General features: G+C 42.9%; 1 protein-coding gene across 2 annotated transcripts; it reads right to left on the bottom strand.

The window, feature by feature from the left end:
- Window positions 1–12796: 12796 nt before the first annotated feature.
- Window positions 12797–94784, bottom strand: VSTM5 (V-set and transmembrane domain containing 5). Of its 2 annotated transcripts, XM_082245872.1 has the most exons (5): window positions 94360–94784; window positions 39091–39417; window positions 38859–38996; window positions 16593–16631; window positions 12797–13491 (listed from the first exon to the last, which is right to left on the bottom strand). In XM_082245872.1, exons 1-5 carry the CDS (start codon window positions 94439–94441, stop codon window positions 13457–13459), a joined length of 621 nt encoding a protein of 206 aa, XP_082101998.1. In that variant the 5' UTR covers window positions 94442–94784; the 3' UTR covers window positions 12797–13456. The 2 variants fall into 2 exon arrangements, with proteins under 2 accessions (XP_082101998.1, XP_082101999.1); XM_082245873.1 differs by lacking the exon at window positions 16593–16631 and having other exon boundaries at window positions 94360–94776.
- Between the last annotated feature and the right edge of the window lie 39299 nt (window positions 94785–134083).

Here is a 134083-nt window from a genome sequence, read left to right as displayed (position 1 = left end):
GGACTTTATATGAGGCAACACAAAGGCATGTGCCTCCATCCCTATTATCGCACGATAAAAAACATATTGAAGTTTGGGACTTTATATGAGATGTGTGGCCCTATGTGACTGATAATTGTGCAACCATAATGAACAAAACAGATCATGGTAAATCACATTTTATTATACTCGTATCCAAGGTGATGGATGATAGTACTGGCAAAACATGTGAAGAACAGCATTGAAGGGTATGGATATTACATGGATGTACAACAATGGCAAAGCAATGGTAACATCAGTACGTGCATGTTGTTAAACAACATGAATGTCGACAATAAATACAAGTAAAATAACAATACAGTAAAATGCATAATGAAACAAAGTTGATGATATAAAATTTGCTTCATGAAAGGCTCGACGCGTTTCGTGTAAAAACACTCATCAGGAGCAGATGTAGTTCGTATATCTAGAGAAAATGATGTATATGAATACATGTATATATGAAAGAACATGTGTATGGCTGTGAAACAGCTCAATATACCCAGCCCTTATATTGAAACTCACAAGTTTGTTCCAAGTGGAGTTGCAGGATGTGTAGAGATGTGCCAACGGAGGGTATGCCTGACACGGGAGCTGAGGGGGCAAAGCCTGCACACGTAGGTGACTGTAGTGTTGGATCTATGGATGCTATGAATCCTCATGTGGGGACCACCAAAATCTCCAATTGACCACAATGGGTTTCTAGAATGATAATATCATGGTATCATAATGAAATATTAAAGATATAAAAAGCTTAGCACGTATGCAAGTAAGGAGAGGTGGTGAATTGTCCATGCCAGAGGACCAAGCCGCCAAGGCCAACAGCCATGGAGTGAATAGAAAAGTAATAGATGAAGAGTAGTTGGAGTGTAGAAGAGTGTATGAACCGTGAAGCAGACTAAGAAAGGGAGAAAGGAGTACCAAGAGTGCAAGGGTAGATGAAAAGCAAAAATGATTGGTGATAGACCAGTGAGATATGTGGTTCAAAAAAGTATAGCTGGTAACCGAGACCAATGATTAATAAGGAGGGTCATATGAAATGAATATCCCAATTAAAATGATGAAATTGTGCAAGTAGGTAAGGGTGTCAGTCCATCTAGGACTGGATAGGAGACAAGGTGAAAGTGTGTAGGAAGGAAGAAATGAAAAGTACCTCCATGAAGACATGAGCAGGGTATGCTCCCAACGTCACACTGCTACAACCACAACGAGGGATCAGCAAACGGCTATGTGAGCCGGAAGCAGAGATCCATATGTGGGAACGCTGATGGAAAACACGTGTCAATGTGCCGACGCCAATCATGACGTCAGGACCTGCACGGAAGTGTGTGACGCCGATGCGCTGCGGCCGCAAACCCCGCCCCCCACTCCCGCCCCAAAGAGCGGAGGGTGGAGGGAGGGGAAGGCGGGCGGAGCGCATCGCAGCTCCCGGAAACCAGACAGAGCCCAGGTGTGGACACATATACACAAACTACCCTCACCAACTAAGACAAAAAAAGAAAGTTTTGAGAGTAACATAACTTATATCGTAAATGGTGATGGTGAGTCCATATATATGAAGGGCTCAACCAAAAATTGTCACAATAGGCACATTGAGTCATCAGAAAAAGGGGTGACTCGGGACACACATCTCCATCCCTGAGTAATTGGCAAAGAAGAAAGAGGGGGTTGGGACTTTATATGAGGCAACACAAAGGCATGTGCCTCCATCCCTATTATCGCACGATAAAAAACATATTGAAGTTTGGGACTTTATATGAGATGTGTGGCCCTATGTGACTGATAATTGTGCAACCATAATGAACAAAACAGATCATGGTAAATCACATTTTATTATACTCGTATCCAAGGTGATGGATGATAGTACTGGCAAAACATGTGAAGAACAGCATTGAAGGGTATGGATATTACATGGATGTACAACAATGGCAAAGCAATGGTAACATCAGTACGTGCATGTTGTTAAACAACATGAATGTCGACAATAAATACAAGTAAAATAACAATACAGTAAAATGCATAATGAAACAAAGTTGATGATATAAAATTTGCTTCATGAAATATATATTTTTTTTATAACTTAACCCTGCTTTACATTTCTCCATAACTTTATCCCTGACTTGTCTGATGTGTTCTTTGGCCTTCATGATGCTGTATTTATACTGAGATTAAATTACACACAGGTGGACTCTATTTACTAATTAGGTGACTTCTGAAAGCAATTGGTTCCACTATATTTTAGTTAGGGGTATAAGAGCTAGGCCTCTTTCACACGGAGCGGACTGTATTTCGATCCGATCTGGCACTTTTCTTTTTTTTTTTACGGACACGGATGACACTTGTGTCATCTGGTCCGTATGTCCGCATATCATTCCATCCGTTTGCGAATGATATACGGACATAATGTATGTCTATGGGATTGCGGATGTCAGCGGATGACACCGCTGACATCCGATTTTGCGTCCTTTCTGAAAAATAGGGTTCTGTTTCGTTCCAAAAAACGGAACAGAACTGAAAGGACGCAAATCGGCAATCCCATTGACATTATTATTATTATGCAGGATTTCTATATCGCCAGCAGTTTACGCAGCGCTTTACAATGTTAGAGGGAGACAATACAGTTACAATACAATAAAATACAAGAGGATTAAGAGGGCCCTGCTCAGAAAAGCTTACAATATAATGGCGCTTTTCCACTGCATGGAACCGAGCGGTTCGGCTCGCTTTTGTGCTTTTCCACTGCTGGAACCGCATGGTACGGTGTAGGAACAGTTCGGTACGGTACGGCGGCGCTTTTCCACTACATGGAACCGAACGGTACGGCTCGCTAAAACAGTACCACCTCGATTGTGGTTCCAAGAGGTACCATACCGGTACCATATCCCACAATCCTTTGCATGCAGTTGACTGTTTGTCACTACTAGCCACTGATTGGTAAGAGAATCGTTGTTATCCCACCCACTTACTTTAGTACTACTTTAGTGGAAAAGCAAACCATACCAAACCGTACCGAACTGTTCCAACACCGTACCATGCGGTACCATGCAGTGGAAAACCAAACTGGGCCAAGCAGGGCCGAGTAGAGCCAAGCCGGTACTTGCAGTGGAAAAGTGCCATAATAGGGTGGGGCAGGTGGTACAAGAGGTTGTAACAGTAGGGAATGAGCTGATGGAAGATTAGTTGGAGGTGTGATAGGCTTCCCTGAAGAGATGAGTTTTCAGAGATCGCCTGAAAGCAGCTTGAATAGGAGATCGCCGTACAGGTTGAGGTAGAGCGTTCCAGAGGATGGGAGAGGCCCTGCAGAAATCCTGGAGACGAGCATGAGAGGAGGAGACAAGGGAGCTTGAGAGTAGGAGGTCTTTAGAGGAGCGGAGAGGACGGTTTGGGTGATATTTGGAAACAAGATTGGTGATGTAGCTCGGGGCAGAGTTATGAATGGCTTTGTATGTTATGGTTAGTATTTTGAATTTAATTCGCTGGGCAAACGGGAGCCAGTGTAGGGATTGACAGAAAGGGGAGGCAGACACTGAGCGGTTGGTAAGGTGGATAAGCCTGGCAGCAGCATTCATGATGGACTGAAGAGGGGATAGCCTATGAAATGGTAGGCCTAAGAGAAGGGAGTTGCAGTAGTCGAGGCGAGAAATAACAAGGGAGTGAATGAGTAGCTTGGTGGCTTCAGTTGTTAAAAAGGGGCGAATTTTTGAGATGTTGCGGAGGTGAAGTCTACAAGTTTTTGACAATGATTGGATTTGGGGCTGAAAGGACAGGTCAGAGTCTCGGATTACACCTAGTACCCTGGCATGAGGGGAGGGATTGATGGTTGCATAACTAGCTTTGATAGAAAAGTCATGGAGGGGGGCACGGGCGGGGGGGGAAATTACCAGCTCAGTTTTAGAAAGATTTAGTTTGAGGAAGTGGTGCGACATCCATGTTGATATGTCAGTTAGTAAGTTAGCAATGCGAGAGGAGACTGAAGGAGTGAGGTGAGGAGTAGGCAGATAGATTTGAGTGTCATCGGCGTAGAGATGGTATTGGAAACCATGGGCTGTTATCAAGTGACCGAGGGAGGCGGTGTAGATAGAGAAGAGGAGAGGTCCAAGAACAGAGCCTTGGGGAACCCCCACAGAAAGGGGCAATGGGGAGGAGGAGGTAGAGTTGTGGGTAACACTGAAGGAGCGCTGCGATAGGTAGGAGGAGAACCAAGATAGAGCAGAATCTTGGAGGCCAAGGGAACAGAGTTTTTTAAGAAGGAGCGGGTGGTGAACAGTGTCAAAGGCCGCAGAGAGGTCAAGTAGTAAGAGTATGGAGTAGTGGCCATTGGTTTTGGCAGTTAGTAGATCATTGGTAAGTTTTAGTAAGGCGGTTTCTGTGGAGTGCTGTGAGCGAAAGCCAGACTGTAAGGGATCAAGAAGGTTATTGTCACTGAGGTAGGAGCTGAGACGGTTGTAGACTAAGCATTCCAGAAGTTTAGACGTGAATGGGAGCAGTGAGATGGGTCTTAAGTTGTTCAGGTTGGTGGGGTCCAGTGAGGGCTTTTTAAGTATGGGAGTGATCTGCGCATGTTTTAGAGGGGAGGGGAAGGTGCTACTAGAGAGGGAGAGATTAAAGATGTGAGTAAGGGAGCATAGGATAGAATAAGAGGGTGTCTGTAGTAGTTGTGAGGGAACAGGATCCAGGGAACAGGTGGTTAGGCGGGCATCTGAGAAAATGTTTTTAACCTCTTCAGTAGTAGCCAGTTCAAAGGAGGAGAGTGTTGACTGTACTGTTAGGCAAGGTATGTTGAGTGGGGAAGATGTGCGCACAGTGGCAGTGTCCTCACGTATTGCATCAACCTTATCTTTGAAGTGATTGGCAATCTCTTGGGCAGTGATTGAGTTAGTGAGTAGAGGGGGTGGGGGACGAAGCAGAGAGTTAAAAGTTGAGAAGAGCCGACGGGGACTGGATGACAGGGTAGTAATAAGAGAGACAAGGTAGGCTTGTTTGGCAGCATGGAGGCATGAATTGTATGTTTGGAGGGAAGATTTACAGTATATAGGGTGAAGTCCTGCAGGCATTTGATTTTGCGCCATCGTCGTTCAAGAGCACGGCAGTGTCTCTTGAGATTTCTACTCTTGTCAGTTTGCCAGGGTTGCAATGGTCGGGGCTTGATTCTGCGTGTAGTTAGAGGAGCAAGTGCATCAAGTGATGATGAGAGTGAGCTGTTGTAAACAGAGGTGGCCAGGTCAGGACAGGACAGGGGAGAGATTATGTCATGTAGGTGGTCAGTAGCAGAATAGAGGAGAGAGGGGTTAAAGTGACGAAGGTTCCTACAGGTAATTGTTTGCTGCTTTGGGGGATGGGTGATGCATTATGTCCGTATATCACCCGCAAACGGATGGGGTGATATACGGACATACGGAACGTCCGTGTGAAAGAGGCCTAAAGGGGACTGAATACAAATGCACACCACACTTTTCAGATATTTCTTTGTAAAACACTTTGAAAATCATTTATCATTTTCCTTTTACTTCACAATTATGTGCCACTTTGTGTTGGTCTATCACATAAAATCCCAATAACAAAATTGGTGTTTGTTATAAATTTGAAAAATGTACCAACATCCCAATGATACTAATAACCAGGAGAGATAGTCTGTGTAGGATCTGGGTGAGAGATCATTGACACTAGGACTATATTCCCAAATAAAAGAAAGGGAAAATATAAGATGGAAAGAAGATCTAGTGGATATGAAAAAAAAAAAAGGGGGAAGGATGGAAAGAGAGGAACAAGGGAAGGAAAAAGGGGGGAAGGGGAGAAAAAAAGGGGGAGGGGAGGATGGGATGGAAAGGAGAAGAAAAAAAGAAAAGAAACAAGAGAAAGAAGAAGGGGGAAGGGAAAAGGGGAGAAGGATAGGGGAAAAAGAAAAGGGGGGGGGGAAATACAGAGTATAAGAATAGGAAGAAAAATGAAAAAGGAGGGCTGGTGGGATTTTGGCGGTACTGTAGGTCTAGAAAGTATATGACTTGTTTATAAAAAATACATGTTTTATTGTTTTTACAAGGTTAAAAACACAAAAGACATACAATGGTACATACAATTAGAATATAAAAGCATTATTGTATCCAATGTTGACATACAGGCAAAGGAACAGGCAATAGATATAAACACATGAGACAATAACCGGTGGTCAAATGAGCACTTGGCATCTACCCAGGTTAGATGCCAGGTGCTCATTTGACCACCGGTTATTGTCTCATGTGTTTATATCTATATCCTGTTCCTTTGCCTGCATGTCAACATTGGATACAATAATGCTTTTATATTCTAATTGTATGTACCATTATATGTCTTCTGTGTTTTTAACCTTGTAAAAACAATAAAACATGTATTTTTTATAAACAAGTCATATACTTTCTAGACCTACAGTACCGCCAAAATCCCACCAGCCCTCCTTTTTCATTTTTCTTCCTATTCTTATACTCTGTATTTCCCCCCCCCCCTTTTCTTTTTCCCCTATCCTTCTCCCCTTTTCCCTTCCCCCTTCTTCTTTCTCGTGTTTCTTTTCTTTTTTTCTTCTCCTTTCCATCCCATCCTCCCCTCCCCCTTTTTTTCTCTCCTTCCCCCCTTTTTCCTTCCCTTGTTCCTCTCTTTCCATCCTTCCCCTTTTTTTTTTTTCATATCCACTAGATCTTCTTTCCATCTTATATTTTCCCTTTCTTTTATTTGGGAATATAGTCCTAGTGTCAATGATCTCTCACCCAGATCCTACACAGACTATCTCTCCTGGTTATTAAAATCCCAATAAAATACATTTACGTTTTTGGTTGAAACATGACAAAATTTGTAAAATTTCAAGGGGTATGAATTCTTTTTCGAGGCACTGTAGATACGCTTTGGTATTTGTGGCAAATGTAAATGCTATGAAAGTGAAACCACACCTTTTAACATGCCTGTCAGAAAAATGTAGATACAGACTAATGCAAGACTAGGTCAGTTAAAAAAATAAAATGTGCAATGCAGGAACCATTCTATTCTCTGAAGTAAAAGGATTAGGACTTAAAATTATAAGGCCAAACTGAGCACTCAACAAATAGGCAAACATAGTAATGTGTGGCCAGGGCTATTACAATTTTTTTCTTTTAGTAATTTTCTCAGCACAATCTGTCATATCAAGACAAGCTGCTTTGAAAACAAGTCATTTCACAGTACAATGCCACTTGAAATAATTTGCAGCTTGCTGTCAGGACATACTGAGCTAAAGGTTATGTCATACAAGGTCACGTGTAATTTCCCAGCTTGATGCCACCAAAAACAAACCACAGGGGTTATTTCTGTTTTTCCTCTCCATAGAAATAGAGTTCAGCTTCATCGCTCCCCTCATTTCACCCCTAACTTGCGTCCCACAAGTCTTCCACCAGAAGAATTCTCAGGATGTACAGGGACAAGATGGCCGACATCTTGTTCTTGGAGTATGCGGGCATTGTCTTGCCCTCTTCATGTATGTTGTGTATGTCAATATGGCGCATCAAAAAGATAGCTGAGATCTCTTAGCTAAAACATTCCGACATCTGTGTAAACTTGGCGCGTGTGAGGAGTTCAGATCTCGGCAGGGGCCGCCCTGCACGCCGTTATCCTACACAGCTGCGATTGCGTAATAGTACATAACATGGGCATAGCATAACATTGCCAAGTGTTTTTGGAGCTACACAAGAAAATATCATTGCAGAGTACAAGATGTTCACATTGATTTATATTACTATTATAATTGCTTGGCTACTATTATAATACTCGGAAGTGACAAGAAAGTCTCATGATCAACATGAGTGATAGTGCAGTAGTCTTAAGCCATATCTCTAATGTACGGTCTGTGTTGGTTCCTCGAAGACTACCTTTATCCATGACTGTTTACACATACAATAGGTGTGCTGTCTTACACTGACCCTTTGGCCTGTTATGGTCACCGTTGTAACACACTTCTCATGTTACCCCACGCAGACATAAGAAGAATCTTAGTATTTCAGTAGTAGTAATTTGCCAAACGTACCTGCGTTTGGTTCAGGGCAAGTTTGATGAACAGGACTGAAGTTCGGTTGCTGAAGTGAATTGGAACTGAACTTTAAAAAAAAAGTAATGGCCATTTTCTAGGCTAATAAGCAAGGGAATGTCAAACAAAACGCACAAGACGCTGGAGTAGGGGAATACGGTATGCAACCTACATGTACAAAACCAGATCCTTATCCTAGATGAGGGTCTGCTATAGATGTTGATAGGGAAACATAATTGGGCAATGATGTCAGCCATTATCCTATCCCCAACAAATGAATGGGCCGGGTGCCGTCACTGGGTGCTTAAAACATAGTGGGTGCAGGGAAGATGGAAGCTGTTATATATAGTAGTGGTAGAAAAAAAAACTACCATATATAACCTTAGGCTCCCACTGCACAGGCTAAAAGCTCTGAATTCAAACAAACCTGGGTTTAGACTAAACTAGGAGCTCATCCCTATTCTGTAAGTATCGATAGCTCTTCGGCAAGGGAGGACTGAGCTGGGGGTGGCATTATCACCTGCCCTTGAAATAATAACCACAATGGGTGTGATTTGTTGCAGGTATGGCCTAGAAGGGGCAAGCCCTGTGTGACACACACAAAAACACAGTAAGGGATTGTGTGCTTGAGTGTTACTGTCAAATGCTGACTTTTTCAGTCGAACGTTGACCAGCATTAATCTTGTTAATGACTCAGAGGCTTGGTCCTCTCTTGCTCAGGAGTTGGAGGCTGCCTCCTCTTTGGCTCAAGACTTGGGGGCCAGCTCCTCTTTGGCTCATGACTTAGAGGCTAGCTCCCTATGTAATTAGCTCAGGACTCAGTGGCTAGTTCCTCCCTGGCTCAGGGCTGGCTCCTTCTCTAGCTCAGCACTCAGAGGATGGCTGTTCTCTTGTTTAGAACATGGAGGCTAGCTTCTTTCTGGCTCAGGACTTAAAGGCTGGCTACTCACTGGTTCAAAAGTCAGAGATTACCTTCTCTTTGTCTTAGAATTAGAAAGTTCCTCTCTGGCTTAGGATTTGGAGGCTGTCTCCTTCTCTGGCTCAGGACTAAGAAGTTGCACCACTCTGGTTCAGGACATGAAATCTGGAACCAGAAACAGAAACTGGCTCCCTCTCTGGTTTAAGATGTGATTGCTGCCATTGTCTCTGCCTTAGGACTCAGAGGCTGACATAGATCTGGGTCTGGAACCTCCCACTGGTCAGCAGCGGTGGGGAAGGGCGGTTGGGTTGCCTCTGGCTCTCTCCTTATAGTTCAAGATTGAATTCCCCCTGTGCCCAATACAGAGTATCATGGGGCCTGGCTGCCTTGGTTCTCAGTAGCTTTTTCTTGATCAGCCAGGTGGTAGGCAGAACCATGGTTGTGGCCACCTCATTCTTGCCTTGCAGAGTTGGCAGCTCTGGCTGATCCAGAAACTAAAAATTGGAGCATAGATAGCAGACCTACAAGTCTTCCATCTCCATTACAGCAGTAAGTGTCTGCTCACCAACTGCCTTGTACCTACATACTGCTCACTGACCGCCCTGCCACTATATACTAATCCTGCTGACAACAATTTCAAGGAAAGGCTAGTACCTCTGCCAGCTTTTATTTGCAATTATAAATCGAGACCAAAGTATGGTGTTACAACCCGATCCAACAGTTCCCAAGCTAGCACTTCTACATCACAGTGACAAATTAACAGTCTCCATCTGCTTATGTAAAGACAGCCAAACCACAAGGAGTTGGCAACAAGGTAAGAGTAAAAAATTATTCTTTAATTAATTGTTAATGTTCCATAGGATAACCAACATTGATGCGTTTCAGTCCATGAAGACCTTTTTCATAGCCCAAAAGGTCTTCATAGACTGAAACATGGCAGTGTTGGTTGTCCCATGGAACATTTTACTTCTTGTAATTAATAGAAAATAATAATTTTTTACTTTCAGCTTACTGCTGATTCTTCGTGGTTTGGATGTCAATACATAAGCTTTTAATTGCAGCCTGTGTTCCTGTTGCATATGTTCCATACTTCTTGTTTGGTAAAACTGTAGTCATCAATACAGAAAATGAGAGAGCGGTAAAAACCTGACACGGTTCTATTTCTTCCCGACTCTTTCTAAGACGTAAAAAAAAAAAAGTTTGGGTTGGAAAAACACTTTAAGTGACTGTCACGACTCAACACATATAGTGAAAAAGCGACCTGTTAACGGAAATGACTACCAAAGAATACCTTTTCTGCCACCTGTGTTCCACCCCACCCCAACCACTGCTCCTTAAGCTCAATACACACTAGTAGCCTTTTTTCATTAAGCCCAGCATGGCTGACAAAAAAAAAACTGACAGCTCAAGAGGAGTCTCTGTACTAACTATCTGACATTAGTACAGCGATCTCCCCTGCTGTGCTATTGTATTCTGACAGGGGTTACCCCCCCAGAATATTTAGAGCTGTGGGACCGGCTGCAGTACGCACAGGCCAAGTGTCAACCAGTTTCTAATGAACAGGCCAAAGCCACCCAACATTTGGCCCGTGTGTACGTGGCTTTAGGCTGCAAAGGCAGCAGAAGGGGGTGTGCACACGACACAGCCATAATGCTTTAAACTGACCCATTCAACTCAATGGCCATAGTTGAAAGCACTGGTGTGGGTTTTTAGGCGTTAAAACACGGCACGTTTTTACGCCAGGACAAAGTACCTCCCATGCACACGAGTGAGAGTTCCCACATCTCAGCCTGGCCAGTCAAGATGGCCGAAGACTCTAAACCTGAAAGAAGACCGGGTGAAGATAGAAATTCTGGCAATGGAGGGGATTGCTTTCCTTGGTAAAGCTGGGCATACATGTAGATTTTTGTACAAACATTTATGTAAACATTCTTACCAATGCATTCAATAATGCCTAAAGACCTGACAAAGGTCGATTGAAAGTACTTTAAAATTTGAATGAAATTTTTTGATAATTTTTGTGTAGTCCTTGGGTAAATCTACCTCCACTACAAATTGTATTTTTCTTATCTCTAATATATCCAGGTTGTGTCATTCCCTCTATTTAGCCCACCACTATTCAATATTAATTCTATTACTTCTAAATTATGTTTGCTTTTAACATTTGATTTCCCAAACAAAAATTACATTGTTAGAAATTCGTTCATTCGTAAGAAAATTTACATCCTGCTCCTTTGAATTTTCTTGTGCCTGTGGTTGAAAATGGACGTAGATCTGCCCCATCTAACGATCTGAAGATTGAACAAATGTTCAAAAACAAAAATTTCCAAACAAAATTCTACTGGTATATAGCCATCTTAAGTCTGCCATAATATTCAAATATGCTGTTCATACTAGCTCATTATGGAAAAAGCTCCTGGGGGCCTCAATTTTTTTATTTTTTTGTAGGTTTTATTCTAATTCAAGATTAGAGGCATATTTAACTTGTCCTTTTTTTTTTTTTTACATATTTTTCCTTAAAGTCATGTGACCCAGTATGGTAAGTTTTCAAGACTTTTTTTAATGCCCGAAGTGATTGTTTATATCAGCTTAAAGCGATACTAAACCTAAAACCAAAATTGTCATATATTGCAGTTTACCAATCATTACATGTGATGGCTGCCTAAAACGTTCTTCCCTCTGTTTTCAATGGTGATCTGGCCAGTAAGGCCGGCCATAGTCGGTTCAAATCTCAGGCAGTTCAGAAGGAACCGGCTGAGATTCGAACCATGTGTGGGCAGGCTGAATGCACCAAGTTGATCGATTGGTCAACTTGGGTACAGCCTGCTGATTCTAGGACAATATCCCCAAGGACAATATCCCCCCGGACAATATCCCCCCGGACAACATCCCCCCCCTTGGACAATATCCCCCCTGGACAACATCCCCTCGGACAATATCCTCCCTGGACAATATCCCCCTAGACAATATCCCCCCTCTAACCCTAACCCTCTAACCCTAACTCTAACCCTATGTCCAGGGGGATGTTTTCCCGGGGGGATATTATCCGGGGGGATGTTGTCCCGGGGGGATTATGTCCAGGGGCATGTTTTCCGGGGGGATATTGTCCCGGGGGATATTGCCCAGGGGATAATGTCCGGGGGGATATTGTCCTGATACCCAGCCTGCCTTGCCGGATTCACTTGTTATTATCACTAGCAGCTGCTATAGCTGCTAGCAATAATCACTGTTTTCTCCTGGTGGGGGCAGCTTTCCCCACCCCTCGGGAGCAGACAATGGCTCGGTGGGAGGGATTCCCCTGTCAGCACTGTCTGTGTTGATGGGGGAATTTTTGCAAATTTCTTTCCAGCAACCTTATGGTCCATAGCAAGGTCCATAAAGACATGAATGAGCGAGTTTGGGGTGAAGGAACTTGACTGGCCTCAACCTGATAGAACACATTTGGGATGAATTAGAGCACAGACTGCGAGCCAGGCCTTCCTGTCCAACATCAGTGCCTGACCTCACAAATGTGCTTCTGGAAGAATGGTCAAACATTCCCATAGACACACTCCTAAACCTTGTGGACAGCCTTCCCAGAAGAGTTGAAGCTGTTATAGCTGCAAAGGGTGGGCCAACTCAATATTGAACCCTACGGAATAAGACTGGGATGCCCTTAAAGTTCATGTGCGTGTAAAGGCAGGCGTCCCAAAACTTTTGACAATATAGTATATGTATTCCTCATGTTAAAGAAGCCTTAGATGCATACACAACTGTACATATCCCAAGACACTTGTGTGAATAAGCCCTAAATATAAATTTTTCTCCATTGCACACCCTGGAAAGAAGAGGAAACATCACAGCTCACTTTTCATTTATATAAAAAAAACAAAATATTTTTAACAGTGCATTCTCTTTACAATAACTCACAATTCAAAGACACAAATTAGATATATATTACAGCTATTTGTTGAATCCAGTGTGTCCCCGGCTTCCACAACACGACAGCTTCGTTGTAAACAAAGCATCCACTTGTCACACAATCACACAACGACTGACCATAGAGATGGGTTGGTAGACCCTGTCATTACACTGCCCGGCATTGTACCATCTATGAGTGATGGCTGAGCGTGTTGTCACAGGTCTCAGTCACAATGTACCTTAATGTGTGATTTAGAGGAATCTCCTCTGACTAGTTCTCTCAGCTGATAAGAAGCTAAACAACAATAGCAAGTGCAAATGGCCTTTGGAGTCTGAACGGACCAGTTTCCAATAGTTCTGTCCAGATAAATCTCCCGTTATGTGAAGGAATGCAGGCTTGAGGCCTACTAGATTGAATTGTTTTTTTTTTTTTTTTGAACATCAATAATAAATACTGCAGAACAGGCTCAGTAGGAACAGTTCCAGTGCTAAGAGTCGGCTTCTAACCAACATACTGCTCCATCTTCCAATACTCTCATTACTAGTAAACATCGCTGTAGACTGGACCAAAGTGGCAGCTTGAGGTAGAAGGTCAATCAGTCGGAAATGATGCGCAGCTCGATCTCTTCTGCTGTAAAGTTTAAAAGCAAAATGTTACTTTAATACCAATGTTAATATTAAGTAAAAGGATAACAGTTAATATGATAATTGAGTAATAAAAAAATATATATCTAAAAAATATTTTAGAATAAAAATGGACGTTTTCATAAAATATGTTTATTTCACATAACTGTATACTGTGCATAAAAGCATAAAAGAGGTCAGCATGATGCTTAAAGCGGAGCTTCACCCAAAAGGGGAAGCTCCACTTGTTTGCACCCCCCCCCCTCCAGTGCCACATTTGGCACTCAGATAATTTTTTTAAACCATAATGCACTGGATGGCCTTTGAACTTTCGGATTTGATCACCCTGACTCTCTGGAACGATAGGAAGTCTTCTTCGTCCAAGGTCCACCAACACACTTGGAAACTGTATTTTGCTTGGTGGCAAACAAGAAAGTTTAACCCAAGGAAATATTAAGTGGGACAAATTTGGCCTTTTTTCCAGTCAGGTTTGGACAAGTCCTTCGCTTTAAAGCTGAATTTCACCCAAAAGGGGAAGTTCCAATTGTTTGCATTCTCCCCCCTCCACTGCCACATTTGGCAATTTTTGGGGGAGAGCGGGTATCTGGTTTTGACAGGAAACCTCTCCTACTTCTGGTCAGATGCGCCACGGCAATCTGAGCTGGAAATTCGGCTCCCCTCCTTCCCCCGCAGCCTTCTGGGACACATCACGGGTTTCAGAAGACTACGGGACCATTCACAAAGAACAGCGCGACTCGCGTATGTGCAGTAGGAAACGGACTGAAAATCTATGTTTACTGTTGTCACCAAAACTGCTGGTTTTCCATACATACGACGCTGGCGCCTACACCCGAAGCCGATTGAAGAATTGGTTAAGGCGAGGACATCTCTGTATCCCTGGACAGGTAAGTGTCCCTATATTATAAGCCAGCAGTTATAGTATTTGTAGCTGCTGACTTTTATTTTTTTGGGGGGAGCCTGGAGCTCTTCTACAAGTATCATTAGGGTCAGATCTCAGCTTTGGCTCATTCAATGGCCTCTTCCTTCTCATTCCTAGATGAGGGTGAGAACTTTCATATAGGAGGTCATGCACATTATGCCACCTGTGCAATCTACGTTGACTCATTGTAGGACCTTAACCTTTTTTTTTAGTTCTTCATAAACTGCCATTATAACCTATCAGAGATATTCCTTTCCCTGTTCTTATAAACTTCCCAGGAAGTGAGAGGAAGTACCTCAAAAGTATGGAAAATTTCCTCTTAGACAGTCACCGAAACAAATCCCCCCATTGAAAGATTTACCTTCTAGTTCTGGTGACAACAGTGAAAATAGATTTTTAAGGCCAATAAAGGCATTATAGCTAATTTCAGCTGAATGTACCACACATACATTCTATTTTATTCTATATAATTTTGACTGTAACAGTCAGTTATCAAAGAATAAAGAATGGGATATTGCTGCCTATAATACTAGCTTCAGGCTTGCATTAATTGTGAGTAGGGATAAAGTTTGGGTTCGCCGCTACAATGGATCCTATTGAATTTTGCGGGTTCGAGATTCACAGTCCCAATAAATTGCAGAATCAGAGAACTTTTTTTAACCACTTTACCACCGGAGGATTTTGCTGTCTTACGTCCAGGCTACTTTTTGCGATTCGGCGCTGTGTGACTTTAACTGCAAATTGCGCGGTCGTGCGACACCGTACCCAAACGAAATTTACGTCCTTTTTTTCCCACAAATAGAGCTTTCTTTTGGTGGTATTTGATCACCTGTGCGATTTTTACTTTTTGCGCTATAAACAAAAAAAGAGCGTTTATTTTGAAAAAATAACAATATTTTTAACATTTTTTTATATGAAATTCCCCCCAAAAAATTTAAAAATCAAATTTTTTTTTCATTTTTGGCCAATTTGTTTTCTGCTGCATATGTTTGGTAAAAAAAAATCACGATAAGCGTATTTTGATTGGTTTGCGCAAAAGTTATTGCGTTTACTAACTACGGGAAAGATTTCTGTCATTTTTGGTGTTTTTTTTTTAACGCGTAATGGCGGAGATCTGCGATTTTTTTTGCAGGACTGCGGCATTGCGGCGGACAGATCGGACCCTTGACTGACATTTTTGACACTTTTGGGGGTACCAGTGACATTACTGCAGTAATCAGTGCTATACATATGCACTGTTACTGTAAAAATTACACTGGCAGGGAAGGGGTTAATTTTATTGGCGAGGGAGGGGTTAATGTATGCCTGGTGCTTACTAACGTGTGGGGGGGAGGCGACTGACTGACACAGGGACAGATCGCATATGTTCAGCTATGCTGAACACTGCGATCTGTCACTCCCTGTCACTTAGGAGATCCGCCCGCTCTGTTTACACAAGCGGGCGGATCTCCTCACTCGATTCCCCGACGATCGGGGAAGAGCAGTGGCGAACGCCGCCGCTCCTCCCCTGGCCCAACTCCCGCTGTGACTGAAAACAGCGGGAGCGCGCCTCCGGCTGAGCGCGAGCGCCGCTTACAGGGGGAGGAGTCCAGCGACATAGGTCTACGTCGCTGGACGGTATAGAGCCACATTGCTGCAGTAGCAGCAATGTGAGCAGTGGCCAAGTGGTTAAACTAGAATATACTGCATGACCTTTAAACTATAATCAGATGAATTAGAAAAATCAATAACGGGAAGTTTTGGATAAGCCAGCCCTCTGCAATAAAAGGTGTGGGGTGGGGGGCAAAGCAGCCACAGTCAAAACAGCCTAAGAATAGCGAAAGATGTCACTTTTAGCTGCTGTCCCATCTATAACAATTTTTTTGTGCTGCAAAGTTCCCTTTAAAAAAAAAAAAAAAAAAAAAAAAAAGCTTCCGTTTCAGGGGACAGTATTTTGGGGTTTTAACATTTTATGGGTATATTATTTTTTTATTGTATGTTGACAGGACCTTTATTTTAGATTAAGCTGCTTTTTTTTTCTGCAAGGCTTCCATTTAAATAAGTATGCTTTTGTTTCAGAGTAGTATTTCAGGGTTTGAAGTTCTTTTGAGTGTTTTATTTTATTTTATGTTAATAGAGCCTTTTTTAAGTATAGGGTGCTCAAAGAGGAGCGTTCACTTATTACTGACCATGTGTTCTTGGAGCTGCCTTTTGTTCACAGTACACCGCTGCATTGTTTGAAAGAAAAAAAAAAAAACAAGTGCATGAACAGTGTGCAACCAAACCACCACAAATTAAATCACTCAATGTGACACCTATCTCCATAGATAACATTTGGACATAGATAAAATTTAGACATTCACCTGTTAGGCCTATTATCCTTGTATCCTTTCTGCTGTCCAGTTTTATCATTTATTATCTCTTCATTCCTGTAGTAAAATACCTACCTGTACTCTTTGTCTCTAGTACTTTTTGTAAATTCTCCTTAATGAACAATGTTCTACTGCTGGTCAGGTTTACATTGTTGTATCATCTGCAATTGTTTAATTCTTGATAATACTGGCTGGACAGTTTTGAACAGTGAGAACAGGGACAATCACAGCAAAATACTGGGCAATTTATACCTTCCAGTCAAACGGAGTATACTACTATGTGATGAAAAAATGTGTTGCTACTAAATCTACCTAAAAAAACAAAGGAATCAGATTTGGGTGATTTTGCTGTTTTTAACCCAAGGTAATTGAAAAAGAAAAAAACATAATTTCTCATCTAAATATTTGCTGGCAGTGTACACCATCATTGAGACTGTTTCCTAATAGACCCCACAGATCTCTCAGTAAAGAGTACCTGTCACTGCTAAACATTCTTTGTGACAGCAATAAAATTGAGAGGAAAAAATGTAAACGGTCAGTGTAAAAATATTTTTTTTAAAAACAATTATTAATTTGGAAACTTTTTTTAAAGCACCCCCATCCCCCCATGCTTGTACCCAAAGGTGAGCGCATACATAGGTCGCGCACACATATGTAAATGGTATTCGTATCACACATGTCAGTATCCCTTTTAATGTTATAGTGAGAGCAATAATATTAGCACCAGGCCTCCTTTGTAACTCTAAATTTGTAAACTGTAAAGGCATTTAAAGCGTCACCTATGGAGATTTTTAGGTACCGTAGTTTGGTGCCGTTCTATGGGCGTATGCAATTTTAAAGTGTGACACATTAGGTATCTATTTACTCGGTCTAACATCATCTTTTATTTTTTACACAAAAAAAAAAGTGTATTATTGTTTTTGGCTGCACTAAAATTAATTAAATTGTATGTTATTAAAAATATTTGCACTTATAAAACCGCTGCCCAAATACCGTGTTATATAAAAAAAATTACAAAACCCACCATTTTATTTTCTAGGGCCTCTGCTAAAAAAAAAAAAAAAAAAAATATATATATATATATATATATATATATATATATATATATATATATATATATATATACAGTGGGTACGAAAAGTATTCAGACCCCCTTAAATTTTTCGCTCTTTGTTATATTGCAGCCATTTGCTAAAATCATTTAAGTTCATTCTTCTTCCTCATGAATGTACACATAGCACCCCATACTGACAGAAAAACACAGAATTGTTGACATTGTTGCAGATTTATTAAAAAAGAAAAACTGAAATATCACATGGTCCTAAGTATTCAGACCCTTTGCTGTGACACTCATATATTTAACTCAGGTGCTTTCCATTTCTTCTGATCATCCTTGAGATGGTTCTACACCTTCATTTGAGTCCAGCTGTGTTTGATTATACTGATTGGACTTGATTAGGAAAGCCACACACCTGTCTATATAAGACCTTCCAGATCACAATGCATGTCAGAGCAAATGAGAATCATGAGGTCAAAGGAACTGCCTGAAGAGCTCAGAGACAGAATTGTGGCAAGGCACAGATCTGGCCAAGGTTACAAAAAGATTTCTGCTGCACTTAAGGTTCCTAAGAGCACAGTGGCCTCCATAATCCTCAAATGGAAGACGTTTGGGACGACCAGAACCCTTCCTAGAGCTTGCCGTCCGGCCAAACTGAGCTATCGGGGGAGAAGAGCCTTGGTGAGAGAGGTAAAGAAGAACCCAAAGATCACTGTGGCTGAGCTCCAGAGATGCAGTCAGGAGATGGGAGAAAGTTGTAGAAAGTCAACCATCACTGCAGCCCTCCACCAGTCGGGGCTTTATGGCAGAGTGGCCCGACGGAAGCCTTTCCTCAGTGTAAGACACATGAAAGCCCGCCTGGAGTTTGCTAAAAAACACCTGAAGGACTCCAAGATGGTGAGAAATAAGATTCTCTGGTCTGATGAGACCAAAATAGAACTTTTTGGCCTTAATTCTAAGCGGTATGTGTGGAGAAAACCAGGCACTGCTCATCACTTGTCCAATACAGTCCCAACAGTGAAGCATGGTGGTGGCAGCATCATGCTGTGGGGGTGTTTTTCAGCTGCAGGGACAGGATGACTGGTTGCAATCGAGGGAAAGATGAATGCGGCCAAGTACAGGGATATCCTGGACAAAAACCTTCTCCAGAGTGCTCTGGACCTCAGACTGGGCCAAAGGTTTACCTTCCAACAAGACAATGGCCATAAGCACACAGCTAAAATAACGAAGGAGTGGCTTCACAACAACTCCGTGACTGTTCTTGAATGGCCCAGCCAGAGCCCTGACTTAAACCCAATTGAGCATCTCTGGAGAGACCTAAAAATGGCTGTCCACCAACGTTTACCATCCAACCTGACAGAACTGGAGAGGATCTGCAAGGAGGAATGGCAGAGGATCCCCAAATCCAGGTGTGAAAGACTTGTTGCATCTTTCCCAAAAAGACTCCTGGCTGTATTAGATCAAAAGGGGGCTTCTACTAAATACTGAGCAAAGGGCCTGAATACTTAGGACCATGTGATATTTCAGTTTTTCTTTTTTAATAAATCTGCAACAATGTCAACAATTCTGTGTTTTTCTGTCAGTATGGGGTGCTATGTGTACATTCATGAGGAAGAAGAATGAACTTAAATGATTTTAGCAAATGGCTGCAATATAACAAAGAGTGAAAAATGTAAGGGGGTCTGAATACTTTTCGTACCCACTGTATATATATAGTATATATATGTGTAGCGCTTAACCCATTGGTAAATGCATGAAAAAAATTATTGAAATATATAAACAACATGTGATGTCCACCAGATAAAATGTGATAATTAATAAGTCCGCTGATAACAGTCCAAATGAATAGTTGCGCAAAAAAAGATCAAGTTCCAGCGTCTAATCACTCCTATTGCTGAAAGACTTGTTAGTGTAGCAAATCCCAATGTGTGAATGCTGCTCCGTTTATTGGCTTGAAAAGATGCACATAGGCTTTAGTGAAAAAGGCTGCGTACCAAATGTAGATGGTCATCCAAATAAATAGATAGACCTCAGCTCACTTAAGAAAGTATTGACAGGATCCACCCAGTGGTGTATTTAGGTTTTGTGCTGCCCTAGGCCTGACTAAACTTGTGCACCCCCTAATTTAAATATGACCCACCCCTTCCTGTAAAGACCACACCCCTTCCTGTTTATGACCCACCCTGTCATCTGTAAACCACAGACCATAACCACAGTCTATCAGTGCCCATCAGCATAGCTTCATCAGTTCCCATACGTTCAGCCTCATCAGTGCAGCGTTATTAGTGCCGCCTCTTTACTGCCCGTCAGTGCAGCATATCAGTGTGGCCTCATCAGTGGTCACCAGTGCAGGCCCATCAGTGGCCACCAGTGCAGCCTTATCAGTGCCCATTAGTACAGCCTCATGTCACGGGTTAAGTAAGATTACTCTTTTAAGATATTTAGACTTGTGTTTGCTGCCACTAATTGTAATTATAGGATTATTTCACTTGTTTGTATAATAAATAGGAAGTTCATAGTCATTATACAAATAATGAAATATTTTTTTGCTGCCCCCCTGCAAAGTGCCGCCCTAGGCCTGGGCCTTGTTGGCCTAGGCCAGGATACAGCACTGGATCTACCCAGTCTGATTCACACCGATATGGGGGTAGATGGCCCTCAGTAGCGGATGTTCAGAGATCGTATGTAGAACAGGGTATATAAAAAAAACATAAGCCCATACACACAGGGGGAAGAAGAGAAATTGGAGGTTACACTCACATGAAAGACCTCATTAATCCCGTGTATCACATGCAAAGCCAAAATCAGGAAAGGAACCACAGATCCCAGCAGATGAAAACACCACTCCGTAAGTAATTGTAGGAGATATCACACACCCGTGAGTAATCCCCCAAAAAACATCCAAAGGCGCCGACTATGACCATTAGTCTGAGGGACACAGTACAGCAACTGCTATTCTGTCTGTGTCCCTCAGACTAAAGGTCTTACCTCATCTCATGTCATTGCAGCTCCCTTGAACGTCTATACATATATGCCATACACCATTATACCTGGCAAACTCCCTTGAGTGTTTATGAAGCCTGCTGAGGTCTATCCCTTGATTGGGTGACCATGTATATCTGGTAAGCGGCGCCTTTGGATGTTTTTTGGGGGATTACTCACGGGTGTGTGATATCTCCTACAATTACTTACGGAGTGGTGTTTTCATCTGCTGGGATCTGTGGTTCCTTTCCCTGATTTTGGCTTTGCATGTGACACATGGGATTGATGAGGTCTTTCATGTGAGTGTAACCTCCTATTTCTCTTCTTCCCACTGTGTGTACGGGCTTACGCTATGTTTTTTTATATACCCTGTTCTAAATACGATCTCTGAACATCCGCTACTGAGGGCCATCTACCCCCATATCGGTGTGAATCAGACTGGGTGGATCCTGTCAATACTTTCTTAAGTGAGCTGAGGTCTATCCATTAATTTGGATGACCATCTACATCTGGTACGCAGCCTTTTTCACTAAAGCCTATGTGCATCTTTTCAAGCCAATATACGGAGCAGCATTCACACATTGGGATTTGCTACACTAACAAGTCTTTCAGCAATAGGAGTGATTAGACGCTGGAACTTGATCTTTGTTTGTGCACCTATTCATTGGGACTGTTATCAGCGGACTTATTAATTACCACATTTGGTGGACATCACATGTTGTTTATATATTTCAATATTTTTTTTCATGCATTTACCAATGGGTTATGCGCTACACCAGAGGCGTAACTAGAACCTTCAGGGCCCTGATGCAAGAAACCATGAAGGGCCCCCCAGACCCCTGGCCGGGGCCCTTACCTTCAAGCCCAGGGCTCTTCCCACTAATCCTGGGGCTCTTTACACTTGTTGCATGGCCTTTTATTACGGTCCCGCAGCAGGATTCTTTCACAAGTTCTGCAGTGGGCCCCCTTCCTGCAATCTTGGGGCCTCCCCACAGTGGTGCAATGCCAGGGTCCGGTTGCAAGTGTGACCTTTGCGATCTTGGAAGTTCACCCACTGGTTTGCTACCGGGCCCCCTGGAGCATGGGGCCCGGTAGCGATTGCAACCCCTGCAACCCCTGTAGTTACGCCCCTGCGCTACACATATATATGCTACTACTTTGCGGATTCTCTATAGGTCCATGTGTGCAGTTTCCCCTTTTTTCACTAATATTTTTTACACTGTTATTTCATACTTACATTTTCACTATTGTTAGCGCAGAAATCTGTCAATTTATATATATATATATATATATATATATATATATATATATATATATCAGGGGAGGACTGGGCCAGGGGACAGGGGGGCAATTTCCCCCTGGGCTGCTCTGATGTGGATAAGTGCAAGATAATGCACCTGGGGCGTAAAAACCCAAGGGCAGAATATAGAATATTTGACACAGTCCTGACCTCAGTATCTGAGGAAAGGGATTTAGGAGTAATTATTTCAGAAGACTTAAAGGTGGGAAGACAATGTAATAGAGCAGCACGAAATGCCAGCATAATGCTTGGATGTATAGGGAGAGGTATAAGCAGTAGAAAGAGAGAAGTGCTTATGCCGCTGTACAGAACACTGGTGAGACCTCACTTGGAGTATTGTGCGCAGTACTGGAGGCCATATCTCCAGAAGGATATAGATACTCTAGAGAGAGTTCAGAGAAGAACTACTAAACTAGTACATGGATTACAGGAAAAAACTTACCAGGAAAGGTTAAAGGATATTAACATGTATAGCTTGGAAGAAAGAAGAGACAGAGGGGATATGATAGAAACTTTTAAATACATAAAGGGAATCAACTCGGTAAAGGAGGAGAGCATATTTAAAAGAAGAAAAACTACCACAAGAGGACACAGTTTTAAATTAGAGGGACAAAGGTTTAAAAGTAATATGAGGAAGTATTACTTTACTGAGAGAGTAGTGGATGCATGGAATAACCTTCCTGCAGAAGTGGTAGCTGCAAATACAGTGAAGGAGTTTAAGCATGCATGGGATAGGCATAAGGCTATCCTTCATATAAGATAGGGCCAGGGACTATTCATAGGATTCAGATATATTGGGCAGACTAGATGGGCCAAATGGTCCTTATCTGCCGACACATTCTATGTTTCTATTTTTCTATGCCCCGTAAAAAGGCTGCACCACTTTTGCCACAGACATGCCTAATAGATTCCTGATGAAAGTAAAAAAAAAGTCCTTGCTGCTGACCTACTGAGTGCAGGTTCAAGACAAGGACAAAGCTCAGCCCCCCCCCCCCCCCCCCAACATGGATGGTGTAAACTGTGCCTGAGCAGAGGCTGTTTCCATGCCCTTCTGGAAACAATTCTGCCCCGGCCAGCTCCAACTAATCCGTCCCACCCCCCCTCCCCAACCTCACCCTGGCCAGGTCGGGAACCCAGGTTCAGCCGGTAAGTAGAGAGTATCTGAAACAGGGCTTCAGCTTGGAATGGGGGTCAGGAGGAGGAGGATTGGGAGAGTGGGAGGGGGCCGAGTCGTTGCATCATGGGGGCCTCTGGTTTGTATTTGCCCCCTGGTCCGAAAGTTGCCAGTCTGCCCCTGATATATATATATATATATATATATATATATATATATACATACATTATATATATATATATATATATATATATATATATATATATATATATATATATATATATATATATATATATGTTTGGAGTCTCTAAGTCATTTTCTTGCAAAAAGATTATGATTTTTACATGTAGGAGCAAAATGTCAAAATTGGCCCAGTAGGGGAGTAGTTAAAGTGGTGATAACAAAACATACTGCTGTGTTCATAGTAATGTTAGACTTTATATCATATACACTGGGGTTGATTTACTAAAGGCAAACAGACTTTGCATGTGTAGTTGCACTCTGCAAAGGCATTTTCGCCAGAGCTTAGTAAATGAGGTAAATCTTCAATTTGCAAGGAATACCCAATCACATGCAAGGAAAATTAAAAAAAACAGCATTTTTGCTTGCGCATGATTGGATGATGGAAGTCGGCAGAACTTCCCCTCATTTACTAAGCTGTGGAGCAAATGCCCTTGCAGAGTGCACAGTCTATTTGTCTTTGGTAAACCAACCCCATTGTGATTTTGCACATAGATCCATTTAAGCCTTCATCAAATGAAATGATAAGAACACTATAGTCTGCTTTTATTTGACTGCAGGAAAAAATACTTGTTACAGATATTTTTTTTTCTTAGATTTTATAGACACTCTGAATCATCCAGCAATTTCTGTTTTTGTAAATTTCGGGACAGTTGGCAGTCAGAGCTAAGTGGTTGTTGTTGGACAAAACAGCAATTTTCCTCTAATTATACCAGAGAGAAGTCCATTGTATCCAACACAAACACACAGATCAGTCCGGTATATCTGGAACCTGATGTGAGTGTCGGGTAAAATAGCAGACTATTATAATAACGATTAGGTAGCCACCTCCACCATAAAAGGTGTTGTGACTATTCACTTGCAGTTATAATTTGATGTCCAATCATACAATATATACTGATATTAGGCATTTACATTTGACTAACTGATTTATTACTGGCTTAAAAAGGAGCGATATTAGACAAATTGGCGTTGATTTGCCAATCCCGGCCATACACTGTACCAGAAAGAAATCTAACAGATTCCTCCATCCACAAATGGACCAATCTCCCTACAGGGCTGTTGTATTCTGACAGCTGATAATGGTGGCTTTTAGGGCACCTGAATGGTGGCTGCAGATAAATGGATGCAGTCGCTGTCAGTCAGCCACACATTTTCAAGCAGGCTCCTCTGATGAAAATGGATCAAACATTTTCTCGAATGGAGTGGGAGCAGCAGAGCTACCCACTGAGTGAATTTCGGCTCGTTCATCAGGAAGCGACTTTTTAGTGTATGGCCATCCTAAAGCGGAGTTCCACCCTAGTTATACATTTTTTTATAAAAATACCCCCAGGACAGTCAGGGCTAGCACATTCCACAATGGCTAGCCTCTGATCTGTCCCGGGTTGCACTTACCTTTCAGGAGAAATACTTACCTTGAAATTGTCTTCTCCAGCGCTGCCATCTCAGGTGTGGGCAGCTTGAAGCCAGCGCGATCCTCTTCCGCGTCCTCTTCGGTCCTCTTCCTCCTTCTTCGGTCCCACGATGCACTGCACCGGCCCCAACGTCACTTCCGGGTCGCGCGTGTCATCCCTCCACAGCTTCTGGGCATGCCCAGAAGCTGTTTAGAAGGGAATGACGCGCGCGCCCCGGAACGGACGTCGGGGCCGGTGCAGGCGCAATGATTCCTGGGAGCGATGACGTTCAGCTCCCAGGAATCATTGCAAAAGGCAGGAAGTGACGAATCGCCGTGGCCGCCGAGGGGAGGAAGAAGGAAGTAAGGTGAGTATATTTTCTCTAAAAGGTAAGTGAAAAAAAAAAAAAAATTGCGATTATCCATTTGTTTTTCAGGTGACCGGGAGCGAGAAGATGGAGGTAAGTATAAATTTCGGGTGGAACTCCGCTTTAACCACTTACCCTCCAAAAGATTTACCCCACTTCATGACCAGGCCATTTTTTTACTATACGGCACTGCGCTATTTTAACTGACAATTGCGCAGTCATGCAACCCTGTACATAAATTACATTTATTAATTTTTTATTTTTTACCGACAATTTTGAAAAAAAAAGCAAAACTACATATTTTTGGTGAAAAAAAAAATGCCAATAAGCGTATATTAATTGGAAAAGTAATCATGTCTACAAACTATGGGATATATACTAGAATTTTTATTTATTTATTTATTTTTTAATACAGTAAAACCTTGGATTGCGAGCATAATTCGTTCTGGAAACATGCTTGTAATCCAAAGCACTCTTATATCAAAGCGAATTTCCCCATAAGAAATAATGGAAACTCAGATGATTCGTTCCACAACCATTTATTCATAAGTCCTTCAGTTTATAGTCCATATAAAAAAATTATAGCAATGTGATGGGTTGTGTAACCATAAAATGTCCATCCACAAATGGCGCCTCCACAAGGGGATTAGAAGCAAAATCCTGCAGCAGCTACAGTGTATAAAATAGAAGAGAGGCGCCTCTAAGTGTAGCAATATGGTTACATTTAATGAAGGTTCAACATTTAGCAACTCACATGGTTGATGATTAAAACAGGCACATCTAAGTATGCAGGCATCCGGGGTAAAACTGTCCACATAGACCGTCCTCCGCACCGCCGGCTCTTACCGTTGTCAGTCTGCAGTCATGACCAGGAAGACTACCCTGCAGTAGAGCGATCTGAAAGTGAGGCTTGAAGCACTCGTGAATCGCAGTGTGGAAGGGATGACGCTGATGGTGGTGTGGAGGATGATCTATGTGGACAGCTTTACCCCGGATGCCTGCATACTTAGATGTGCCTGTTTTAATCATCAACCATGTAAGTTGCTAAATGTTGAACTTTCATTAAATTGAATCATATTGCCACACTTAGAGGCGCCCCTCTTCTCTTTTATACTCAGTTGTGACGCTACTTGTATATCAAGACATCGCTTGATAAAAAATTTTTACTTTTCTTACAAAACGCTCTCAAACCAAGTTACTCTCAATCCAAGGTTTTACTGTACTAGTAAGGGTGGCGATCAGTGACTTATAGCGGGACTGTGATATTGCAGCGGACAATCTGACACTAACTGACACTTTGTGGGAACCAGTGACACTAATACAGCGAAAAGTGCTAAAAATATATGCTGTCACTGTACTAATGGCACTGGCTGGGAAGAGGTTAAACATTTAGGGTGATCAAAGGGTTAAATGTGTACCTAACCAGTGTTTTGTGTGTACTATGTGGTGCTTTCACTAAGGGATGTGTTGGATTTTATTCCCTGCTTTGCAGAGAAACAAAATCCAGCACATCCCCGCTGACAGAACAGAGGTCTGCATTGTTTACATAGGCTAATCACATGTGACCAATCACAGCAGAACCACCATGCCCCTACCCAGAAGACCAGACTCATGTATATAAATGTGATTCTGCACAGAGCGGTGGCCCTGTAGCAAAAATTTGTAAAGCTGAATTTTTTTTTTGTTTTTTTTTTACATAGTTACATTGGTGAAACTTGGACCAATGTACTGTAAGTATGCATATTCCATACCTATCCTATTCTTGTGAAAGCTAAATATCACCTTTGCTGTCTTCTGGATCCTGTGCCGAGCGCCTGTGCTGCTGCATAACAACTATAGGCGTTCTCTGATTGGACAGCACCCCACCCTTCCCATTTCATCCAATCGAAGAACACTTTTCATTCATTAAGAAAATACAAAGCCTTCTCTGAATGGCAACTGTTCCAAGTGGGCGACCCCCTGTGGTTACTGTGCAGCACGGCAGTCTCTAGGCGCGAGACCCATGAGAGGATCACTATAGTTGTGGCAGCTACTACAGCAATTCTCTGATTCCAGACCACAAGTTGGGCCAATATATAACTATATTGTGCATCTTTTTTTTTTTTTTTTTTAAAGCAATTCCCCTAATGAATTTTGCCCATTTATAAACTGGTTAAAATAAGCCTAAATCTCGGGCAAACAGTTGCACAATTAAAACATGTATATGTGCATTGAAGTTTGGCATGTCCAATTTATGTTCTCATGGAAGGAATAATCAGATGTATACAAATGTAAAAACTAAAAAAACACGTACTATCTGATATGTCGCCGATGTAACGGTGATATATTTGCACTCTGTATTGTGTTATTCAAAAAACTTGAAATAAAATAGTGATAAAAAAAAAATGCGTGAACTGTGCTATCTGCTAGAGGTTTTGGAATTATGTTCAGCCAGACATGATTTAGGCCTCTTTCACATGGGTGCCTCTGTGAAGTGGAATGCCCTTTCCCAACGGGGGATCTCTCCCATGATCCCTGCTGAGCAATTGGATGACAGTTCCGTGACTGCTCTGGTATACAGATCGGAGACAGACACAGTCCTGCTCTCCTCTATGGGGCAATCAGATGGAAATGGACCACCTTTCCATTTCCATCCAACGCCATCCGATCTGATCCGCCAGGCTGATGGGGAATAAGACCACCATCCATCTGTTTTTGATGGACAGGATCAGATTGGATGACATCGGGGATCAGCGGAGTCTGCTGATATCCACCGCTCCATAGAAGAGACTGGAGGGTCCGATCAGGTCCGCCTCGAAAACTGACAGGCAGACCTGATCAGATCACCCGTGTGAAAGGGCCTAAGACACCCCTGCCAGAAAACACAGCCCAGGTCTTGAAAACCTTGCAGCTCAGCAATACATCTTTGTCAAGGGCCTACCCCAGCCTGTGATTGGGCAATGAAGGAGCAGCACACTGATGAAGTCATCCCGCATATTTAGAGACTGTGCAAAGCAATGGAGCCCAAATAAAGAAAAAGTGCTGGCCCTCCCTCTGTCAGTCTGTGTGCGGATATGGGTATTTATATGAAAATAAATTTAATGCCATTTTTAAATCTATTTTGAGTTCAGCTAAAATCTGGCTGTTGTTGTGGCATCTGGGAGCCGTTTCTGCAGATAAATTGTGCACAATGACATGCATTACGGAATATGCTGTGCGAGGCTATATGTGCACATGTATAGGTGTATTTTTCAAAGCGTCAATTTTTACTAATGTGTGGTTGTGTGCAGGGCTTCTGATAGGGGGAACCAGCAGTCCTCTCATAGGGGGCCCAGGCACACAGGGGGGCCCCAACAACATGGTGGGGGGTGGGGCAGAGGGGTAATTACAGAAGGAAATCCTGTGCAGGTTATTCTCTACATCAGCTGAAAGCCAGTTTCTCTCACTCCTGCCGGCTTTCAGCTTCTGCGGGGAGAGACACAGACACAGTGCATGATTCCTGTAATTGCTTCTCCGACACCGATCCCCCTCCCTGTTAAAAAAAAAAAATGTAAAAAACAATTAAAAAGGGCTAATTCACAGAGGTTCTCTGTTATGTTTGTGTCTGCTAATAATGACTAATAGTGTATTTTTAGTGAAAACATTGTCTTGATATTCAGGGGGGCCCTGCCAGGTAGGCTGAGCAGGGCCCTGTGATTTCTAACAGCAGCCCTGGTTGTGTGCAAGAGCCCTAACGTATATTTTAGCTTTGGGGAGAGTAGGAAAGGGTTAAAAACTCTGTATGGTTTGTAATACTCTCTGTATTCCCCGCCCGGGGAAATTCACCTCTCGAATTGTCCTAAAGACCATTGTCACCAGGACAGAAATCGAACATTTTACAGTTGTCACCAAGACGTGCAGAGAAAGTGCTCTAATAGGACCCAGACCACAAATCTGATGTTTATAGGTTGGAATGAATTCACCTAACAAGAACTGCGACAAATTTCTGCAATACTCGCATTCTGACCCGAGTATGCTTATCCCCTAATTATCTTTTTATTTCCACTGACATCTGGACTGTTGTGCTGCATGATTTGTCACTTCAGGTCATTATAAAGAATGCAAATCTATACCTATGCATTTTGTGCTTCTTTTAACCACTTAATGACCTCCCACCGCAGATTTACTGCGGCAGGCAGCCGCTCCTGAGCAAACCGACGAAGTACTATGTCGCTCGCTCAGGAGACTCTAGGGCGCGAGCGCGAGCCACCGGCGGTGCACTCCCACCCCCCGCTCGTCATCCGGGGAGCCAGTGTGTGTGACCGGCGGCTCCGATGGCTGCCGGCCACTCGCGATCTCCCACAGCTGAGAGAGGAGGACAGACAGCCGATGTAAACACAGCCGTCTGCCATTCTCCCTGAAGTGATCAGAGGCTATGTGATCCTGCTATATAGGATCGCATGTCTCTGTGATGACTTCACAAGCCACGCCCCCTGACAGTTAGAATCACGCCCCTAGGGACACATTTAACCCCTTGATCACCCATACTGTTAACCCCTTCCCTGCCAGTGTCATTTTTACAGTAACAGTGCATATTTCTAGCACTGATTACTGCAGTAATGTCACTGGTCCCCCCAAAAGTGTCAAAAATGTCAGTTAGGGGTCCGATCTGCCCGCCGCAATGTCGCAGTCCCGCAAAAAATCTCAGATCGCTGCCATTACTAGTAAAAAAAAAAAAATCTATAAAAATGACATAAATCTTTCCCGTAGTTAGTAAACGCAATTGCACAAATCAATCAAAATACGCTTATTGCGATTTTTTTACCAAAAATATGTAGCAGAAAATAAATTGGCCTAAAATGTTAAAAAAATTTGATTTTTTACATTTTTTTTTGAGAATTTCATATAAAAGAATGGGAAAAATATTATTTTTTCAAAATTGTCGCTCTTTTTTGTTGATAGCGCAAAAAATAAAAATCGCACAGGTTATCAAATACCACCAAAAGAAAGCTCTATTTGTGGGGAAAAAAGGACGTCAATTTTGTTTGGGTACAGCGTTGCAATGACCGCGCAATTGTCCGTTAAAATCACGCAGTGCCCAATCGCAAATTAGGGCCTGGTCATTGAGCAGCCAAATCCTCCGGTCTTAAAGTGATTAACCAGTTCTGGAGTGAAGTGGCGTATCTGTATGTAATTTCATGCAATGGGTCTGGGGCGCGAACGCACCGCCGGTGACCCGCTCCCGCTGTGATTGGACACAGCGGGAGTTAATCAGTGGACCAGATGTTCGCAGGCACCCCGCGATCGTTCATAGGAGAGGCAGAATGGCGGTCTGCCTATTCAAGACAGACCGCCGTTCTGTAAGAGGGGAAAATGGAGATCTTTTGTTCCTGCTAAGTAGGAACAAAGATCTCCGCCTTCCCCCAGTCAAAGCAACCCCCCTACAGTTAGAAAGCACTCCCAGGGAACACATTTAACCCTTTGATCACCCTGATGGTAACCCCTTCCCTTCCAGTGTCATTAGTACAGTGACAGTGCATTTTTTTAGCACTGTATTAGTGATACTGGTCCCCAAAAAGTGTCACTGAAGGCCATACATGGGTTGAATTCCGAACAATTTTTATTTTGAAACCCACGCTTTGTGATCCGATGATGCCACCACTGATTTCAAAATTCGACCAACCAAGCCTTCAATTTCACCTCCTGTTGCTAGAGAAAAGCATTTTCGTGGCCGGGAATCTTCTTTTCCTTCAGGAAATTTTATTTTCTTGTGCTCATGCGCATTTCTTTTTTTATTATATTTCCCACACGATTCTTCCATCATTGATTGGAAAATTGTTAATTTTTCCAAAAATTTACAACATGCCCGATTACTCAAATTCAATGGCTTCAAGTAAAATCGGCTGTTGCTGCAGCCCACTAATGGTGCAAAGTTTGAGCGAAAATTCTTAGATAAGATTTTCGAAAGAGAATTCTTTACAAATTCCTCCCATGTATGGCCGGCCTTATGCTGGCCATACACTATACAAAAAATTGTTCAAACTCATTTTTGAAAAATAAACACTCGGTCGGGAGAGCAGGCGATAGTGCCATCTTGTAATGACCGATAAATCAATCAATGGACATAAATGAATCCGTTTTTTGTTTGTTTTTTCACATAGGCCTAGTGCAAACAGTTTGGACGAGAAACACATTAACCTTTCAACTTATCGTTCGTTGGGCAGAAAATTTCCAAACTTGTCCTTCACAAGCCATTACCGATTGCTGCCCAATATCATTCCCCCGAAAAATGAACGAACTGTTCAAACGACCTTATTTCGGACGATTTTTGGTATACTGTATGGCTAGCATTAGTGTCAGATTGTTCTGCCGCAATGTCGCAGTCCCACTTAAAATTTCTGATCGCCACCTTTACTTTAAACAAATAAAAAAATAAAAAATTCCATAAATCTTTTCCATAGTTTGTAGATGCAATAATTTTAACGCAAACCAATCAATATACACTAATTGTGATTTTTTTTTTACCAAAAATATGTAGCAGAATACATATTGGCCTAAATTGATTAAAGAGGTTGTAAACCTCAGAAAATTTTTTTTTAAAACAAACACCTGAAAGACAAACACATAATGAGCTAGTATGCATCGCGTACTAGCTCATTATGAAATACTTAACTTAGAACGAAGCCTCGCAATGCCGCCCACTCACCTGTCTCATGGGAGACATGTTCAGTCACCCTTCTTCCGGGTTTGCGGCATCCGGCCATCTGATTGGCTGGAGCCGCGGTGACGCATGCGCGAGAGAGCCGGCGGTCACCGCACGGGGCTCTGAAGGAACGGCACGAGCGGCTGTTCCTTCAGAGCGCATGCGCCAGTGTTGTCACTGGCTGTATGCAAAGTAAATATCTCCTAAACGGTACATGTTTAGGAGATATTTACAGTACCTATAGGTAAGCCTTATCATAGGCTTACCTATAGGTACAAGTTGCAGAGGAGGGTTTACTTCCTCTTTAAGAAATTTGATTTTTTACATTTTTTTTTATTGGATGTGTTTTATAGCAGAAAGTAAAAAATATTGTTTTTTTTTTTTTTTTTTTTTTTTTTTTAAATTGTTGGTCTTTTTTTGTTTATAGTGCAAAAAATTAAAACGGCAGAGGTGATCAAAGAAAGCTCTATTTGTGGGGAAAAAGGGTACAGTGTTGCATGACCGCGCAATTGTCAGTTAAATTAACGCAGTGCCGTATCACAAAAAATGGCCTGGTCAGGAAGGGGGGGGGGGGGCAAACCTTCCGGGGCTGAAGTGGTTATTATGTAGACCAGCCACACTCACATTGGATCTAACTGAATCCAATGACACATCAGGACATAATAAAGGGATAGTTAGCCTTAGTGAATAACCTTAGACAGGCCATACACGGTTCGAACGGTCGAGTCGAGATTCCAACTGTGTATGGGCAGGCTGAATGTACCAGCTGGGTATAACCAGCATGCCGGGTTTTACCTGTCTTCTCTCGGCGGGGACGGCATTTCCCAACCCCCCCCCCCTCCATTGGGAGAAGACAATGGCCCAGCAGGAGGGATTCCCACATCAGCACTGTCTGTCTTGATGGGGGAATTGAGAGCAAATTTCTTCCCTGCAACCCGGAGTTGGCTGGCCTTACATTTTATAATAACAATGCCCGTTATTCACCTGGTGATCTGGCCAGTAACACACCTCCTGTGTTAGAGTGCCCCCACTCTGGATGAAGAACAGGGGACACCTTTGGACAGCACAATTGTCAATCTAGGGGAAGGGTACTGGTAAATGTACTAGCGGATTTAGATACAATAACAAGAATGCTGTCTTTTGGTAGTGCCAACTTATCTGCTCTTTTTGAGAGAAAGTCCAGAAGGTTGTTTTTAAACTCAAGGATTTTCGGCTTGAAAATCACCCTGAGGCCTTTTTAATACATTTGACCCCAATGTCTAAACGTCGTTATAAATGTAAATGTTGGTACATCTGATTAATGTGGCTAGGGTTTGTGTATTTCAAAAGTGGAAGTGTACTGAACCCCCCTCGCTAGGTCAATGGTTTGCTAAAATTGAGGAGAACCAAGTGATAGAGGAACTTACTGTGGCCTTGAGGCAAAGGGAGGAACATATAAAATTCAAAGTAGCACACTATTCAAATCATATGCCAACCCCGTGCCAAAAAAGTAAAAATCAGTGTCCATAAAAAAATATAAAATGTCCACAAAAAACATATATTGCAACCTAGTGCAGGAAATAAAGTTCAACCAAATGTGATGATGTAGATGTCAAAAACCTTCGCTACACACCAAATATTCTCCACCAAAGTGATAAGTCCCAAATTCACTCCCTTAGGAATAAAGCTCACCAGATGTAAGTGCCATTCACTCTTTTGGTATTATATTGAGGAGCCTCTTAAAGAACACCAACCTTCATCCAGATAGTGACATCAATCTCCACATGTAGGGATAGAAGCCGAAACATGCGGGGCATGGTGATGCGGCAACTATACTCTTACGCCGAGATGGTGACCCTGGGCATGCGAATGAAGGGATGGTGAGATCGCAGCACCAAAGCAAAGCTCACCAGATGTAATTCACTCTCGTGTCTGGCAATCTTGCTTTTGGTATTATATTGAAGAGCCTCTTAAAGAACGCCAACCTTCATCCAGATAGTGACATTGATTTCCACATGTACGGATAAAAGCAGAGACAGAGCCTCCAATAGTGCAAAACACCCTAAGGTGACCTTTTATTTAAAAGAAATGCACTTACATCATAAAACCACTAAAATCACCTTTGTTTGACAATCTCAATCATGCCGGGTGCCACAGTTCTGCAATCTCACTATCCCTTCATTCGCATGCCCAGGGTCACCGTCTCGGCATAAAAGTATAGTTGCCGTATCACCACGCCCCGCATGTTTTGGCTTCTATCCCTACATGTGGTGGTTGATGTCACTACCTGGATGAAGGTTGGCATTCTTTAAGAGGCTCTTCAATATAATACCAAAAGCAAGATTGCCAGACACAATAGTGAATGGCACTTACATCTGGTGAGCTTTATTCTTAAGGGAGTGAATTTGGCACTTATCACTTTAGTGAAGAATATTTGGTGTGTAGCGGAGGTTTTTGACATCTACTTCATCACATTTGGTTGAATTTTATTTCCTGCACTAGGTTGCAATATATGTTTTTTGTGGACATTTTATATTTTTTATGGACACTGATTTTTACTTTTTTTTGGCACGATGTTTGCATATGATTTGAATAGTGCGCTACTGTGAATTGTATATATGTTATTATATATATTTTTTATATATACTGTATGTTTTCACCTATTTTATGAGATTACTTTGTTTAAGTAGCAGCACAAATTGTTTTTTTTTTTCATTCAAAAGCACAGTGCACACATGTATTAAAGGGAGGAACAGTAGCAGAAGATTTGGTTTTATTGGGCAGCGTTTTCCTATTCCCAAAGCTACCATACTTGCCTCTCCAATGATGGTTAGGCCTGACTGGATTTCGGAGCGTGTGGTATCATCGCTGGGGGGATGCCATTGTACTTGATGATATGCTTTATTTATGGCTTTTTTCACTCCCCCATCCCCTCCCCTTCCATGCCCTCCCTCCCCTTTTTTACCCCTTGCCTTGTATATTTCTTCTCTCTGTCTCTTGTAATTTTGGAAGATGTTTACTTTTTGGTTTATTTTTATAATGACGCACTGACCCTACAAGCAAGCTCCTCCCTACGCGTTTTCATCACACTGACGTCATCTGGAGCTGCGCCATGTTGCTGCTCCTCCGGGTTTAAATATATATACATCCGTATCCTAACAACCCAGGGACATGTGACCAGCGGCCATCTTTATATTCAATCATTGTATCGCCAAACATTTGAAAACAGATAATAAAAGTAAAAAATGAATAAAAATAAATGAAAAAAATAAATATATATTTTTTAATTTTTATTTTTATTCATTTCTAACTTTTATTTTATTTTTATTTTCTGTTTCTATAGTTTTTCAGTTAGGTACATAACACTGCTGTTTATATGTTTTTACCAATATTTTTGTGATACAAAAACATAGGTTTTTATATTTCTTTTAAATATCAATGTGTTATATTAAATGTATTCCGGCACCCCCGTGACACAAGACCCAAATAAGGTTTACAAAGGCAAAACAAAAAAACCCACAATAGAAAAGGGTTAAGATTCCTTGCGATTCAAGGATTGAATATAAAGATGGCCACTGGTCACATGTCCCTGGGTTACTAGGATACGGGTTTATATAGATAAAGCCGGAGGTGCAGCAACATGACGCAGCTCCTGATGATGTCAGTGTGACGAAACGTGTAGGGAGGAGCTTGTAGCATCAGTGCGTCACTTCCGGTTCCAGGTCCGTAGAACGCATCAGCGTCCCGGAACGTAATTATTTTACATGCTTATGTTTCTGCTGTAATATGAAAGTGCATTTCGGCATATTTTTAATTAAAGTTTACATACAGATTTACACTATGAGGCTGGTTTGATCTTATGTCTCTGCATGTGAGGGATCTGGAGGTATACAAACCTACTGGAGGAGTGGAACAAACCTGGAGGTTGTGTACAGCCACATAGTGCTGTGAATGCTGGTTTGCCCCTAGAAAGGGGAGAATCTCTGGTGGGTGAGGCGGAAAAGGGGGAGCATGTGTGGACACCACCAATGCCCTATATTCTACTGTCACTGGATATGGATTTTTCAGGCACATGTCACTTTATGGACTTATAATTAATTTTTGGATTTCATTTTCTGGACTGAATTTTTTTAGATTTTTGTGAATCTCAGCACGTCACTTTACTCACGAATATTATTGCTAATATAGCAAAGCAAAATATGTATTTAATTTTATATATGAGTTTAAGCACAATATGACTGTTCATTTATGTATGATCTTTTATTGGTAATCATTTTGGTATACACAATCATATTTAAGGCACACACTGAACAAGCAGCACCACACCTATTTCTTCCCATAATAAACATTGCAGACTCCCAGAGGCATAACTAGAACCTTCAGGGCCCCGATGCAGGAAACCATGAAGGGCCCCCCTGACCCCATCTTTGAGCCCTTGCCACTGATCCAGGGGCTTTATTGTGGTCCCACAGCAGGGCCCTTTCATGTGTTCTGCAGCTGGACCCCTTCCTGCATAGTTGCCAACCCTTCCAAAATAATTTCAGGGACACTTTTTTTTTTCTATGTAATCAGCCAGATATTGTAGGCGGAAAACATATCCTAATTAGGGATGGACCATTTAAAATGGGCATGATTCTACAAGAACCATCTAATGCCATACCCCTTTCCACATTTCTACACCCCCAGAATGGCTCCATACCCCCTGCACATCTCTGTACCTCCCAAATAACCCCTGTACCCTTAGCACACCTCCGTACCCCCAGCACACTTCTTTGCCCTTTTGCACATCACTGCCTGCCCCTTTTATGCACACCTCCCAGCATTCTTGGTAGCCCCCCCCCCAGTACACTTCTGCACCTCCTAGAAAATCCTCTTTATCCCCCAGCATGCCTCCATACATCTATCAAGCCTTTACAAATCCCCCCCCCCCCCACACACACACACATCTGCACCTCCCAGCATCCTCTGCATTCCCCAGCACACCTCAACACCCCCCAACATATATACTGTATGTACTCTGCCGCACATCTCTGCACCCCGCAGATCTACATCTTGGCACCCCGCACACCCCTAAGGCCCCTTTCTTACAGGGCAGACCCGTCAGCTGGTTTAGTTTGCTCAGCAGGGGATCTCTCCGCTGATCCCCGCTGAACAAACGAATGACAAGTCTGTGTCTGCTCCACTAATGCAGAGTGGACCCAGCTCAATGCTCTCTATGGGCTGTCGGATGGAAACAGACCACCTGTCCGTCTCCATCCGACTGTCAACTGATCTGATCCGCTGGACAGATGGAGAATGGATTCCTATCTGTTTTTAGCGAACAGGATCGGATGGCAGCGGGTGTCAGTGGACACATGTCTGTTAACACCCGTCACTCTATAGAAAGCAATGGATGGACCGATCGGGTCCATCTGAAAAATAGACATGCGGACCCGATCGGTCTGCCAGTGTGAAAGGGGCCTTACACTTCTCTGCTCTGTACCTATTTGATGTGCACCTCCAACCCCCATCACATCTCTGTACCCAACACACACACACACACACACACACACACTATGCACCCTCCTCTGCAGTCTATGGCACCCCTCTAGTATGATCTCTGCAGTCTATGGCACCCAGCCAGTATAAGCTCCATGATCTGTTGTATCAGCACATATGAATTTTGAAGATAGTTCATACATGCTCTGTGTACTGTGGCACCCAGATTGTATCAATAATGGTGTGCAACAAGTGGCACTCAGCAGCATAAATCATGCATTGGCACCCAGCTAGGATAGTCCTGTACTGTGTGACCTCCCCCAAAACACACACACACATATACACATGTTCACACACACACACACACACACACACACACACACACACACACACACACACACACACATATGCACACAGATTTACAGTATATACACATATATGCGCACACGCATATACATGCACACGCACACACATACAGTGTATATACACACACCTGCATGCACACACATACACACACACACATACACAGATTTACAGTATATACACATATATGCGCACGCACATATACACACACATGCACAAGCACACACATACAGTGTATATACATACATATACACACACCTGCATGCATGCACACATACACACTGTACTTCTAGTACAGTCAGAACACCCCATGGCCACTTACCTGCACATTTATCAGCAGCTCTGTCATGCCCACAGCATCTCCCCCTGCACCCCTGGGTGTCAGATCAGCTCTGCCACTACTTTAGACCTACCCTCGGACTTCATCCCATCTATTGCATGGTAGCTATATAATGCCCAGTATGTGTCACTTACTTCAGGTCCTGCTCTAAACAATGTTTGAATAGTGAAGTATCTCCACCCAGAGATACGCAGTTTATCTCATTACAACTCAGCTATGAAGATAGATTAGATTTACTGAATTTATTCTCTCTTGAGAAGAGGAGATTAAGGGGGGGGGGGGGGGGATATGATCAACATGTATAAATACATAAAGGGTCCATATAGTGAACTTGGCGTTGAGTTGTTCACTTTAAGGTCATCACAGAGGACAAGGGGGCATGTTTTACGTCTGGAGGAAAAAAGATTTCATCTCCAAATACAGAAAGGTTTCTTCACAGTAAGAGCAGTGAAAATGAGGAATAAACTTGTCCCTGTCCAGCTCAGTAGATTGCTTTAAAAAAGGCCTGGATTCTTTCCTACATGTACATATTATAACTGGATACAAACATTTACAGGTAGAATTGAATCCAGGGAATATCCGATCGCCTCTTGGGGGATCAGGAAGGAATTTTTTCCCCCATTTTATTGGTTGAACTAGATGGACTTGTGTCTTTTTATAACCAGACTAACTATGTAACTAGCCCAGGGGGCAAATGTCCCCCTACTCAGTCCTACCCTGGGGTATTGCACAGATACATATACACAACAACACAACACAACACATACTAATATAAAACACAACTGTGTTCTAGTACAAGACTGCTTACCTCGCCGGTGCTGTTTCCTCCTCTGGCAGATGTTAATACATTTATTACACACCCACATGAGACAGACTAAGACTGCCGACCCAGCAGCCAGGAACGCTATAAACACCGCCACAAAATAAAACTCCTCATAGCGGACCTCTGGAAGGAGAGACAGATGTGAATAAGACACAGGATAGGCAGTAAGTTGGGGAATGTCTAAAAGAATCATCAGAAATCAAAGGACAGCTTCTACCATGGACATTGAGGATGATGGTACTCTGTTTGATGTTGCCAATTTCATCGCTCAGGGTGATCATGTAGAACCCAGAATCTCTGACCTCCACATTCAAGAGCTGTATGGAGCCATTGTCGTAGTTGTGAACGCGCCCGCTGTAACCACTGGAGATGTTGATGTAAGAGTTCGTCTTCCACTCTATGATGCATTGCGACTTCCAGCTGGACATGAACTGCCACTGAATCCCTGGTGTTCCATTACAGGTGTGGTCGACAGACAGGAGCACATTCTGCGTCACTGTGGCATTTATGATGGGATCTGGGATGAGCAACATGATACCTTTGCCTGAAGGAGAAAATATTCAGAACATTTTAATTTTTGATATTCTGTTCACAAACCATCAATTTAAATATTTCAGGTCTAACCAAGTGTTAATAAGGTGGCCATAAAAAATAATGCTAAGAGATTGATTATAGATTAGATTAGCCATTCCCAACCAGGGTTCTGTGGAACTCTAGGGTTCTAGTGGTGGTTCCTTGAGATGTGGTTGGCGGACCTCTCTCTCATATGAAGGTCCCTCCATAGTTGCAGGGCTAATGATCTTTGTATCTGTCTGAAAGGGTGGGAATTTAACCACCACCTAAAGAGTGGCATTCTTTCCACTGGCCACCAAGGTAAGGAGCATTGTTTCCATTGACACTTATTGAACTTGGTTCCCAAGACCTGAAAATTATTTTAATGGTTCCTCTGGGGTAAAGAGGTTGAGGAAGGCTTGATTAGAATGTTTCAGTGTGGTTGACTTATTTATGGACTAGGGGCTTTTAATTTTACAAAATGCATGTTCACCTAGATTTAATAAGCTGAAGCTGTTTATGCTTAAGACATCTCACTCATGTGCAAGGGAAAGTAGGACTTTTGCTTAGACTAAAGGGTAAGTAAAAATATTCTGTGGGAGCAGTTCTCTGGGGGGAGCACTGAGCCTATAGTCTGGTCTTAAGAAACCTTTCTATAGCTTCTAACAGCAGAATTGTTCAGATGAGGACCTGCTAATAATGTTGATAGTTCTTAAGGCTCGGAGGGCTAAAGCCAAAATTTGCAAATATTCTAAACCCTGAATGATCATGTGTAGCACTTATTTCTGGAGGAGCCGCTGGATTTTTTGGGCCTTCCCTTAACACACAGCCAGGCAACAGGAACTTCTCAGCTTTCATATAAACTCGGGCTTTTTGTTTTGTTTATTTAGGGGGAAAACTTGGGTGGGGAATCGGGAGAAACATGGGATGCCCAGAACTGTAAAACTTGAATGAAACCGTGTGGACTTGCTAATCTCTCTGGCTGCTAGATATTAACATCCAAAATGCTGTCCTACTGTGGAATTGACGGCACAGCTAAACTGATAGCAAAAAGTTCCAACTGATGAATGCAGGTGCTACACCTTAGAGAACTGCTGATGCATCTGGCTCCTTTGAACCTAAGCTAGAGGTGTAGGGTGGCTTTGATGGCTATGAACTAGCATTAAGTGGTGCTTTGGATATGGGCAAGCAAAATATTGCACCTTGCTGCTCCCCCCCTCTAGCCATGCTTGGGGTGTGATGAAAATAAGGTACTCACTCAGTCCCTCTTTGTTGAGTCATGAGGTCCAAGGCTATACTGGCCTAGATCTTGACTGTCAGGATAGCTTCAGTTAAGCCTAGCTCAGGCTGGAATAGGTGCGAGGCTTCAGCTGCTCCTTCTTTCTTTCATTGACTCTCTCCTGTTCTTCCTTCTGCCCAGAGGCAGAGCCCACCCCCAACACAGGGGTCCCTTTAAGGCGACTAGACCCTGGAATCTGTTCCCTCACTGCCAGGCTCCTGAACATGTATGGCCTATCTCCCTTTGTGGGCTTTACCAACCCAGGTATTGTGAACACTTTTTGAAGGATAAAAAGTGCATTTTATATACAAGTATATAGATCAGACCATAATGAGGGACAGATGAGGAGGAAAGAGGGGCAGAGGGTCTTTGTTCCAAATCAGGGACAGTCCCTCGATATCAGGGACAGTTTGGAGCTATGGCTACACATGTGTCCATGCTTATCTTGAGGTAAGATTACTAGGAGTAAGTGGATAACATTCTATGCAGGTTCTCATCTTTATCTCAATGCCAACTGCCACCACCTAACTGGGGCAGGGCCCAAGCAGAGCTAATTTGATTGCTATAGCTATGATGACCCCATAAAAAGTGTCGCCTCATCAGTGCCACCTATCAGAGCCCATCAGTGCCACCTATCCGTGCAGCCTCATCAGTGCCCATCAGCGCCACCTCATCAGTGCCCATCAGTGCCACCTCATCAGTGCTTATCAGTGCCCATCAGTGTAGCCTCATCAGCGCACATCAGTGAAGGAGAAAAAGTACCTGTTTGCAAACTTTTATAACAAACTATGAAAAATTTTTGGTCTTTTTTTGTTTCTTTAGCAAGAAATAAAAAAAAAAAACACAGTGTTGATTAAATACTGGCAAAAGAAAGCTCTATTTGTGTGAAAAATATGATAAAAATTTCATTTGGGTACAGTCTTGCATGACCGCGCAATTGTCATTCAAAGTGCGACATCGCTGACAGCTGAAAATTGGCCTGGGCAGGAAGGGGGTATAAGTGGCCAGTAAGCAAGTGGTTAAGTAAATATCCATTTCATGTCTTTGTGAACTGAGCCTTTAATCAGTTAGTCATATGGTGTCATGCTTTGCCACGTGTTCCTTAGTAATACTATAAAGATTAACTGAGAGGAATGGTAAATGATGCACATAACTGCCATTTACAACCGCGCTATCAGTACGGGTTTAACATTGATTAATGTTTAATGTGTAATAAGTTATACAATCCGAGGGAGACTCCGGGATGAATAACCTGGAATAGGAAGGTGCCACAGTGCAGGCATATCTATGGAATATTTAGGATCTTTTAGTGCCGGTTCACACATATGCGATGCGGAAACCCTGCGAATCCACTGCAGGTTCCCACATCGCACTCGACTCACAGGCAGTTCACACTGCCATTTGCGAATCGCTGGGGGTGTCAATACAAAGGTAACGACACCCCCAGATTAGTTTGCATATCACAGTCAGTTTGAACAGGAATCGAATCCCATAGGTGTGAACATCCATGCGATCCGATTCTGGCCGGATCGCATGGTCCTGTGCGACTTTGGTCCGAATGCGATGCAAATTCAGCCATACAATCTGTATGGCTGGATTTGCATCGCACAGACATCACATGTGATTTGCAGAGCATTGCGCTCCGAATCATATGCAATAAAAACGTCTGAAAATGCTCAGCTGAGTGTGAATGTTAAAGAATGCAAAGCAATTCTGTTATTAGATAGGGGGGGGGGAATCCGGGGGGGGGATTGTGATGTCACCGGCCACCTCTCCACCTCATCCAATCAGAGAACTCTTTGCATACATTGAGAAAAGTGCAAGGCATTCTGTAAATAGCAGTTGACTCACCAATTTTCCCAGAAGTCTGCTTTAGATACAAGTCAGATTTCTGGCATCCCCTGCAACAAAAATGTAATTTTTGGTGAGATCTTCCCAATAGGAACACGTCTAAAGGGATGCAGGCCCAGCGGCTTTCCTCATTAGAGCCCTGCAGCTGCCAGAGCTGATAGATAATTATGAAACCACTCCCATTTGATCCACTCAACACACAGTGATTTCTTCAGAATAACAAAAGGTAGGAATCTGCAACAAAGTTTGTTAAATTCCTTGTAACATACAGAGATCACCCAGAGGGGAATGTTTTTTTTTCCCTCAACAAAAGTGGAGTTATACTTTAAAGAGGAAGTAAACTTCCTTTCCTGATTATTACCTAAAGGTAATCCTATAAAAAGACTTACCAATGGGTAGTGTTTAGGAGATATTTACATTCCATGCAGCCAGTGACATCACTGGCGCATGCACCCTGAATGATTGGCCACCCATGCCCGTTCCCTCTGAGCCCCATGCCATGAACGGCGGCTCCCGCGTGCATGCTGGGGAGTGACGTCATTGCGGCTCCAGCCAGTCACAGAGCTGGGGCCCGTGAACCTGGAAGCAAGAGAGGTGAAGATGGAAGGCGGCTGCAGTGCTGACATCATGGCGATGGAACAGCTTCGATTTAAGGCAAGTTTTGCATAATGTGCTAGTTTGCAATGCATACTAGCACAATATGACTTTACCTTTCAGAGGAAAAAAGAAAAAAAAGGCCAGCGGTATACAGATGCTTTAAAGCAGTGAGTAAATGCTTAGAATACAACTGGTATTCTCTCTGCTTTGTCCTCCTCAATAAAATCACACGTCTCACATGCCGACACATCCATACTCTCACTGCCCATGGTCTCCAGCCATAGAGAATAATGATAGTCTTTATTTGGGATTTTGGTTGTCGTTGGCTGTAGTGGGCCCAGCCTGGATCTAAGATAATTTCAGGAGGAAATGATCCCGGTGCCTTCAACATGTCTACATTTAAATACTTAAAAAAATAAGAAGTTACTAGTATAAAAGTAATTTTTCCACAGATATGATATTTAGGCTGTGCTAAAAGCCTTGCTGGGATGCATTAATAATCAGATAATAGAACAGCCAATATACCTATCTCCCTTGGAGAAAATGATGCTCCAGGCTCCCTCTAGTGCTGCACATATAACTGTGGATACCTGGTGCTGGGGGCCAACGGAGAGAGGGCTTCCCTTGTGGCTAAGCTCCAGACTCCCCTGAAGGTGGAACAGGGGGAGTCAGACACAAAGAAGCATGGGTCGTCTGCTGGAGTTGCTTGCAGGGATGTCCTAACTCGAGTGTTGTCAGATGAGGTGTCCAGGTACTCTGATGAGACACCAGAATAGTGGTTCCTGTGGGAAGTAGCAGGACTTAGGCAGTGCAGAAGTCAGGAGAGAAGCCAGTTCAAAGCCAAGGTACTGGGTGTGAACAAGAGAAAGTGTGGTCAGGAGGATAGCCAGGGTCATACACAGAGAGCAGGATCAGGCAGTCCGGCAGGCAGAAGACAGGTCCAGGGGCAAGCTGGGTCAGTACCGGGTATCCATAGATGCAAGGATATCACAGGAACAAATGCACTGGAGAGCCAAAGAGCAACCAGCAAGCAGAGAGAAACTGGCTCCCCATAAAGGTCTTTTGGCCCCAGTCCAGGCCAAGAAAGAGCATGGCCATGTGACAGCGTGCATTCGGGCGGCCATGTAAGATACTGGCAGGAAAGCCAGATCTTTGTGAGCTTCTGCTGTGGCAAGTATCCTGATAGTGGAATTTGTTATTCTCTACTTTAAAGTAGTTGTAAACCCTTACCTATACTTAGTAGCCTTGGGTGATACACAGAGATGAAACAAATCCTCCTACAGAAGTTTAGTTCCAGCCCTCTCTTCTCAACAGCCATGAAGAATTTATGAGCTTCTCTGAGCTTTCAGAAATCAGGGGGTGGGAAGCTGAACTTACACTCTATAGAGCTCAGGGAGAGCTGATTGTAGGGAAGGGACACACCCCCCTTCACACAGCACACAGGAATAGAGCTGAGGCTGTCAGTCACAGGCTGTGTGCTGGATCTCCTCGTCACCTTTTTTCTCTTGGTGTTAGGAAAACTTGTCAGAAGTGGATCATGCTGATAGCAGAGGAAAAAGGCAGCAGACAGACATAACACTTAATGTTCTGTAATGAGACAAGTACACACTATAAAGGCATGTGCTTTGTTCATATTTCATGTTTGAGGTTTACAACCACTTTAACAGAGATAACATGAGCAATGCTTTACATTGAGAAACAATTAGCATGACTAATGCACACTACCCACAGCTCTTGCAACACTATATGAATATTAATCAATGTTCGTTATTATAAACCATTACATAAACCTGCTAGTGCAAAAGAAGAAAGTCCAAAAAAAACGCGTATATATATATATATATATATATATATATATATATATATATATATATATATATATAAGGTGCATAAACATAAAAGAGGCTCCATGATGTCCGTACTAGATATAAAGTGCATAAACATATAAAGTGCTCCGTGAAGTCCAGAAAATAAGGAACAAAAGGCAGTCTGCCAGATTTCTTCCCAGTGGGTGAAGAATAAGTAAATGGAAGAAACACCCCAGAGTGTCAGTAAGGTGGGTAGATTTCCAACTCACCATATGTAGTTGATCTTAGTTGCCATATATATAGCAATAAGATCAAAATAGGCTTATGTGGTCACCATGACCAGGGAGACGTATTCCCCAAAAAGCTATCCTGTTACTCCCTTGTCCGATGGATCCTAGTGGCGTAGTTTACCATAAAACAGCAAGAAAGGAGATCGAACTCCTCATACTGAGTTCCGTTTGCTTTATTGCTCAATCTTTAGGCTACAATCACTGGGTTACAGGTACAAATATGTACATATACACACTGTTACCCCATATAGTTTCTCACTGGTGCTCGGAAACCAGAAGCTGGGGTGGAACGCAGCGAGTTCCGGTGTGCGTTCCAATCACGTCTAGTGACGTCACCGCGTGTGTTCCAATCCTACACATTTCGTCATTGATAAAGACGTCTTCAGAAGACGTATTCTAAAGTGTTTATGCACTTTAAATCTAGTACTCTTCACCCACTGGGAAGGAATCTGGCAGACTGCCTTTTGTTCCTTGTTTTCTGGACTTCACGGAGTACTTTATATGTTTATGCACTTGATATCTAGTACGGACTTCATGGAGCATCTTTTATGTTTTTTTGCACCCTATATTTATATATATATATATATATATATATATTTATATATATATATATATATATGCGTTAACGTTTTTTTGGGACTTTCTTCTTTTGCACTAGCACTTTTATGTAATGGTTTATAACTGACATTGATTAATATTTATATAGTGTTGCAAGCGTTGTGGGTAGTGTGCATTAGGCATGCTAATTTTTCTCATATTTAAACTTTGTCCAGAACAGCTGCTCTTTATCTAATAATATTTTTATTATTTATTTCACATCAAGCACATTTGTTTATTATCATTTGGTGTGATTAATATTTACTTTATTAGCACTAGCACTTGATTATATTGGTATAGTGTTTCAAGCGCAGTGGGTAGTGTGCAGTAAGCATGCTACAGGGGCTGACTGGCAAATTTCGGCCCAGGGACAAGTACAAATCAGAGGCGCATCGTGCAGCAACTCAGCCCCCCTCCCACTCTCCCTCTTCCCCGCCTCCTCTTGATCCCCAAGAATCCGGGTTCCCGACCTGGCCAGCAGGGGGCAGTTGGGGGGAGCTGGGACAGCTCGGTCGGGGCTGACTGGGGAGGAGAGTCTCCAGTGGGGCATAGAACTGGCCTCTGCTCAGACACAGTTTACACCATAGGGGGGAGGGGCAGCAGCGCTATCCCACGGTACATAGTCTACAATGTAACTCAGGCAGGCTTGATGGAAAACCTTGAAAAGTTTATTTATAAAAAAATATATATAGTGATGATTAAAACATAATATAATGTATTCCAAACCAGATCTGTGGGGTTGCTGGGGGTCACAGGATGACCGAGCCGCTGGGTGAGCCGGAACTGTGTAGATGATCACAACAGGGAACCAGGCATAAGGGAGAAGGATCTTATATGCCAAAAGCAGACCGGACCAGCCGGTAAGGTGGCGTGGCTTCCTCCCACCCGATAGTGTGGCTGCTCGCACTGAAGCAGTGTAGACGTGCCGCGGAGCCGCCAACCAGAGGTATCCACAGCGGAGGCCGCTACTCGGAATCGGCGTCAGCAAGCATCGGGACCCGGCCTGGAAAGCATCAGGGTTGCCGTGATGACGTGTTTCGCACTGCTGTGCTTTGTCAAAGTCACGGGGGGGGGGGGGGAAAGCAACCTGAACATTTAAGGTGGAGGAGGGGGCGGGCACCCTTTGTTGTTCGATCTACAGTTTACGCCATCCATGCTAGGAGGGAGGCCTGCGCTCTGTCCTTGTCTTCACCCGCACTCAGTAGGTCAGCAGTGGAGACTTTTTACTTCTCTTCACCAGGAATCCTTTAGGCATGTCTGTGGCAGAAGTGGTGCAGCCTTTTTGTAGGGCATCAGAGCAGCCGGGGGGCAATTTCCCCCCTGCCCCCTGGCCCAGTCCTCCCCTTGCATCCTAATTGTATCAATGCCTTACATTGGCCTTACACATGGCAATTCTCAAAAATATTATCCACTTCTGAGCACCAAAATTCACAAATATCATCGCCGGTAACTGTCATAGGCTAACCAGTCCACCACCCACAAGTTGACCCCCTTCAATACAGTTTATTTACAGATCAATTTGAATTGAGGAAAAAACTACGTAGGCGATCTGACTTTTCTATCACATTTAATTAGACCGATTTAGACTATCACCTTGCGGCCGGTCGATGTTATAGCTTTGACTGCTTTGCGATTTAAAAAAAAAACTGGATTTGAACATGCGATCATTCTATCATATTGCTACCTGTGTGGCCTTTGGGTATGTGAGAAGAACTAAAGCTGGCCTGGATCAGCATTTTCTCCGGGACAGGTAAGTCTTTTAACACTTCTGTTTTTTTTTTATTTTATTTATCCAACCCATCAAGATTGCTCCTTATCTGAGTAAAATCCGGATTCTGTAAGGAATTGAAGTGTCATTCCTAATGATGTGCTAGGAGTCGTTTTTGGATAGACTTGTCTTTATATTGTAATACAACATATGATCTATTGATATAAACTTCAGTATTCATTCTTTTCGACATTTTTGAATAATGTTTTATTCATGGGAACGTATCACCAGACAGCAATTGATGTACTATAAGACAATTCCTGGCAGGAGACAATAGGAATACATTAATGACTAGTGAATGGATTCGGTCCAATTGTCTAAATGCAAGTCATGTCGTATATTAATGCAGAACGCCTAATTTAACAGTTATCTCAGCTGAACTTTCAGTTTAAATCAGCATAATACATTTCTAAGTTCAACAAAACAAAAGGTGTTCAAACTCTAAGGTCTCTTTCAGACAGGCGGTGATGCTGCTTTCTTTACTTTAATAAATGATGATCTATAGTGAATCATTTTTCAGAGGGTGGTATAACAGTAGCTGGCAGGCATTCAGGAGGTGATACCTGTTTTTATTTTCTTTAATTGACAATTTTACATTGCAGTATCGCATTGCACCTGTGCAACCACCCGCACTAAGATCAATGGGGCCCCACTGCAACTGTGCATGGCTCACAGCTGTGGTGTAAGTTTGGGGTAAGTTGGACAGGAGGTGCCACCTGGCAAGCCTGTTCCCTGGCAGCATGCTGCTGAAAAGAATACTTGCTCTTTGTGTAAGCAGTGGACTCTCTACAGAGGTCTGATATGCCCCCTTGCTAGAGCTCTCCATTCAGCAAAGCTCATGCTTCCTGCTGATTGGATATCTCTTGCTCTGTGCCTCTACAGGGAAACAACTACTTCTACACAGAAACAAAGGGTCCTTTTTGCCAGTAAAATTGTGCCCCCACCCCACCCCACCATCCAGGGTAAAAACTGTGGTCTTAAAGAATAGAAGACACTGACAGAGCTAAGGACAGCTGCGGCTGTATAACTGTTTTAGTAGGAGGTTCTTGTTATTGAGATCGCTTTTATTTTTTTTTAGATCCTCCTTTTATTTAGTTTAGTCCCCTTTTCAGTTTTTTATTCAGCCTCCCTTGTTTTATTTTTTATTGATTCCACCTTGTTATATTTTTACATTGAGTCCTCGTTTTATTGAGTTTGTATTGAGTCCCCCTTGTTTTGAGTTTTTATTGATTCCCCCTTGTATTGAGTATTTATTGAGTCCCCATTGTATTGAGTTTTTATTGAGTCCCATTTAATTACATTTTTATTGCGTCTCCCTTGTATTGAGTATTTATTGCATCCCCCTTGTATTCAGTTTTTATTGAGTCCCCATTGTATTGAGTTTTTATTGAGTCCCATTTAATTACATTTTTATTGCGTCTCCCTTGTATTGAGTATTTATTGCATCCCCCTTGTATTCAGTTTTTATTGAGTCCCCCTTGTATTGAGTTTTTATTGAGTCCCCCTTGTATTGAGTATTTATTAAGTCTCATTTATTTACATTTTTATTGCCTCCCCCTTGTATTGAGTATTTATTGCCTCCCCCTTGTATTGAGTATTTATTGCATCCCCCTTGTATTGAGTTTTTATTGAGTCCCCCCCTTTTATTGAGTTTTTATTGAGTCCCCCTTGTATTGAGTATTTTTTGAGTCCCCATTGGATTGAGATTTATTGAGTCTCATTTATTTACATTTTTATTGTGTCCCCCTTGTATTGGGTATTTTTTGAGTCCCACTTGCACTGAGTTTTTATTGAGCCCCCTTTTGTTGAGTCCCCCTTGATTTGAATTTTTATTGAGTCCAATTAATTTTCGTTTTTATTGGGTTTCCCTTGTATTAAGTATTTATTGCGTCCCCCTTGTATTAAGTATTTATTACATCCCCCTTGTATTGAGTCTTTATTGAGTCACCCTTGCACTGAGTTTATATTGAGTCCCCCTTGCACTGAGTTTTTAATGAGTCCCCTTTTATTGAGTATTTATTGAGTCCCCGTTGTATCGAATTTTTATTGAGTCCCATTTATTTACGTTGTTATTGCGTCCCCCTTGTATTAAGTATTTATTGAGTTTAAAAAAAATTTATCAAGTGCACTGGACACATGAAAAAGTGTTCTACATTTGAGAAACACTATATGATACTAAATACACAAACAAACAAATGTGCAATATGCAATACGGTGAAAACCAAACAATAAATCTACTAATATAATGTGACAGTGCACAAATCAGGTATAAGTGAACAATGAATACAAAGTGGAAATAGGTCCACATGAAATAACCAAAGTCTGTGACAAATGTGACACAAAAGGGCACAAAAATGCAAAAATTGAGTAACAAAGTTCAAGTGAAAACGGCAAATGTCCGTGAAAAATAAACCAAATCAAGCAGGTGATATTGCCGGTGACAACCAGAAAAACACTATGATGTGCCTGATGTCCTACCACCAGTGTCGTTTTGCGTCTTACCAGAAATCTATGAAAAAGGGCATGTATGCAACCGGATCCAATACACAAACCATGTGCTGGGGAAAGACACAGAAGAGAATCCTCCCACACCTTCCTATGCACAGGAGGTAGGTGAGCCTCTTACCACATATTCAAACTGTAAGAAACGTAAGGAATTCCCAAACTGAAAGCATATTCTTTCCTCTTATTCAGATGCTGTGATGGACCGGTTTTCCCTGGTAGTCTTGACTACTCTTGATCCTCAGTATGCAGCAAGAGAGACAAAAGTAGCCAATAGTGCATTACCCTTACACCATTTATTGATCAAAAGATAGGATACACTTATATGGACATCATGAATAAACACCATGAATGACTGCCGAGGGGTTCCTGTGGTTCGCAGCTGCCTGCAGTGCAGACCACGGCGATGTATGTGACGACGCGGCGCCTCCTCTCTGACGTGTTTCCTCCCTAATCGGCATCAACTGAGATAGGAGGACCTATAGTTGAAATGGTTTTCTGTGGTATTGCGTGTTTATACACCCAACCTAATGTGTCAGAGAGGCTGAAGTTCTTATAGAGGTTGAGGCAAAGAGCAGAGGACCCATCTTAAACAGTGGCTCCTACAGCGGTAATGCTACAATAGTAATAGAGGGGAAACATTCCAGTGGGGACACTAGTTCATGACAAGCTCAGCAATGGCATGCAATGCCAAGCCGCTGCAAGCAAAGCCAACAGAATACTGGCATGTATTAAAAAGGGGATTGACTCCAGAGATAAAACAGTATTTTTCCCACTCTGCAAGACTCTGGTCTGGCCGCATCTTGAGTATGCCATCCAATTCTGGGCACTGGTCCTCAGGAAGAATGTGCTGGAACTAGAGAGAGTCCGAAGAAGGGCAACAAAGCTAATAAAGGGAATGGAGGACTTCAGGTATGAGAAAAGACTACAAGCATTGAACCTATTCTCTCTGGAGAGGAGATGCTTGAGAAGGGATATGATATCAATGTACGAATTCCGTACTGGCGACCCTAGCATAGGGAACAAACTTTTCAGAGAAAGGAATTTAAAAAGACATGCATCCATGCACTAAAATTAGAAGAGAAGCGTTTTTTGGATGGGCACCGTCCAGCAACGACCTCAACATAAGGGGGTATACGATTTACTATTGACAACACACACACACACTCATCACAGGTTGAACTGGATGGTTTAGTGTCTTTTTTCAACCTCACTAACTATGTAACTATGTAAGGATGCTTAAAGTGGACTATAGCCTCTTGCTGACCTCCGTAACGCACATATGCAGCAGTAAAGAGGGTGGGCTTTAACCACTTGTCTACCGCCTGCTACATAATTATTGCGCCAGGTCGGCTCTATTGCACAAAATGACATACCTGTATGTCATTTTGTGCAATAGCCACTGGGTGGCCAGACCAGAGGTGGGATTGAGCGCTGATTGGACACAGGGGATGCCAATCAGCGGGTCTGGCGGACCCGACGTCCCCTGGCCACCCGCGAACATTCCCCAGAGAACCAGAACTGAGATCTGCCTATGTAAACAAGGCAGATCGCCTTTCTGACGAGAAGAAGATGGAGATCTTGTGTTCCTGCTAGGCAGGAACACCGATATCTGTCTTCATCAAATCAGAGCAATACCCACACTGCAAGCACCAGCTAGGAGAACACTTAACCCTTTAATCACACCTGATGTTAGCCCCTTTCCTGCCAATGTCATTAGTATAGTAACAGTGCATATTTTTAGCACTGATCACTGTATTAATGTCACTGGTTCCCAAAAAAGTGTCAGTTAGGTGTCTGATCTGTCCACCACAATGTCGCAGTCCCATTAAAATTGCTAATCGCCGCCATTACTAGTAAAAACAGAAGAAATAGATAGAAATGGCAAAAAAAATCCCATATTTTGTAGACGCGATAACCTTTGCACGAACAAATCAATAAATGCTTATTGGGATTTTTTTACCAAAAATATGTAGCTGAATACATATTGGCCTAAACTGATGAAGAAATTTGATTTTTTACATTTTTTTTATTGGATATGTTTTATAGCAGAAAGGAAAAAATATTGTTTTTTTTTTTTAAATTGTGGTTCTTTCTTTGTTTATAGCTCAAAAAATAAAAACCGCAGAGGTGATCAAATACCACCAAAAGAAAGCTCTATTTGTGGAAAAAAAGGACGTCAATTTTATTTGGGTACAACTTCGCACAACCGCGCAATTGTCAGTTAAAAAAAGCAATGCCGTATCACAAAAATTGGCCTGGCCATTAAAGCGGAGTTCCACCCTAAAAATTATTTTATCACCGTCCGCTAGCTTAGATGAACCTGAAAAAGAATTGGATAATTAAAAAAAATTTTTTTCACTTACCTTGTTTTTAACGAAAATATACTTACCTTCCTTCCTCTTCCTCCCTCTGCGGACACGGCCCGCGCCGTCACTTCCTCCTCGCATTGACTCCTGGGAGATGAGCGTAATCGATCCCAGGAGTCAATGCGCCTGCACCGACCCTGCTCGTCACTTCTGGGGCAGGCACGTCATTCCCTGCTGAACAGCTTCTGGGCATGCCCAGAAGCTGTGCAGGGATGATGCGCCTGCAGCGGAAGTGACGAGCAGGGCCGGTGCAGGGCATTCTGGGACTTTGAAGATGACACCGAAGAGGACGCTCCGGCTTCAGCTGCCTACACCTGAGATGGCAGCGCTGGACAAGACATTTTCAAGGTAAGTATTTCTTCTAAAAGGTAAGTGAACCCGGGGACAGTTCAGAGGCCATAGTTTCTTAAATCCACTAGCCCTGACTGTCCCGGGGGTATTTTTAGGTAAAAAAAAATTTCAGGGTGGAACTTCGCTTTAAGGGGGTAAAACCTTCCAGGGCTGAAGTGATTAATGCCCGGCTGTGAGAACATCTACGTCTACAGTGGTCAGAGGCTGTGTGCTGAGAATGTGCTCACTGTGCCCTCCCAGCACACTGTCCGAACTGTCACCAAAAGCTCTCAGAAATATTTATACACTTTCCTAGAATAGTCGGCTGCATTTTCCAGATTCATCAATAGTAATAAGGTGTGCACATGTGCCTCGTTTCCTCTTCTCTATTTTTAGTTGGTAGAATGGAGGAGAGGTGTGTGCCTCTGGAGGTATTATTAAGTAAGTGAAGAATTCTAGCCATGGCCGTGGCAAACTGTGAGATGTTAGTGTTCCCATTCTGACCTATTCTAAACACGACAATAGGTTGTCGTGTAATAGGATTAGCAAAATGGAAAATTTCCTTGAAATGTTTGTGAAGATTGGGAGATTTTGGTGACATTTCCCCATTTTGGTGAAATGCACTGGTGTCCTTTTGCCTTTAGTAAATGTGATAAGTAGGGATAAATGGTGTGATTTCAGTAAAATCGATTTTGAAACCAAAATTAGCGATTTTATCATGGGCAAATACATATTCCTTAAAACCAAACTGGAAGAAGTTTGAAATCCAGTATTTTCGGATAGCTAGATTTTTTTGCATGCCATCTGATATTTTGGCTTTGGTTTTTTTATGGAGCATTACTTGGGGAACTCTAGATTTGGTTTCTGCTATGTGGAGAGTCCTGCCTTTCCAGGCTTTGCCTATGGTTAGATTACTGCTTTAAGGACATTTGCCATTAATTTAAATTGTGTTTTGGTAAGGTCAAGGGGTGTTAACTTGGGCAAAGCATTTTGCTAATGGAGGTACCGTGAACCAAAACAATTTTTGGGGATTTTTAAGACCTCAATTTAAAATTGTTTGGCTATTGGGAGTCAATGGTAAGGTAAAAATAAAGTGGTCTTTGTGGATTTTAAGGGTGTGTAATGGGTTTTAAATGACCCCCGAGGGTAGGCACTTCTTCCAAGTCTCCTGGACCTGTTCTTATGCCAAAAAAAAAGCTCCTCATTAGCTTCATTATGGTATGTTTTTTACAGAAGAAATAAAAAAGGAAAAGAAATGAAAAAAATTAGATAAAACACATAAAAATAATTAAATAATAATGAAAAAAAAAAACACGAAAGAATGCTAAGGCTGCATTCACACTTGAGCGTAGCGTTTTGCCACGTTTTTTACTGCGATTTTCAGGCGTTTTTTTCAGGCGTTTTTGGAGGCAGGCATTGACATCTTTCAAAAACTCTGGTAATCAGCCCAAAAAGAAGCTCATGTACTTTTTTCAGCTACAGGCGTTTTGCAAAACGCTCAGATGTGAACAGGGGCCATTTAAATAAATGGGGTTTTACTTGTTGGGCGTTTTGGAACTTTTTTTTTGCGTTTTTGGAGCTGAAAAACACTCAAAAACGCCCAGGTGTGAATGGAGCCTAAATGAAATAATCTAAAGTACCCTAAATAAAGAAAAAAAGGAAACCTTCGAAGTAAAGACAAACAGAAAAAAAAATATTTTTTTTGTTTTACAAATTGTTCCTCAGCAGCTCTATAACTGAAACTAAGTTTCTGCTTTACTCAAAGCAAGATCCTTAATTTAAGGAAAAATCTATTGAAATCACACCACTCATTCCTACTTATCACACTAGGTGAAAGGTAAAAGGAAGAGTTGGGAAGTCTATTCTGGAAGTTGCTTCTAGCAGGCTGTGGTCCGTCCCTCTTCCAACATTCATGCTATGGAACCCCTAATGTCCTGCTGATTTGGGGGACCCTGCCTTTAGCCAGGCTGGTTAAAGCAGTTTCTAAAGCATATCTTTGTTACGGTCCATAGAAAATATTCTTTAGGACTAAGCTATACTTATCAGTCCAATATACTGCATCTGCCAAGCCTTGATAGACAGTTCCAAATACAGTAGAATACCTACTTGAGCAAACAATCCAGAGCCCCATCTTTCTCCCGTACTCTTTTAGACAGGTGTCACTGGAAAAAGTGTCCCCTTTGGAAGAGTTCTCCAGTATGGCTGATCTAATGACAATTAACATTTCTGGATTTTTGTCACTTTTAGTCCTGGTGACAGTGGCCATCTTAACAAATAGGGAGGGCTCTAATCCTTATTACTCTATTCTTTCCACAGGATAATGTGCCCTGTCACACTGCAAAAATGGTTTAAGGATGGATTAAGGAACATAATAATGAGTTTGAGTTACTGACTTGGCCTCCAAGATCTCCAGATCTCAATCCAAGCGAACATCTGTGGGATGTGCTGGAAAAAAAAGTTTGATCTATGGAAGCCCCCCTCACAACTTACAGGACTCAAGGGATCTGCTACTGACAGCTTGATGGCAGATACCTCAGAGGTCCCATGCCTTTATGGGTCAGGGCTGTTTTGGCAGCTAATGGGGGGACCTGCCTAAAATTGGGGGGGGTCATAAAGGTATGGCTGATCGGTGTATGTCAGTTTTGATTCTGCCCATAGTTTTACTTTAAGATTGGCGGTGAGTCAGCCATCTCCCCCATGGCTTATATTTAGACTCGGTATTTTATCACTCTTCTGGCCGGAATCATTCAATCCAATTATAATCACTAATGCAATTAAGTTGGACTTTTATGTTACTGAAATAAAAACCAATTTTTCCAAATATGTGTACTTTAAAGCAAGCATAGCTAAATGCCAGGACCCGACCCTTAGCTATGTCCGAGAGTTGCACAAAGTGTACTGCCGCAGGAAAAAAGCCGCTGCGCTGACCTTTGGAAGTTCTTCATTATACTACAGTATTAATCTAAGCAGTGGATTTGGGTTGCCATGACAATCCTTTTTCTCTAAGCATGGAAGGTGTTGTACACTTTCGTACAGATCACCATGGAAGCATCTATTCAGCAAATGCCAGTCTGGCAGCTGGAAATGGATGAATACATGAATCCCATATTTTAGAGAGGACCTGTCATTGTGTGCTGCACAGTAAACAGGAATAGTCATTTCCTATTGCTATTAACACCACATATATACCTTGTTCCTGGGGGTCCCAGCGCATAGCTCAGCATCTACAGGTGGCTATTAAAGCTGAACTCCAGGTACCATCTTTATTGCATACTAAAATTGATCCATATCTCATGGATGCATATCTCATACCAGATTGGCTATGCAAAAAAATGAAAATCACTGTTGTAGTCGGCGCTACTTCAGGAATAGATCTTCCGGGCTATACTCAGGTTAACTGCAAGCGGCTTCCCCTCTGCACATTGGCTACACTTACTCAGCACTGCCATCATTCGTAATACACAATGGTTATTTGTTTGTGAATTCAAGACGTTCTTTGATTGGATAAGGTGGCGAGGAGGGGAGGTGACATCTGGATTTCTATTTCATCCAGTCAGAAAATGACTTGTATTCATTGTAAGGATACAAGGTGTTCTATGAATGGCAGAGGTGGTGAGTGAGACGCTCGCATTCAGCCCAAGCAAGACCAAGAAAATAATGGCTATTATTGCACCAACTTTTATAGTGATTAGAGACCCATCAGGTATGAGATATGCATACTTACATTGAGCCAGACTGAACCAATGTAAGTAGGCAATAGAGATAATTCCCGTATTTCAGCTTAAGGCCTCTTTCACATGGAGCGTACTATAGTGCACATTCATGCGAGGGCCATATTTACCCACATGGGGTTGCACAGGTGTTCTGTGAATCCCTGTGCAATCAGAACCATTGATATCATATCCTAACTATCCATCAAAATCCACTTCCCCGTGTGTGGCAAATTAATTGAATTGGTTGTCAAGGTCAGATCAGATATTCCTATCAGTAGAGACCAATCCGAAAAGAAATTGGTCAGTTATCAATGTGTGTATTGCCTCCATTAGTCCTAATTAGCAAAAAGTGGTCATGTATATATAGTAAGTGAGCTGTGTTTCAATTAAAAGCCAAGATTGTAAAGTGGAAAAACTGGGATCAGTCATCATATTGGGGGACTTCAATTATCCCGACATTGACTGGGTAGAGGGGACTACACACTCACAGAAGGCCTGTCTATTCACGGAAACCTTAAAGGATAATTACATGTCACAGTTGGTGGATTCTCCGACTAGAGAAAATGCAGTCCTGGATCTATTGATCACTAATGACCCAGACCTAATCTCGGAGGTAGGAGTCCAGGACTACCTGGGCTCTAGCGATCACAGGATGATCACATTTAGTGTAAATAACAATATAACAAGGCAAGTGGGGAACATAAGAACCCTAAACTTCAGAAGGGCAAACTTTCCAAAATTGTACTCATTGATGGAAAGGGTAAACTGGGACCAAACCCTGGGATCACTGACCACAGAGGAAAAATGGGAATGCTTTAGGAACATATGAAGCAAATGCATCTTGCAGTGCATTCCTATGGGAAATAAATTTAGAAGAAACAAAGCCAAACCTGGCTGGCTAAACCGTAGCGTTAAAAAACTTATTAGGGGAAAAAAATTGGCCTTCAAGAAATATAAAACAGAGGGGACAGTATCGGCTTTCGAGCAATACAAGGAGGCAAATAAGAAAAGTAAACACGAAATCAAGATGGCTAAAATCAACTTTGAGAGACAAATAGCGGAGGATAGTAAAAAAAACCCAAAGAAATACTTTAAATATATCAACAGCAAAAAAACTAGGGCAGAGCATATTGCACACATAGTTAATGATGATGGGAGGATGGTTACAGAGGACACTGAAAAAGCAACCGTGCTGAACGCTTTTTTCTCGTCAGTCTTTACACAGGAAAAGGAGGGGTACACTGACCATGACTGTATGGTTAGTAGTAATACACAGGACTTGCCACTATGGCTAACAGAGGGTGAAATCAGGGAAAGGCTGGATAAACTTAACACAAACAAATCACCAGGCCCGGATGGCGTACATCCGAGAGTACTCAAGGAACTCAGTAAGGTTATATCTAGACCACTGTTCCTGATCTATGCTGACAGTATTAGGACAGGAGATGTACCAGGGGATTGGAGGAAAGCTAACGTGATTCCGATATTCAAAAAGGGTCAGAGGCATATCCCGGGAAATTATAGGCCTGTCAGTTTGACATCGATAGTATGTAAACTTCTGGAGGGGATGATAAGGGACTATATCGTAGAGTTTTCTAAAGACAACAACATCATCAGCAGTAATCAGCACGGGTTTACAAATGGGCGTTCTTGTCAAACCAATCTCTTAGCATTCTACGAGGAGGTGAGCTGTGAGCTAGATAGGGGCAGACCAGTAGATGTGGTGTACTTGGATTTCGCTAAGGCATTTGATACAGTTCCCCACAAGCCCTTAATTTATAAAATAAGGTCTGCAGGTATCGACAGCAGGGTTTGCTCTTGGATACGGAACTGGCTAAAAGGGCGTGTCCAAAGGGTGGTAATAAACAGCGCATGATCAGACTGGTCTGAGGTGGTAAGCGGGGTCCCCCAAGGCTCAGTCCTGGGACCAACCTTGTTCAATTTATTCATAAACATCATTGAGGATGGGATCAGTAGTGCGATATCAGTTTTTGCAGATGACACAAAATTGGGCAGGGCAATAACTGCACAGCATGAAGCAGATATCCTACAGAATGACCTGGACAAAATAACAGGGTGGGCAACGACATGGCAAATGAGGTTTAATGTGGAGAAGTGTAAGGTGTTGCACTTGGGGACTAAAAACATAAAAGCACAATACACGTTAGGAGGGGAACCCTTGGGGGAATCAAAAATGGACAAAGATCTGGGAGTCTTGGTTGATGATAGACTAGGCAATAGCATGCAATGTCAAGCTGCAGCTGTTAAAGCCAGCAGAATATTAGCATGCATAAAGAAAGGGATGTATTCCAGAGATAAGACTATAATCCTTCCACTTTATAAAACTCTGGTCCGACCGCATCTGGAGTATTCTGTCCAGTTCTGGTCGCCAGTCCTCAGGAGGGATGTGTTGGAGCTGGAGAGAGTCCAGAGAAGGGCAACTAAACTGATTAGGGGATTGGAGGACCTTAATTATGAAGAGCAACTGCAATCGCTTGATTTATTCTCCCTGGAGAAGAGACGCCTGAGGGGGGACATGATAGCAATTTATAAATTTTTTCAATGGGGATCTCAGCTTAGAAAAAAAGCTATTCAGTCGAAGGGATTGCATGAGGACTCGAGGGCATACAATGCGATTAGAGGAGAAGTGTTTTAACTTCAGGCAACGTGGGGGGTTCTTTACTGTTAGGGCTACAAGATTGTGGAATTCTCTACCACAAGAGGTGGTTTCTGCGGGAAGTATGGTGGCTTTCAAAAGACTCTAAGACGTACATCTCAAGGATCAGAACATTCAGGGCTATGTGAGATGATTACAGCCACACACACCTACACAGGTTGAACTGGATGGACTATTGTCTTTATTCAACCTCACCTACTATGTAACTATATGGACAAGTGCAATCAAGTGGTGTATCATCCATAGGTGCAGGGTGTTCACTGCACACAGGGTGGGGTGGTCCACTGTGCTCTGACCCACCCTGCACACCCGCCGCTGTACACTATGCACTCCTCTCCTGCACATACTACCCACCCCCATACGCTCCCCACTCCTCTCCTGCACATACTACCCACCACTGTACACTCCGCACTCCTCTCCTGCACATACTATCCACCTCCACACTTCGCACCCCTCCCCCTGCACATACTACCCACCACTGTACATGCCGCACTCCTCTCCTGCACGTACTATCCACCTCCACATTTCGCACCCCTCTCCCTGCACATACTACCCACCACTGTACACTCAGCACTCCTCTCCTGCACATATTACCCACCTCCATACACTCCGCACTCCTGTCCTGCACATATTACTCACCTCCATACACTCCGCACTCCTGTCCTGCACATACTACTCACCTCCATACACTCCGCACTCCTGTCCTGCACATAATACCCTCCGTCGTACACTCCGCACTCCTCTCCTGCACATACTACCCACCTCCACACTCCACACCCCTCTCCCTGCACATACTACCCACCACTGTACACTCCGCACTCCTCTCCTGCACATACTACCCACCACTGTACACTCCACACTCCTCTCCTGCACACACTACCCACCGCAGTACACTCCGCACTCCTCTCCCTGCACATGCTACCCACAGCTGTACACTCCGCACTCCTCTCCTGCACATACTACCCACCGCTGTACACTCCGCACTCCTCTCCTGCACATGCTACCCTCCGTCGTACATCCTGCACTCCTCTCCTGCACATACTACCCGCCGCCGTACACTCTGCACTTGACAATCCCCAATTTAACATTACCACATTCTTACCATGTAAGTAATCTCAGACTCACGCCCAACATTTAGCGCAATTGAACCACACCAACTTTTTGCAGTGGCGTTGCATTTATTTATTTACTTATTGATGCCTGGGGCCCACTTTGGTTCTTGCGCATGGGCCCACTCAATTCATGACAAGCCCCTGCTGCAATTTATTGTCTATGGGCTCTGTCACACTTGCTGCAGCGGTGTAGAAGCTTTAGTGATTCTGCTGATAGTAACTGTGGCAAGTAGCGGACTCACAAGTGTGATTTATGGTTTGTTATTTGTTACCTGGCAAACTTTAGCCGAATGTACAGCCAAATCAGTACAGGCCTTGCAACAGACATGCGTGGCAGTTAATGATGATGATAAAGGGAACATCTGCACCAATTAAATGCTTTAAATAACAGAGGGTTATATGAAAGAAAGATGGCAGTGTCATCTTTACCGGTTTCAAAAATTATTATATCTTTCCTTCAAATAAAATTTGTAACAGATCCTTTTTACTGGCTAGGTCAGCCATTTTCAACCAGGGTTCTGTGGAACCCTAGGGTTCCTTAAGAAGTGGCTAGGGGTTCCTTGAGCTATGGATAGCCAATCTTCCATGTGATGGTGCCTGCATAGTCTCAGGTCCAACACCACTTGGCTGAGCCAGAGGCATGACTGTAAGGGGAGCATTCTTCCTACTGATCACCACCAATATAGGGGCCATTCTTCCCACTGACCACCAGTGTAAGGGCCATTCTTTCCACTGACCACCAATGTAAGGGCCATTCTTCCCGCTGACCACCATTAGTGTAAGGGTCATTCTTCCCACTGACCACCAGTGTAAGGGCCATTCTTTCCACTGACCACCAGTGTAAGGGCCATTCTTTCCACTGACCACCAATGTAAGGGCCATTCTTCCCGCTGACCACCATTAGTGTAAGGGTCATTCTTCCCACTGACCACCAGTGTAAGGGCCATTCTTTCCACTGACCACCAATGTAAGGGCCATTCTTCCCATTGACCACCATTAGTGTAAGGGCCATTCTTCCCACTGACCACCAATGTAAGGGGCATTCTTCTCTGAACTGTTCCTCCCATTCTGGTACTCACGGCAATACCTAATACTGTATGTGGTATGTAATTGTTGTTTTGCTATGTCTGTGTGGCCGGAATGCACGTTTATGTGCATGTAGGTGGATGCAGGGGTATTTACATTTTTGGTGATATCATAGCACAGGGGACAGGTTCTCTTTATTAAACCCCCAATGTCATCCCTGCACTGTTGAGTGGAAACTATGGTCTATCTGTTGTTTCCCCAGCCACAGCAGCTCCGGAACTAAAAGTACTTAGAGCCGAACACTTCCACGTATAAATCAGAGGAGAGATCAGCCAATGGATGTTCACTAGTCTCCTGACGCTCTTCATCCTGACACCAGTCATGGAGGTTCTGGGTACCACAAAGGGACAGGTAAGTATCAGGGGAGGAGGAGGGCATCACTTTTTAAACAGTGTAGAAGTTACATCTGCTGAAATCACTTCTACTACATAGACAAGCCAACAGTTGGAAGCCGCAAAGGGGCTAAACATTCACCAGGTCATCCTGCCATTTTCTTGTTTAGGCACTTCCTGTAATAGGGTGACAACTATCTCCCTGTTGCAGTCCTGTGTTGTCACTCTGCTACACATGTAGACGACAATGACTCTGTGATGGGAACAGGCTTGACAAAGTGGGTGCTTGGCCAACAAAATGTTGCAATACCTGGTTCTCTCCTCCTTGCTACGTCAGTATTGCATGTAAAGGAACGTAAGTGTGGTATATGTATATTATAGCTTGAAACTTTATTCCACTTTCGTCCTGTGATTCATTGCTCTTCCGGAATCTGCAGTCTTATGTCTGTTTCTATGCTTCCTATTGTTTATGGTGACATATGATATATGATGGCATTCTTTATGTATACAGTGTCAAATATTTACTGTATAAAAGTCAATGACTGCACTATACATTTTTTCTTGGTGTGCTTAGTACTGTATTCATAACCAGGGACTTCCTAGACAGTTGGAAGCTATGACGGCGACTTATTTAGTAGTTACTGTAAAACAAACACATGGCCCATCCCAGCCTTATCTACTATAAATGACAGGTGGAACTATAGTGGAGTATGAGAAGGATGGGGGCGGGGGGTGCTATCATGGAAAAAAATAGAAATATAGAAGAGTGATGGCGGAAAATCACCAAGTGGACCAATAAAATCTTTTTTTTTTTTTATATTTAAAACATTTTATTTTTATTTTTACTTTTTTTGTCTGAATGTAGATCTATGTTTGCCTCCAGCATGTTTGAATGTATTTAAGGTGACTATAAACTATACAATCTGATTGTACAATCTTTGTTATGCTGACCATACATGCTTCAATTTTTTAATCAATCTGTATTTGATTCAATTGAAATTATGCAAACAATTGAATAACTGTAACTTCCCTTTTGATCAATTTGGACTCAATTTCAATCAGATTCAATTAAGTTAGTTGTTTGTAACCAATATGTGTCGCGCTAAAGAGTGAATAATAAACGAGTGACAAAAAGACATCAAACACTTAAAATTATTATACGAGTGATGTGAACACCCTATATACGTGAAAATGGTGTAAAACAAAAATGAGAGGGACTACCAATCCCAACATGTAAATAATATAGAAAAGTCCTTCGATACAGACATAATCCCAAAAAATATATATAAAAGTCCCCAACGTTGATATCAGTGGGGAGGAATAGTGCCCCAACGCTGGAATCAGTGGGGAGGAATAGTGCCCCAGCGCTGGTATCAGTGGGTTGGAATAGTGCCCCAATGCTGGTATAACTGGGGAGGAATAGATCCCCAACATTGAAATCAGTGGGGAGGAATAGTGCTCCAATAATGCTGGTATCAGTGGGGAGGAATAGTGCTCCAATAATGCTGGTATCAGTGGGGAGGAATAGTGCTCCAATAATGCTGGTATCAGTGGGGAGGAATAGTGCCCCAACGCTGGAATCAGTGGGGAGGAATAGTGCCCCAGCGTTGGTATCAGTGGGGAGGAATAGTGCCCCAATGTTGGTATCAGTGGGGAGTAATAGTGTCCCAACGTTGTAATCAGTGTGGGGGGGGGGGGGGAATAGTGCCCCAACATTGGTATTAGTGGGGAGTGGGGCACTATAGTATGCAACTGGACAAAATTATGAGGTTTGTATGCAAATGCTAGAAGTCTGGCCAACAAGATGGGAGAACTGGAGCTGCTAATGTATGTGGAGGATTTTGATTTTGTGGGCTTTTCAGTAGTAATAAACGAGTGACAAAAAGACATCAAACACTTAAAATTATTATACGAGTGATGTGAACACCCTATATACGTGAAAATGGTGTAAAACAAAAATGAGAGGGACTACCAATCCCAACATGTAAATAATATAGAAAAGTCCTTCGATACAGACATAATCCCAAAAAATATATATAAAAGTCCCCAACGTTGATATCAGTGGGGAGGAATAGTGCCCCAACGCTGGAATCAGTGGGGAGGAATAGTGCCCCAGCGCTGGTATCAGTGGGTTGGAATAGTGCCCCAATGCTGGTATAACTGGGGAGGAATAGATCCCCAACATTGAAATCAGTGGGGAGGAATAGTGCTCCAATAATGCTGGTATCAGTGGGGAGGAATAGTGCTCCAATAATGCTGGTATCAGTGGGGAGGAATAGTGCTCCAATAATGCTGGTATCAGTGGGGAGGAATAGTGCTCCAATAATGCTGGTATCAGTGGGGAGGAATAGTGCCCCAACGCTGGAATCAGTGGGGAGGAATAGTGCCCCAGCGTTGGTATCAGTGGGGAGGAATAGTGCCCCAATGTTGGTATCAGTGGGGAGTAATAGTGTCCCAACGTTGTAATCAGTGTGGGGGGGGGGAATAGTGCCCCAACATTGGTATTAGTGGGGAGTGGGGCACTATAGTATGCAACTGGACAAAATTATGAGGTTTGTATGCAAATGCTAGAAGTCTGGCCAACAAGATGGGAGAACTGGAGCTGCTAATGTATGTGGAGGATTTTGATTTTGTGGGCTTTTCAGAGACTTGGTTTGAGAGCACTCGTGATTGGCTGGTGACCATTCAGGGGTATTCCCTATATCGCAGAGATAGAGAAGGTAAAAAAGGGGAAGGGGTATGCCTGTATATCAAGAACAATGTGCAGGTAAATATGAGGGACGATATCACGAATGGAGCTAAGGAGGTGGACTCCCTATGGGTAGAACTTCTAAGGGAAGTATGTGGAAAGTAATATTGGGTGTATGCTATAGGGGGAGTCGGACCTCCTATCACAGCTTGGAATGGCAGCAAGGAGGGGAAATGTCATTATAAAGGGAGATTTTAATTATCCAGATATAGACTGGGCAGAAGGAACCTAGACCTACTGATTACTAACAATACAGACCTGATCATGGATGTAGAAATACGGGGCAGCTTAGGAAACAGTGACCATAGGTCAATTAGTTACAGTATAAATCATAGAAATAGGAAACACTAGGGTAATATAAGGACACTGAATTTCAAAAGAGCCAACTTCCCTAAACTGCGCTCTTTGCTAGACAATATAAAATGGGATAGAACCTTAGGAACAAAGAACACGGAGGAAAAATGGGTGTGCTTCAAGAACATACTAAATAAAGGGATTGGGCAGTGCATTCCAAAGAGGAATAAGTTTAAAATAACTAAAATAAACCCTGGGTGGCTAAACTCCAACATAAAAATACATATTAAAACTAAAGAAAAGGCCTTCAAAAAATACAAGGCTGAGGGGTCATTGGCAGCATTCCAAAGTTACAAAGAGTGCAATAAGAAATGTAAGGGGGCAATTAAGAAGGCTAAAATAGAACACGAAAGGCACATAGCGTAAGAGAGTAAAAAAAAAACCAATAAATTCTTTAAGTATATAAATAGTAAGAAAGTGAGGCCAGTACATATTGGCCCCATAAAAGACGATAAAGGGAATCTGGCTATAAAGGACGGGGAGAAAGTGAAGGTGCTAAATAAATTCTTACACAAAAAGAATTGGGGGGCTACACGAACCCAACTTATAATGTTATAATTAATAATACATCACAGGAAGCACCCTCATGGTTAAGAGAAGACAGACTCAGTACTAGACTTGAGAAAATTAACATAAATAAATCACCGGGACCAGAGGGCTTACACCCGAGGGTCCTTACACCCTTAGTGTAGCCAGGTTATAGCCAGACCATTGTTCCTAATTTTTATGGATAGTTTACTGATGGGAATGGTGCCAGCTGATTGGAAAAAAAGCCAACGTGGTACCAATATTTAAAAAAGGGCCGAGATATATCCCAGGAAACTATAGGCCGGTCAGCCTAACATCAGTAGTCTGCACAATATTGGAGGGGATGATAAAGGATATACAAGACTTTAGTAATGAAAACGGTATCATTAGCAGTAATCAGCATGGATTCATGAAGAATCGTTTTTGCCAGACCAATCTATTAACCTTCTAAGTAAGCTGCCATCTAGATAAAGGAAAGCCTGTGGATGTGGTGTATCTGAACTTTGCAAAGGCATTTGATACAGTTCTCCACAAACGCTTACTGTAAAAATTAAGGTACGTAGGTATTGACCATAGGGTGAGTACCTGGATCGAAAACTGGTTCCAGGGGCGAGTCCAGAGGGTGGTGATAAATAGAGAGTACTCGGATTGGTCGGATGTGGAAAGTGGGGTCCCTTAAGGATCGGTCCTGACACCAATCCTGTTTAATTTATTCATAAAAGACCTAGAGGATGGGATAACCAGCACAATCATGGTATTTGTGGACAATTGTGCTGGTTATCCTGGTAAGCTACGCAGGCCAATATCTTCTATACAGGACGTGGTAACCTTACAAGGAGACTTGAACAAAATAATGGGGTGGGCAACTACATGGCAGATGAGGTTTAATGTTGAAATATGTAAGGTAATGCACTTGGGTGTCAGAAATACGAACGCAAGTTGCTCACTAGGGGATGAACCTCTGGGTGAATCTGAGATAGAAAGGACCTAGGGGTCCTAGTAGACAACAGGCTTAGCAATGACATGCAATGCCAAGCTGCTGCAAGCAAAGCCAACAGAATACTGGCATGTATAAAAAGGGGATTCACTCTAGAAATAAAGAGATTATTCTCTCACTCTACAAGACTCTGGTCCGGCCACATCTTGAATATGCCGTCCAGTTCTGGGCACCGGTCCTCAGAAAGGATGTGCTGGAACTAGAGAGAGTCCAAAGAATGGCAACAAAGATAATTAGGGGAATGGAGGACATCAGTTATGAGGAAAGACTACTAAATATTAAACTTATTCTCTCTGGAGAAGAGACGATTGAGAGGAGATTTGATATCAATGTACAAATAACAAACTGGCGACCCTAGCATAGGGAACAAACTTTTCAGAGAAAGGTAATTCAATAAGACAAGGGGCCACTCACTACACCTAGAAGAAAAGCGGTTTAACCTTAAACTGCGTAAAAGGTTCTATCCTGTCAGAGCGGTAAGGATGTGGAATTCCCTTCCACAACCAGTGATATCAACAGGGAGTGTCGATAGTTTCAAAAATCTATTAGATGGGCACCTTAAAGACCACAACATACAGGGGTATACAATGTACGGTTAACAGCAAACACACGCACACATCATAGGTTGAACTGGATGAACTGGTTTCAACCTCACAAACTATGTTACTAAATAGTGCCCCAACATTGGTATCAGTGGGGATGAATAGTGCCCCATTGTTGGTATTAGGGAAAGGAATAGTGCATCCTCGTTGGTATCAGTGAGGAGGTATAGTGCCCCATCATTGGTATCAGTGGGGAGGAATAGATAATAAATAAATAAATAATAGAATATTTGACACAGTCTTGACCTCAGTATCTGAGGAAAGGGATTTAGGAGTAATTATTTCAGAAGACTTAAAGGTGGGAGGACAATGTAATAGAGCAGCACGAAATGCCAGCAGAATGCTTGGATGTATAGGGAGAGGTATAAGCAGTAGAATGCTAGGTATAAGCAGTAGCTTATGCCGCTGTACAGAACACTGGTGAGACCTCACTTGGAGTATTGTGCGCAGTACTGGAGGCCATATCTCCAGAAGGATATAGATACTCTAGAGAGAGTTCAGAGAAGAGTTACTAAACTAGTACATGGATTGCAGGAAAAAACTTACCAGGAAAGGATAAAGGACCTTAACATGTATAGCTTGGAAGAAAGAAGAGACAGAGGGGATATGATAGAAACTTTTAAATACATAAAGGGAATCAACTCGGTAAAGGAGGAGAGCATATTTAAAAGAAGAAAAACTACCACAAGAGGACACAGTTTTAAATTAGAGGGGCAAAGGTTTAAAAGTAATATGAGGAAGTATTACTTTACTGAGAGAGTAGTGGATGCATGGAATAACCTTCCTGCAGAAGTGGTAGCTGCAAATACAGTGAAGGAGTTTAAGCATGCATGGGATAGGCATAAGGCTATCCTTCATATAAGATAGGGCCAGGGACTATTCATAGGATTCAGATATATTGGGCAGACTAGATGGGCCAAATGATTCTTATCTGCCGACACATTCTATGTTTCTGTTTCTATGCCCCATCATTAGTATCAGTGGGGAGGTATAATGCCCCATCGTTGGTATCAGTGGGGAGGAATAGTGCCCAATCATTGTTATTAGGGGAAGGAATAGTACCCCATCCTTGGTATCAGTGGGGAGGAATAGTGCATCATTGTTGGTATCAGTCGGGAGGAATAGTGCCCCATCGCTGGTATCAGTGTGGGGGGGGGTATAGTGCCCCATCGTTGGTATCAGTGGGGAGGAATAGTGCCCCATCATTGGTTATCGGTGGGGAGGAATAGTGCATCATTGTTGGTATCAGTCGGGAGGAATAGTGCCCCATCGCTGGTATCAGTGATGGGGGGGGGTATAGTGCCCCATCGTTGGTATCAGTGGGGAGGAATAGTGCCCCATCATTGGTTATCAGTGGGGAGGAATAGTGCCCCAACTTTGGCATCAGTGGGAGAAATAGTGCCTAATTATTGGTATCATTGGGAGGAAAAGTGCCCTATTGTTGGTGTCATTGGCAGGAACTATGCCCCACTGTTGCTGACAGTGGGGAGAACACTGCCCCAAAGGCCAGATAAAAGCATGCAAAGGGCCGCATTTGGCCCCCGGGTTGCAGTTTGGAGACCACTGGTCTAGTGTATAGCCAGGATTAGGCCCCTTTCACACAGGTGACTGGGAGGGGTGGTAAATCATAAAAACCACCCCTGACTACCTACCTAAGGTCTGCAATATAGCTGGAGGGGATTGTTTATGTGCTGTAGCTGACAGGCGGTACCTCCTATCCAACTCAATGGTGCACGAGCCTCATTAAATATTGCTGTTTGACAATCGCTCATGAATGCCTGACAGCGATTGCTTAGCCGCGCTCTGAAATGTGATCTGCCTCAGATTCCTTTTCAGAGCTTGGACAAGTGTGAACTTAGCCTGAGCTTATTTACACCAAGCTGCACTCTAAAACGCGTGCACGCCGATGTGCGTTGTGTAGGGGTACGTTGTTTTAATGCATTGCATTGTGTATTTTTTCCTGTTTTTTTTTTTTGTTTGTAACTTTATTGAAGTGTCACTTTATTCAACTCTCTGTACTGCAGAGCATTGCGACATGCTGTGGTATAGTGTTATGGATTGCGCCGCATAAAAATGCACACTTTTTATGCGGTGCACTACAGCGTTATGGTGTGATTTGGGCACATAGAAAGCAATTGTACTCCCTGCACATTGTTGACCTATGTAGATCCATGCAGTGCATTGGACATAGCGTGGCCCTAACACTTGCTGGCTCTGCCCTTGATACACAATCACCTACACGGGAAATCCAGACTGACACATACCAGCGGTTACTCACTTGTCTCAGCCAATATGTACTAAGTAGGATGGAACGTGTAATTACACACATAGCAGAAGTTACCTGCCTGCCCGTGATCTCCGGTGAGACGATCTCCCTGAACCTTGTACTGGATATTTTAATTATTTTTTTTCCCCCTTTTATTGGTTGAACTAAATGGACTTGTGTCTTTTTTCACCAAGACTAACTGTGTAAAGTTTTGTGTTACTATATGTAAACCACATCTATTCTACTAGACTTCCACTTTTCCTGCCCCGTCCAGTTATACCAGTGATGACGTTAAAAAACTTTTAGCATTTAGGAAAACTTTTAGCATTTTAATTTAATACTTAAAATGGAAGTGAAGGGAAATCTTGGCAATGGGACACAGATGGTAAAAATAAATATGACGGGTTATAGTGCTCCCTTACTCAAAAATGGCTGTTTTCTTTTCTGTCTCTAAGACCCCATTCACGCTTGTGTGATCAGAAAGTTGCACGACTTGAACCAATGCCTGAGTAATCTTGAGGTCTATGGACCTCAAGTCGCATCAAAATCAGGCCAAAGTAGTGCAGGGACTACTTTGAAGTCGCTGTGACGTGAAGTCGCACAGATATAAGCGGAGCTCATTGGAAATCATGGGGTGCGACTTCATGCAACTTTGCAGTCCCAAGTCACAAGACACAAGTGTGAAAGTGGCCTGAATGCCCCTCCGTGTTAGCATGCACACATAGGCATTTACAGGAGTTTAGAAGCAGGGAGGTTTAGAGGCAGAAAAAAAACATCACTTGGGCATTAAAGAGAGGAGTGTTTTGGCTGAAAAAAAAAAACCCGCCAAAACGCGCCTAGTCGCCTGGTGTTAGTCACATTAAGCGCGTGAACAGGCAAAACAAATGAATGTTATGGCCAATTATTTAAATAAACACCCTAGTGCTTGACGCGCCTAATTGCGCTTGTAAAAATGCAGCTTAGACGCGTTTTTGAAGCTGCTAGCTGCTTTTAGCATTTACAAAAGCCCCAGTGCGCATGAGGCCTGAGGGTCCAAAACTTGAAGAGTGCAAATTTAAACCTGTCTTTTTAAACATGCTACACTCTCATATGTCATCTTGTAAGACTGCAACTGCTGTTAGATCTAGAAAACACATTGGGGGGTTATTTACTAAAACTGGAGAGTGCAAAATCTGGTGCAGCTCTGCATAGAAACCAATCAGCTTCCAGGTTTGATTGGCAAAGCATAAATGAACAAGCTGAAGTTAGAAGCTGATTTTCTACCATGCAGAGCTGCACCAGATTTTGCACTCTCCATTTTTAGTAAATCAACCCCTTAACCACTTTACCACTGGAGCATTTTGCTGTCTTACGTCTGGGCCACTTTTTGCGATTCGGCGCTGTGCGACTTTAACTGACAATTGCGCGGTCGTGCAACGCCATACCCAAACGAAATTTACATCCTTTTCCCCACAAACAGAGCTTTCTTTTGGTGGTATTTGATCACCTGTGCGATTTTTACTTTTTGCGCTATAAACAAAAAAAGAGCGTATATTTTGAAAAAACAACAATATTTTTCACATTTTTTTATATGAAATTCCCCCCCAAAAAAATGTAAAAATCAAAATTTTTTTAAATTTTTGGCCAATTTGTTTTCTGCTACCTATGTTTGGTAAAAAAAATTCACAATAAGCGTATTTTGATTGGTTTGCGCAAAAGTTATTGCGTTTACTAACAAAGGGAAAGATTTCTGTCATTTTTGGTGTTTTTTTTTAACGCGTAATGGCGGCGATCTGCGATTTTTTTGCGGGAGTGCGACATTGCGGCGGACAGATCGGACCCTTGACTGACATTTTTGACACTTTTGGGGGTACCAGTGACATTACTGCAGTAATCAGTGCTATATATATGCACTGTTACTGTAAAAATGACACTGGCAGGGAAGGGGTTAATTTTATTGGAGAGGGAGGGGTTAATGTATGCCTGGTGCTTACTGACGTGTGGGGGGGGAGGTGACTGAGTGAGCCAGGGACAGATCGGATGTCCAGCTATGCTGAACACTCTGATCTGTCACTCGCTGTCACTTGGGAGATCTGCCCGCTTGTGTTTACACAGGCAGGCGGATCTCCACACTAGATCCCCGACGATCGGGGCAGAGCAGCGGCGATCGCCGCTGCTCCTCCCCTGGCCCGACTCCCGCTGTGAATGAATACAGCGGGAGCGAGCCTCCGGCGGCGCGCAGCGCCGCCCACAAGGGGGAGTGTCTGACGACGTAGGTCTACGTCGTCAGACGATAACGAGCCACTTTGCCGCACGGAACTCAGTGGCAAAGTGGTTAAAGTCAACCTAATTGGAAGCTGTTTAGTTTACTAAAGCACTGTGTATAGATCATTTTATTGGACTGGTTACCAATAACAGAGCCAACGTCCCCAATTTGTATAGCCAGAAAATATAGAAAAATGGGACTTCAAAGGTATCAAAACCAGAGGCGTGACTAGAACCTTCAGGGCCCTGGTGCAAGAAACCATAAAGGGCCCCCAGACCCCTGGCCGGGGCCCTTCCCTTCAAGCCTGAGGATCTTCCCACTGATCCTGGGGCCCTTTGCTCTCGTTGCGTGGCCCTTTATTACGGTCCTGCAGCAGGACCCTTTCACAAGTTCTGCAGTGGGCCCCCCTTCCTACCATCTTGGAGCCTCCCCACGGAAGTGGAATGCCAGGGCCTGGTCGAAGTATGACCTTTGTGATCCTGGAAGTTCACCTACTGGTGTCAGTAGTTTTTTTTTTTTTTTTGGGGTATTTTAATTGTATTATTTTTTATCATTTTATTTTATATTTTTACAATGTCACTGACTATGACTCTGTCCATTCAAAAAAGGAAGGAGCTGGTAAATTACATATTTACTGACCCCTTTCTGGTTCTCTATTGTGACACATCCCCTGCAGCAGCTGGTAGGAGAAGGAAGGGAGCACAAGGGGGGGGGGATGCAGCACAGTAGGGGGGGCGGACCAGGGGAGCACACAGGGGTCCAGGGACAGCAGAACACAAGTGAACTGGATAGGAGGAGTGGCAGGGGCAGCATACAGGGGAATCAATCTCCTTCCTTTTCCTCCTGCAGCTACAGGAGGAAAAAGGAGGACAGTGATTTCTCTACATGCTACCCCCACCGCCCCTCCTATCCAGGTGTACAGGGGAGCCACACAGGCCCCCTGGAGCATGGGGCCCGGTTGCAATTGCAACCCCTGCAACCCCTGTAGTTACGCCCCTGATCGAAACACAGTAATATATTCACAAATATCTATTTAAAATGTACAGGTATTATTTATATCCATAAAAAATATATACAGTGCATTGCGAAAGTATTCGGCCCCCTTGAACTCTGCGACCTTTTGCCACATTTCAGGCTTCAAACATAAAGATATAAAACTGTAATTTTTTGTGAAGAATCAACAAGTGGGACACAATCATGAAGTGGAACAAAATTTATTGGATATTTCAAACTTTGTTAACAATAAAAAAACTGAAAAATTGGGCGTGCAAAATTATTCAGCCCCTTTACTTTCAGTGCAGCAAACTCTCTCCAGAAGTTCAGTGAGGATCTCTGAATGATCTAATGTTGACCTAAATGACTAATGATGATAAATAGAATCCACCTGTGTGTAATCAAATCTCCATATAAATGCACCTGCACTGTGATAGTCTCAGAGGTCCGTTTAAAGCGCAGAGAGCATCATGAAGAACAAGGAACACACCAGGCAGGTCCGAGATACTGTTGTGGAGAAGTTTAAAGCCGGATTTGGATACAAAAAGATTTCCCAAGCTTTAAACATCCCAAGGAGCACTGTGCAAGCGATAATATTGAAATGGAAGGAGTATCAGACCACTGCAAATCTACGAAGACCTGGCCGTCCCTCTAAACTTTCAGCTCATACAAGGAGAAGACTGATCAGAGATGCAGCCAAGAGGCCCATGATCAATCTGGATGAACTGAAGAGATCTACAGCTGAGGTGGGAGACTCTGTCCATTGGACAACAATCAGTCGTATTCTGCACAAATCTGGCCTTTATGGAAGAGTGGCAAGAAGAAAGCCATTTCTTAAAGATATCCATAAAAAGTGTCGTTTAAAGTTTGCCACAAGCCACCTGGGAGACACACCAAACATGTGGAAGAAGGTGCTCTGGTCAGATGAAACCAAAATCAAACTTTTTGGCAACAATGCAAAACGTTATGTTTGGCGTAAAAGCAACACAGCTCATCACCCTGAACACACCATCCCCACTGTCAAACATGGTGGTGGCAGCATCATGGTTTGGGCCTGCTTTTCTTCAGCAGGCACAGGGAAGATGGTTAAAATTGATTGGAGGATAGATGGAGCCAAATACAGGACCATTCTGGAAGAAAACCTGATGGAGTCTGCAAAAGACCTGAGACTGGGATGGAGATTTGTCTTCCAACAAGACAATGATCCAAAACATAAAGCAAAATCTACAATGGAATGGTTCACAAATAAACATATCCAGGTGTTAGAATGGCCAAGTCAAAGTGCAGACCTGAATCCAATCGAGAATCTGTGGAAAGAACTGAAAACTGCTGTTCACAAACGCTCTCCATCCAACCTCACTGAGCTCGAGCTCGAATTTCAGTCTCTTTATGTGCAAAACTGATAGAGACATACCCCAAGTGACTTACAGCTGTAATCGCAGCAAAAGGTGGCGCTACAAAGTATTAACTTAAGGGGGCTGAATAATTTTGCACGCCCAATTTTTCAGTTTTTTATTTGTTAAAAAAGTTTGAAATATCCAATAAATTTCATTCCACTTCATGATTGTGTCCCACTTGTTGTTTATTCTTAAAAAAAATGACAGTTTTATATCTTTATGTTTGAAGCCTGAAATGTGGCAAAAGGTCGAAAAGTTCAAGGGGGCCGAATACTTTCGCAATGCACTGTATTAGGTAGGATGTAATGTCATTACATAATACTTCTCTTTGCATTATTCATCCCCTGTGTGGCTCATATACGGTATCTACAACCTAAGCCGTAATCTGTAGAGGGGTGAGACCACTTTTCTGCGTGTTTCCCAGATCTAGATCTGCTCCCTCAGCAGATAAATTGGAAGTGAGAGATAATTTGATCTTTGATCTTGATAATCATCTTTCTTCTCCTAGTTTTCTCATGAGGAAGCAGATTTCTATCTGAGAAACGCGTTGAGAAGGGGTCTCACCCCTCTGCAGATTACGGCTAGGAAATGTGAAGACTAATCAAACTCTTAAAGGAGTTGTAAAGGCAGAAGGTTTTTCATCCTTTCTATGCATTAAGATAAAAAGCCTTATGTGTTTAGCAGCCCCCCCGTCACCCCTAATACTTACCTGAGCCCCATCTCTGTCCAGCGATGTCCACAAGTCCCTTGGCTGTCCGGGACTCTCCCTCCTGATTGGCTGAGACACAGCTGTGGCACCATTGGCGCCCGCGGCTGTCAAATTCAGTTAGCCAATCATAAGAGAGAGGGGGTGGGGACGAACCGCAGCTCTGTGTCTGAATGGACACACAAAGCTGCAGCTTGGCTCGGGTGTCCCCATTGCAAGTTGCCTACTGTGGGGGGCACTCAACAGGAGGGGGGAGCCAGGAGAAGCGAAGAGGGACCCTAGAAGAGGAGGATCCTGGCTGCTCTGTGCAAATCCACTGAACAGAGCAGGTAAGTATAACATGATTGTTATTTAAAAAAAAAAATTAGACTTTACAATCACTTTAAATCAATAAGTTGTTTGAAGATATATGAGCTGAGCAGGGGTTGTTTTGTAGGGCGCTAGGAGGTTACTATGTGAGTAAATCAAAGAGAAGTATTGTGCAATGGCATTAAATCAATCTAATATATTTTTTAAGATATATCATTAAAAGCCTGTACATTTCAATATATTGTGTATAGTACTGTATTTTGGTACCTTTTAACACATTTTTTTCCATTTTGATAAAGTAAAAGAGGGTTATAACCCATGTCAGTTTTTTTTTTTTTTATTATTTATTTATTTTTTTATTTTTTAATCTATATCCCATTGAGGAGATTTTCCTTCATTTCCTGGCCCATAGCCAAAGCAGGAAGTGAGAAGAAATCTCTCCAAAGTGAGGGAATGTCCCCTTTGGAAGATTTTCCTTTTATTCCTCTTCTGGTAACATTGTAAAATGTGTGATTTTCTTTCACTTTCCCTCTCAGTAATATTGGTAAAGAGGACAAATAGAGAGGGTGAATAGAGAGGAGGAATAAAGAGGATGAATAGAGGGGGTGAATAGAGAAGGTAAATAGAGAGGGTGAATAGAGGGGGTGAATAGAGAGGAGGAATAGAGAGGGTGAAGAGAGAGGAGGAATTGAGAGGGTGAATAGAGAGAGTAAATAGAGAGGGTTAAGAGAAAGGTGGAATAGAGAGGGTGAATAGATAGGGTCAAGAGAGAGGGTGAATAGAGAGGAGGAATCGAGAGGGTAAATAGAGAGGGTGAAGAGAAAGGTGGAATAGAGAGGGAGAATAGAGAGAGTAAATAGAGAGGGTGAAGAGAGAGAGTGAAGAGAGAGGGTGAAGAGAGAGGGTGAAGAGAGAGGGTGAAGAGAGAGGGTGAATAGAGAGGATGTATAGAGAGGGTGAAGAGAGAGGGTGGAGAGAGAGGGTGAAGAGAGAGGGTGAAGAGAGAGGGTGAAGAGAGAGGGTGAATAGAGAGGATGTATAGAGAGGGTGAAGAGAGAGGGTGGAGAGAGAGGGTGAAGAGAGAGGGTGAAGAGAGAGGGTGAAGAGAGAGGATGTATAGAGAGGGTGAAGAGAGAGGGTGGAGAGAGAGGATGTATAGAGAGGGTGAAGAGAGAGGGTGAAGAGAGAGGGTGAAGAGAGAGGGTGAAGAGAGAGGGTGAAGAGAGAGGATGTATAGAGAGGGTGAAGAGAGAGGATGTATAGAGAGGGTGAAGAGAGAGGATGTATAGAGAGGGTGAATAGAGAGAGTAAATAGAGAGGGTGAAGAGAGGGTGAAGAGAGAGGATGTATAGAGAGAGGGTGAAGAGAGAGGGTGAAGAGAGAGGATGTATAGAGAGGGTGAAGAGAGAGGATGTATAGAGAGAGGGTGAAGAGAGAGGGTGAAGAGAGAGGGTGAAGAGAGAGGATGTATAGAGAAGGTGAATAGAGAGGGTGAATAGAGAGGGTGTATAGAGAGGGTGTATAGAGGGTGAATAGAGAGGGTGTATAGAGAGGGTGAAGAGAGGGTGAAGAGAGAGGATGTATAGAGAGAGGGTGAAGAGAGAGGGTGAAGAGAGAGGATGTATAGAGAGGGTGAAGAGAGAGGATGTATAGAGAGGGTGAAGAGAGAGGGTGAAGAGGAGGTGTATAGAGAGGGTGAAGGGAGAGGATGCATAGAGAGGGTGAATAGAGAGAGTAAATAGAGAGGGTGAAGAGAGAGAGTGAAGAGAGAGGGTGAATAGAGAGGATGTATAGAGAGGGTGAAGAGAGAGGGTGAAGAGAGAGGGTGAAGAGAGAGGATGTATAGAGAGGGTGAAGAGAGAGGATGTATAGAGAGAGGGTGAAGAGAGAGAGTGAAGAGAGAGGGTGAATAGAGAGGATGTATAGAGAGGGTGAAGAGAGAGGGTGAAGAGAGAGGGTGAAGAGAGAGGGTGAAGAGAGAGGATGTATAGAGAGGGTGAAGAGAGAGGATGTATAGAGAGGGTGTATAGAGAGGGTGTATAGAGAGAGGATGTATAGAGAGGGCGAAGAGAGAGGGTGAATAGAGAGGGTGAAGAGAGAGGATGTATAGAGAGAGGGTGAAGAGAGAGAGTGAAGAGAGAGGGTGAAGAGAGAGGATGTATAGAGAGGGTGAATAGAGAGAGTAAATAGAGAGGGCGAAGAGAGAGAGTGAAGAGAGGGGGTGAATAGAGAGGATGTATAGAGAGGGTGAAGAGAGAGGGTGGAGAGAGAGGATGTATAGAGAGGGTGAAGAGAGAGGGTGAAGAGAGAGGGTGAAGAGAGAGGGTGAAGAGAGAGGGTGAATAGAGAGGATGTATAGAGAGGGTGAAGAGAGAGGGTGGAGAGAGAGGGTGAAGAGAGAGGGTGAAGAGAGAGGGTGAAGAGAGAGGGTGAATAGAGAGGATGTATAGAGAGGGTGAAGAGAGAGGGTGGAGAGAGAGGGTGAAGAGAGAGGGTGAAGAGAGAGGGTGAAGAGAGAGGATGTATAGAGAGGGTGAAGAGAGAGGGTGGAGAGAGAGGATGTATAGAGAGGGTGAAGAGAGAGGGTGAAGAGAGAGGGTGAAGAGAGAGGGTGAAGAGAGAGGGTGAAGAGAGAGGATGTATAGAGAGGGTGAAGAGAGAGGATGTATAGAGAGGGTGAAGAGAGAGGATGTATAGAGAGGGTGAATAGAGAGAGTAAATAGAGAGGGTGAAGAGAGGGTGAAGAGAGAGGATGTATAGAGAGAGGGTGAAGAGAGAGGGTGAAGAGAGAGGATGTATAGAGAGGGTGAAGAGAGAGGATGTATAGAGAGAGGGTGAAGAGAGAGGGTGAAGAGAGAGGGTGAAGAGAGAGGATGTATAGAGAAGGTGAATAGAGAGGGTGAATAGAGAGGGTGTATAGAGAGGGTGTATAGAGGGTGAATAGAGAGGGTGTATAGAGAGGGTGAAGAGAGGGTGAAGAGAGAGGATGTATAGAGAGAGGGTGAAGAGAGAGGGTGAAGAGAGAGGATGTATAGAGAGGGTGAAGAGAGAGGATGTATAGAGAGGGTGAAGAGAGAGGGTGAAGAGGAGGTGTATAGAGAGGGTGAAGGGAGAGGATGCATAGAGAGGGTGAATAGAGAGAGTAAATAGAGAGGGTGAAGAGAGAGAGTGAAGAGAGAGGGTGAATAGAGAGGATGTATAGAGAGGGTGAAGAGAGAGGGTGAAGAGAGAGGGTGAAGAGAGAGGATGTATAGAGTGGGTGAAGAGAGAGGATGTATAGAGAGGGTGAAGAGAGAGGATGTATAGAGAGAGGGTGAAGAGAGAGAGTGAAGAGAGAGGGTGAATAGAGAGGATGTATAGAGAGGGTGAAGAGAGAGGGTGAAGAGAGAGGGTGAAGAGAGAGGGTGAAGAGAGAGGATGTATAGAGAGGGTGAAGAGAGAGAATGTATAGAGAGGGTGTATAGAGAGGGTGTATAGAGAGAGGATGTATAGAGAGGGCGAAGAGAGAGGGTGAATAGAGAGGGTGAAGAGAGAGGATGTATAGAGAGAGGGTGAAGAGAGAGAGTGAAGAGAGAGGGTGAAGAGAGAGGATGTATAGAGAGGGTGAATAGAGAGAGTAAATAGAGAGGGCGAAGAGAGAGAGTGAAGAGAGGGGGTGAATAGAGAGGATGTATAGAGAGGGTGAAGAGAGAGGGTGAAGAGAGAGGATGTATAGAGAGGGTGAAGAGAGAGGGTGAAGAGAGAGGATGTATAGAGAGGGTGAAGAGAGAGGGTGAAGAGAGGGTGAAGAGAGAGGATTTATAGAGAGGGTGAAGAGAGAGGATGTATAGAGAGAGGGTGAAGAGAGAGGGTTAAGAGAGAGGGTTAAGAGAGAGGGTGAAGAGAGAGGATGTATAGAGAGAGGGTGAAGAGAGAGGGTGAAGAGAGAGGATGTATAGAGAGGGTGAAGAGAGAGGGTGAAGAGACGGTGAAGAGAGAGGATGTATAGAGAGGGTGAAGAGAGAGGATGTATAGAGAGGGTGAAGAGAGAGGATGTATAGAGAGGATGTATAGAGAGGGTGAAGAGAGAGGGTGAAGAGAGAGGATGTATAGAGAAGGTGAATAGAGAGGGTGAATAGAGAGGGTGTATAGAGAGGGTGTATAGAGAGGGTGTATAGAGAGGGTGAAGAGAAGGGATAAATAGAGAGGCAGAATAGAGAGGGTGAACAGAGAGGGTGAATAGAGAGGATGAAGAGAAAGGATAAATAGGGTGAATATCAAGGGTGAAGAGAGAGGGTGAATAGAGAAGGTGAAACGAGAGAGGGTGAATAGAGAGGCGGAATAGAGAGGGTAAATAGGGAGGAGGAATAGAGAGGGTGTATAGAAAGGCAGAATAGAGAGGGTGTATAGAGAGACAGAATAGAGAGGATGTATAGAGCGGGTGAAGAGAAAGGATAAATAGAGAGGGTGAGTGGAGAGGGAGAGGGTGAATAGAAAGGGTTCTTCCTTCTTTCTGTTGGGACTATCTGCACCTTGGATAATGGCTACACCTTGCAGTATGAGAATTCTCTGGGATTGCTAGTTACGTCACCATTAATTTTTATACATGCCCCGGCGGTCATGACCACCAGTACTCCCACAGTTCCGGGTGCAGACACCCCCAGACAACCCTCATTCTACAGTACCAGGTGTTGAATCATGAGCTGCTTTGTGAGTGAACTAGGTTTTGCATCTTCTCCTGAGGAAGTGGAATGAACTCCACGAAACGCGTCAAGCCATATGGATGCAATTCCTTTATTATATCATGCGTTTTAATGTTTGACCATGTACATGAATTTTTGCCAATCATGAACTAATGTAATAATTGTATATTGAGATCTATTAACACAATCAGCTCTCAACACAAGATCTATATTTTTTGTGTGTTATGACCCAGCCCAATCATGATGAATATGTTTTTATTTCTCAAATTAATTTTTGTAATCCTGGATATACATTTTTTACCAAATTTGTTGATGAGGCTCTTCAATAAAAAATTCTGCTCTCAACACAACTGTTTATTATTGTAAGGCTCCTTTCACACTAACGATCTGATCAGATCCGCCTGGCAGTTTTTTAGGCGGATCTGATCGGATCCCCCATGCATCCCTATGGGGGAGCGGGTGTCAGTGGTGACATGTCCGCTGACCCCCCGCTGCCATCCGCATCTGATCCTGTCCGTGAAATCCGGATGGATGGAAACCCTATTTTCCATCCGTCCAGGGGATCGGATGGGATCGGATGAGAGCAGACAGGCGGTCCGTTCTCATCCGATTCCCCCATAGAGGACAGCGGGGATCTGACACCTCCCTCTCCACACACAGAGCAGAGACGGAGCTGTCATCCACCTGCTCAGCGGGGATCGGTGGATCGATCCCCCACTGTACCGGACAGCGGACCGTGTGACAGGAGCCTAATATGTTATAATCCCTACTGTGTACATACATTAAAGTATAACTAACGGCCAAACATTTTTTTTTTAGTTTTGGAAAGTGGAGTGGAGAGGGATTGGCACACCTGTTGGTTTTTATTGCTGTCTTTACCCCCGTTAGGGAGATTCCCCCTCTCCATTTGTCCTGTTTACCATTATTGTTGAAAATAAAAGTAAAAGAAAATCCCAAATTTTGGGTTGTCCCAAAGAAAACGAATAGAGGGAAAATCTTCCAATGGGGACACCGGGTATAGTGACCTGGGGGTCCCCAAAAAAATTCCCTTAATTTGCAGGAATTTCCTCTCACTTCCTGTTTGGCTATGGGACAGGAAGTGAAGGGAAATCTCTGCAATGGGACACAGTTGGTGAAAATAAACCTTACAGGGGTTATAACACTTCCTTGCTCTATTCACAATAAAGAAGAAAAGGTTTCGCCCATAGTTCTACTTTATTTATCAGTGTGTTTTTATGCATTTACTCATTACTAACTGTACACTACGCACCTCATATCTTCCCTTTCTAGGAGAGTGTACTTTAGTCCATATGAGATTTTTTTTTTTTAACATTACATTTTTCTTAATTTGAAAAAAGTATCAATACCATGTACAATAGTTGACAATGATAAGATTAACTTCAACAAGTCCATTTTGGAATTTGACATAAAAGCCCAAGCCCTGATGAAGGGGTCACTTTGGCCCCTGAAATAGATGGACTACTGTTTGTCTGCCTATTGTCACTTCATAGCCAGCATCATATTATTGCTCTAGAACCCCTTCCTGATACTGACTATAGTGAGCCATATCTGTGGAATGTGTTCCGGTTCTTTGTAGTCTACATCAGGGGGGATAATAACGGCATGACTAAGATGATGTAGGACACATGGCCCGTGGGTCGAATGTAGCCCTCGCACCCCCCTCATCTCTACCTCCACCCACTGGTGTATTTAGGTTTTGTTCTGCCCTAGGCCTGACTACATTTGTGCACCCCCTAATTTAAATATAACCCACCCCTTCCTGTAAAGGCCACACCCCTTCCTGTTTATGACCCTCCCTGTCATCTGTAAACCACAGACCACAGCCACAGTCTATCAGTGCCCATAAGTTCAGCCTCATCAGTGCCCATCAGTGCAGCCTCATCAGTGCCCATCAGTGCAGCATATCAGTGCTGCCTTATTAGTGATTTGCCTTCTGGACCCTTCCCTCCAGCCAAATTCGCCCCATAAGACTGGCACTATACTAAAAGTGTAGCGCAAGTCGGCGGGGACCCCTTTTGTGCAGAAGCTGGGAGTAGGCTGTTTTTTTTTTTTTTTCATGTGGGGTGCAGCTTTTTTGCTGCCCCCCTGCAAAGTGCCGCCCTAGGCCTGGGCCTTGTAGGCCTAGGCCAAGATACAGCACTGCCTCCACCTTGACTGAACTCCTCCACCAGATCCTGCACCTCTCCGTGCAGCCACAGCACCCCCTTGTCTCCTCCTTCTGTGGTCTCAGCATTCAGCAGACTCTGACAACTAATTCCAGCCCTCCTCTGGTCCTCTTCCAGCCCCTGCACTTTCTGCTTTCCAGTTTTTCCCCAGCAGCAGCACAAGTTAAGGGGGTGCACTGTAATGTAAGGTAGGGTGGGGGGGGGGGACTCGTAACTTCTGATGACATCTGATGTACTCTTGACTTTTCTTGACATCTGATGTAAGGGGGTGTGGGGTGCTCTGGACATCCAGTCTTACAGATACAACTGGCCCTTTGAGGACAACTGTAATGCTAATGTGGCCCGTGTTGAAATTCAGTTTGACACCCCTGATGTAGGAGCATAGACTGTTGTCACATCAGGACAAGAAGGGCTTGAACAAGGACCATCATGATAGGATCACTGATTGTATTTAACCACTTTGTAAGTGCAGAGGAGCGATTTGGGGTCTTATTGACCCCAGATCTCTCCATAAAGGTAACCTGTCACATGCATATTGCTGTCACATGCCTTGTGACAGCAATAAAAGTGAAAAGTTTTAAAGCTTAACTCCAGCCTTCCCTACAGTCTGGCACGTTGTACAGGGTCATCTGATCATGTAGTGAGATCTCACTGCACATTATGAGCTTCTAACAGTGTGCATTAGACGCTGCAGCATGTCAGGCTGAGCCCACCTCATTTCCTGGCTGGAAGACAATCAGCATCTTTTAGCTCTTTCCTCCCCAGCCTGACTTTCACTGGCCTGCTCTTTTCATTTAATGGATTTCAGTTCTGTCAATCACGGAGGCTCAGCATCACATGTGGGAATGACCTAGGGTGGTCTACATGCAAATGGAGCCTGCCCAGGAGTGCCCACACCTTCATACTAACATCTACCTATCTAGACATTGTAATATTTGCATAACTCCTTCCAACAGCCAGTCCATAGCCCACATCAGAGCTGGGGACTCTTGAGGAAAGTACTGAGGCAGGTTGTCTGTGCATAGAGAAGCACAGAGGCCAAGTGATGGCTTTACTGGGTCTAAAATAAAGTATGTAGGGAAAATGGAAAGCGTTTATTTAAAAATGTCATTAGCATAATAATGAAGGGGAGGGAGAACCAGAGAAGGCTTGATATAAACAGTTAAAATTTCAGCTTTAACCCATGCTATGAATCGCTTCGCCCATTGGTTCAACTATTACATGCGATATGCAAAAAAGGAGTGAGAGAGAACCAAAGTTCCCGTCCAACCCACTCAGCGCTTAGGTGTCATGCAATGCTCAATAAAATAGACACTGAACACCTAACAACTCTGCAAGGTGTTAAATCACATAAAGCCAATATCAGCAGGAAGCAGCTGCTATATCTTACCAATATCTAAAACAAGGTGCGTACAAGAGCAAAACCCACATAAGCACTAGCAGCGCTAAGTAACCTATCTACAAAAAGGTCAGCGGATATATAGCTATATACATTAGCAAGTGGATCCTTATGGACCAATGTTGTTAAAGTCCATAAAAAGTTTTTTTGGGGTGGGAGTCCTGCAGAAAACAAGGTGTATGGAAGACTTAGTGTTCAGATGTAAATGGTAAGAACCAGTGCTGTATAACACAGAATCTTCCTTGCTGTTCCCACAGCAACCACCAAAATCCTTCACCACACCGCTGTGCTCCCCCCTATAGTGTGCACACGTACCCTTAGCACTTGGGTAAAGCACTTTATCCAACCAGAGATCCTCCAGTTTAAAATGGCGATCCTCCTTGGGATTCAACTCCAACTGATAGAGCAATGGTCAGCACCTCCTCCTCTCCTCTCACATGCAAAGAGAACGACAGGGACCCATAGCGTAATATGCACACACTAAACTTTCAGTAGAAGTCCGTGCAGACGAAACGCGTCAGGGCGTGAGCACGCGGTCTAGTTTGGTACATTTAGAATATCCTAGGAGTCCCCGGGTCACGCCATCAGAGTCCGGACATATTTGGGATATCGCTGGCAGAATCACCCATATCGTGCGGCTCAGTGGGGACAACGTTGACGGCGGGTAGACCGGGATATTGCCTTGGACACGTACTTCTGCCTGATTATGTTTCATCCCATGTGAGTGTGATTTTAATTATAAATAAAAGTTTAGTGTGTGCATATTACGCTATGGGTCCCTGTCGTTCTCTTTGCATGTGAGAGGAGAGGAGGAGGTGCTGACCATTGCTCTATCAGTTGGAGTTGAATCCCAAGGAGGATCGCCATTTTAAACTGGAGGATCTCTGGTTGGATAAAGCGCTTTACCCAAGTGCTAAGGGTACGTGTGCACACTATAGGGGGGAGCACAGCGGTGTGGTGAAGGATTTTGGTGGTTGCTGTGGGAACAGCAAGGAAGATTCTGTGTTATACAGCACTGGTTCTTACCATTTACATCTGAACACTAAGTCTTCCATACACCTTGTTTTCTGCAGGACTCCCACCCCAAAAAAACTTTTTATGGACTTTAACAACATTGGTCCATAAGGATCCACTTGCTAATGTATATAGCTATATATCCGCTGACCTTTTTGTAGATAGGTTACTTAGCGCTGCTAGTGCTTATTACATGCGATAAATCTCCCCAAAGAAAGAAAAAGAGATGCTAACTTCCCCCACTCTAATCAAATTAGGTGTTCTAGAGATTAGATCTTATTCTAGATTATCATTGGGATTCTATTCTAATATAAAAAATAAAAAACCTACATAGAGTCAATCAGTGCTGCCAGAATGTCATAGGCTGCTACTGCTGTTGGCTACATACAGTACCGACACACACATGTCCATCATTGTCAATGGAAAGACAAAAATAACTACATTAAAATCCTTGCACCTGCAGAACTCTAAACCCATTGTCTACCCAAAGGGTGGAAAAAACTCCTTATACAGCACAATGGCTCCTACTGGAAATGCTAGCTGCCTGATTGTCATGATGATCCACTAAATTCAATTACTTCTGAATATGCAGACCGGTTGCTCTGGTCATTCACTGACTTCACATGTTGAGCGCTTGTTCTAGGTCAGTAACATAGGAAGCATTGAAGACAGAGAATCAGCATGACAAAGAGACAGTTGGCCTTAAAGATGGTCAGCAATGGCAGTCTATGGACCTCTCTCACAAAATGATTTGTTTTATCTAAATTCTTGCAAATGTCCAGCTTATGTATAAATCCAATAAACCTTTGGTCTTCCAAACTGCGGCCCCGGGGGCCAGATGTGGCTCTTTGCTTGCCTCTATCCAGCCCTTGGGGCACTATTCCATCCGCAACAGGCACCAATAATGGGGCACCATTCCTCTCAATGACACCAGTGGTGGGGCACTATTCCTCCCACTAACACCAGTGGTGGGGCACTATTCCTCCCACTGGCCCAAGAGGTGGGGCACTATTCCTCCTACTGACACCAGTGGTGGGGCACTATTCCTCCCACTGACCCAAGAGGTGGGGCACTATTCCTGCTACTGACCCAAGAGGTGGGGCACTATTCCTGCTACTGACCCCAGTGGTGGGGCACTTTTCCTCCCACTGACCCAAGAGGTGGGGCACTATTCCTCCTACTGACACAAGTGGTGGGGCACTATTCCTCCTATGGACACCAATGATGGGGTGCTATTCCTCCCACTGATACAAAAAATGGGGTACTATTATTTCCACTAATATCAACAAGTGGTCACTATTCCTCCCACTGATTTCAACAATGGGTCACAATTCCTCCCACTGATACCAACAATGGGTCACAATTCCTCCCACTGATACCAACAATGGGTCACAATTCCTCCCACTGATACCAACAATGGGTCACTATTACTCCCAATAAAACCAATAATGGGACATTGGTTACTCCAATTGATGCTGGGACATTTTTTACTCCCACTGGCCACAGTCTGCCCCCCCCCCCCCCTAAAATCTGAAGGACCATAAACTGGCCCTTTGATTAGAAAGTTTGAAGACTTTTATGTTTATGTTTTATGTTTATCATTTATTGGTGCATCATCCACATCCTCCACTAAGTGTTATGTGCTGGGCATTACCATGGGAATGCAATCAAATGCTGCAAATGCTGAATTCTTGCTGCTAAGGCTTGAGTCACCGGACGCCTATATCTACCACTATAGAACTACAAGTTCCCACAGGCTACCCATTCTAATTCCATGAAAGGTCAAGAACAGCTGACACCCCCTGCTATCTGCCCCCACTGATAGAGTTGGCAGTTCCTCTACTCTGGGGAACTATAGGTCCCAGTAGGACAATATCTACAGCTGTAACATGTATTGTATGATTGGAGATCAACCATTTTAGTATCAGTTAGCAGATGGTGTCAAGCCAATGTAGAACTACAAATCCCTGCATGCCGAAGCTTATAGTCTTTGACTGATTGATGCACTGCATGGTGGTTGATGGTGCTGGTATTCCGGGACTCTGATTCCATAGGCTGTCAGCTCCATCACATGTAAACTCTTCCCTGGTCTAGATTTGTATAAGCAGGGTAAGGTTCCCATAGGAAGGTATGACTAATTGTCAGATTCATGCCGATTTTATTTATTTTAGCTTTGGATAGACTGGGGAATGGGTGAAACCTCTGCCAGGCTTTTCTTACTGTCTGTGTACCATTTGTAACATATACCCCTCTCTTCCTTTCCTAATGACATCTCATCCTTCCTCATGACATTAGGGCAGGTTTACTAAAGGATTATATAGGATTTTGCTAAGCAAATGTTTGCTTAGCTTAAATAAGGTGAAGCTATGTTCACTTTGAATAACCAAACAATGTGCAAGGGAAACTGAAAAAGAAAGCTTTTGGCTTGCCAATGATTAGATGAATGAAATGAACACAGCGTCCCCTTATCCACAATAATCGGCGACCATTCACTTTACAATATGAACATTCTCTACTCGGTTAAACCCCAGTGAATCTGACGCCTAGACTGTCTAAGTTTATATTTCTGTGTGATGCCATCAGAATCCATCCTTCATGTCAGATTTATGGCATGCCCTTTAAAAAAAAAAAATAGAATCCAAATCAGGCTTCATGGTTACTTCTGCTGAGAGAGATCGCCCTTCCATTAGGTTATATTAGAGAAATGTAGACATTAAGCTCCGATGAAGGGGGATTTCTTGGTCCTGTAATGAGTTGCCTATCGCTCTTCTTCCTGTTGTCACATGGTCACCAATAATAAATGTTAATGGACTTTTGAGATGATTGGTTGGTTCCCTGTTAGTTTGATGGTGATAGATACCCTTTAAAGAAACCATAGTATTTTGAGCTCTCCAACTTTAACCATCTCAGACATGAAAGAATATACGTAATAAATATGACCAAACCATATAATACAGCAATCATCAAAATACTGTATGTAATTAATAGGGATGCACCGAATATTCGGCGGCCGAACATTATTCGGCCGAAAATAGAAAAAATAGCACTTTCGGTGTTCGGCCGAATAAGTCAAAAGGCCGAATAATTTTGTGCCGAACAATAGGGCTGAACGATAGTAGATATGATATCGACTATCGTTCTGTGGCCGTAGGTGATATTCATATCGCCGAGGTCACGATATTTACAGGGGGAAGGGACTCGGAGGAGGACAGGAGGACTCACAGACTTCCGTGTTAGGCAGGGTAAGGCCGGGACACTTCAGCGGTGAGCATACATACATTACTCACTCGTGCACTGCAGCCCGCCCCACACATTCAGCGAGTCTTACTCTCCTCCCTAGTTTTTTCAATGGCACATTCAGGAAGCCAATCACGCCGTGATTAGCTGCACAGCGAACCAATCACGCGTGCCTGCACACCTGATTGGTTCCGCTGTGCCGCTACTCACGGCGTGATTGGCTTCCTGAATGTGCCATTGAAAAAACTAGGGAGGAGAGTAAGACTCACTGAATGTGTGGGGCGGGCTGCAGTGCACGAGTGAGTAATGTATGTATGCGGCTGTGCTCCTTTCCAGGCTCCTACTAGTCCACCTCCAGCCTCCTACTACCACCACTATGAGAGACTGTCTGTCACTGTATAATCTGATCGAGTCCACACTGACACTGACTGACTGTCACTGAGTAATTGATGTTACCACATTAACCCTGACCTGCCCAGTGCCCTGTATCTGCAATTAAAATTTACAAGGCTGCCTGCATGCTTCCTGATTTCCATTCCCAGCATCCTTCCCAATCCCTACAGTGTCACTAACATTAACCCTATGGTACAAGGCTGCAGTGTGCACTGAATCCCATTCCCTACAGTAACATTTAGGGAGAGAGACATGAGAGGACAAGAGAGAGAGAGAGAGAGAGAGAGACATGAGAGGACAAGAGAGAGAGAGACATGAGAGGACAAGAGAGAGGACAAAAAATTGGCAAAATAAATGGAAAAAATGCGAAACACCGCGTTCGGTATTCGGCCTTCGGCCAAACATTTAATTATTATTCGGCTTCGGCTTCGGCCAAGAATTTCATTTCGGTGCATCCCTAGTAATTAATGAATTCAAATATATTGAGAATGATATGCTTCTAATATATTTAATACACGCGTTCCCTCATGTACCAGATGTTTAACCACTCTACTACCGCTCACAGTAATACTACTGCGGCAGAGTGGCTCGTTCCCGTCCAGTCACGTAGTATTAACGTGACTGGACTCCTCCCCTTCTGGGCGGCGCTTGCGCGCCGCCGGAGGCTCGCTCCCGCTGTTTTCATTCACAGCGGGAGTCGGGCCAGGGGAGGAGCAGCGGCGATCGCCGCTGCTCTTACCCGATCGTCGGGGATCGAGTCTGGAGATCCGCCCGCTGTGTGTAAACACAGCGGGCGGATCTCCATAGTGACAGGGAGTGACAGATCGGACTGTTCAGCATAGCTGGACATCCGATCTGTCCATGAATCACATAGTCACCTCCCCCCCTACACGTCAGTAAGCACCAGGCATACATTAACCCCTCCCTCTCCAATAAAATTAACCCCTTCCCTGCCAGTGTCATTTTTACAGTAACAGTGCATATATATAGCACTGATTACTGCAGTAATGTCACTGGTACCCCCAAAAGTGTCAAAAATGTCAGTCAGGGGTCCGGTCTGTCCGCCGCAATGTCGCAGTCCCGCAAAAAAAATCGCAGATCGCCGCCATTACGCGTTAAAAAAAAAACACCAAAAATGACAGAAATCTTTCCCTTTGTTAGTAAACGCAATAACTTTTGCGCAAACCAATCAAAATACGCTTATTGCGATTTTTTTTACCAAACATATGTAGCATAAAACAAATTGGCCAAAAACTTTTAAAAAAATTGGTTTTTACATCTTTTTTGGGGGGAATTTCATATAAAAAAATGTGAAAAATATTGTTATTTTTTCAAAATAAACGCTCTTTTTTTGTTTATAGCGCAAAAAGTAAAAATCGCACAGGTGATCAAATACCACCAAAAGAAAGCTCTGTTTGTGGGAAAAAAAGGACGTAAATTTCGTTTGGGTACGGCGTCGCACGACCGCGCAATTGTCAGTTGAAGTCGCACAGCGCCGAATCGCAAAAAGTGGCCTGGACGGAAGACAGCAAAATCCTCCGGTTGTAAAGTGGTTAAAGACCCTACAATACTCTAATCCTTTATGTTTTATGTGTGACATATCCTTTAAAGAAATTAGTTTGTTAACCATTAAAGACTCATATATTTTATTGCTTTAGAATATCAGCAATAGTATCCAGTGGTTGGCTGTATTAACAGACTGTACAATTAGATTGCAACATTTGTGGACAGCTTTAGAGAATGGGAGCTTTTCTCCAACATGGGTTTTTTGCATTTATTGAAGCTGAGTACTGTCATGATTGTCATGATATTGTCATGGAAGTCATGATATTGTTATGCAACTATCATAATACTGTCATTGTTGTAATGATACTGTCCTGGAACTGCCATGATTGAAATTATAATTTCAAGGTACTGTCATGATTGCAATGATACTGGTATCATTAGAACTAAAATGATTGTATTGATACTGTCAAGGAGCTGTCATTATTGCCATCATACTGTCAAGGAACTGTCATGATTGAGATGATGCTGTTATGAAACTATCATGATTGTAATGATACTGTCAAGGAACTGTCATGATTGCAATGATATTGTCCTGGAACTGTCATGATTGCCATAATACTTTAATGGAACTGTCATAATTGCCATGACACTGTAAAGGAACTGTCATGATTGCCATGATACTACCCTGGAATTGTCACCATTGCCATGATACTGTCATGGAACTGTCATGATACTGTCAAGGAACTGTCATAATTGCCATGACACTGTAAAGGAACTGTCATGATTGCCATGATACTACCCTGGAATTGTCACGATTGCCATGATACTGTCATGGAACTGTCATGATAGTGTCAAGGAGCTGTCATGATTGTAATATTACTGTCAAGGAACTGTCATGATTGTAATAATACTGTCATGGAACTGTCATGATTGCCATGATACTGCCAAGGAAGTGTCAAAATTGCCACGATACTGTCAAGGAACTGTCATGATTGTCATGATACTATCATGGAATGGTCATAATTGTCATGATACTTTCATGGAACTGTCATAATTAATACTGTCATGATTGTAATGATACTGTCATGGAACTGTCATGATATTGTCATGAAATTATCATGATACTGTCATGGTTGTAAGGATATTGTCCAGGAACTGTTATGGTTGTCATGATAGATACTGTCAAGGAACTGTCATGATTGTCATGATACTGTCATGTAATGGTCATGATACTTTCACGGAACTGTCATAATACTATCATGATTACAATGATACTGTCATGGAACTGTCATGATATTGTCATGAAATTATCATAATACTGTCATGGTTGTAAGGATATTGTCCACTCCAGAAACTGTCATGGTTGTCATGATAGATATTCTCAAGAAACTGTCAGGAAACTGTCTTGATAATCATGATGTCACGATGCTGTCATGGTTGTCACAATACTGTCATGATTGTTGCAAGTACACTAATACAGTTTCAATCACCTTAATCATTAACCATGGGAAGCCAAAATCACATTAAATGAATGAGGAAGAAATGGTAAATCAAATCTATTCAGATAAGAGACATTTCCAGGGAAAATATTCCTGGGGCTTTCCCCGTAACTGAAGACAAATCTGTTGCAGACGCTATAGGAGCGACGATTTGCCCTTTGTAGAGAGGCACCTCTATAGGTGGAAGCCTCCTCATTATGCACACACAGGCAAGGAAGATACCTCTATAGGCGGAAGCCTCCTCATTATGCACACACAGGCAAGGAAGATACCTCTATAGGCGGAAGCCTCCTCATTATGCACACACAGGCAGAGAAGATACCTCTATAGGTGGCAGCCTCCTCATTATGCACACACAGGCAGAGAAGATACCTCTATAGGTGGAAGCCTCCTCATTATGCACACACAGGCAGAGAAGATACCTCTATAGGTGGCAGCCTCCTCATTATGCACACACAGGCAGAGAAGATACCTCTATAGGTGGAAGCCTCCTCATTATGCACACACAGGCAGAGAAGATACCTCTATAGGTTGCAGCCTCCTCATTATGCACACACAGGCAGAGAAGATACCTCTATAGGTGCCAATCTCCTCATTATGCACATACAGGAAGAGAAGATGCCTCTATAGGTGGCAGCCTCCTCATTATGCACATACAGGCAGAGAAGATACCTCTATAGGTGCCAGCCTCCTCATTATGCACACACAGGCAGAGAAGATACCTCTATAGGTGCCAGCCTCCTCATTATGCACACACAGGCAGAGAAGATACCTCTATAGGTGGCAGCCTCCTCATTATGCACACACAGGCAGAGAAGATACCTCTATAGGTGCCAGCCTCCTCATTATGCACACACAGGCAGAGAAGATACCTCTATAGGTGGCAGCCTCCTCATTATGCACATACAGGCAGAGAAGATACCTCTATAGGTGGAAGCCTCCTCATTATGCACACACAGGCAGAGAAGATACCTCTATAGGTGGCAGCCTCCTCATTATGCACACACAGGCAGAGAAGATACCTCTATAGGTGGAAGCCTCCTCATTATGCACACACAGGCAGAGAAGATACCTCTATAGGTGCCAATCTCCTCATTATGCACATACAGGAAGAGAAGATGCCTCTATAGGTGGCAGCCTCCTCATTATGCACATACAGGCAGAGAAGATACCTCTATAGGTGCCAGCCTCCTCATTATGCACACACAGGCAGAGAAGATACCTTTATAGGTGGCAGCCTCCTCATTATGCACACACAGGCAGAGAAGATACCTCTATAGGTGGAAGCCTCCTCATTATGCACACACAGGCAGAGAAAATACCTCTATAGATGGCAGCCTCCTCATTATGCACACACAGGCAGAGAAGATACCTCTATAGGTGGCAGCCTCCTCATTATGCACACACAGGCAGAGAAGATATCTCTATAGGTGGCAGCCTCCTCATTATGCACACACAGGCAGAGAAGATACCTCTATAGGTGGCAGCCTCCTCATTATGCACACACAGGCAGAGAAGATACCTCTATAGGTGGCAGCCTCCTCATTATGCACACACAGGCAGAGAAGATACCTCTATAGGTGGCAGCCTCCTCATTATGCACACACAGGCAGAGAAGATACCTCTGTAGGTGGAAGCCTCCTCATTATGCACACACAGGCAGAGAAGATACCTCTATAGGTGGCAGCCTCCTCATTATGCACACTCAGGCAGAGAAGATACCTCTATAGGTGCCAATCTCCTCATTATGCACATACAGGAAGAGAAGATACCTCTATAGGTGGCAGCCTCCTCATTATGCACATACAGGCAGAGAAGATACCTCTATAGGTGCCAGCCTCCTCATTATGCACACACAGGCAGAGAAGATACCTTTATAGGTGGCAGCCTCCTCATTATGCACACACAGGCAGAGAAGATACCTCTATAGGTGGAAGCCTCCTCATTATGCACACACAGGCAGAGAAGATACCTCTATAGATGTCAGCCTCCTCATTATGCACACACAGGCAGAGAAGATACCTCTATAGGTGGCAGCCTCCTCATTATGCACACACAGGCAGAGAAGATACCTCTATAGGTGGCAGCCTCCTCATTATGCACACACAGGCAGAGAAGATACCTCTATAGGTGGCAGCCTCCTCATTATGCACACACAGGCAGAGAAGATACCTCTATAGGTGGCAGCCTCCTCATTATGCACACACAGGCAGAGAAGATACCTCTATAGGTGGCAGCCTCCTCATTATGCACACACAGGCAGAGAAGATACCTCTATAGGTGGCAGCCTCCTCATTATGCACACACAGGCAGAGAAGATACCTCTATAGGTGGCAGCCTCCTCATTATGAACACACAGGCAGAGAAGATATCTCTATAGGTGCCAATCTCCTCATTATGCACACACAGGCAGAGAAGATACCTCTATAGGTGGCAGCCTCCTCATTATGAACACACAGGCAGAGAAGATACCTCTATAGGTGGCAGCCTCCTCATTATGCACACACAGGTAGAGAAGATACCTCTATAGGTGGCAGCCTCCTCATTATGCACACACAGGCAGAGCAGATACCTCTATAGGTGGAAGCCTCCTCATTGTGCACACACAGGCAGAGAAGATACCTCTATAGGTGGCAGCCTCCTCATTATGAACACACAGGCAGAGAAGATACCTCTATAGGTGGCAGCCTCCTCATTATGCACACACAGGCAGAGAAGATACCTCTATAGGTGGCAGCCTCCTCATTATGCACACACAGGCAGAGAAGATACCTCTATAGGTGGCAGCTTCCTCATTATGAACACACAGGCAGAGAAGATACCTCTATAGGTGGCAGCCTCCTCATTATGCACACACAGGCAGAGAAGATACCTCTATAGGTGGCAGCCTCCTCATTATGCACACACAGGCAGAGAAGATACCTCTATAGGTGGCAGCCTCCTCATTATGCACACACAGGCAGAGAAGATACCTCTATAGGTGGCAGCCTCCTCATTATGCACACACAGGCAAAGAAGATACCTCTATAGGTGGAAGCCTCCTCATTATGCACACACAGGCAGAGAAGATACCTCTATAGGTGGAAGCCTCCTCATTATGCACACACAGGCAGAGAAGATACCTCTATAGGTGGCAGCTTCCTCATTATGAACACACAGGCAGAGAAGATACCTCTATAGGTGGCAGCCTCCTCATTATGCACACACGGGCAAGGAAGATACCTTTATAGGTGGCAGCCTCCTCATTATGCACACACAGGCAGAGAAGATACCTCTATAGGTGGTAGCTTCCTCATTATGAACACACAGGCAGAGAAGATACCTCTATAGTTGGCAGCCTCCTCATTATGCACACACGGGCAAGGAAGATACCTCTATAGGTGGAAGCCTCCTCATTATGCACACACAGGCAGAGAAGATACCTCTATAGGTGGCAGCCTCCTCATTATGCACACATAGGCAGAGAAGATACCTCTATAGGTGGCAGCCTCCTCATTATGCACACACAGGCAGAGAAGATACCTCTATAGGTGAACACACAGGCAGAGAAGATAGACTTACTGTGATGGATCAGCTGTAGAAGGCATAGTATGGGAAGCAGCACTGTTGCTCTGGCTTGTCCCCAGTCTCTGAGATTCTTCATAGGAGAGATAGTGACAGCTCATCCCAGGTTCCCTTGTGTCTGGAGCAGCAGCCAGGCATGTTTCTATCAGTGTTCAGTATTCATCCTTCTCCATAGATGACATCATTAGAGTGGGGATCTCCAGGACCTGGCAGTCCTCCAGTTACTCAGCACCTGCACTGTGAGGTTACCTGTGCCTCCCGCCTCGTTATATATGGAGCTGCAGGCTGCTGTCACAGGCGCTCTGGTTTAACCAGTTTGCATAGGCACGTCCTTTAAAAGAAACACACAAGGCGAATGCAGCAGGCTTGTTTACAGCACATGCTCAGATATTGATTTATGGTTTTTTACTGGCAGCAGTACAAAGACACATCTACAAAGAGCTGAGGGAAGGCCGCTACACTTAGATTGTAATGACATGCACTGTTCTGCCTAATGGCAAAACGCTTATAGATATACCCTGGAAATCATTCTAGCATGCCCGTCATATGCCCCCCTTAGTTCCTAAAGGTGAACTCCAGACATATAGGAAAATAAAAGCATCTTTCCAACTTTTCAGCCAAATTTGAGAAACTCCCAAAGTTCCCCTTCACAGAATACCTAAAAATAATTCCAAAATACAGATTTATTACCTTTCTAGTTCATTTTGGAGAAGTTTATACATAGGACCCAAAACCAAATATGTAATATTATACAGCTTGCCAATTATTAGATGTGGTGGCTGTAGGGCCGGGACAAGGGGTGGGCAGAAGCGACAGCTGCCCTGGGCAGTGTGCTATCATGTGAGTTGGGGTGAGGTGAGGTGGGGTGGGGGGGCGGGATTGGCGTGTGTCAGAAGGGGAAAAAAAAGTTTAGGGACAGAGCATGATATGCAGTATTCTGCAGTCTGCCAACATCCTTTATTTTAGTGAACAAGCCCATATGTGCAAATTTCTCCCCCTAGAACAATATTTAACCCCCCCCCCCCTTCTAACACAATGAAAACACCATATGTGCAAATTTCCTCTCTTAGAACAATATTTACCCCCTGCAGTCCCCCAACCCCCCCCCCCTCCTTCTATCACAATGAACAAAACTATATGTGCAAATTTCCCCTCTTAGAACAGTATTTACCCCCTGCAGTATCCCAACCCCCCCCCCCCTTCTAACACACTGAACAAAACTATATGTGCAAATTTCCCCTCCTACAACAATATTTGCCCCCCAATCCCCCCCTCCCCTTCTAATGCAATGACCAAAACCATATGGTCAAATTTCCCCTCCTAGGATAATATTTACCCCATGCAGCCCCTCAACCCCACCCCTTTCTAACGCAATGAACAAAACCATATGGGCACACAGTGCACCAACCCCTCATGGACATTGAAGGCAGAACCACATGTAAAGTTATGTCATTAACCACGCACTGCGGCAGTCAGCCTCTCCTGGGCAAAGCAACGTAGACCTACGTCGCTCGCCCACGTGCCTGTAGGGGGCAAGCGTGTGCCGCCGGGGGCGTGCTCCCACCCCCGCTCGTTCCCTGCCTAGCCAGCGCGTGTGTCCGGCGGCTCCAATGTCCGCCGACCACTCGCAATCTTCCACAGGAGAGGGAGAAAGACAGACGGCTGATGTGAACACAGCCGTCTGTCATTCTCCCTGAAGTAATGACAGAGGCTATGGCATCCTGCTATGTAGGATCGTATGTCTCTGTGATTACTTCACTAGCCACGCCCCCTAACAGTTAGACTCACGCCCCTAGGGACACACTTAACCCCTTGATCACCAATGAAATTAACCCCTTCCTTGCCAGTGTCATTTTTACAGTAACAGTGCATATGTATAGCACTGATTACTGTAGTAATGTCACTGGTACCCCCAAAAGTGTCAAAAATGTCAGTCAGGGGTCCGATCTGTCCGCCGCAATGTCGCAGTCCCGCAAAAAAAATCGCAGATCGCCGCCAATAATAGTTAAAAAAAACCCAATAAAAATTACATAAATCTTTACCGTAGTTAGTAAACACAATAACTTTTGCGCAAACCAATCAAAATACGCTTATTGTGATTTTTTTTACCAGAAATATGTAGCAGAAAACAAATTGGCCTAAAATGTAAAAAAATTTTGATTTTTACATTTTTTTTTGACAATTTAATTTAAAAAAATGTTAAAAATATTATTTTTTCAAAATTCTCACTCTTTTTTTGTTTATAGCGCAAAAAGTAAAAATCGCACAGGTGATCAAATACCACCAAAAGAAAGCCCTGTTTGTGGGGAAAAAAAGGACGTTAATTTCACACGACCGCGCATCACACGACCGCGCATCACACGACCGCGCAATTGTCCGTTAAAGTCATGCAGTGCCGAATCGCAAAATAGGGCCTGGTCATTGAGCAGCCAAATCCTCCGGGGTTTAAGTGGTTAACAATAATTTTATTTTATTTGGAAACATCAAATATAAAAGGACATGAGTCCTGATAAAATGACATTACAGCAAAACATCATACATATGTTATCACCATCTATAAATCCTACTCTAATACCCAAATACTCCATCAAATACATCCAAAGCATATTATTAACCACTTCAGCTCCGGAAGGTTTACCCTCCCTTCATGACCAGGCCATTTTCTGAAATGCGGCACTGCGTTACTTTAACTGGTAATTGCACGGTCGTGCTACTCTTTACCCAAATAAAATTAATGTTCTTTTTTCCCCATAAACAGAGCTTTCTTTTGGTGGTATTTGATCACCTCTGCGTTTTTTTTTTTGTTTGCGCTATAAACAAAAAATGACCAACAATTTAGATTAGAAAAATATTTTGTACTTTCTGCTATAAAACCCATCCATTAACAAAATGTACAAAATCAAATTTCTTCATCAATTTAGAACAATATGTTTTCTGCTACATATTTTTGGTAAAAAAAAAAAAATCCCAATAAGTGTGTATTGATTGGTTTGCATCTATAGCGTCTACAAACGATGGGATCATTTTATGGAATTTTTATTTATTTTACTATTTATGGTGGCGATCAGTGACTTATAGCGGGACTGTGACATTGTGCCGGACAGATCGGACACTACCCGTGACACTTTTGATAAATTTTTGGGGGCCAGTGACACTAATATAGTGATCAGTGCTAAAAATATGCACTGTCACTGTACTGATGACACTGGCAGGGAAAGGGTTAACATCAGGGGCGATCAAAGGGTTAAATGTGTTCCTAAGGGGTGCTTGCTAGCTGTTGGGGGGGGGGGTTGTGCTTTGACTTGGGGGGAAGACAGAGATCTGTGTTCTTGCTTAGCAGAAACACAGGATCTCTGTCTTCCCTACTAACAGAACGGCAATCTGCCTTGTTTACATAGGCCTCTGTCGGGAACGATCGGTGGGTCTTGGCGGACATTGGTTCCGCTGATTGGCTCCCATTGACCCGCAGACCCAGAAGTGCAGAATCACGTTCCTGTACATAAGGCTGCACACAGGAGCCGCTAACCTGGAGTAAATGTATGAGGGGCGGTCGGTAAGAAGTTAAAACTTTGACTTTGGATATGTAAAATAATAAGATATTTCTATGTAACCAATGACTATTATATTGTATGTTTATATTTTAGAAGCTTCAATTACCTTGTACTACCCCTGAGGAAGGACTACAAGTCTGAAACATGTCGGGTCTTCATCCAATGAATTCATAGGGGCTGTACCGGCTCCATAGCATCTGCAGTCCTATGGATGTATTTGATGGTGTGTTTGGGTATTAGAGGAGGATTTATATCTGATGGTAACGTATATATGATGTTTTGCTGTAATGTCATTTTATGCATTTTATGTCCTTCTTATCTGATGTTTCCAAATACCATAAAATATTTTTTCAATGACATAACTTTACATGTGGCTCTGACTTCAAAGTCCATGAGGGGTTGGTGCAATGTGCGCACATATGGTTTCCTTCATTCTGTTAGAAGGGGGGGGGGGTAAATATTGGTCAAGGAGAGGAAATTTGGTGCTAAGAGTGGTGATTTAGGGGAATCCGTGTTTGTTGGGGGGGGGGGGGGGGAGAGAGATTTGTGCTAAGTGGTGGGATTTTTGAGCAATTTGTGCTTAGAGGGGGATTTGAAGTGGGGGGGGGGGCAGGGCAGATGTATACTAGGAGGGGAAATTTTAGGGGGTTAGGATTTGTGCTGAGAGAGGGGATTTGAAGTGGGGGGGGCAGGGGAGATGTATACTAGGAGGGGAAATTTTAGGGGGTTAGGATTTGTGCTTAGAGAGGGGATTTGAAGTGGGGGGGGGCAGGGGAGATGTATACTAGGAGGGGAAATTTTAGGGGGTTAGGATTTGTGCTTAGAGAGGGGATTTGAAGTGGGGGGGGGGCAGGGGAGATGTATACTAGGAGGGGAAATTTTAGGGGGTTAGGATTTGTGCTGAGAGAGGGGATATGAAGTGGGGGGGGGGGGAGATGTATACTAGGAGGGGAAATTTTAGAGGGTTAGGATTTGTGATGAGAGAGGGGATATGAAGTGGGGGGGGGTGTATACTTGGAGGGGAAATTTTAGGGGGTTAGGATTTGTGCTGAGAGAGGGGATATGAAGTGGGGGGGGGGGGGAGATGTATACTAGGAGGGGAAATTTTAGAGGGTTAGGATTTGTGATGAGAGAGGGGATATGAAGTGGGGGGGGGGGGGTGTATACTAGGGGGGGAAATTTTAGGGGGTTAGGATTTGTGCTGAGAGAGGGGATTTGAAGTGGGGGGGGGGAGGTACTAGGAGGGGAAATTATAGGATTTGTGCTAGGAGGGTTAGATTTTTATTTTTTTTTTTTTGCGGGGGAGAGGGGGGGGGGGAGATTTTTCCTTAGATAAACTTTAGCAGGGGGGGGGGTGAATTTGCACTGGGAGGAAGGGGGGTTTATTCTTAGGGGTAAGCATGCAGATTAGTGCTCAGTGTTTTTGTGGATAGATTTTTGCTGACACAAAATACTGGGGGGGGGGGGGCATGTACACCCTGGGCTCTATATGACTTTATCCCGACACTGGGTGGCTGCATTACTTTTCTTTTGTTTCAGGCTGTTTCCCTTCTGTTTTCTCCTGGTGATCTGACCAGTAACACACCTCCAGTATTAAAGTACCCCCACCCTGGATGAAGGAGCACAGGGAGCAGCATTGTCAGTCTAGGGGGGGGGGGGAGTGTTAGATGTAAATACAGTAACAAATTGAAGCTGAAATCCAGCTACTACTTTATAACCAGTTACAGCAAACAGTTTCTTTTTCCTTTTGGGATAAAGGATTTACATGAATAAATAAAAGCTGATCATTGTAAGCACCCCTGTTAGTGGTAAATGGTCTGTCTAATCTATGTAACTGCAAGAGAGATTTTCTGTTGAAAAATAACAGACTTACTGATCACCAGATGAAAATAGTACAGGGAAAGACTTAAAAAGAAAACTAATGCAGCAACATATGAGAATTGGTAATCTGAAATAAATGAATGTTTGCTTTTGGGTTTAATACTACTTTAAGCCCCCGTTCACACTGGGGCGACGCTACTTCCCGGAGCAGCCGGCACGGACTTCATATCATTGAAGTCTATGCAGGTCGCTCCAGGTCGCCCCAAAGAAGCTCCGGACCCTTTTTCTAAGTCGGAGCGACTTGTGTCACTCCTATTAGAACGGGTCCACAGCTTCTCTATGGAAGGCGACCTACGGCGACCTGTCAGGCGACCAAATCTAAAGTTTAGCCACATTTGTATTTGCTATACAGCCCCAGGGACATAACCTACCTGTGATGGAGTATGGCCCATGTTCAGCTGGCAGCTGCATAGTGTAGACAGGGCCGGGACAAGGGGTGGGGAGGAGGGTCGGTTGCCCTGGGCGTAATGGTTTATTGCAGGGATGGGGTGGCGCCTTGACCCTAACCCTAAGGGAAGGGGGGAGCAGTTTGGCATCCTTGCCCTGGGCGCTGGATGACCTTGTCCTGGCACTGAGTGTAGAAATCTCACTACCGCCGAGTTCTCCCCACAGGGCTGATTTCCCAGCTCTGTGGAGTTAAAGTGGTGTTAAAGTGGCGTTTTTGCAGCGTTTTTGTGTAGGCGTTTTTAGGTTGACAAGCGACCAATAAAAAAATTAATAAATAAAAACACCTGTAATCTGCCAAAAAAAAAAAAGCTTGTGTACTTTTTGGAGTGACAGGCATTTTGCCTAAGGCGACAGAACACTCACATGTGAACAGGGGCCATTGAAATGAATGGGATTTATCTTGTTGGGCATTTTTAGAGCTGAGGTTTAGCAGAAAATCGCCCAAAACTGCCTAGATCAATCTAGACCAATCATTAGATGTAATGGCTGCATTCCTTTTCTTTTTGACTTTCCCCCTTTGTTTTTACCCGGTTATCTGGGTAACACACCTCCTGTATTAGAGTGCCTCCACTCTGGATGAGGGAACACAGGAGGCACCTTTGGACAGCGACATTTTTATTTTGGGAGATAGGGAGTGTAAGCAGGTACCTACAGACGTGTGTTGATTGTGTTTAACATTTTCTGGGTTAAATGTATTTTCTACTGTGTGAACTGCACTAGTTGATGCTGCCCAGCAGAAGTGGTGCTGCTGGAGAGGTAAGGGTTAAAGTGGGAGTAAAGGCTGTCAAAAAACGTTCCCCCTGTAGGTCAATGGCATAATGTGCTAGTATGCACTGCATACTAGCACATTATGAAATGCTTATCTTAGAACAAAGCCCTCCAGCGATACGCTGTCACTGCTGACAGATCTTCCATTTTACCTGGTCTTTCTTCCAGATTCGGGGGCTACGGCCGTTTGAATGGCCGAGCTGCAAAGACGTCACTCCCATGTGGCACCATGGCACAGTGCTCTGATTGGATGGCACACTCAGTATGCTGTCTATTCAGAGCACAGTGCTAATATGCCGGTGCTCTCACCATCTACAGAAATAGTGAGTATCTCAAAACGGTGCACATTTAGGGGATATTCCTTGTACCTACAGATAGGCTTTAATACAAGCTTACCTGTGGCATACTTGCCAACTGTCCCGATTTTTCCGGGACAGTCCCAGCAAATAGGAGCCTGTTTCGGGTAATTTACATTGTCCCGGCAATGTACTTATTTACACTTTGCACTTTATTTATATTTACATATAACTTTATTTTTATTTATATTTACATATTACTTTTTTTATTTATATTTACATATTACTTTTTTTATTTATATTTTCATATTACATTTTTGTACGGTCACACCTGAGCACATTTCACACTTTAGAATTGCAGGGAATTGGGATGAGAATTTTCAACTTTAGGCAGAAGCAGTGCAGTCGAATGGGAGAATTATTCCAACTCTGCTAATTTGGCTTTTTCAATTTCCTGTAATTCTCTCTTTATTGAGTAGACCCTGTAATCTGATGATAAGTAGGCAGAGATTAATTTTGTGGAGTGGGTGGAGCTTCAGGGAAGTGGGTGTGGTAAGTAATTGATATCTGTGCTGCAAAGTGTTCCTAGAATTTTTTTTCAAATGTTGGCAACTATGTTGTGAGTTCAAGTCACCAAGTGGGGTTTACCACCAATTCAACCCTGATATTCAGACTTTCCCGGGCATTTCTGAGTACTGCCCTCTGCTGGGCAAAGCATATAAAAAGGAAACTGTATTTACCAAAAAGTAAAATGTCCTGTTTGCTATCACATGGGAAAAAAAGTGTTGCTGAGAATGTAATCTCTTCTTTGCTCTCATTACCTTCCTTTGGATTCCTGCATTTTGCGGACATTGCAGTGGTGTTGGCAGAGGTGTATTTGTAAAACAAAAATAAGGTGACTGCAGATATGATGCTGTAATAAGAGCTAGATTGCTGGTTTTGCTTTGGTAAAGGGATAATTTTTAATCTTGTTACTATAGGGCAGGGGTCTCCAAACTGCGGCCCGAAGGGCCAGATGTGGCTCTTTGGTTGCCTTTATCCGGTTCTTGGGGGCACTATTCATCCCACTAATATGAGACACTATTCTGCCCTCTGACACCAACAATGGGGCATTATTCTTGCCACTGGCAAACAATGGGGCACTATTTTTTCACACTGACACCAACAATGGGGTACCTTTTCTCCCACTGACACCAACAATGGGGTACTATTCCTCCCACTGACACCAACAATGGAGTACTATTCCTTCCACTGACACCATCAATGGGGTACTATTCCTCCCACTGACACCAACAATGGGGTACTATTCCTCCCACTGACACCAACAATGGGGTACTATTCCTTCCACTGACACCAACAATGGGGTACTATTCCTTCCACTGACACCAACAATGGGGTACTATTCCATCCACTGACACCAACAATGGGGTATTATTCTTCCCACTGACACCAACAATGTGGTACTATTCCTCTTATGGACACCAACAATGGGGTACTATTCCTTCCACTGACACCAACAATGGGGTACTATTCCTCCCACTGACACCAAAGATGGAGTACTATTCCTCCCACTGACACCAACAATGGGGTACTATTCCTCCCACTGACACCAAAGATGGAGTACTATTCCTCCCACTGACACCAACAATAGGGTACTATTCCTCCCACTGACACCAAAGATGGAGTACTATTCCTCCCACTGACACCAACAATGGGGTACTCTTCCTCCCACTGACACCAACAATAGGGTACTATTCCTCCCACTGACACCAAAGATGGAGCACTGTTTACTCTCACTGATGCCAGAAAATGTTTCTATTCCCACTGGCCACAGTTCAGCCCCCTAAAGTCTGAAGAACAGTAAACTGGCCCATTGTTAGTAAGTTATGTATGATCCAGGGAAGAAGTAAGAGGAAAATCCTTTGTAGTGGGATATGCAGATTGTATACAGATTGTATACAGATCGATATGCAGATTGTATACAGATCGATATGCAGATTGTACACAGATCGATATGCAGATTGTACACAGATCGATATGCAGATTGTATACAGATTGATATGTATACACGTTTTCTGGAGTATAATACGCACTGCCATCTGTGTATATAGTTGCATTGGAGGTAGGCTCAATGTGTTTATTTATTTATTTTTTTTATGAGAATCCATTATGGAGATTAGTACTCCTATATACATTGTATGCACTTTCTATGTTGTAGGAAGAGTACTCCAGCAAATTCCATCAACTGAAATTATTGGGCCCTCATCTTTTTTAAATCTATTTCAATTGAGCATTGATATCCCCTTCCTTTAGCTTGTATCTAGGCTGCTAATTAGAGGTAAATGTTTGGAGGCTATCCTTGTACTTAGAAATCCTATACTACCTGTATACATAAAGGTGCATCTCAAGAAATTTGAATATCATCAAAAAGTAAAATGTATTTTACTAATTTAATTCAAAAAGTAAACTTGTATATTATATACATTCATTACACACAGAGTGATATATTTCAAGCATTTCTGTCTTTTCATTTTGATGATTATTGCTTACAGCTAGTGAAAACCCAAAATTCAGTATCTCAGAAAATTAGATTATTGTGAAAAAGTTCAATATTGTAGACTCATGGTGTCACAATCTAATCAGCTAATTAACTCAAAACACCTGTAAAGGTTTTCTGAGCCATTAATTGGTCTCTCAGTCTGGTTGAGTAGGTCACCGTTATACGATCACGGGGAAGACTGCTGACTTGATAGTTGCATAGCTCCTAACTGTCCCTGATTTCAAGGGACTGTCCCTCATTGGAAACAAAGTCCCTCTGTCCCTCTTTCCTCCTCATTTTGGTCTGATCTATATAATTGTATATAAAATGCACTATTTATCTATCAAAAAGTGTTTCCCAGTGATAAAACTTTCATCCAATTTCTAAATGGCTGCATTTGTAAATTTCATAATCCAGTATAAAGGAATAATAGTGGTAAAAAGGCACTTGTGGGTTTAACTAATCATTTTTTTTTTAACAATTCTCCTTTAACCACTTAAGCCCCGGAAGATTTTACCCCCTTCCTGACCAGGGCCTATTTTGCGATTCGGCACTGCGTGACTTTAACGGACAATTGCGCGGTCTTGCGGCGCTGTACCTAATCGAATTTGACCTCCTTTTTTTCCCACAAACAGAGCTTTCTTTTGGTGGTATTTGATCACCTGTGCGATTTTTTGATCATGCGCTATAAACAAAAAAAGAGCGTCAATTTTGCAAAAATAACAATATTTTTCACATTTTTTTATATGAAATTCCCCCCCCCCCCCAAAAAAATGTAAAAATCTAAATTTTTTAACATTTTCGGCCAATTTGTTTTATGCTACATATGTTTGGTAAAAAAAATCGCAAAAAGCGTATTTTGATTGGTTTGCGCAAAAGTTATCGCGTTTACTAACAAAGGGAAAGATTTCTGTCATTTTTGTTGTTTTTTTTTAACGCGTAATGGCGGCGATCTGCAATTTTTTTTTGCGGTACTGCGACATTGCGGCGGACAGATTGGACCCTTGACTGACATTTTTTACACTTTTGGGGTTACCAGTGACATTACTACAGTAATCAGTGCTATAAATATGCACTGTTACTGTAAAATTACACTGGCAGTGAAGTGGTTAACTTTTTTTGAGAGGGAGGGGCTATGTGTGTCCCTAGGGGCGTGATTCTAACTGTGATTGGCTGTGGCTTGAGGTGTAGGAACAGTGATCAATGGTCCTACATAGTAGAACCGTATGATCACTATTTCTACACAAGGGAGAATGACAGGCGGCTTGTTTACATCAGCCGCCTGCCTTTCTCCCTCTCCACCGACGATCGCGAGTGACCGGGAACGATCGGGTCCGCCGGTCAGACGCGCGGGGGGTCCGTGACCGCGCGGGAGCGCGCCTCCGGCGGCACGCGCTCGCTCCTAAAACCCTCACAGGCTAGCGACGTAGTACTACATCGCTTTGCCTGTGAGGGGCTGACCGCCGCAGTAATTAGTCGTGCGGCGGTCGGCAAGCGGTTAAGGGGGCATGGCAGGGGGGTGTGTCCTATGCCTACAAACATTTGCTAAAAGGTGTCCCTCGTTTCCATCTTAGAAAGTTGGGAGGTATGCAGTTGTCCAGAAGACAGTCATTGACAACCTCCACTAGGAGAGTAAAGCCCCGTACAAACGAGAAGAAATTTGGTCGGGAAATTTCGTCCGACGACCGATCTGCCGATTTTCGGCTTGTTAGTATGGTGTTTCCGACAACCGACCCCGACTTTTTGGCCGGAAAAATCCTGGTGTGCAGGCTATATAATTTTTGTCGACCGTCAACACACGTCCGATTTTCGTCTCGTTAGTACAGATTTCGATGGGGAAAAATCTTATGAGCAAGACTAGGCATACTCAGAGATGAAAGAATACATACAAAGCAATCCAACATATGACATCACTTCTGAAGTAGAATTCTGTCATACGGGAAAATTCGTGTGCAGTCTAGAGCACATTCCAACCAACCGACACGCACTCTGGACAAAAGACGGACGACCGCTCGGCGGAAATTAGTTGCGTGTGTACGAGGCTTTAGACTTAAGAGGTCATTGCTAAAGAAGCTGGCTGTTCACAGAGTGCTGTATCCAAGCATATTAAGGAAAGTTGATTGGAAGGAAAAGTTGCGCAAGCAACAGGGATAACTGCAGCCTTCGGGGGAATTGTGAAGCAAAGGCCATTCAAGAATTTGGGGGAGATTCACAAGGAGTGGACAATGTCTGGTGTCAGTGCTTTAAGGGCCACCACACAGACATATCTAGGACGGGCTACAACTGCCACATTCCTTGTGTCAAGCCACTCCTGAACCAGAGACAACTTCAGAAGCGTTTTATCCAATGAAAAACGAGTGACTGCACTCCCAAATGCTAGGAGATCTTTATTAATATAAAATCATCCAACAAGCCTTGACCCTCACATAGAGCGGGGTTACTCCTTCCTCCTTCTGTCAGAAGCGTCTTACCTGGGTAAGTTGAAAAAGGACTGGACTGTTGCTCAGTGGTCCAAAGTCCTCTTTTTGGATGAAGGTAAATATTGCATTTCATTTGGAATTCGAGGTCCTAGAGTCTGGAGGAAGAGTGGAGAGGTACAGAATCCAGGTTGCGTGAGGTCCAGTGTGATGATTTGGGGAGCCATGTCATCTGCTGGTGGTGGTCCACTATATGTAAGGATAATAGTGTTGCGCTATTCATACATCAGTGTTGTGTATTGAAATTGATCAACAGTGCTTATTAACCTCCCTGGCGGTAATCCCGAGTGTGGCTCGGGGTTAATTTTCAGTACCAAAATCGGTAACCCGAGCCGCACTCAGGATTACCCTGTAGTAAAACTTAACTTGTCCCTATGATCCCCTGATGTCCTCCAGCCAATGCCGCTCTTCTATCAGAATACCGCTACCTATCAGATTCTGCAACCGGAAGTGACGGCGAAGAAAACTTACTGCGCATGCGCCATGCATTCCAACATGGCCGCTATGCGTTCCAATAGCTTTCCTAATGTGACAGAACACAAAGCAGCAGCAGATATGTTCTTACACCCAAGCAACTCTTGAATTTCAGACTTATTTTTGCAGTAAACTCACCTTTTATTCTGAAATAGACTATTTCACAGTGACCGAGTGAAATAGTCTATTCCACTATATAATCAGTTTGTCGCTGAGCAGTGCAGGGTGTACCAAGATGGCCGTCGCCAACTTCTATCTGCGGGTTTCTCGTTATATTTACGATATTAGAATAATAATAGAAATGTAATACTGTTTTCAGTCTATAAGGTGAGTTTACTGCTAAAATAAATGTAAAATTCAAGACTTGTAAGAAGATGTCCTCAGCTGCTTCGTGTTCATTAACATTAGGAAAGCTTTTGGAACGCATAACAGCCATGTTGGAATGCATGGCGCATGCGCAGTAAATTTTTCTTTCCAAACGTCACTTCCAGTTGCAGAATCTGATAGGTAGTTGTATTTTGATAGAACGCCGGCATCCGTCTTCCGGGTTCCCTTCCCTGTGGAAAATTAAAAAAAAAGTACACAAAACATGACATGATACATTGTAATCTGTTAGGATTATATTAAAAAAGAATAGCGCGCAAATGCAAAAGAAATTACTACCAAATCTGAAGACAATCCATAAATAAAAATGGGGGTTTGGTCCCACCATATGGCCATATCGTGCTCAAGCCCACTACTGCGTCAAAGTACCCCATTATCAGTGGGTCCTACACTATCCATGAAAAAGAGATGAATCCAGCCCTTCTAACCCTTGGAGATAATACTCCTTGCTGGGAAGGATGTGCAAATGCACTACAGGGGACTCCTCCTATATCCTCAATCTGTTAGGATTACATTACTGTATCAAACCACTTCACCTCAGTTTTGTCCCTAGTGCTTTGTCCAGTGCCCTGTCTGCACTTTTACTGTTTTATTCCTTTTATTTTTATTAATACTTTTTTATTAATAATTTATTCATTTAATTTATTAATTTATTTATTAATAATTTTTATTCACTTTTACTGTTTTATTCCTAAGAATTACAGGCCTACAATATAAAACAACAGATTTCCATGCAAAACAATGTACTGCTTTGACATTCAAAAATACTGACATAATCAGACCATCAGGGAGGTTAATAATGTACATAAAAATAAATGACATAAAAAAACAAGCGAAGAAGTGATAAATAATTGTTAACGATCCCTGATTAAAAAATAGCGATGATCTATAGTATAGTTCGTGATTTATATCAATGGATGCAGTGCTTTTCAATCCCGGTACACATGTATTGCTTAAAGCCCCTTTCACACTTATGCGACGCGATTTTACAGCGATTTTGCAATGTGACTTTGACGCGACTTTGCCGAGATTTTGGCGCGATTTTGAGCAATGGCTCAGGGCTATATACCTCAAAACGCATTAAAATCGTGCCAAAGTAGTGCAGGAACTACTTTGAAGTTGTTGCGACTTCAAAACGCACTGATATGAATGGGGCTCATTAAAAATAATGGAAAACGACTTGTCATGCGATTTTGCGGTCCAAAATCGCGGGACAAGTCGCACTAGTGTGAAAGGGGCCTTAGCAGGACTCTATCGTGGTGGATGCAATCAAGACCACACAGCTCCAGAAGGTTTTACCCCCTTAATGACCAGGCCATTTTTTGTGATTCGGCACTGCGTTGCTTTAACAAATTGCGCGGTCGTGCGAGGCTGTACCCAAATACGATCGATGTCCTTTTTTTTCCCCACAAATAGAGCTTTCTTTTGGTGGTATTTGATCACCTCTGCGGTTTTCAGATTTTGCGCTATAAACAAAACAAGAGCAACAATTTTGAAAAAAAAAAAACACATTATTTTTACTTTCTGCTATAAAACATTCCCAATAAAAAAAAATTTAAAAAAATCTATTTTTTTTTATCAGTTTAGGCCAGCTTGTATTCTGCTACATATTTTTGGTAAAAAAAAAAAAAAGGCCCAAAAATCGTATAATAATTGGTTTGCGCAAAAGTTATAGAGTTTACAAACTACGGGATAGATTTATGGACTTTTTTTTTTATTTTTTTTTTTTTTTATTAATAATGACGGCAATTAGCGATTTAAAGATCGGACCCCTACCTGACATTTTTGACATTTTTTGGGGATCAGTGACATTAATACAGTAATCAGTGCTAAATAATATGCACTGTTATTGTATAAATGACAATGGCAGGGAAGGGGTTAACACCTGGGGTGATCAAGGGGTTAAATGCGTTCCCTATTGTGCTTACTAACTGTGTGGGGGGGATGGGTTGGACAGAGGCAGAGAGAGATTGGTGATTAAGCTTAGCTGAATCACACGATCTTTCCCTGCCTCTCTGACAGAAGAGCCGCCTGCTTTGTTTACATAGGCAGGCAGCTCTTCTGTCATTCTAGCTGAAGATGGCGAGAGGCCGGCGGCGATCCAGCCCCCTCGTCCCGCAGTCTGGCTCTTCTGTCATTCTAGCCGAAGATTGCGGGAGGCCAGCGGCGATCGAGCCCCCTCTTCCCGCGGTCTGGCTCCCGCTGTGTCTAATCACAGTTGGAGCCCGGCTCCGGTGGCGCCCGTGCGCCGCCAAAACCGTGTGCACGTAATCACGTAGATCTATGTGATTGTGCGCAGCTGAGCCACACAAACACAGTAAATCTGCGTGGGGAGGTCGGCAAGTGGTTAAACACCACCTGTCCCTACGTCCCAAATGTGAGTGCATCTATTTATGTTTTATGAAGATGAAACGTTTTTAAAGGATAATGCACTATGGAACTTCCTCTTTTATTTACATAAACTGTCAAATCGGTCCATTGAGATAAGAGAAGTGGAAGCTGAGGAGGCTTGCAGGTGGGGAAATTTGGTTATTGCACAAACACTTTGTGCTGCCGTTGAGCGTGCATTGCACACAGAGGTGATCCAGGTACTAATCACTTTATATCAGTTTTTCTTCTAAGAAGCTTCTCAATCACAACGTCAATATATGTGTAGCTGGATGGAAAAGCACTGCATGCATTGATATAAATCACAGACTGTACTATAGATAATCGCTATTTTTTAATCAGGGATTGTTAACAATTATTTATCACTTCTTTCTTCACTTGTTTTTTATGTCATTTATTTTTATGTACATTATTAATAAGCACTATTGATCAATTTCAATACAAAACACGGATGTATGAATGGCGCACCACTATTATCCTTACATACATTTCTGATTATTTCAAGTTTATGAGTACTTGAACGGAACGTGGTGGGAGCAGCAATTCACTTTATTCATCAGGAATTTTCATTTATTACATTATAGCAGCGCGCTTGTTTTTTATTATTCACATTGTGGGTCCGCTGTGTTTTATCAGGTCCGAAGTCAGTGCAACCCTCTAGCAGGAAATTCTAGAGCACTTCATATTCCCTCTGCTGATTTCATTTTCCAACAGGATTTGGCACCTACCCACGCTGCCAAAACTACCAATACCTGGTTTAATGATCATGGTATCACTGTGCTTGATTGGCCAGCAAACTCGTCTGACCTAAACCCCATAGAGAATCTGTGGGGTATTGTCAGGAGGAAGATGAGAGATATCAGACCCAACAATGCAGATGAGCTGAAGGCCGCTATTAAAGCAACCTGGTCTTCCATAACACCTCAGCAGTGCCACAGGCTGATCGCCTCCATGCTACACCACATTGATGCAGTAATTCATGCAAAAGGAACCCCGACCAAGTATTGAGTGCGTACTATACTGTACATGGACATACTTTTCAGTAAGCCAACATTTCTGTATTAAAAACCCTTTTTTTTATTGGTCTTATGTAATATTCTAATTTTCTGAGATACTGAATTTTGGGTTTTTACTAGCTGTAAGCCGTAATCATCAAAATTAAAAGAAATAAAGCCTTGAAATATATCACTCTGTGTGTAATGCATCTATATAAAATGAGTTTAACTTTTTTAATTAAATTACTGAAATAAATTACCTTTTTTGATGATATTCTAATTTTTTTGAGATGCCCTGTATATACATGCATGTGTTTTGTATTATATTATTATTCTTTTATTCCTTTTTATTCTTTGTAGTATGCTCAATGGTATTATCTTAAACATCACTTCCATGTGTGATGTCCTTGGGAGAAAATCTATTGGCTTTATTATGGTATAAATAACTCAATGTTTGTTTGTTGTGCTTAATGTTGTTCCCTAGAGGCGTCCCCAGCAATAATATACTGTATCAATTACCTATATCATTTTGGAACTAAGGCCAAATTTGGATGTCCATGTGGAGAAGTACACTGTACTGGGTTTTGCTGCTGGTGGGCCCTTAACCACTTGCCGACCGCCGCAAGTACATATACTGCGGCGGTCAGCCCCCCCTAGGCAAAGTGACGTATCGGTACGTCACTCGCCCGCGAGCCAACAGGGGGCGCTCTCCCGCCCCCGCTCGTTCACTGCCATCCCCGCGCGAGTGACCGGCGGCTCCGATGTCTGCCGGTCACTCGCAATCTCCCGCTGGAGAGGGAGAAAGGCAGGCGGCTAATGTAAACAAAGCCGCCCGTCATTCTCCCTGGTGTAACTGCAGAGATCATACGATCCTGCTATGTAGGATCGTATGTCTCTGTGGTTAAATCAAAAGCCACGCCCCCTTGACAGTTATAAGCACGCCCCTAGGGACAAATTTAACCCCTGGATCTCTAATAAAGTTAACCCGTTCCCTGCCAGTGTCATTTTTACCGTAACAGTGCATATGTATAGCACTGATTACTGTAGTAATGTCACTGGTACCCCCAAAAGTGTCAAAAATGTCAGTCAAGGGTCCGATCTGTCCGCCGCAATGTCGCAGTCCCGCAAAAAAAATCGCAGATCGCCGCCATTACTAGTTAAAAAAAAAACAATAAAAATGACATAAATCTTTCCCGTAGTTAGTAAACGCAATAACTTTTGCGCAAACCAATCAAAATACGCTCATTGTGATTTTTTTCACCAAAAATATGTAGCAGAAAACAAATTGGCCTAAAATGTTAAAAAAATTTGATTTTTACATAATTTGTTTTGGGGAATATCATATAAAAAAATGTGAAAAATATTGTTATTTTTTCAAAATTGTCGCTTTTTTTGTTTATAGCGCAAAAAGTAAAAATTGCACAGGTGATCAAATACCACCAAAAGAAAGCTCCATTTGTGGGGAAAAAAGAACGTCAATTTAATTTGGGTACAGCATCGCACAACTGCGCAATTGTCCGTTAAAATCACGTAGTGCCGAATCGCAAAATAGGCCCTGGTCTTTGAGCAGCCAAATCCTCCGGGGCTTAAGTGGTTAACTGGTTCTGACCTTTGGCCTTTTTTCCTCCACCTACCACGCGAGCAAAAATATATACTGGGATGATAATGTCTAATAATTTTGATTGTTTCTGTTTAGATTACTATGTGAATTTTGATGGCTCCTGAAGAAGTGGATTATGGCCATGAAATACGTCGGGCCACATGGAATCTGATATTTCTGATACAATGTATGGCTTCATCATATTGATGTTTTATTATTTGGATATTCTATGATTTTATATTTGGATATTCTATGATACTTTGTAGATCAATGTGGAAAACCTTTTTTTTATGATCAACGATATCAAATACAGTAAATTATGTTTTCAGACATACACCGATCAGCCATAACATTATGACCACCCACCTAATATTGAGTATGGCCCCCTTTTGCTCAAACAGCCCTGATCCATTGAGACATGGACACCAAAGTGACATCCACATGAATGGCAGGACCCAAGGTTTCCCAGAAGAACATTGCCCAAAGCATCACACTGCCTCTGCCAACTTGCCTTCTTATACCACCTCCTGGTGCCATCTCTTTCCCAGGTTAATGACACACCCGGCCATCCATGTGATGTAAAAGAAAACGCAATCCATCAGACCAGGCCACCTTCTTTCATTGCTCCGTAGTTCAGTTCTGATGTTCATGTGACCATTGTAGAAGCTTTTGGCTGTGGACACGGGTCACCATGGGCTTCACAGCCCCATAAACACAGGGCTGCTGTTAGAAATAATGGGGGCCCGTACAGCCTACCTGGCAGCCCCCCAAATTTATCAAGAGGATATTTTCACCAAAAATACACTAAAATCATTATTAGCAGACACAAACATAACAAAGAACCTGTTTAAATTAGCCCTTTTTGATGTTTTTTTTTTTACAATTATTTTATTTTACATTTTTTTTTAATTTTTTATTACAATGTTTAATTATTATTTTTTTTAAATTTGTTACGTTGTTTATAGGACAGGAAAGCCTGCAGTGCTGCGGGGGGAACAGTGAAAGGGGGGCACACGGGGTGGGGGGGGTGGGGATCAGATGCAGGCAGAACAGGGAGGAGGGATCAGGGTCAGAGAAGCAATTACCGGAACGATGCCCTGTGTCTGTGTCTCTCCCGGCAGCAGCTGAAAGCTGGCAGGAGTGGGAGAAACTGGCTTTTAGCTGCTGCAGCGAGCTGCACAGCGATTCCTTCTGTAATTGCCCCTCCGCCTAACGGCACCGATTCCCTGTGCTGTTGGAGCCCCCCTGTGTGCCCGGGCCCCCTACAGGAGGACTGGTGGTTCCACCCTATCAGCTGCCCTGCATACACAACAAACTGCAATGCCCATTTTTTTCTGCTTTCACCACAGCAACTTCATGGACAACATGTTCACTTGTTGTCCAATATATTCCACCAATTTCCAGATGCCATTGTAAGGAGATATTCCCATTACCTGTCAGTGGTCATAATGTTATGGCTGATCGGTGTATGTTGGGATGCAAAAATCCCATATTATTATTATTATTATTATTATTATTATTATTATTATACAGGATTTATATAGCGCCAACAGTTTGCGCAGTTTAGTGCATTTTTGTATGAAGTTTATGGGGATGTGGCTCCAGCCTTTTTATTTTTATAATCCCATTATTGTAATATTTAACTTCTTCAGTAAAGAACTTTTATGGTTAAGCTAATCTGCCCGGTCTGAAGTCACTGAAGGGGTGCATGCATGACATATCAAAGAACAGGGCTTAGAAGGGGGTGAAGGGAAGTCAGTGTGGACACATTGCAAGGGTCTAACCTGCAGTGGAAGGAGAAAAAGCCATGTTGCTGTTGCTAGGGGCAACCAGAGAAATGTTGGGTGCAGCCAGCCACCCCGCAGGAGTGTTGGTGACATGGCATGGGTGATGGAAGGCTCTGGAAGCGAGGGGATTTGTGAGCTTGGCTTCTAGCGTAAGCACCCCTCTCAGTGGTAAATGGTTTGTCTCAACCCTCTAACTGATACATCAGCAGAACAGCTTGTTATGTTGACTTACTGACAGGATCACCATAAAGGGGAAAAAATAGAAGGTAAAAGTATAACTAAAGGCACAGCTTTTTAGTACTGGATAGAGTGGAGAGGGATTAAACCATCTGACAGTTTTTATTGCAGTCTGTGCCCCCATTCAGGAGATTTGTCCTCTCTTTTTGTCCTGTTTACCGTTATTATTGATAGTAAAAGAAAACCCAGATTTTGAGTTGTCCCCAGAAAAGTAATAGAGGGGAAATCTTCCAATGGGGACACTAGTTCTGGTGCCCTGGGGGTCCCCAAGGAATTCCCCTAATTTGCAGGGATTTCCTCTCACTTCCTGTTTGGCTATGGGCAGGGCTTTTTTTCAGCGGGAAAGCGGGGGGACGCAGTTCCGGCACCTCCAATGGGTGCTGGAGGGTCTACTGATGCTGGCTGCTGGGAGATCTATTGTTGCTGGAGGGGATCTATTTTTTCATGGAAATCTATTGTTGCTGGTGGAGGATCTTTTGATACTGAGGGTTAATTGTTACTAGAAGGGATCTACTGTTTAGGGAGGGGTCCACTGTTGCTGGCTGCTATTGATGCTGGCTGCTGGGAGATCTTTTGCTAATGCTGGGGGTCTATTGCTGCTGGGGGGGGGGTCTATTGCTGCTGGCTGTGGGGGATCTATTTTATAGCTTTTCTTGTTATCATAACCTAATCCTATACATTCCAATACAAAATTATACTTGGCTCTATAAGGGGCTGTACTGGAAGCTGTGTAGGGGGTGGAACCAAGGGTCAGTGCTCAGAGGTTGGAAGGGGTGGAACCAAGGGTCAGTGCTCAGAGGTTGGAAGGGGTGGAACCAAGGGTCAGTGCTCAGAGGTTGGAAGGGGTGGAACCAAGGGTCAGTGCTCGGAGGTTGGAAGGGGTGGAACCAAGGGTCAGTGCTCAGAGGTTGGAAGGGGTGGAACCAAGGGTCAGTGCTCAGAGGTTGGAAGGGGTGGAACCAAGGGTCGGTGCTCGGAGGTTGGAAGGGGTGGAACCAAGGGTCAGTGCTCAGAGGTTGGAAGGGGTAGAACCAAGGGTCGGTGCTCGGAGGTTGGAAGGGGTGGAACCAAGGGTCAGTGCTCAGAGGTTGGAAGGGGTGGAACCAAGGGTCAGTGCTCAGAGGTTGGAAGGGGTGGAACCAAGGGTCGGTGCTCGGAGGTTGGAAGGGGTGGAACCAAGGGTCAGTGCTCAGAGGTTGGAAGGGGTGGAACCAAGGGTCGGTGCTCGGAGGTGGGTAGGGGGTGGAGACACAAAGTAACTTAGAAGGGGGAGTTCCTGCACCTATTCTCTGAGAAAAAAAGCCCTGGCTATGGGACAGGAAGTGAAGGGAAATCTCCGTAATAAGACACGATGATGGAAAAAAAATCTGACAGGGATGATAACCCTCCTTTACTCTATCCAAAATGAAAAAAACAAAAAAAAGAAAGTTTTGCCTGTAGTTCTACTTTAAAGTCATCACATCCAAGAATTGGTAAGTTTCAATATAACCTGTTGCCGACCACTCATCGCCTTTTTTCATGCGGCAGTGCGGCTCTCCTGCGCAAACCGACGTAGACCTACGTCGGTCGTGTGCCTGCAGCTAGAGGGCGAGGGCGCGCTGACAGCTGTGCACTCCCGCCCCCACTCGGCAGCGGGGAAGCCGATGTACGGGTCAGGCGGCTCCGAATCTACCCACGATCGCTCCCTGCTGAGAGAGAAGAACGGTCAGATGTTGTAAACACAGCTGACCGTTCTTCTCCCTGGAATGATCATAGAGCTCATGTGATCCTTCTATATAGGATCACAGGTCTCTATGGTCATTTCACAGGCCACGCCCCCCACAGTTAGAATCACTCCCCTAGGTACACATTTAACCCATTGATCACCCACAATGTTAACCCCTTCCCTGCCAGTGTCATTATTACAGTAACAGTGCCTATTTTTAGCACTGATTACTGTAGTAATGACACTGGTCCCCCCAAAAGTGTCAAAAATGTCAGATAGGGGTCTGATCTGTCCGCTGCAATGTCGCTGTCCTGCTAAAAATCGCAGATCGCTGCCATTAGTAGTAAAAAAAAAAAAGAAAAACAATAAAAATGACATAAATCTTTCCCTTAGTTAGTAAACGCGATAACTTTTGCGCAAACCAATCAAAATACGTTTATTGCGATTTTTTCTTTACCAAAAATATGTAGCAGAAAACAAATTGGCCTAAAATGTTAAAAAAAAATTTTTTTTTATTTTTTTTTGAGAATGTCATATAGCAGAATGTGAAAAATATTGTTTTTTTTTTCAGAATTGTCGCTCTTTTTTTGTTTATAGCGCAAAAAATAAAAACCGCACAGGTGATCAAATACCACCAAAAGAAAGCTCTGTTTGTGGGAAAAAAAGGACATCAATTTTATATGGGTACAGCGTTGCACGACCGCGCAATTGTCCGTGAAAATAACGCAGTGCCAAATCACAAAATTTGGCCTGGTCATTAAGAGGGCGAATCTTCCGGTCCAGAAGTAGATAATAAAAGCTTGCGTTTGTGTTTCAGCCTTGTCTCCCACTGCTGTCACCCCATTGTCGTGTGATTTCCAGTGTGACTTGCTTGTGACTTTCATGCGACATTGGAGTCTATGGGACTCGCATGGGATGTCGCATTGAAGTCTCATCCAAGTAGTGCAGGAGCCTTTTTAAAAGTCGCTGCGACTTGAGTCGCATTGAGGGGAATGGCCGCTATTGAAATGAAGGTGTTCTCACTTGTCATGTGACCCTGTGTGTGGCAAGTCGCATACCAAGTTGCACCAGTATGAACCGGGGCTAATACTATGTTAACATAAGCCACTGTGAGTGCGAAAGAGGTTTGCTGCTAGCCTGCCTATTCCATCTGCCTCCTCCATTCATAGAACTTGTAGTATCTTTCCCCCCAGAATGCAATGTTTTCTGTGATTGGAGGAGGGGGTAATTAATCTGCAAGTCCTCCATTCCAAAGGGAATGTGCACAGGGTGTGACGGTTGTACCTGGGCACACCCTAATCCCCATCTGATGTGCACTGCCATATGTAAACAAATATGCCCTGCTGCCTTACCTGACCCTGGTCTTGGTTTTGTACTCTCCTAGTCCTGTCATTCGTTGTCACTCAGCTGCTCACTCGGTAACTGCAGCCAATCGCAGCTCTCAGGAAGCTGTGATAAATGGTGCCTATAATGATAGGACAGTATGGCTGATGTCCCCAGCTATTGGCTGAGGCTGTAGAGGCGGGCCGGACAAGCAGGGAAATTCTGTGCTTGTTACTGCTGTGCAGGCCGAGGCCACAAGCGGACAGCTTCATGTTTACCTTTTTCATCGCCATGGTTACAGCTGTCTTATATGTGTTTACCCACTTCTGGACCGGAAGGATTTCCCCCCTTAATGACCAGGCCATTTTTTGCGATTCGGCACTGCGATACTTTAACTGACAATTGCGCGGTCGTGATGCTGTACCTAAATAAAATTGATGTTCTTTTTTTCCCCACAAGTAGAGCTTTCTTTTGGTGGTATTTGATCACCTCTGCAATTTTTTGCTATATAAACAAAAAAATAGCAACAATTCTGAAAAAAAAAAAAAAAATACAATATTTTTCACATTCTGCTATATAACATTCCAAAAAAAATAAATTTAAAAATCTAATTTTTTTCATCCTTTTAGACCAATTTGTATTCTGCTGCATATTTTTGGTAAAAAAAAAAAAAAATTGCAATAAGCGTATTATGATTGGTTTGTGCAAAAGTTATCGCGTCTACAAACTAGGGGAAAGATTTATGTCATTTTTTTTTATAAGTAATGGCGGCAATCTGCGGTTTTTAGCGGGACTACGACATTGCGGCGGACAGATTAGACCCCTAACTGACATTTTTGACACTTTTGAGGGGAACCAATGACATTACTACAGTAATCAGTGCTATAAATATGCCCTGTTACTGTAATAATGACACTGGCAGGGAAGGGGTTAACCCAGGGGTGATCAAAGAGTTAAGTGTGAGCCTAGGGGAGTGTTTTCTAACTGTATGGGGGAGGGGCTTGTAAAATGATCGCAGAGACCTGTAATCCTATAGGATCACAGGAGCTGTGTGATCATTCCAGAGAGGAACGGTCAACTGTGTTTACAACAGCCGACTGTCCTTCTCTCTCAGTGGGGAATGATCGCCGGTGCCTGGCGGCAATCCCCAGCACCCTGTAGAGCTACGTCGGTTCATGCAGGAGAGCCAGCCTGCCGCAGTGAAACTGTGACGGCGGTCGGGAACCAGTTATTTATATTAAGGCATTAGTCTGAAGCTATGGGGACACGAAATACGCATTACCATTATCGCTCTGTATATCGGCGGGGAGATTTCCCTCTGACTGACTCTGCCAGAAGAGAAGTTTCTCTTTGACTTTGGAAACTTGGAAGAGCATTGAGCCGACACCATATATATATATATATATATATATACATATACTCAACGGCCAATTTATTAGGTACACCTGGTCAGTTGCCTGGTAACACAAATTGCTAATCAGCCAATCACATGGCAGCAACTTATTGTATTTAGGCATCTAGACGTGGTGAAGATGACTTGCTGAAGTTCAAACCAAGCATCAGAATGGGGAAGAAAGGGGATATAAAGGGTAATTCTACTTTCGTGGGGAAAAAAAACTAGCAAATAAAGAAAAACAATATAGCGTATAAAATTACAACACTAATCATATTGTAATTGAATGTTATTAAAAATTGTATAAATCTACACGCCTTTGTTGCACTATTTATTATAATTTATTTAATTTATATTCCTTGGGACACTAATTTATGTTTTTTTAATCTTTGTTTTCCTCTTTTTTTTGCTAGTTGGCTATCAATTCACTAGTGTGCATATCAGTTGATACACTGTATTCTATATTTGGTTTATATTATCTATTTATATATATCCAATCACTTGTAGCGCAGCTTCATTTCATACAATTTTTTGAGGTGGTATCCCACTATAAACTGCAGCTGTTTTCTTTTGCAAGCGCGGTTAATTTTTTATTTATATTTGTTATTAAAAATGACCTTTCCTTTTCAATCTGCAGCTGTTGTAGATTTCTGAAAATGCAATGCAATATGGCTGCCTGGAGCTGTTCTGTACACAGAATGTATACTGACCACACCCCAGAAACATCATTTCCTGCTTGTGTGATTGGCTCACCAATTTTCCCAGAAGTCTGCACTAAGATACAAGTCAGATTTCTGGCATCCCCTGCAACAAAAATGTCATTTTTGGTGAGATATTCCCAATTGGAACACGTCTAAAAGGATGCAGGCCCAGGAGATTTCCTCATTAGAGCTCTGCAGGTGCAACAGCTGATAGATAATTATGAAACCACTCCCATTAGACACACTCAGCACAGAGGAACAGAGGAGCAAACAGTGATTTCTTCAGAATACCAAAATGTAGGAGTCTGCAACAAAGTTTGTTAAAATCCCTGCAATGTGCAGAGATCACCCAGAGGGGAATGTTTTTTTCTCAACAAACGTGGAGTTACGCTTTAAGTGACTTTGTACGTGGTATGGTTGTTGGTGTCAGACAGGCTGGTCTGAGTATTTAAAAACTGATGATCTACTGGGATTTTCATGCACAAACATCAGAGAATGGTCCGAAAAAGAGAAAATATCCAGTGAGCGGCAGTTGTGTGGAGGAAAATGCCTTGTTGATGTCAGAGGTCAGATTAGAATGGCCAGACTGGTTTGAGATGATAGAAAAGCAACAGTAACTCAAATGACCACCCGTTACAACCAAGGTAGGCAGAATACCATCTAGAAATGCAAAATACTTCAAACCTTGAAGCAGATGGGCTCCAGCAGCAGAAGACCACACCGGGTGCCACTCCCGTCAGCGAAGAACAGGAAACTGAGGCTACAATTCGCACAGGCTCACCAAAATTGGACAATAGAATATTGGAAAAATGTTGCCTGGTCTGATGAGTCTCCATTTCAGCTGCGACATTCAGATGGTAGGGTCAGAATTTGGTGTTAAAAATGGACCTGCAGTGGATTGCTTTTCAGAAGCATTTGACGGGCAGCTCAGAGGTGATATGTCACTGACATGCCCCACTGAGTCCATAGTTACTCTATAGGTCCTAGTAGGACAATACCTACAATTGTAATATTGGGCATTGAGGATCAGATTGTAGATGGAGTCAAGCCACTGAAGAACTACAAATCCCAGCACGTCGGAGCTTGTAGTCTTTTACTGACCGGTGTACTGCATAGTGGTTGATAGTGAAGGTTTCTCCTCCTTTCCCTCCCACAGCTTTTAACTCCTGCATGTAGAGCCACTCAGGGTATCGGTACTTGTAAATGCCCCCCAGGGGAGGACTGGGCCAGGGGGGCAATTGCTGATGTCCCATAAAAAGGCTGCACTGCTTCTGCCACAGACATGCCTAAAAGATTCCTGATGATGAGAAATAAAAAGTCCCTGCCGCTGACCTACTGAGTGCGGGATGAAGATAAGGACAGAGTGACCTCTTTATTTCTCTATATTTTTATGGTAGAAAACCTTAGATCACATGTGTCAAACACAAGGCCTATGGGCCGAATCCAGTCCACCAGACCATTTTATGTGGCCCTCACACCGCACCTCTCCTGCAGCTGTGGCACCCTCCTAGTCTCCTCCCCTATCTTGTCTCAGCAGTCGGCAGTGGAGAGGAAGACAGAACTCCTCCACCAGATTCTGCACTTCTCCGTGCAGCCACAGCACCCCCTCGTTTCCGACCTCCCCTGGTCTCAGCAATCAGCTGACTCCAGCCCTCCTCTGGTCCTCCTCCAGACCCTGCACTTTCCTCTTCCCAGTTCTGCCCCCAGCTTCTTCCCAGAAACAGCACAAGGTAAGAGGGATACACTGATGTAAGGGATGGTGGGGGGGCCCTTGACATCCGATGTAAGGAGGGTGGGGTGCTCTGAACATCTAGTCTTACAGATACAACTGGACCTTTGAGGGCAACAATAAGGCTGATGCTACCTAAGATGGGATTGAGTCTGACACCCCTGCTTTATATAAATGTTAAAACAAGTAAGGCCCCTTTCACACTTGTGCACCTTGTCCTGCGATTTGGGACTGCAAAATCGCATGACAAGTCATTATTCATTATTTCCAATGAGTACCGTTCATATCTGTGAGATTTGAAGTCGCACCGAGTTCAAAGTAGTCCCTTCACTACTTTGGCCCGATTTTGATGCGTTTTGAGGTCCAAAGACTTTGGCATTGCTTCAAGCCCAGCCAAATTAGCATCAAAATCACATCAAAATCACGTCAAAATCACGTCAAAATCACGGCAACAAAGTCGTGGCAAAATCGCTGTAAAATCGTGTGACTTTTAAGTCGCACAAGTGTGAAAGGGGCCTAAAGAAAGCTGAAAAATGCATAGAGGGAAGTAAAACAATATAGATTGCTGCAGATTCGAGTTCTGCTTTAGTTGTCTTTTCTTTGCCAAAGCCTCCTTGTTTATATGATATAAAGTGAACAGGATCGGCGCTAATTCATAAAAACAAAGAAAGTGCAAATGAGATGTGTAGTGAATAAACAAATGGTGAATCCAAAATAAATACTAGTGTGTAATCAGTCAATCCAATAATGTCACAAAAATAAAATACATAAATCAGATCGTGCTTCAACCAGTGGTGAATCAAAATGATACTCATATAAATTCAGTCAATCCGACAATGCCAATGTCACAATAAATAAATAAATATAAATTCAAAAGATAAAATTGCTGCAAAATAAAGGTCCAAATCAATCAAATAAGATGAATCACTGTGTAAACCAACATGCACTCATATGTGCAGAAAACTCCCATAAAAGTGTCCAAAAACTAGTGGGATGGATATAGAAAGTATAATCCAAATCTTGATGCTTTAAAGTGTGGAGTGGCCGTACAGAGAAGGAAGGAGAAAAACCCCTAATAGGGATGAGAGAAATCACCCAGAAAATAGAAGGAGATCACCTCATAAGGATCCGTACATAAGGGATCAGAGGCAGCAGAGCGAGAGGAGGAATAAAACACCAGATAGAAATAATTATGGTGATAAAAAAAAAACAGGAGGACCCCTAGATCTGCACGGACACCGAAACATAAACAACAAGATCAAGGAAGAGGATACATATCTACCTATAATAGATATGAACCATTAAGAACAGAAGGTGAGCGTACTAGATCACCCCAATATTTTAACAAAGAGCAAAGAAGAAGTGGTCATAAAAAGGATTTTTTAGAGAATCGCAGGTCAACATCAAGGAGAAGGTCACATGGAGGGGAAAACAGGAGAACTCCACCAGTAGAAAAAAATCAGAGAAGAAACACAGAAATAAGAGAGGATGCAGAGGAGGCTTCAAAGAAAAAAAGAGACCACTAGGTGAGGGTATATTCAACCTAAGTGGAATAGAACTGACCAAACCAGAACTAAAGGTACTCGATAAGGGTCTCAAATTTGCGCCAAGGAAAAACCTAAATAAATTTGACACATATATCGATATTCTGAAATTCACTAGGAAGATCAATATTAAGACATATATTATGTCAAATCCTGAAGACCCCCCTATCATAAGACGATCAAATGAGAATGTGATACATACAGATTTGAGGAATAAATCCTTATTCAATCCCCCAAACACTGAGAAACCATCACTGCGAAGTATTCAAGAAATTAGTGACCCAGGATTTACAGGACCTTAAGTTTAGAAAATCATGGGACCCGATAGAAATCAAAGAAGGAATACAACAATTAGAAAAAAGAAAAAATATAGTTATAAGACCTGCGGACAAGGGAGGCTCTATTGTTATCCAATCAAAAGAAAAATACAATGAAGAAATTAATCGACAGCTCTCAGACTCCAACACTTATGCAAAACTCTTGATGAATCCTACTAGAATATATTAAAAAGAGCTGGAGAAATTGATATCTGAAGGGAAGATGAAGAACTTTTTGAATGAAAAGGAAGCAACCTATTTAGTACCAAGCACTTGCCGCACCCCTATCTTATATACTTTACCGAAAATACATAAGGACGCAATAAATCCCCCAGGCAGACCCATTGTTAATGGGATAAATTCAGTTGGAGCACGCCTGGGGGAGTATATTGATTATTTTTTGCAGCCGATTGTACAAAAGACAAAGTCCTACATTAAAGATACGAAACACCTAATCCAACTATTACAGGATTTGGAGATTAAAGATGGAAATATAGTGCTGGCTACGGCAGATGTGGCCAGCCTATATTTTTCTTTGTTTATATTGTAGATCACTGAATTTTCTCAATGCCCACTTGGTGGCTAAAATAGCCTCTTCATGGTCTATAATTGTATATATACAATTATAGACCATGAAGAGGCTATTTTAGCCACCAAGTGGGCATTGAGAAAATTCAGTGATCTACAATATAAACAAAGAAAATTTATCACAAAATGTCTGGAGTATTGTCTTAACCATAATTATTTTTGGTTCAATTCCCATCACTATAAACAACTACGTGGTGTTGCAATGGGTGCGAAATTTGCGCCGAGTGTAGCTAATTTATATATGGCAAGATGGGAGGAGCTAGCAGTGTATGAAAACAGGCCAGAAGAATTGTTATTTTACAAACGTTTCATTGATGACGTGATTATTATCTGGTCTGGGAGTTGTGAAAGTTTATTAAGATTTAAAGACACTTTGGCGGATAATGATAAGAACATCAATCTATCATGGGAAATTACAGAAGAAAAAAATCTAATTTCTGGATCTTGAAATTTGGTGTGAAAATAATACATTACAGACGAAGACTTATTTTAAACCCGTTGATAGAAACAGTTACTTGCCTATCAATAGTTGTCACCATAGATCTTGGTTTATCAATATACCCAAAGGACAACTTACAAGAATTAAAAGAAATTGCACATAGCAAAGCGACTATGAGGAACAAGCAAAAATATTAGGATTGAGATTAAGAGAAAAGGGATATAATAATACACAGATTTTAGAGAAAATTAAAGAAGTTGGTAAGCTAGAAAGACAGAAATGATTGGAAAATAAAGAAAAATACACAACAATCCTATTCCCAGAATCCATTGGTGATTTTAGATTTTAATATCCAGCACAGAAAAATTGAAAACATAATACGTAAACATTGGAAGATACTGACAGCGGATAGAACTATTGCTTCCTTTTTATCAGAGCAACCCAAATTTGTGTACAGGAGGGCCCCCACACTAAGAGATAGGGTAGCAAAGAATATTATTGAGGAACCAAAGAAAAACTTTTTAAGCTTCTTTGAGGGAAAAGGCTTTTATCCTTGCAAGATGTGTTATGCCTGAAAACATACTACGGGGAATAAAATAAAAAAAGAAGAATTTGTAGCTACAGTTACAGGAAAATCCTATAAAATTAAAGATTTTGTATCCTGTAGGACAGAAGGGGCGGTATACATGCTGGAATGTCCGTGCAAATTCCAGTATGTAGGACGCACAAAAAGACCCCTATGGAAGCGGTTGAGAGAACACACTCATAACATCAAAAAAGGATATGTAAAGCACAGTGTTTCTAAACACTTTGCGGAAAAACATAATAAAGACCCGAAAAGTTTAAAGTTTTGGGGGGTTGAGAAATATAAAGCCCACTGGAGGGGTAGCAACAAAACTAGAACCCTTAGTCAAGCCGAATCCAGATGGATTTTTGAAATTCAGAGTTTTATTCCGTTAGGTCTTAATGTTGAGTTTGACTTGAATTGCTTCATCTCTGATTTTTAACATTACCTCCTTTTTTCACATACATTTTTACACATATTTTAGTCTGACCTTCTTCACCATTGATTTTATACATATATATAGACAGATCTGCATATGACCACTTTCTTCTATCTACTATGCACACTATTTATATATATTTATTTTAGGAATACTTTTTATTATGATAGTTTTATGAAATATATTTGTGTTAATGTTTTATTACACTACATGTTTTTATACATCAATTCCCTGCTGTTTTTATCTCGATTATACATTACTCATATTCGGCCATTATAATACTTATGCACTGTATTTAAATTCTTAATTGATACAATGCTGAATCAAGGATTCTTCTTTGTCTCACATCAGATATGTATTTTATGTTTTGTTGGATGCTATGTGGGAGATCGGCATCTATTATACACATTCATTCACATCATTTATGCATTTACATTTATTTGTTGAAGATCGGCAGTGAAATGGTGAATAAATACCAGCTGATTGTTTCCAGGACAACCGCTACGCTTTAAATACCGACATTGAGTCACCCACGCTCACATCCCTTGATAAAGTTACGTGCGTAGTGACGCAACGCGTTGGGAGGAGCCGGGTGATGTCACTTCTGTGTTTACGGCCGTAACCAGAAGTTCTACTGTGTACCGCTCGCAGCAGTGTCTGCTCGTTTTTATGCTCTCTGATGTAAGTGCAACACTTTCCTTTAAATAAAATGTTTCAAAGATACTGCACCATGAGCATTTTCTTTTAAATCTCTATGAGGCTGGATTGGAGCCCTTGATATAGGAGTGTACAGCGGAGGACCCATACTACTATATGTGAATCGCCAATTACTACAGAGATCCCGCCATCCATCCGAGGAGGGCTGCCTGTAGAGCGTTTTTGGAATACACCATCTTTTTAATGGATTACACAAATGCGTTTTCCCTGTGTGTTTGAGGTAAGCGGCCACTACGCACTTTAACCACTTGCCGACTGCCGCACGACTATTTACGTCGGCAGTCAACCCATCACAGGCAGAGTAACGTAGGGCTACGTCGCTAGCCTGTGAGGGTTTTGGGAGCGAGCGCGCGCCGCCGGAGGCGCGCTCCCGCTCCCACGCGGTCACGGACCCCTGCGCGCGTGTGCCGATGTGACCCGATGTCCGCCGGGCACTCGCGATCGTCCGTGACAGCGGGAGAAAGGCAGGCGGCTAGTGTAAACAAAGCCGCCTGTCAGTTCTCCCTGTGTAAGAATGATGATCAAACGGTTCTACTATGTAGGACCGTTGATCACTGTTCTTAAACATCAAGCCAAAGCCAATCACAGTTAGAAGCACGCCCCTAGGACACACTTAACCCCTCCCTCTCCAATACAGTTAACTCCTTCACTGCCAGTGTCATTTTTACAGTAACAGTGCATATATATAGCACTGATTACTGTAGTAATGTCACTGGTAACCCCAAAAGTGTCAAAAATGTCAGTCAAGGGTCCGATCTGTCCGCCCCAATGTCGCAGTCACGCAAAAAAAATCGCAGATTGCCGCCATTACGCGCTAAAAAAAAAACAACAAAATATGACAAAAATCTTTCCCTTTGTTAGTACTGTAAACGCAATAACTTTTGTGCAAACCAATCAAAATATGCTTTTTGCGATTTTTTTTACCAAACATATGGTAAAAAAAGAATTTGGCCTAAAATGTTAAAAAATTTTGATTTTTAAATTTTTTTGGGGGGGAATTTTATATAAAAAAATGTGAAAAATGTTGTTATTTTTGCAAAATTGATGCTCTTTTTTTGTTTATAGCGCATGATCAAAAAATCGCACAGGTGATCAAATACCACCAAAAGAAAGCTCTGTTTGTGGGAAAAAAGGACCCCAAATTCGTTTAGGTACAGCGTCGCACGACCGCGCAATTCTCCTTTAAAATCACGCTGTGCCGAATCGCAAAATAGGCCTTGGTCAGGAAGGGGGTAAAATCTTCCGGGGCTTAAGTGGTTAAAGCATCAAGATTTGGATTATACTTTCTATATCCATCCCACTAGTTTTTGGACACTTTTATGGGAGTTTTCTGCACATATGAGTGCATTTTGGTTTACATAGTGATTCATCTTATTTGATTGATTTGGACCTTTATTTTGCAGCAATTTTATCTTTTGAATTTATATTTATTTATTGATTGTGACATTGGCATTGTCGGATTGACTGAATTTATATGAATATCATTTTGATTCACCACTGGTTGAAGCACGATCTGATTTATGTATTTTATTTTTGTGACATTATTGGATTGACTGATTACACACTAGTATTTATTTTGAATTCACCATTTGTTTATTCACTACACATCTCATTTGCACTTTCTTTGTTTTTATGAATTAGCGCTGATCCTGTTCACTTAGCATTATCACTCACGGTGGGGACACCGATTCAGATTGGCAGCTTGTTCATTTTATTGAGTTTATTATTTTCCGCATTCATCAGATTCCTCAGGTAGTGCATTGATCCTCGTTTTTTTACTACCCCTTGTTTATAGTCCTTCCAATTGTTGTGTCCTTCAGATCACTTCTAACTTCTCCAGATTTTATCATGAGTGATGTATATGTTAAGAAATGCCTGTCTGTACAGAATAGAAATCGCTGCACAGTGCAACTTGCAGCTGCCTCGGACAATCCCAAATTCCATCCAAGTCAGAAGAGATTCTAGGGAAATGTAATGTTTTCCATGACATCATAGTTCTCGATGAAAAGTAATGGCATCTATACAATAAAAGCTGCAATGAGTCTCATATAACATTGGCAGCCTCAGCGCCCACACCCACACATTAATGACAAAGACTGTGCTGTAATTACTGATGGAGCACCGTTATGCCAGAGCCTCTGCCAACCCAATTGAACTATCAGAGCCCCTTCTATAAGTGACTGATAAATGATCTGCTGACAGGATAATAGATGACTGGTCCTCCGCTCCGGTGTGGAGGAAGATCTGGCACAATCAGAAGAAAACCAGACGTCTGCAGCTTGACAGATCTGGTACACTGCAGCTTCAGCTTGGCAGCATCATCCCTGCTTCTGCAGTCTACCTTCAATGCCAATGCATCCGCTTTAGTCTTAGAAGATCGACTTTGGTTGTTTTTGGTGCAGAGCTCTGGGTTCAGATAGCAATGTCCTACTGAAAGGTCCCATTCACACTTACCCTTCGTGTAACCCTAAAGCTAACTCTCTGCCTAAACCTCCATACAACGCTAAGACTAACCCTCACATACTAACCCTCCCCCCTGTAATCCTAACACTGATCCTCACACTAATCCTCCCCCCTGTAATCCTAACACTGATCCTCACACTGACCCTCCTTGTAATCCTAACACTGATCCTCACACTAATCCTCCCCCCTGTAATCCTAACACTGATCCTCACACTGACCCTCCTTGTAATCCTAACACTGATCCTCGCACTAACCTTTCCAATAATCCTAAAACTGATCCTTACACTAACCCTAACTGTAATCCTAACACTGATCCTTACACTAACCTTTCCTGTAATCCTAACACTGATCCTTACACTAACCCTAACTGTAATCCTAACACTGATCCTTACACTAATCTTTCCTGTAATCCTAACACTGATCCTCACACTGACCCTCCCTCGAATCCTAACACTGATCCTTTTACCAACCTTCTCTGTATTCCTAACACTGATCCTCACACTAACCTTTCCAATAATCCTAAAACTGATCCTTACACTAACCCTAACTGTAATCCTAACACTGATCCTTACACTAACCTTTCCTGTAATCCTAACACTGATCCTCACACTGACCCTCCCTCGAATCCTAACACTGATCCTTTTACCAACCTTCTCTGTAATCCTAACACTGATCCTCACACTGACCCTCCTTGTAATCCTAACACTGATCCTCACACTAACCTTTCCAATAATCCTAAAACTGATCCTTACACTAACCCTAACTGTAATCCTAACACTGATCCTTACACTAACCTTTCCTGTAATCCTAACACTGATCCTCACACTGACCCTCCCTCGAATCCTAACACTGATCCTTTTACCAACCTTCTCTGTATTCCTAACACTGATCCTCACACTAACCTTTCCAATAATCCTAACACTGATCCTCACACTAACATTTCCTGTATTCCTAACACTGATCCTCACACTAACACTCCTTGTAATCCTAACACCGATCCTTACACTAACCTTTCCTGTATTCCTAACACTGATCCTTACACTAACCTTTCCTGTATTCCTAACACTGATCCTCACACTAACCCTCCCTGTAATCCTAACACTGATCCTCACACTGACCCTCCCTGTAATCCTAACACTGATCCTCACACTGACCCTCCCTGTAATCCTAACACTGATCCTTACACTAACCTTTCCTGTAATCCTAACACTGATCTTCACACTGACCCTCCCTGTAATCCTAACACTGATCCTTACACTTACCTTTCCTGTAATCCTAACACTGATCCTCACACTGACCCTCCCTGTAATCCTAACACTGATCCTCACATTGACCCTCCCTGTAATCCTAACACTGATCCTTACACTAACCTTTCCTGTAATCCTAACACTGATCCTCACACTGACCCTCCCTGTAATCCTAACACTGATCCTCACACTGACCCTCCCTGTAATCCTAACACTGATCCTCACACTGACCCTCCCTGTAATCCTAACACTGATCCTCACACTAACCCTCCCTGTAATCCTAACACTAACCTTTCCTGTATTCCTAACACTGATCCTTATACTAAATTTTCCAATAATCCTACCACTGATCCTCACACTAACCTTTCCTGTATTCCTAACACTGATCCTTACACTAACCTTTCCAATAATCCTAACACTGATCCTTACACTAACCCTCCCTGTAATCCTAACACTGATCCTCACTCTAACCCTCCCTGTAATCCTAACACTGATCCTCACACTAACCATTCCTGTAATCCTAACACTGATCCTTACACTAACCCTCCCTGTAATCCTAACACTGATCCTCACACTAACCCTCCCTGTAATCCTAACACTGATCCTCACACTGACCCTCCCTGTAATCCTTACACTGATCCTTACACTAACCTTTCCTGTATTCCTAACACTGATCCTTACACTAACCTTTCCTGTATTCCTAACACTGATCCTCACACTGACCCTCCCTGTAATCCTAACACTGATCCTTACACTAACCTTTCCTGTAATCCTAACACTGATCCTTACACTAACCTTTCCTGTATTCCTAACACTGATCCTCACACTGACCCTCCCTGTAATCCTAACACTGATCCTCACACTGACCCTCCCTGTAATCCTAACACTGATCCTCACATTGACCCTCCCTGTAATCCTAACACTGATCCTTACACTAACCCTCCCTGTAATCCTAACACTGATCCTTACACTAACCATTCCTGTAATCCTAACACTGATCCTTACATTAACCCTCCCTGTAATCCTAACACTGATCCTTACACTAACCATTCCTGTAATCCTAACACTGATCCTTACATTAACCTTCCCTGTAATCCTAACACTGATCCTTACACTAACCCTCCCTGTAATCCTAACACTGATCCTTACACTAACCATTCCTGTAATCCTAACACTGATCCTTACATTAACCTTCCCTGTAATCCTAACACTGATCCTTACACTAACCCTCCCTGTAATCCTAACACTGATCCTTACACTAACCATTCCTGTAATCCTAACACTGATCCTTACATTAACCTTCCCTGTAATCCTAACACTGATCCTTACACTAACCCTCCCTGTAATCCTAACACTGATCCTTACACTAACCATTCCTGTAACCTTAAAGTGTAAGCTCACCTTTTCAGAAAAAAAGAACAATCTCCCCTCTACTCCCCAGTCCCTGCTCTAAGTCAAGGAACCCCTAGCCTCCTTCTCTCTGCAGCGCTTCCTGGATGGATCAGAGCTATTCTGATTGGTCAGCGCCGGCACAGAGCAGTTTTCTGATCTATCCCGGAAGGGCTGCAGAAAGAAGAAGGAGTAGAGCAGGGATTTCAAATACCTGGACTGCTGCATTGCTTTTTGTTCTGAAAAGGTGAACTAGCCCTTTAGCAATAAGCAGGGCAGCAAATTTTCGGACCGCTTACACAGCTTTAGGCCTCAGCCCCTCCGGGCCTGACAACCAATATTCCCCAGGGCCCGCCCTCTGGCAGTCCAACCGAATCCACCCACTTGCCATCCCACCGAGTCCTTTAGTGCACACACTTTTATTTTAACACTCTTACAATTTAATATATTAAAATGAATCCAATCCAGCAAAGAGACAGCTCCAAATATTCATCAAAGAGACATCCCAATCCAGCAAAGAGAAAGCCTAATCCAGCAAAGAGACATCCCAATCCAGCAAAGAGAAAACCTAATCCAGCAAAGAGACATCCCAATCCAGCAAAGAGAAAGCCTAATCCAGCAAAAAGGCATCCCAATCCAGCAAAGAGCCTAATCCCGCAAAGAGACATCCCAATCCCGCAAAGAGACATCCCAATCCAGCAAAGAGAAAGCATAATCCAGCAAAGAGACATCCCAATCCAGCAAAGAGAAAGCCTAATCCAGCAAAGAAAATAAAAAAAAAATGTAAAAAGAGTAAACTTGTGCGCTAAAATGGGGTAAGCGACTTGATGAATGTTATAAATGAGAAACTAGTGATGGACGTGGAACTCCTCCAAGCTAGCAGCTGATTTTGATAGTGTCCCCACGTATCACAATGTAAAAGGTAAGTAAAAATCAGCGCTATACTCTCAATGAGGGGGACCACTCGTTTTACCTACAACCGATGATCTCAAAAGACTGTGGATAACATAAATAACATAATGAATAATTGTGTAAGTGTGTAGGTGAATGACTAATCAAAATAGTGCAGATTAAGAAAAGAAAATTGGTGAAAAAAATCTTCAAAACTTCATCAAATTGTGAACAATCTCCTGAATCCAGATCTGCATGATCATAACCAACCACAATTGACCAGCATAAAAAACAATAATAAGTGAATAGTTGCTATTCATATAAATGATACACATCAATAAATAAAATAAAATCGTGCACTTGGCGGTGTAAAGTGAATATAAACAATTCAAAAACAGTGCAACAGTGCTAAATCCGACATGCACAGATAGTCCATGAAATAACTCTAAGGTTTTGATAGTCCAACAAATGAATTCATAAGGTGCAAAGTGCCGATAGATATATGGTGATATCTTCCAGTGTGATTAAAAGGTGAACTAAATTTTCAAACACATCAAATCAAAGTGAGTGTGTCCCGGTGAGCTCACAATCCGACACCGAGTGCAGTGGCCGCTCACCTCACCAACACTCACAAAGAGTGTTGAGTATAAATCTCCAGGCTCCTCACTATCTTCTGACGTGTATATATTATCCTCCAGCTGTTGTGGATTTACATACTATCCTCCGGTTGTTATGGATTAAGTAATGTCAACTCGGTCCACATAAGTGTCTCCCTGTGTTTAGTGCTTAAACAGAAGAGGCTCTCATGGTGCAGTACATACGGTATATTTTATATTTCCCCCTTTGAGAAAGCTACGGGTGTTCGTAGCGCAACGCGTCAGGGATAAGCCGTATTGACGTCACTTCCGGTCTTCGGCCGAGACCGGAAGCATCGGACCTCACCGCATCGGCGGCTACATTGGAGATTGTCTGCACGCTTTGATCTGCTGCTTTGTGAGTAGTTTGAGATTTTGTTATTAATAAAATATACCGTATGTACTGCACCATGAGAGCCTCTTCTGTTTAAGCACTAAACACAGGGAGACACTTATGTGGACCGAGTTGACATTACTTAATCCATAACAACCGGAGGATAGTATGTAAATCCACAACAGCTGGAGGATAATATATACACGTCAGAAGATAGTGAGGAGCCTGGAGATTTATACTCAACACTCTTTTTGAGTGTTGTGGAGGTGAGCGGCCACTGCACTCGGTGTCGGATTGTGAGCTCACCGGGACACACTCACTTTGATTTGATGTGTTTGAAAATTTAGTTCACCTTTTAATCACACTGGAAGATATCACCATATATCTATCGGCACTTTGCACCTTATGAATTCATTTGTTGGACTATCAAAACCTTAGAGTTATTTCATGGACTATCTGTGCATGTCGGATTTAGCACTGTTGCACTGTTTTTGAATTGTTTATATTCACTTTACACCGCCAAGTGCACGATTTTATTTTATTTATTGATGTGTATCATTTATATGAATAGCAACTATTCACTTATTATTGTTTTTTGTGCTGGTCAATTGTGGTTGGTTATGATCATGCAGATCTGGATTCAGGAGATTGTTCACAATTTGATGAAGTTTTGAAGATTTTTTTCACCAATTTTCTTTTCTTAATCTGCACTATTTTGATTAGTCATTCACCTACACACTTACACAATTATTCATTATGTTATTTATGTTATCCACAGTCTTTTGAGATCATCGGTTGTAGGTAAAACGAGTGGTCCCCCTCATTGAGAGTATAGTGCTGATTTTTACTTACCTTTTAATCCAGCAAAGAGACATCCCAATCCAGCAAAGAGAAAGCATAATCCAGCAAAGAGACATCCCTTCGGCTGCATCGGCTTACTCTGTGGCCGCCCTGCTTTAGCAATTGCTAGTTACTACAGCAGCAATAACTCAATCTCGTTGGTTGGGGCCTGGCCCCTCGGTATCCCCGGGCCCCCTACATGTGTATGTGCTATAACCCCCGATGGCAGCCCTAGCAATAAGTGTCACACTTACTCTTCCTGTAACCCCAACACTCACTCTAACCTTAACCACTTCAGCCCCGGAAGGTTTTACCCCCCCCCCCTTCATGATCAGGCCAATTTTTGCAATACGGCACTGCATTGCTTTACATGACAGTTGCATGATTGTGTGACGCTGTACCCAAATAAAGTGTATGTCCTTTTTTTTCCACAAATAGAGCTTTCTGTTGGTGGTATTTGATCACCTCTGCGGTTTTTATTTTTGCGCTATAAACAAAAACAAAGCCTGACAATTTAAAAAAAAAAAAGAAAAACCCCATTCATTTTTACTTTCTGCTATAAAACATATCCAATAAAAAATTTAAAAAAATCAAATTTCTTTCTTTATCAATTTAGGCCAACATGTATTCTGCTACAT

The sequence above is a fragment of the Pelophylax lessonae genome (assembly GCF_965119305.1).
Source record: "Pelophylax lessonae genome assembly, chromosome: 2".
Classification (NCBI taxonomy): domain Eukaryota; kingdom Metazoa; phylum Chordata; class Amphibia; order Anura; family Ranidae; genus Pelophylax; species Pelophylax lessonae.
Note: the sequence above shows the minus strand (reverse complement) of the source record. Positions and strands in the feature narration are given on the sequence as shown.

Coding starts and splice junctions, on each gene's coding strand:
- VSTM5 (XM_082245872.1), bottom strand. CDS start 94,441: ATGAAGAATCTCAGAGACTGGGGACAAGCCAGAGCAACAGTGCTGCTT. Junction 39,418..94,359: donor TCTACAGCTGATCCATCACA/GTAAGTCTATCT, acceptor TTTCTCCTTCAG/GCAAAGGTATCATGTTGCTC. Junction 38,997..39,090: donor CATCATCCTCAATGTCCATG/GTAGAAGCTGTC, acceptor CTCTCCTTCCAG/AGGTCCGCTATGAGGAGTTT.